This window comes from Emys orbicularis, chromosome 6 (assembly GCF_028017835.1).
Source record: "Emys orbicularis isolate rEmyOrb1 chromosome 6, rEmyOrb1.hap1, whole genome shotgun sequence".
Lineage (NCBI taxonomy): Eukaryota > Metazoa > Chordata > Testudines > Emydidae > Emys > Emys orbicularis.
The window spans coordinates 34,290,118-34,434,296 of record NC_088688.1 but is presented as its reverse complement, the minus strand read 5'-3'; the positions used below and the strand labels follow the sequence as shown (position 1 = coordinate 34,434,296).

The 144,179-nt window shown below is 43.6% G+C and overlaps 3 protein-coding genes across 6 annotated transcripts; 1 reads left to right on the top strand and 2 right to left on the bottom strand.

The window, feature by feature from the left end:
• Nucleotides 1–62,496: 62,496 nt before the first annotated feature.
• On the top strand, nt 62,497–120,749 carry CDC20B (cell division cycle 20B). The gene is made up of 12 exons (XM_065406567.1): nt 62,497–62,556; nt 62,923–62,994; nt 90,397–90,622; nt 92,334–92,464; nt 97,520–97,619; nt 107,560–107,679; nt 109,481–109,581; nt 110,589–110,683; nt 113,116–113,344; nt 116,513–116,638; nt 117,429–117,546; nt 120,649–120,749. Exons 1-12 carry the CDS (start codon nt 62,548–62,550, stop codon nt 120,747–120,749), a joined length of 1,428 nt encoding a protein of 475 aa, XP_065262639.1. The 5' UTR covers nt 62,497–62,547.
• Nucleotides 72,633–78,299, bottom strand: GPX8 (glutathione peroxidase 8 (putative)). Of its 4 annotated transcripts, none has more exons than XM_065406568.1 (3): nt 78,096–78,299; nt 77,184–77,445; nt 72,633–72,796 (listed from the first exon to the last, which is right to left on the bottom strand). In XM_065406568.1, exons 1-3 carry the CDS (start codon nt 78,297–78,299, stop codon nt 72,633–72,635), a joined length of 630 nt encoding a protein of 209 aa, XP_065262640.1. The 4 variants fall into 4 exon arrangements, with proteins under 4 accessions (XP_065262640.1, XP_065262641.1, XP_065262642.1 ...); XM_065406569.1 differs by having other exon boundaries at nt 78,249–78,299; XM_065406570.1 differs by having other exon boundaries at nt 77,184–77,321; nt 78,251–78,299.
• Nucleotides 120,750–126,743: 5,994 nt separating the features above from the next.
• On the bottom strand, nt 126,744–136,362 carry GZMA (granzyme A). The gene is made up of 5 exons (XM_065406912.1): nt 136,278–136,362; nt 135,342–135,480; nt 132,221–132,362; nt 129,333–129,605; nt 126,744–126,905 (listed from the first exon to the last, which is right to left on the bottom strand). Exons 1-5 carry the CDS (start codon nt 136,360–136,362, stop codon nt 126,744–126,746), a joined length of 801 nt encoding a protein of 266 aa, XP_065262984.1.
• Between the last annotated feature and the right edge of the window lie 7,817 nt (nt 136,363–144,179).

Genomic DNA, 144,179 nt, shown 5'->3' with positions numbered 1-144,179 from the left:
GTGGGTCCCATGCCAATGCTTGTCTCTCCATGCAGAGGAGGGAGAACCAGGCTGTGCTGGACAGGTGGAGAAATGTGCATTGAGGAGATGATGCTGTGGCAGTGAAGGGCCTCACATACACCCAGTACATTCTGTGTCCAGGCTAATCATTGTCAGTGATGCAATGGAAGGGCTGGACTGTGATACATAAAGGTGCAGAATATAAGAACATCAGAACAGCCATACTTGGTCAGACCAATAGTCCATCTCACCCAGTATCTAGTCTTTTGACAGTGGCCAATGCCAGCTGCTTCAGAGGGAATGAACAGAACCAACAATCATGGAGTGATCCAGCCCCTGTTGTCCACTCCCAGCTTCTGGCAATTGGAGGCTAAGGACACCCCGAGCATGGGAGTGCATCCATTACCATCTTGGATAATAGCCATTGAGGGATCTATCCTCCATCAAGTTATCTAATTCTTTTATGAACCCCATTATAGTTTTGACCTTCACAACATCCCTTGGCAATGAGTTCCACAGGTTGACTGGGCATTGTGTGAAGTACTTTCTTTTGTTTGCTTTAAACATGCTGTCTATTAATTTCATTAGGTGACCCCTAGTTCTTATGGGAAAGAGTAAATAACACTCCCTTATTCACTTTCTCCACACCAGTCATGATTTTATAGACCTCTATCACATCTCCGCTTAGTCATCTCTTTTCCAAGATGAAAAGTCCAGTCTTTTTAACCTCTCCTCAGATGGAAACTGTTTCATGCCCTTACTCATTTTTGTTACCCTTCTTTCTACCTTTTCCAATTCTAATATATATATTTTTGAGATGGGTGACTAGAATTGCATGCAGTATGCAAGATATAGGTGTACCATGGATTTACATAGTGGCAGTAAGATATTAAGACAGAAAATATCAATCTCTTTCCTAATGGTTCCTAACATTGTTAGCTTTTTTGACTACTGCTGCACATGGAGAAGATGTTTTCAGAGAGCTATCCACAATGACTCCAAGATCTCTTTCTTGAGTGGTAACAGCTAATTTAGACCCCATCATTTTATATGTATAGTTGGGATTATGTTTTCCAATGTGCATTACTTTGCACTCATCAACATTACATTTCATCTGCCATTTGTTGCCCAGTCATCTAGTTTTGTGAGATCCCTTTGTAACTCTCCAAAGCAGACGGTGAACTTAACTATTTTGAGTAATTTTGTATCATCTCTGAATTTTGCTATCTCACTGTTTACCCCTCTTTCCAGATCATTTATGGATATGTTGAACAGCACTGGTTTAAGTAAAGATTCCTGGGGAACATCACTGTTTACTTCTCTCCATTCTGAAAACTGACCACTTATTCCTACTCTTTGTTTTCTGTCTTTTAGCCAGTTACTGATCCATGAGAGAACCTTCCCTCTTATCCCATGACAGCTTACTTTGCACAAGAGCTCCAGCATGGACAGAACGGGAGGTACGGGATCTGCTCGCCATAGGGGGACCTCTGGTGACTGTACCTTTGTAAATATTACACATGGTTTAAAAGCAAGCGTGTTTAATGATTAATGATTAATTTGCCCTGGCAATCGCGGCCAGTACAGCTACTGGAAAAGTCTGTTAACGTGTATGGGGATGGAGCGGAAATCCTCCAGGGACATCTCCAGAAAGCTCTCCTTCATGTACTCCCAAAGCCTTTGCAAAAGGTTTCTGGGGAGGGCTGCCTTATCCCGTCCGCCATGGTAGGACACTTTACCACGCCAGGCCAGTAGCACGTAGTCTGGAATCATTGCATAACAAAGCATGGCAGCGTACGGTCCCGGTGTTTGCTGGCATGCAGACAACATCCATTCCTTATCGCTCTTTGTTATCCTCAGGAGAGTGATATCATTCACAGTCACCTGGTTGAAATGGGGCAATTTTATTAAGGGGACATTCAGAGGTGCCCCTTCCTGCTCTGCTGAACAGAAATATTCCCCGCTGTTAGCCACGCGGTGGGGGGGAGGGGTGAAGTGATCATCCCAGAGAATTGGGTGTGTGGGGGAGGGGAATTAGTTGGGTTTGTGCTGCACGTTAAACCTGAAACCGCAGCCCCTCCTTTTACACTGCAAACCCATTTTAAATGGCCAACCCAACGGGTGCTTGGTATGGTTAATGAGAGCAGAACTGTTTGAAACCATCCCCACATGTTAACAAGGTTAAAAAAGCTAAAAGACTGTGTCTTACCGTGGCTGCCTGCAAGCTGAAATCTGTGGCCTGGCACTGCGTGAGTGATCTCTCACACCAAACCGGCAGGCCCTCAATATAAGAGGAAAAATGCGACCTTGTAACGAAAGCACATGTGCTGTGTGATGTGAACAGCAAAATTTAACATGAAAGAGTGTACCCATTGTTCTCTAAAATGTATCTTTTTTAACCACCTCTCCCTTCTCCTCCACCAGCTGCAAATCTTTCTCCTTCACAGAGGCTAGTGAATATTCGAAAGCGGAAGCGAAGGACGCGTGATGAAATGTTTACAGAACTACAGACTGCCTCCCACGCTGACAGAGCACAGCAGAATGTGTGGAGGCAGTCAATGACTGATTATAGAAAAGCCCAATATAAGCGAGAGGACAGGTGGCATGCTGAATCGTGGGCTGAAGATGAGAGGTGGCGTCAGCTTGCACACAGAAGGCAAGAGTCGATGCTCCGGCTGCTGGAGCATCAAACTGATATGCTCCAGCGTATGGTTGAGCTGCAGGAAAGGCAGCACGAGCACAGACCGCCGCTACAGCCCCTGTGTAACCAACAGCCCTCCTCCCCAAGTCCCATTGCCTCCTCACCCAGACGCCCAAGAACACGGTGGGGGGGCCTCCGGCCACCCAGTCACTCCACCCTAGATGATTTCCCGAGCAATAAGTGTTAAAGTTTTAAAGTTTTAAACTGCAGTGTGTCCTTTTCCTTCCCTCCTCCCCCACCCATCCCGGGCTACCTTTGCAATTATCCCCCTAGTTGTGTGATGAATTAATAAAGAATGCATGAATGTGAAGTAACAATGACTTTATTGCCTCTGCAAGTGGTGCTTGAAGGGGGGAGGGTGGGGTGGTTGGTTTACAGGGAAGTAGAGTGAACTGGGTGGGTAGGGGGGCGGAGATTTCATCAAGGAGAAACAAACAGAAGTTTCACACCATAGCCTGGCCAGTCACAAAACTAGTTTTCAAAGCTTCTCTGATGCGCACTGCGCCCTGCTGTGCTCCTCTAACCGCCCTGGTGTCTGGCTGCGCGTAATCAGCGGCCAGGCAATTTGCCTCTACCTCCCACCCCGCCATAAATGTCTCCCCCTTACTCTCACAGATATTGTGGAGCGCACAGCAAGCAGCAATAACAATGGGGATATTCTTTTCGCTAAGGTCTGAGCGAGTCAGTAAGCTGCGCCAGCGCGCTTTTAAATGCCCAAATGCACATTCCACCACCATTCGGCACTTGCTCAGCCTGTAGTTGAACAGGTCCTGACTCCTGTCCAGGCTGCCTGTGTACGGCTTCATGAGCCATGGCATTAAGGGGTAGGCTGGGTCCCCAAGGATCACGATAGGCATTTCAACATCCCCAATGGTTATTTTCTGGTCCGGGAAGAAAGTCCCTTCCTCCAGCTTTCGAAACAGAACAGAGTGCCTGAAGACGCGAGCATCATGTACCCTTCCCGGCCAGCCCACGTTGATGTCGGTGAAACGTCCCTTGTGATCCACCAGGGCTTGCAGCAGCATTGAAAAGTACCCCTTGCGGTTTATATACTCGGTGGCTTGGTGCTCCGGTGCCAAGATAGGGATATGGGTTCCATCTATCGCCCCACCACAGTTTGGGAATCCCATTGCAGCAAAGCCATCCACTATGGCCTGCACGTTTCCCAGAGTCACTACCCTTGATATCACCAGGTCTCTCATTGCCCTGGCAACTTGGATCACAGCAGCCCCCACAGTAGATTTGCCCACTCCAAATTGATTCCCGACTGACCGGTAGCTGTCTGGTGTTGCAAGCTTCCACAGGGCTATCGCCACTCGCTTCTCAACTGGGAGGGCTGCTCTCATCCTGGTGTTCTGGCGCTTCAGGGCAGGGGAAAGCAAGTCAAAGTTCCATGAAAGTGCCCTTACGCATGCGAAAGTTTCGCAGCCACTGGGAATCGTCCCACACCTGCAGCACGATGCGGTCCCACCAGTCTGTGCTTGTTTCCCAGGCCCAGAATTGGCGTTCCACGGCATCAACCTGCCCCAGGAACACCATGATTTCCACATTGCTGGGGCCTGTGACTTGGTCTAGGTCCATGTCCATTTCCTCATCACTCTCGTCGCCGCGCTGCAATCGCCTCCTCCTCGGCTGGTCCTGGTTTTGCATATACTCCAGGACAACGCGCGTGGTGTTCATAGTGCTCATAATTGCCGCGGTGATCTGAGCGGGCTCCATGATCCCAGTGCTAGCTATGGCGTCTGGTCTGAAAAAAAGGCGCGAAACTAGTATCTGAAGGACCAGGGGAAGGAGGGAGGGAGGGGCGAGTGACGACATGGCGTACAGGTACAGGGAATTAAAATCAAGAAAGGTGGCTGTGCATCAGGGAGAAACACAAACAACTGTCACACAGAATGCCGCGCCCCCCCCCCCCAGAGATTGAACTCCTAAGCCTGGGTTTAGCAGGCTGTTGATTTGACAGAGGGAGGGGGGAAGGAAATTAATACAGAACAAATCTATTTTTTACATCTTAAGACGACGGTGCAGCATGACTGATAGCCCTCTGCATTTTCTGGGTGCTTGGCAGCAAATACTGGGCGCTTGGCAGTTAGCCTTCAGGCCTATTGCACGATCTGATACCCACTGCAGTATGAGGACGACGGATACCAGTCATAATATACTATCTACTGCCAAAAGGCAAGGGGTTGCTGCTGTGTAGCAATGTAGCCCCACGTCTGCCAGCCCCATGTCTGCCAGCACCCAGATCGCCCTCGGCCTCTTCTGGGTGCTTAGCAGAAAATACTGGGCGCTTGGCAGAAAATAGCATACTACGACTGATAGCCATCATTGTCAAGACAGTTCGAAAGGACAGAGCATGTCTGCCCAGGTGCCCATGATTGACAGCCACTGCTGTACGACGAGGACGGTTACCAGTCGTAATAAACCATCTACTGCCAAAAGGCAAAAGGTAAGGGGCTGGTGCAATGCAGCCCTACGGCTGCCAGCCCCACAGCTACCAGCACCCAGATCGCCGATGAAGGCTACCAGTCATGCTGCACCGTCTACCGCCAAAAGGCGGTTAGCTGCTGCTGCTGTGTAGCAATGCAGTCCCACGTCTGCCGGCACCCGGATGACATATGGTGACGGTGAGCTGAGCTGAGCGGGCTCCATGCTTGCCGTGGTATGTTGTCTGCACAGGTAACCCAGGTAAAAAGGCACGAATCTATTGTCTGCCGTTGCTGTGACGGAGGGGGAGGGGCCTGATGACATGTACCCAGAACTCCCCGCGGCACTGTTTTGCATCATTCGGGCATTGGGATCTCAACCCATAATTCCAATGGGCGCCGGAGACTGCGGGAACTGTGGGATAGCTACCCATAGTGCAATGCGCCGGAAGTCGACGCTAGCCTCGGTACTGTGGACGCGGTCCGCCGACGTAATGCACTTAGAGCATTTTATGTGGGGACACACACAATCGGCTGTATACAACAGATTTCTATAAAACCGGCTTCTATTAATTCGATCTAATGTCGTAGTGTAGACATACCCACAGATTAGCACTCCTCCAGCAAAGATGCTACACTCTGGCAACAGAGCACACGAACACTGTAGGACAAAATCTAACACCTTCTCTTTGCTAAGGCAGAGCTTGGGTTTAGGTCAGGTGTAGCAAACAGGAGCTACCTACACCTGGCCTACACTCAAACACTGAGCCTACTCCACACAAACCACCCCAGACTTGCTAACTGTTACCACCCCTTCACCCTTGTCCAGAGGATTCTTTTTAAGATACTGCCTTTACTTACCTCTTACTAAGGCCTGGAGGCCAATGTCATATATGCCACTAGACTGCTGACAATCCTTTGTGCACCTTTACTGATACAACCTACAACATTCAGCACTGAAATGAGGCATGCTTTAACTCTTAGGGTACACATGCACCTCTCTTCATATCACGGCCACATGACAGATCACAATCCATCTATCTTTCAGTTATAGTTACACCTAGCACAGTCAATGCAGATGTAGTGAATGCAGATAAATGCTGAAATTCCAATCTGTGGAACATAACACAAACAACAGCATGTTCTTTTAATACTTCCTCATGTCTACTTAAAATCTATGCATCTATAGTAAGGCCAGAAGGGAGAATTAAATCATCTAGTCTGACCGACTTCCTGTATCGCACAAGCCATAGAATTTCATCCATTAACTCCTGGTTTGAGCCTCATAATTGGCTAAAGAATACCTTCCAGAAAGGCATCCAGTCTTAAGCTGAAGCCGTCAAGAGATATAGAATCCATCACTTCCCTTTGCAGTTTGTTTACCTTTGCACCACCCTTAAGTAACCATTGCCAGGGGTACAGAATTAAGGCTGTGTTGTGGGGGTGGTGTGTACCTTAACTTAGTATTTCCTGGATTTCAGTGGTTTAACTTTAGCCACTCTCCACATTCTGGAAGGGCATGAGGCACCACGGGGCACCTTAACTCAATAAACCAAAATTATGGACTGTTGTGCTAGGCACTGTGCATGCACATTGTAGAGGACAATCCTGAAGCTGTTTGACTGTAAATAGACATGACTAGCAAGGGAGCACTACTATACCCATTATACAGATGTGAAACAGAGGCACAGAGGGGTGAAGTGACGCGCCCAAGGGGTCTGTGACAAAACTAGGAACAGAACCCAGATCTTCTAAGGCCTGGTCTACACGGGGGGGGGGGGGGGGGGGGGGGAGAATCAATCTAAGTTACGCAACTTCAGCTACGTGAATAATGTAGCTGAAGTCAACGTACTTAGATCTACTTACTGCGGTGTCTTCACTGTGGTAAGTTGACAGCTGACGCTCCCCCTCAACTCCACCTACGCTTCTCGCTCCGGTGGAGTACCGGAGTCAACGGGAGAGTGCTCGGTGGTCAATTTATAAATCGATCCCACACGTAATATAGACATGCCCTAAGTCCCGTCCAATCCCTTAACCACAAGGTCAGACTTCCTCTCAACCCCTCCATCAATACACAGCAGTTCTGGACATATTCCCTGTTGCCCCCTGGGCTTTAACTCCCCTTCATTTAGCTGGTGTAAGAGTTTGGGGCATGTGTGCGTGTGTGCATGTGTGCGTGTGAGAAAGAGAATGAGAGCAGGCAGGGAGGGAATCAGATTGTACATAAAATTGTGTACTTTGTAGCGGGTGGCCAAACAAATAGCTTTGGAGAATTCTAGACATGTTTCAACTGGATCTGCATTTGAGATACCTAGTCTAAAATCAATTTAAGAATTATTTCTGCAAATTTTATTCATATTTACCCTTCTATTCACAAATCTTATTTGCCTAGATTCCCTGATTTTTTTCAAATTCCTGTGGTATTTTATTCCAAACTGGTTCTACTTGTTAGTTCATGTTCATAAAGATACTAATAATAATTAAAACAGCATTTAGAAAAACAGAACATATTACCTTTCTTTTAATTGACAGAATATTTTTGAAAAGGGGTATTTTTTTTCTTTACTCTATGCAGTATATTTGTTTGTCTGATGTAACCTATCTACTACTGGGAAACAATTCCTAGGACACTTTAATTTTGTTCTTTAACAGCATTATTAAAATGACTAAGCAGAGGAATTGATAATGGCTGCAGTTGCTTTTGTGCAGCATTACAGAACATGCAACTGCTGGGGAAAAATGTATGAAATAGCTTTGTTTGTGAACAATGTACCCCTGTCTGTCACACTTTCAGGAAAAAGAGATTATATGGGAGGTCACAAGGGCAATGCAGACAGTATCCTCCTCTTGAACTTCACTGGCATTTCAGTTTAGCTTCACCGGAGATTAAAGTGAATATGTAGAGCAGAAAATAGAAGTGAGTGGGAGGAGAAGTCTTCTTATAAACCAGCTGTATCAAAGGAAATTTTCCTCCCAAAAGTGGGGAGGGGGAACAACCATGAATAAATGAGTTAACACAAGTCAATAGGTTGCTTGCTTTTACAGTCTAGACTGGATTCTGTTGCATCAAGATTTTAGTATACATTTTTAAAAGCTGCAGAACACTATATGGTAAAAACATTAATGAACTGTAAATTTGACACTAAAAATGTCATTGCTTTTCATGCTGCATCATGAGGGGAATGGGGAACTGCGGCCAATGGGAGCTGCTGGGGGTGGTGCCTGAAGCAACAGCCTCATACACCCCTGCGCCCCACCTTCCCCAGGTTCCAGCGGCTTCCTGGAGCGGTGTGGGGGCAGGGAGCCTGCCCTGCCCCCGGTGTGTGTCAGGCTGAAGCCGCTCTAGGTAAACGCTGGAGGAGGGCCGGGGGCAGTGAAGAGCTCGCAGGCCGCAGAAAATAACCCCGTGGGCCATGTGTTTGAGACCCCTGCATTATGGTGATGGGTGCATTAGAAATTTCTAGCTATCTCCATTCTCTTGTACTGTATAGGCCCACTTCTGTAGGCCTTACACAGGTAAAACTCCCATTGATCCCAGGAGGAATTTTACCAGAGTACAGACTTCAGAATTGTGCCCATTACATGTACAGATTATATTATCTATATAGTATTCAAAGATAACCTACTTAGTATTTACATTTTTGACCATGTAGTTGAGGAAGGTCAAGGGTCTTGGTTTACGGTTTACTAAAAATTTAGGCCATGTCTACATTAGTGAGCTTACAGCGGCACTACTGTACCGATGAAGCTATGCCACTGTAAGATTGCTCGTGTAGCCGCTCTATGCAATGGGAGAGAGCTCCCCTGTCAAAATAATAAAATCACCTCCACAAGTGGTGGTGGCTCTATAGGCGAGAGAAGCTCTTTTGCTGACATAGCGCTGTGTACATGACCATTTATGCCAGCAAATCTTATGTTGCTCATGCGTGTGGTTTTTTCCACACCCTCGCGTGACATACGTTTTGTCGACGTAAGTGGTAGTGTAGACATGGTCTTAGTCATATAGCTTTGGTTTTGCAAGGCCAAAATCAAAGCATTGGATTCATGGCCTATAACAAGTAGTAAAAGGTCCCAGACCCCATTGGATATCCAAGAAGCACTTATTTTCTTATATTGTGGTAGATTCCACATCTAGGAGTTATACAGACCCAGAGGGAGATGCAGTTACTTCCCTGTCTAAGAGGGGATGTGATAGAGGTCTAAAAGACAAAGAAACACCAGCAGTGAAAGGGATGCAATATTTTGATTTATTAAGGGCATCCCACTGGTCATTGTGTGTTCTATGTCTCCTGTGCCTGATCCAAAGCGGATGAATCTGCTAAAGCTGCCAGTGAAGGGACTTAGGCCCTACTTCAGCAAGGTATTTTAATATGTACCTAACTTTAAGCACAGGAGTTGCCCCAATGACTTCAATAGGCTTTAATACCTGGGGTCTTAGTCCCTGAGCTCGTACTTTTGGCTGGGGTTTAATTGTTGGGGATGACCAAGATGATGGTCATTATATAAGTGTAGGATTGATTCCCAACTGCCTTCCATGCACCCATGATTAGTAAGTATGGGAATGTGATTCAGTGAAGGAAGTGTAGGGTTAAAGAGAATAAATTAATTACAGCCTGAGAAGAGAAGAGTATATAGAAACAGAATGGAAGTTAGCCCTATGAAAGCCAAATGACATACATAAATACTGCAGTCAGCCAGAGTCTCTAGGGCTCTGTTGTCTCCTGAAACTTCTAGGAGGATTAGGCAGCTGCATGGTGTCATCTTTAATATCAAAACTAGAGGCTACTTGTGGGGGAAAAAAAAGCAACATTTTCAGAGTAAAGGATATAGCATAAGTGACTTTACAGCATTGCTAACAATTCATAGTAAATGCTATTTGCTGTAATTTTGTAAGAAATCATTTACATTTATTCCTAGGACTTTGGGTCCTTTTTCTTTAATGATCTCTGTCTAGAATAGCAAACTCTGCTGGTTCTTTACTAAGGTCTCATCTTGTACTGTGTACAATGCAATTTGTTGGGCAAGAGTCAACAAGGCTTTTGTAAAGGGAAATCATGATTCACCAATCTATTAGAATTCTTTGAGGGGGTCAAATATGTGGACAAAGATGATTCAGTGGATACTATATACTTGGACTTTCAGAAAGCCTTTGACAAGGTCCCTCACCAAAGGCTCTTAAGCAAAGCAAGTAGTCATGGATAAGAGAGAAGGTCCTCTCTTAGATCAGTAACTGGTTAAAAGACAGGAAACAAAGCATCCACTCAGTGTGGAGCAGCAGTATAAACAGCTAACAGAATGTTAGGAATCATTAGGAAAGGGATAGATAATAAGACAGAAAATATCCTAATGCCTTTATATAAATCCATTATATGCCCACACCTTGAATACTGCATGTAGTTCTGGTCACCTCATCTCACAAAAGGTGTATGTTAGAACTGGAAAAGGTACAAAGAAAGGCAACAAAAATGATTAATGGTATGGAATAGCTTCCATATGAGGTTAAAAAGACTGGACTTTTCATCTTGGAAAAGAGATAACTAAGAGGGGATGTGATAGAGGTCTATAAAATCGTGACTGGTGTGGAGAAAGTGAATAAGGAAGTGGTATTTACGCCTTCACATAAGAAACAGGGGCCACCCAATGAAATTAATAGGCAGCATGTTTAAAGCAAACAAAAGGAAGTACTTCACACAATGCACAGTTGTAGTCCGTTGGGGGAGTGGCCCCTCCCCCTTTGGGTCTGTGGGCGGCCAATCTGCCTCACTAAGTCTCTGGGTGGTCTCCTGGCATGGAGAATCAGTGGGGCAATGGGAGACATGAGCGCAGGTCTGTGATCAGGGCTGAACAACAAACACACAGTTACAGAGCCCAGCCCCTGGTCAGGGCGGAGAAGCAAAGAGTCTTGGGTTCAGGCCTGCACTTAGGCTGAGCAGCAAAACAGTTGGGCCTCCTAGCTCTAGCGGAGGGCTGACAAGCGCAGACTTTTTGCCTAAGAGAAGGGGAGACTGCAACCCACGGATTGGGGTGGCAGGGGGGATGTAGGCCCACCCACTCCACTGCATCCCGGCCCAGGGCCCTAGCAGTGGCAGAACGGTCTGCCACTGGGTCAGCGGAGATCCTGGTCGCAACATGGTGACTCACTCGCTGGCAGTGTTGTAGCCAGACAGGGGTCGGCTACACCTGGGCCACTTCCTAACTCCCCCTCAGGGTGTACCTGGCTCTGTAGACGGTCGTCCTGGTCGTCAGGGAAGAGGGCCTCTGTCAGGGCTTACAGCTCCTCCGTGTTTGGGTCTGTAAATGGCCCTGGTAGTCCTGGCCAGTCCTTAGCTTCCTCAGGGTCTGCGGCAGCCTCCCAACTTGGGAGCTCACAGGAGGCATCTGGCTCCTCTGGTTGCTGGGCCCCAACTGAGTTCACCGGCCCACCTTTTGTACTTCCTGTCCTGCCCACTGACTTCCAGAGGGAGAGTGGAGTGTGGAGTGGTTCTGCCCATCAGGGCTCAATGAGGGACTCCTCCCACTCTGGGTCCCTGGACGACCAATCCACCTCACTACAACAGTCAATCTGTGGAACTCGTTGCCAGGGGATGTTGTGAAGGCCAAAACTATAATGGGGTTCATAAAATAATTAGATAAGTTCATGGATGATAGATCCATCAATGGCTATTATCTAAGATGGTAAGGGATGCACCCCCATGCTCTGGGCATCCTTAGTTTCTGATTGGATGACAGGGGATGGATCATTCAATGATTGCCTTTCAGTTCATTCCCTCTGAAGCACCTGGCATTGGCCTCTGTTAGAAGACAGGATACTAGGCTAGATGGACTATTGATCTGACCCACTGTGACATTATCTGATTAAAATATGACCATATAGAGCATTGTTGCAACCACTGTTATATATTTGCAGCAAACCTTGTACAAAGGTTGTCAAGTGAGGCATCTATGAAAAGGTTATGATTATGCGATCTGTATGCATGGATCATTTTTGTATTTGAAGTTATGAATATTGGCTCTATACCTGGATTTCAAATGTTTGCTCTTGGGGGTAACACCTATGAAGTATCTTTGAGAGTGTGTGACACAGTCTCTCAGCATAGTCTGTGTGATATGTAGATTGTAATGGATTTTTTAAATAAAAAATCCATTACAATCTACCTATGAAGTAGTTAGCCAGAACATCTTGGAGGGGCTATTCAAATTGAGTGGCCCATCAAAATGACATTTAACTCACAATGGACCATGGGAGACACCCATCTACACTGAGTGGACTCATGTAAACATGCTGTCTGGAATATAGGTAATGGCTTCCTGCGATGACTGAGTGAGTTTGGGCATGAACATGTGACTTGCCCACATGACTCCAAACACTATCTGGTCACCTGTGATTCTCCACTAGCTGTGCTGAGCTTTGTTTGAAACAATGAGTTTCCCCCAACATGGCACAGGCTATAAATGGCCCTGGAAACCCCTCTATTTTGCCTCTATCCTGCTCCATCCTCTGGACTATGGATTTATACTAATGGGTGCATTTTAACCAAGGGACTGAGGTCCTTCCAGTGATTTGGAAGCAACCAGAGACTTAAGCCAGCAGTTTATTCCATCACTGCTACAAGCCTAAACCAAGAACTTTGCAATTACTGTATGTATTTGATTCCTTTAACCAATTTTAACTCACCTTTCTTTCTTTTTATGAATAAACCTTTAGATTTTAGGTACTAAAGGATTGGCATCAGCTTAATTTTTGGGTAAGATCTAAGTTACATATTGACCTGGGTGTGTGGCTGGTCCTCTGGGATCAGAAGGCCCTTTTATTTGATGAGACTGGTTGTAATGAACCACTCACCTTTAAATCTAGTGTTTTTGATGGTGATACAAAGACTGGAATGCCTCAGGAAACTGCTTTTATGACTTCTTGTTAGCCAGTGTGCTGAAACAGAAGTATATTTTGTTGCTGGTTTGGTATATCCTATGGGGGATTAGACATGAGTCTTGGGGTGTATCTGCCCTATTTCTCAGCAGGGAGTCTGAATTTGGCATCCTCACTTGTGACCAACTGAGGCACAGTTACACCCACTATGGCCATCCTTATGTTCCTCTTATTATTTGTATGGTGGTAACACTTAGAGGCCCCAATCAGGAATTGGAGCCCCTATGGGCTAGGCGCTGTACACAATAAAAAAAAATATATATAAACACACACACACACACACATATAAACACACACACACACATATTATATATATATATATATATATATATAGTCCTTGCCACAAAGATCTTACAATCTTAGTGTGGAACGAGACAAGAGGTGATAAAACAAATGAAGATAAGAAACAAGTGAAACAATTTTGAACCATACTGGCTTTCTAACACGACAGAAATAATCAGTACTTTCATTGTGGATTGCGATGCACTGAAATTGGAGGAGAGTATAATTTTAATGTTAGTTTTAATTCTTGAAGTACTCTACTGCCTTCTGAAATGATTAAACAGAACAATATTTCAAGTTCTTCATATAATAAAAATTCCCTTTTAAATTATGAATATATCCCAGAGCAGGTGGAATCTCAAATTCAGGGCCAGCAACTAAGTATTTGTTTTACATTAAATATTTGCTGTAAGTAGAATTCACGCCCAACAATGGACACAACTACTTCAAAAATTCTACATTTTTTTACACCTAATTTTGGGGTTTTGGGCCCAGGCCAAAGTAAATCCTGGTATCAAGAACAGTGGAAGTGCAGTGTGTATTTATAAGTACTGTGCTGTTATTTTTACGTGAACTGTTTAAGTCTTACACAATACAAACTTAGAAAAATTGTTGAGCGTAGCAGTACATCAGAAATAAAGGATGCAGAAATGAAGGTTATCTAAGTGAAAAAGAAGAGCTGGCAGTTTCTAAAAGTGACAATATGAAAGGCACAACAGCAAATTATCCAGATGCAGAGGAAAGACAGGAGGAATAGTAAGAGACCAATATGGTGGCATCAAAAGCTCTTTTAGGACTTGAAAATCAAAAAGGAATCATACAAAAAATGGAAATAAGGACAAATTGCTAAGGATGCATATAAAACAATAGCACAAGCATGTAGGGTCAAAATCAGAAAGGGTAAGGCATAAAATGAGCTATACTTAGCAAGGGTCATAAAAGGCAATTAGAAGAGGTTCTCCAAATACATTAGAAATAAGAGAATGTCAAAAGAAAGTGTAGGTCCATTACTTAATGGGGAAGGAGAGCAAATGACAGAAGCACTTAATACCTTTTTCAATTCAGTCTTCTCTAAAAAGATTAATTGTGACCAGATGCTTAACACAGTTAATATTAACAACTAGGGGGAAGGAGGATCTTGGACCAGAATAGGAAATGAACAAGTTAAAAAAATATTTAGATAAGATAGATATATTCAAGTTGGCAGAACCTGATGAAATTCACCCCAGAGTACTAAAGGAACTAGCCAAAGTAATCTCTGAACCATTAGTGCTTATTTTTGAGAACTCATGGAGGATGGGTGAGGTCCCAGAGGACTGGAGAAGGGCAAACATTGCACCTCTCTTCAAAAAGGGGAAAATTCATAGATTCCAATGCCAGAAGGGACCACAAGCCATAGAACTTCCCCAAAATGACTCAGAGCATTCCTTTTAGAAAAACTCAGACTAAGGTCAGAAGGGACCATTATGATCATCTAGTCTGACCTCCAATCTTGATTTAAAAATTGTCAGTGATGAAGAACCCACCATGACCCTATGTAAATTGCTAATGACCCCAAGCTGGGAAGTGTTGCTAGCACTTTGGAGGACAGGATTAGAATTCAGAATGATCTTGATAAATTGGAGAATTGGTCTGATATCAGCAAGATGAAATTCAATAAAGACAAATGCAAAGTACTGCACTTAGGAAGGAAAATTCAATGGCACAAATACAAAATGGGGAATAACTAGAACCACTCAGAATGATGGTAGTGGGGATTGAAGATAGAGCCTCCTGGATCCCTCCCACTTGAACTAGAGGGATAACACTAATGAAACATGGAGAGTGAAGCAGTACTGCAGAGAAAGTTCTGGGGGTTATAATGGATCATAAATTGAATAGGAGCAATCACTGATGCTGTTAAAAAACCCAAATGTAATTCTGGGATGAATTAACAGTAGTGTTGTATGTAAGATGTGACAGGTAAAATTGCTCACCCTACTTGGCACTGGGGAAGGCTCAGCTGGAGTACTGTGTCCAACTTAGGGCATCACACTTTAAGAAAGATGTGGACTATGATGGGGTATACAAACCCTACGCTGGGCTGGAAGGGGTTAAAGGCCTGTACTAGGCCCTGATAGCCTCACACCTCCCGCCCTGCAGAGCATGCTCCAACTGGAGACAGGGTTGAAAAGGGAGCAATCCAGCTCAGAAGGAAGAAAGCTGGGGAGGAAAACAGACCTGGGATAGCTGCCCATAATGCACCGCTCCCAATGCCGCTGCAAGTGCCGCAAATGTGGCCACATCAGTGCGCTTGAAGCTGTCAGTGTGGACAGACTGCAGCGCTTTCCCTACTGTGCTCTACGAAGGCTGGTTTAACTCACAGCGCTCTACATCTGCAAATGTAGCCATGCAAGTGTAGTGTCATGTCCTCTAGCTCAGGTGGGAGGGATGCAGGAGGCTCTGTCTTCAATCCCCACTACCATCATGTCATTCTGAATGGTCATAGTGTGCAGAAGAGTGATAATTGTAAAGTCCTAGGCAGTCATGGATTTGCTAAGATATTCTATTCATGATCACTTTAAGGTTACGTAAATCATAAACCTTGATTAAAATGATAGGTTAGGCATGTTTAAATTAAACTTAATCAAAAATATTCCTTACAATTTATTGAATATTTTATAGCCATTTATTTAAAGCAATAAAAATCAGGGTACAGCCTTAAACTCTTTCTATATAAAGGAGAAATTCAGACAAGATTAACCTGTTTACTGTGCCAGAGAACCACCTAGAGTAGATTATTACACTGTTTTCAGTCAACAATTACAACATAAGTCCTGAAAGCTTATGAATGCATTTGAATGATGTTTCAACAATAGATGTATGCTTAATCAAAGTGCTGAAGTTTAAATTGCAGGTTCTGGAATGCATGAAGTTATTAAATAAAGTTCATGTCTTTTGTATTTACTTTTCTTCCTGGATGTAATATAAACACCTATAAAAGTTCAAGGAAGACTAAATTCAAATAGCAGAATTGCTCTATATTTTTGTTTGATACCATTGTCACAGTTCAGGGCAACTTCCCCTGTATAATTCCCTGTCTGCAGTCCAGCAAAGGTTCCCTAGGCTCGGGGCTCTTCAACCTTCACTTTTTTTTATGTCGAGACCCATATCTCTCTCCTTCTGACTGGGATTTTTCCAGGCTGCACAGTTCCCTGTCTACTCTGTAAATTCCCAAGCAAGTCAGACTTCCTAAGCAAGCCTGTTTTGCTTTCTCCCCAGAGGCTATAAACAGTGTAATTGCTCACAGTTAAGTTACCACACAGCCCTTCTTAAGCAAGCAGATTTATTTTTAAGGTGAAATTATAATAAGCTTACCAGAGATCACCCACAACTCCAACAAGGGCTCTGGTAGGAGTCAGTCCTTCAAACCTCACCAAGGGGTTTTCTGTGGGTACAAGTTCTGAACAAAAGTGGTTATGAACAAGAAGGCTTGTGACTCTACGAGTCACTCCTTTATACAATTTCAGAGTAGCAGCCGTGTTAGTCTGTACAAGTACTCCTGTTATTTATACAATTTGTGACTTTTATCTTAGGACCAGGTAAACAGCAGACAAAGATTCACTCCTCGGGGCGAAGTGTCAAAAGGCTGAGTTCTTGCATAATTGGAGGGGACACTTTTGCATACACCTCCCCCTACAGCTTTCCTGAGAAACCCACCTAACATTGTTTGTCCCATAAATTCATTCTTGTCTGGAACATTTTCTCAGATAGTCCTTTGAAGCTCAGAACACTTCTCAGTGTTTATATTGGTCATGTCTCCCCCTATGGAAATTCCATACAATTCCACAGTAATACCATAAACTTTGCATTTTTAATACAATTGACTCCAATGCTATTTAAAATTAATTCAATAAGGTTTTATGAGGATATTGCAAGAAATTGCCATATCTGTCACAATAATCAAATAGCTAGCCAAATTTAAACAAGGAAATCTTAAAAGGATCAGCTTCATCACTGACATGGTGCTAGTGGGAAGAGAGAAGAACTCTCATCCTCCATAACCAGCTTCATCCATTGTCAGCATCTGCCAGCAGATTGTTAAACTGGCCTGCAGCTTCGTGGTCCTCCTAGACTCTATACTGCCCTTGAAAACCCAGTAGGCATGGTGGCAAAAAAATCCACTTGAATCTGCAGCTAGTTAGGAGGTTGTGCCTAGTCCCATCAAACTCAGATCTGGCCAAGTCTTTTTAACATCTAGGCTCAACTACTGCAGTTCCCTGAAAGTGCCAGCTTGTGCAGAACACAGCAGTTCACCCGGTCAGTGGCACGGGGCTCCAGGAACAAATCTTATTAATTTAAGAACATAAAAACAAGTGGCCATGAGGGTTCATCTTGCCCAGTATCTTGTCTTCTGACAGTGGTCAGTGCCAGAAGCTTCAGAGGGAATGAACAGAACAGGGGAATTTCTCTCTGCACAGGCTTCCCATTGAATGCAAAGTCCATTGCAAGGTCTGTGTCCTGATTTTCAAAGCCCTGCATTGAACTGTTTTTCCCTATCTAAGACTGTTCCTCTCTCTCTCTCTCTCTCTCTCTCTCTCACTATGACCTCTCATGACCAGCTTCATTCCACTAGAGCAAAGAACTGCCCACAATAAAGGAGGCTCATGACCTTTAGCAACAGAACCTTCATATAAGGCAAACCCAGACTGTGGAATCAGTAGGCAAATGAGAATGATCACTTCCCTCATAGCATTCAGAATAAAATGCTAAACCCACCTCCTCGCCCAAGCTTTCCTGCAACAATACCCTCAGAAGAGTTAAAAACCAACAAAAACCCTACACTCACCTTTTCCATCACAGAAGGAAGGGATATAATTATTGCCATTCTCACTCTTAGGCAGAGTTCAATTACCGTGGCGAGATGTTCCAATAAAATAACTGAGTGATAGATCTTTACTTGCATGAATTGAATCAGGTAATCACAGTAACAGGATCTAAGAGCATAACAGAATATAATAAATTGACTCGTTTTCACGCTGAAGAGAGAGACGTTTTAGTACTTTTTCTTGACAGCCATGCCCTTGGTATAAAACAGGATGTTATGACTGTCATGATACCCAACGTGGCTATATCTCACTATCCAATGCAAAGGTCAAAGTAATTATGAGTCTCTCTCTTCTATAAGAAATAATATGCAATGACATCTGAAAGTAGGAGAGTGGAGGTGATTGTCATGGAAATCATTCCACACCCCACTCCCATTCAGTACAGTGACTGAATTTTAACGGAGAGCTCCTAAGAGTCGTCTCCAACTCATCCTTGGAAAATATACTAATGACCTTTTACTGGCCTACTGTGAAACATCTATAATTCAGACTAAATAATGCTTTCCAAATAAAGTACATTTCACAATGTATTACTTTTAAAAAAGTCTGCTTGCTTCCCAGCCAATTATTATGTTGGTTATATGTCAAAAGTGCCCAGAGACACTAGTCAAATCTGAGTCCCATTGTACTCAGTGCTATACATAGTTTAAGTCTTTGCCCTGAAGAGTTTACAATCTAATTTAAGCCAGTGTGCAACATATGGATGTAACAATCAAATGGCCAGTGAGGAAATTTGGAGAGCGTAACACTTTTCAATGGTTCTCCCAATTTGTGCAAATTAGCAAGTTCTACTCTAGTGCACAAATTCTTTAACAAACTCCTGCTATTCAAGGTCAAGCATGAGAATTATGAAATATTTAATACAACAGTGACTACTGAGGAAATCGAACAAGCAATTAGAACATTAATAACTTGGAAATCCTCTGGTGATGGGTCCCTGTCTAAGTCCTATAATATTCCTCTTACTTTGCTCATATTGGGCTCAGTCTAATGCCCATTTAACTCAATAGAAAGACTCATTGACTATAGTGAGCTTTGGATCAGGTTGTGGGGGGGACAGGGCTCCCCAGGTCCCACTGACCATCACTATACTCTTCTCCCCCAGTTGGCAACCACAAGCAGGGGGCAGATTCCTTTTCTTCCTTTCCCCTTGCAAGAGAGAAGGACAAATTACAACATGGGTTTACGAAAGGAAGATCGTGCCAAACCAACTTGATCTCCTTCTTTGAGGAAAGTAACAGACCTTCTAGATAAAGGAAATGCGGTGGATCTAATTTACCTAGATTTTAGTAAAGCGTTTGATACTGTGCCGCACGAGGAATTACTGGTTAAATTAGAAAAAATGGGGATCGATATGAAAATCCAGAGGTGGATAAAGAACTGGTTAAAGGGGAGACTGCAGCGGGTAGTACTGAAAGGGGAACTGTCGGGTTGGAGGGAGGTCACCAGTGGGGTTCCTCAAGGTTCGGTTTTGGGTCCGATTTTATTTAATCTATTCGTTACTGACCTCGGAACCGAATGTAGGAGTGGGCTGATAAAGTTTGCGGATGACACAAAGTTGGGAGGTATTGCCAATTCGGAGAAGGATCGGGATATTTTGCAGGGAGACTTGGATGACCTTGTAAATTGGAGTAACAATAATAGGATGAGATTTAATAGTGGGAAGTGTAAGGTGATGCATTTAGGGATGACTAACAAGAATTTTAGTTATAAGTTAGGGACGCATAGGTTGGAAGTGACGGAGGAGGAGAAGGACCTCGGAGTCCTGGTTGATCGCAGGATGACTATGAGTCGGCAATGTGACGTGGCTGTGAAAAAAGCTAATGCGATCTTGGGATGCGTTAGGCGAGGTATTTCTAGTAGGGACAGGGAGGTGCTGCTTCCGTTATACAAGGCGCTGGTGAGACCTCATTTGGAGTACTGTGTGCAGTTCTGGTCTCCTATGTTTAAAAAGGATGAACTCAAACTGGAACGGGTACAGAGAAGGGCCACTAGGATGATCCGAGGAATGGAAAACCTTTCCTATGAAAGGAGACTCGAGGAGCTCGGTTTGTTTAGCCTAACCAAAAGAAGGCTGAGGGGGGATATGATTGCTCTCTTTAAATATATCAAAGGGATTAATACCAAGGAGGGAGAGGAATTATTTCAGCTTAGTAGTAATGTGGATACGAGAACGAATGGATATAAACTGGCCGTGGGGAAGTTTAGGCTTGAAATTAGACGAAGGTTTCTAACCGTCAGAGGGGTAAAATTTTGGAACAGCCTTCCGAGGGAAACGGTGGGGGCGAAGGACCTCTCTGGCTTCAAGATTAGGCTTGATAAGTTTATGGAGGGAATGGTTTGATGGGATAATGTGATTTTAGTCAATTAGGCATTAACGTGCCATCGCAGGTAAAATGAGGGTCCGGCTGTAGAATCTTGCCTGTATGCTCGGGGTTCTGCTGATCGCCATATTTGGGGTCGGGAAGGAATTTTCCTCCAGGGTAGATTGGCAGAGGCCCTGGAGGTTTTTCGCCTTCCTCCGCAGCATAGGGCAGGGGTCGCAGGCTGGAAGATTCTGTTGTGGGTGGGTCAGCTTTTGTGGCCTGCATCATGCGGGAGGTCAGACTAGATGACCATATTGGTCCCTTCTGACCTTAAAGTCTATGAGTCTATGAGTCTATGAGTCTATGAGTCTATGAGTCTATGAGTCTATGAGTCTATGAGTCTATGAGTCTATGAGTCTATGAGTCTATGAGTCTCAGTTGCTCAGAGTTTATTGCCCCTTCATGGGGTTTACTTTCTACCTCTCTTCCCATGGTGTATTGCTTTACTGTCAGTCAAGATGGCTTCGGGAGCAGTGTGTCTCAGAGTTGTCTTCTGAGACGGAAGACCTCTGTTACCAGCCATCTCTGGGTGGAGCGGCCTTCTTCCTGTTCATCCCTTTTAAACTCCTCCCCTTCCTACCTGAACAAGCTTTGCAGGTGCATCTCCTTAGCATGGAACAGGCCCAGAGGAGCTAGTTAGCCTCCTCTATACCAGGGTGAGGGCCTGTCCCTTCACACAGGTCCACTGCCAGCTGCTGGGTTAAACTCTCAATGGCTGGTGGCAGAACATCCTCATTGGGGGCCTGGGCTTCTGGTACTCTGACAGGTTTTTGGTGCTATATTGATAAAACAAGTTCCTTACATTGCTGGAGAAAGTGACAGTGAGATTAGAATTAAATATAGCTGATATAAATCAGGAATAACTCCACCTAAATCCATTGAGTTACACGGATATTAATGAGATCAGAGTTAGGCCCATTGAGGCAGATTCTCCACTCTTCCTGAGCTTCTACACTTGTACGAAGTGTAGAAAGGGGGTTTTGGGCAGTTAGTGCGGCTCTGAGCCTCAGCCACCTAGCCTTAGCACAAGCTAGAGCTGCACAGGAGCAGTTCTGATTTATAGTGGAAAATTGGGTGTAACAGAGCTAAGCTCTTCTATGCCTCCTCTGCGCCCTATTCCACCCACCCCACTCCCATACAATGCACCCCTCCTGTCCTTTCACCCATGCGAGGGGGATAGCTATACAGGAAAAAGCAGAGCCACTTCCAGCAGAGAATTCTCCACTGGCCATGTCTGGTTGCTTTAAAGCCACTTACATGGAGCAAAGTGGCCTTAGTGAACTGGAGAATCTGGCCCAGTGTGTTTAATTTATAGTGACATTGCCTACTGGCCATGTTGGTGCAATCATAAGGCATTGCCAGAAAATGATTGTTGTATGAGTGAGCTAAACACCACGACGGGGGCTGTGATAAGAAAAGAAAAGTACCTAAGTATCCAGTGAATGTTTTCAGCAGGGAGATGCAAACACACAGGATGACTGACAGTTACCTTCAGTGCCATGAGAGCCAGCCTAAAAATAAGACGACTGCGTCATTTCAATACTATTGCACTTATAGATGCACCTGTTAAAGGACAGCGACTCTGAACCACCTGAATGTTGGGAAATTTGGATCTGATTCAGCAACACTCTACTCTTGTTTCCTCCTTTCTCCTCCATTCTGTACAAGTGCATGTGCATGCATGCACACACATGCAGAGGACACAAACTCTCTAGCTCTTCAGGATTACTTTAATAACACAAGCAAAAGCAAAAATATGTATATTAGATCTGAGCTGTTGCCAACCAGAAGGATTAGCTAAAGAGATGCTTAGAACTGTTAAGTCTTGTAGACCCTTTATACTCTGATCATTAGCCCAAGTCTCCACTGTTTTGGAGAGTGACAGTCTCCCCTCCCATTTGCTACCACATTAGGAGTCTAATTGTCCTCTTGCTTGCATCGATTTTACAAGTCTGAAACTCCATTGACTGACGGACTCAGGCCCGCTGACAGCAATTCCGAGCCCTAGGGCAGAACAGTCAATGGGCCCAAGCTGCTGCCAGCTGTACTGCTGGTGCCCAGTGAGCTGCTGGCTGCACTGCTGGGCGCGCTCTTCCGGCACAGCCAGGGCTTCCACATGCCCACCCAGCTGCCTTCACCACCGCCGGTACCACCCCACGCTCACTTAGGAGCCCTGTGGCCTGCCTGGGCGATTTAAAAGGGCCCGGGGTTCCCAGCAGCAGCGGCAGCAGATGGGGGTCCATGGGCACTTTTAAAATCACCCAGGCCCCTGAGGAATTTCTCCCTTCCCCCCATCGGTGGGCCTGGACAGACATACTCATTTTCTATGCCAACGTCAGTGAGAGAAGAAGCAGGCCCTACATCTCACAATGTGCTGCTTCTCCCAGTCTTTCAGTATGGTGTGGCAGGAGTGAGTGAACTGACAGTCTTACAATAGCAAATGCTTTTCTAAACTAGTTCATAAACTAATCAAATCACCATGTTTAAATGAAACACGTCCAAGTCTGCTTTATCTAAAAGCAAACATACCTGTGTAAATAAGGGGCATTTTGCTAACATTCAGTATAGTACAAATTAGCAAGTGGGTCATAATTTCAACATAATGGATATTTGTCAATTATGTTTGCATTACAGTAATACACAAGGGCTAGAATTAGGAGTGAATACAACAGCAAGCAAAAGCTCTTAAGTAAAACCCAAGGACGGGAGACAAAGCAGCATGCAAAGAAAAATATTGAGGCATCACCACTGATTTTTAAAAAAATGTATTCAATTCTCTTCAAAGATACAACAGTAAAACAACAAGACAAAGAAACAACAGCCCAGGGAGACAATACCCAGTAACCACAGAAGTATAGCAGGGTTACTTGTCATCATGGCAAACTGAATGAAAGCAGAAAAAGTTAGAGACAAATGGGAGGTCCACCAATATGTCAGGAGAAGAATGCACTTGTATGTAGTATAAGAAAGAGAAAGCAAGCAATAATCTTTACCCAGGCTATAGACTGGTTTAGAAGAATTATTGTGCACCACATGCCATTAAAGGGGCATGCCATGTTGCAAGGAAACTGGTTAGAAGCGTAAATCCCCTGACCACTTGTGCTGGGAACAGATTCCATGGAACTGTTGGCAAGAGTCAAGGGTTGGAAGGGTTTGATTTTGTTTTGCATTTCTGTAGTCCATTATTGTATGAAATTCTAATTGCAAAAGGCATGATAAAAGGAAACATACCAAAACATCCACCCTTGCTGAAGGTCAACAGGTAACTCCGTTGCTTAAAGGTATTTGAATTACTGTCTGGGATTGCTAACTTTAAATGAATCCTAGAATGTATACATACATGGGAGGCTTGGTTTGCCTTTAGATAACATACTGCAACAAAAAAAATCTACTATGGTCTTGATCTGCAAAAATGTGTGGATGTCAATGGCATTATACCTGGGATTAGTGTGGCCCTATTGCTGTTCAATTCAGACTGGTTTTGGAAGGGATTTCTAGTGTCAAAGCAATAAATTGATTGGATTAGAGAGTTTGTCTGCAAACATCTCTCTTAAAGCCAGTCCATATTGTTACACATTCCTGGGGCAAACTGACTATAGTATGTGACAACAGGGAAGCAAATTCAGAATTCACTAACTCACGTAGGTGGCTTTTTTGAAGCTTGCCAGTTTTTCATGACCAGAATGTTCTAACTTGTAACTTTCCATCTGATTGAAAGGTGCTCAACTTTAGATAAATTGGCCTGTTATTTTTGAAATATATGATATGGATCTAAGTTTTCTTTGTTTCTCATTCCTGTCCTCCTCATTCTGTCCTTCCTCTGTTTCTGGTTCCTATAAAATTTGTTCATAACAGTAATTAACACCACAACAAATGGATGTTCTTAATTAATATCTAAAACTAAATCCAGCATGAAAAATACCACTTATTTCGCCATGGTGCCTGTTCTTCCTGTTATGATCTATAACCGTGGTTCTCAAACTGGAGGTACCGACCCAAAAGGGGGTCACGAGATTACTGTGGGGGCGGGGGTCACAAGAATGGTGGCTGCTGGCTGAAGGCAGTGCCGCCACCAGCAGCAATGCAGAAGTAAAGGTGGCATGGTATGGAGGGGGGTCATCATAGCCTGAAATATTTTCAAAGGGGGTCCCAGCAAAAAAAAGTCTGAGAACTCCTGATCTATAAATTGGGAGGACGTGACTTTCCCAAATTCACCCTTCCATTGAGAGGAGGAGGGGACCTTGACTGTAGGATCATTTGTCTCTCTCTCACCAGGATTAAAGAAGGTGATAGCTGCTGTGATCATAAAATATTTTCATGAAATTAACACAGCTACTGTAAGAAACAGACGTGGCATAAGTGGGACCAGTTCCTTTGAAATCAATGTTCCATAGTCCTCAGTGCTCCATTTAAGCAATCAGTGAAGGCAAATATCCATAAAAGTGAAGTGGAAAGGCATTCCTTTCTCACCATATATTCGGTCACATGTAGCAGAATAAAGTACAGCACACATTCCACAGGTAGGCAATCTGTAGGACAAGGGTGGGTGTGCACAAAAGAACAGAATAGAAAACTGACTGCAATTCAAAAATTGTAGTCCTGTGTGCTGTTACTCTAAAACCAGCCCACCAATAGATTCTGATGTTGGAAGAACCTCAGCAACGTTGCCTAGAGAACAGGCTCTTAGTAGCAACACAATTGACCAAGTTCTCCCCTAGTGTTGTAGCTCCACTAATTACACCACGGCAGAATCTAGCCTTTATTTTATATATTCCTGGGCCAAAGTCTGCCCCCATTTCCTCTTTGTTGTTGTTGTTTAACTTTTAATTCAGGAATAAAATGTAATGGAGAGAACAATTGTACAATACATATCATCATACTATACAATTGCACCATCAGTAGATCTGTGCAAATAATTTTTTGGCTTCCTGGCCAAACTGGAGAAAAAAATTCGATTAACCTGAAGTAAACATGTTTTGGTTTCCTCAGTGAAGAAAAGGGGAGAAAAATAGGTTGGACAAAATGTTTCCTTTAGATTTCAGGCATTTTTAACCTTTTTTTTACTAAAAGCAAAAGAAATTTGGAAAAGCCATTTACAAAATGGCCCGAGAAAGAGGTGGTGGTTTATTGAGCCTGAGAAACAAAGCAAGAATGACTCTGTAGCCTGGTGGTTTGGGGACTCACCTAGATACTCACATTCTAATGTCTGCTCCAATGATTAGCTAATTATTTATCCAAAGTGGAATAGCTTCAACAGGAAAGATTGAGAGAGACCCATCCCTGACAACCCAATAACCCATTAGGGCACTTCCCTGCAATCAGGGCCGCCGAGAGCGGGTTCGGGCCCTGGTGAAAATTTTTTTTCAGGCCCCCCAGCAAGGGTGGACCGGCTAAACAGGGCCAGAGAGGGGGGGAAGCCAGGCCCTGGGTCCCCTTCCGGACCGCCGGGCCCTGGTAATTTGTACCAGCTTTCCCCCTCCTCTCATCTGCCCTGCCTGCAATATGGGAGACCCAGGGCTTGTCTACATGGTGACTTCAGGTATGTCTACACTGCAATTAGACACTCTTGGCTGGCCGATTTGATTTGGGCTCGTGGGGCTCAGGCCCAAGGCTGTTTAATTGTGGTGCAGATGTTTTGGCTTGGGCTGCAGCCCAAGTTGTGGGACCCTCCCACCTTGCAGGGTCCTAGAGCCCAGGCTCCAGCCAGAACTCCGACATCTACACTGCAGTTAAACAGCCCCTTAGCCCAAGACCTGTGAGCTTGAGTCAGCTGTCATGGGCCAGCTGTGGGTTTTTAATTGTAGTGTAGACATGCCCATAGTGGGCAGCAAGCCAGGGTGTGAAAGGCCAGTGCACTAGCCTGCTGTGCAGTAGATTGCTCTGTGGACCCTTCTACAGCATACTAAAAAGTCCATAGTGAGTTTTGATGAACTGGCATTTCAAATAGCAGTACGTCAAAGTGCACTATGAAACTTTTAGCATGCAGTAGTGTAGCAGGTGTGGCAAAGTACCTTCTTCTCCTCAGCAGGCTCAGTCTTTTAGCCTTGGAGACACAGGCTTGGGCAAAGCAAATCCTTGTAGGTAGCACAGGGTCTGGCTATTCCTTCCCTCAGTCAGTCCCTTGTGCTTGTTTATCTTCCCTTCTGGGGACAGAGTGCAGCCTTCCTTGCTGGAAGGGTTCAGAGCCTTGCTGCTCCTAGCTTACTGGCAGCTTCTCTCGCTCTCCCCCTCCCTTCCACGCTGGGGAGGGTTTAAAAAGGTTCCAAGCAGTTGGAGCCAGCTGAACCTAATTAGTTCCCTGGTAACCCCTTGCCCAGCTGAACCTTATTTCCCCATGGTTCTCTCTCCTCAGTGGCTTGGGAGAGGCCTTTTTAACCCCCTGGGACTGATTACTACCCCCCCCCCCCCGCCTTTGTAGCTGTTTGTCCTGGGTTTGCCACACAGGGTCCACACAGTGTGCGGCAGGCTAGTGCACTGTCCATTCACATCCTGTCTTGCTGGATATTAAGTCACCATTGACACAAGTCCAAGGTCAAATCCATGCTCAAAATCAGAGTGGGGACTTGAACGAGATCTCCCACATCCCAGGTGAGTGCTCTGACCACAGGGTGTAACGGAGGCGGGAGAGGATAGTGAAGACACTTCCTCCTCCAGTGGTTTTGTGAATGGTTCCTAAGTCCCTTTGTGACTTGAGCCTGAAAAAATATTTTTTGGCTGGAACTACTGGGTGAATTCTTAAATAGTTTCAATCAACCTGAAATGGCATTTTTCAGCAAATAAACTATTTGTCCAAATTTTTTCCCCCCAGGAGTTGATCCTGCAAAAGCCTGAGCACCCTCATCCCACTGGAATTTGAGGGTGCTTAGTACTGTGCCAGATCAGACTCTAAAGGCCAGATTCCGGGCCCTATTACAATTGCTGCAGTGGTGCTCTTCTGGCAGAGGGCTGTATTGGGGGTGGATGTGAAAAGGGCAGTGAGCATGGATCTCCAGATGCTGGAATGACCCGAGAGGCCAGAGTCAGCCATATGTGATCTAGACCAGCTCTGGGGCTGCTGTATATCATGCTGGGGACCAGTCTGGGGACCAATAGTTACACAGGGCAATTCACCCTCTCCCAACCTCGCCAGAAATGCATTTACTCTGGGCCATACTCCTAGCCTAACTCCTTACTCAGGCAAAATACTCATTGATGGCACTGGCGTAGCAGAGAATGCAATTTCCCCTAGGAGATTTAATATAAGATAATGTGTATAAATGAAATTTAACTTGGGATCAATTATATGACAAAATGACCTGTCACACAAAGAGCTGCTAATTGTGTGGCACGTTCCTGTGAAATAGTTGCTTACACTGATGGTGTGCAAACAGTGAAAGGTTTAAAGCACACATGCTATTGCTGCACTCTCTCGGTCTCTCTTTAAAGTGATAAGTACCCTATCAATTGGGCATGAAGTGCTGTTAACAAACTGAACACATTTTATTTATAGATAGAAATATGATAACCAGATTACTGTGTCTGTTCGACACAATCCATAGACCTGACCACTCCAAGGGTATGTCTACACTACAGGATTAATCCGAATTTATATAATTCGAATTTAGGAAACCGATTTTATAAATTCAAATGTATTCGGCCACACTAGGCACCATTAATTCGGTGGTGTGCGTCCAAGCTACCATAGTAGCATCGATTTCCAGAGCGTTGCATTGTGGGTAGCCAATAACATTGAATTGCCAATAACTTTGAATTGCGGCCACACTAACCTTAATTCGGATTAACAATACCAATTTTGACGCTACTCCTCTTGTCGAGGAGGAGTACAGAAATCGAATTAAAGGGCTCTTTAATTCGAATTAAATGGCTTCGTTGTGTGGACGGGTCAAGCGTTAATTCGAATTAAAGCAGCTAAATCCGAATTAAAGTCGTAGTGTAGACCAGGCCCAAGTCTTTTCTTTTATGGTACAGTGAAAGAAGGAAGATATTTATTTGTGATGGAATGTGTCTATAAGAGTTCTTAAGGTACTGAATTAATTGCATGGTGACAGGTTTCAGAGTGGTAGCTGTGTTAGTCTGAATTAATTGCGACCTTCAAGAGAAAGCTCAAGGTTTCTTGAAACAGCTAGAATCTTTGAATCTTTAAAATAGAAATCAATGGGAGTTTTGCTTGCATAGGTGCAGTGCTTACACGGGATGATCTCTTAGTTCTGCATGTCAAAGCACAAATCTTTTAAAACAGATTCTAGATTTTATGGCCAGAAGGGACCATTATGATAACCTAGTCTGATCACCTGCATAAAACAGGCCATAGAAACTTAATCCAATAATTTTTGCAACAAGTCATAACTTCTTGTTGAGCAACAGCATAGCTTCTAGAAAGACATCCAGTCCTGATTTAAAGACTTCAAGACTTTGTATCCCCTCTGGCAATTGTGACCTCACAAACCTCAGCATTAGGTCTTTTCCATGAAGTCAGGATCAAATTACAAGGAAACAAATTGAAAGTGACATGGAATGAAGTGAGGAGCCATTAGAGGCCTCTCTCACCAGCTGCTCATGTGATGGATGGGACTGAACTGCAGTAAACCAGACACTACCATACATTCCCTCATGATGCAAGAAAGGGATTTCTAGTTAGGGGAATTCCTATTTTTCAGTAAAATATAGAAAACATTTTCTCTGCCCATCCTAATACTTCTCCTAGTTCAAGGGATTTCAGTGAAGTTTCCCCCCCCCACTAATTTTCCTATCTTTCAAATATTGGTAGATATAAATGAACTGTTTCTATCAATGGAAGGTTTTTTGGGGGGGCACTTATTGCTGCAGAGGCCCTGATCCTGCAACTGCATATGTGTGAGTGGACTCCATTCGAAGTCAGTGGGAGTTTTGCTTGCATAGATGCAGTGTCTATATGAGAGAATCCTTGGTTAATTAATGAGAGGGAAACATGCAGTTGCAGGAGGAGGGCCTTAGAACTAATAACCTTTGGTTATTTGAAAAATATTTTTCTTTGTTAGAAGGATTTAGTTTTCACTGCTGAATATGGTGCTTTGAATATGCAAAGAACTATATGGGTCTGTCAACTGCTCTTGGGGCAGTCTCCCTGAGGTCTCAGATTTTTTTCATAACTGGCCTCCTTCTATTCACCTCCAATTAGCCCGGTCAATCAACTTGATCTAAAATGAATCAATCAGCCCTTAAACTCCAAGACTTAGTCATTCTTTATCTCCTTGCCAGTTTCTTAGAGTATGTCTACACCACAACAAAACACCTGTGGCTGGCCCAGGTCAGCTGACTTGGGCTAGCAGGGCTCAGGCTGCAGGGCTATAAAATTGCAGCGTAGACATTCGAGCTCAACTCCGGAGCCCAATGAGGGGGGAGAGAAGAACATAGAATGTTGCACATTCCATATGAGTGTTTCTGGATCAGTTACATATTATTTTACAGAGAGAACATAACTACCAACAGAACTGCCTTTTTGGGAAACAATTTCATACTCAGATTTTTTTTCTGATTGTGTACTATACTAAAGTTTGTGAATTAATGGCAAATAGTTACAAATACAAATAGAAATTGGTGATAAGAGGTTTCCTTATACAAATTTCAACCTGCCTTCCCACAGCTCTTTGTACCCTTAGGGCATTTGATATCATTTTGAATGGTGGGAGGTTAACAGAGCTATGATGAAAATCTCTAAACCGTGACACATCAGAGCTTGTGCTTTTAAATACCCTGATGCAGTTCTTTCTACTTTGGGATACTCCTTCCTATCATTCAGATTGCAATTAGTTGGCTTTCCAGGCATGACTGCATATCTAAGGGAGAATTATACTTGGTATATGTGCAATAGATTCTTCTAGAACATTTTAAGTAAAATGTTCAAATATGCACTCAGTTTAGATTATTATGGTCATGAGTTGTGTACTCAAGTAATGCTCACAATGCACTGTACAAACACACAGCAAGTCCCTGCTACAAAGCGTTTACAACCTAAGGACTCAAGCAAAATGTGAAGGGGGAGGGAGACAATCAAAATATATAACTATTTTACATATGTTTTAATTGTATTAATCTCTCTGGCCCTTTGTTGCTTGTCTTCTTAGGTCCCCACCCCACAATCAGCTTCATGTAGAGCCCCATTTACTTCAGTATGCCTCTGTTTGTGCAGAGATTCACTCAGAGTCTTTGCTGATTTGGGGTCTCAGACTGTAAACTCTTCAGGGCAGGGACCAGGGGTGAAAGTAACATTAAGCACTTACCAGTATGGGGGCCTGGCTCCAGGCCCCCAGAACGGGTGGGGCCTCTGGCAGAAGGGGTGGGGCTGAGGGTCAGCCTGGGGCACCCAGGGCTCTGGTGGCAATTTAAAGGGCCTGGGGCTCCGGCTGCTGCCATGGTAGCAGTGGCTGTGGCCGGGCGTCCCGGGTCCTTTCAAATCGCCCACCCCTGGGCAGCTGCCCCTTTTGCCTTCCCCCATTAGTGGCCCGCGGCAGTGCTTTAAGGAGGGTCCCTTGCTGCGGTAGCGCTTTAACATCGCTGCCCCTTTTGCCCCCCTTCCCCTGTCAGCAGCCTTCCTGGCAGGGCTGCCGACGGGGAGCGGGGGTAAAAGGGGCAGCGACGTTAATGTGTTGCCACCGCAGTGCTTTAAGGAGGGTCCTTAAAGCACTGCCACGGTAGTGCTTTAACGTCAGCTGCGTATGGGCCGGTACCAGCGGCCACTTCTTACCAGTACACTGTACCAGCCCATACTGGCCCACTTTCACCCTTGGCAGGGACCAAAAGCACTTATATTTGTGTGTGTGTGTGTGTGTGTGTGTGTGTGTGTGTGTGTGTGTGTGTGTGTGTGTGTGTGTGTGTGTGTAAAATAAAATTTATAAGTACTTAGCACATTGTGAGTGGATACAAATAAGTTAATAGTGCTGTGTATGGAATATTATTATTATTTTATTATTATTTATGGAAGGATTATTAGAAGCACTAAAATCTGTAAAATAGAAGTATATCTATTCCATAGTTAAATTTGAGTTACGTGCTATAACTATGCTACTAACTAAATGTGACACCTGATACTTAAATGCTAATCTGATGTATTGTTTCCATTTATAAGATTTGCCTATCTTTGATATTTTCTAAGTGTATTTAGAATAAAACACCACCACGTAACTAATGTTACTTAATGTCACCTAATACTAACCACATAACTCCTTTACCAAAACATTAAAAAAAAATCCCCACTCAAGCCATGCTCCCCCACGAGAAAAATCTTGGGTTGTTAGACAGGCCTTGCAGTTCTGAAAGTCAATAAACTTCAGATTTGTTGGAACTGTGGCCAGCTGAATGCCAGGAATACAAGATTTATGGAAAATTAAATAAATACCATTTGATTATTGAAGTTCTCAGACAAGGTTGAAGAATGATGCATTTGAGATGAAAGCATTGTGCAGTTGTTTAACTTAAGTCTAGCTATTTTACAGGTACTGTTTTTAAATTTGTCCAAAACTTTCATAATTAAACCATAGTTTTGGGCCTGATCTTGTAAGCCTCCTGTTTGCAAGACGATGTGCAAGTTAATGAAAGTTCTTAAACTAAAACCCAGATTCACTAAAATCTAGTCCTGCGATTTCAGCTTGAGTGTGCAGGCCTGGTTAGAAAAATTTTACCTGTAAACAGAGCAAATCAGGTATAGAGTCCCTGAAACAGTAAACTCTACCATGCAATATTTCATTACATTGCTATGGCAGTTAGACCCCTGAATTGGCCAGGGGAGAATTCCCTCTGGTGCAGATTTTGCATGTAACTTCTGCCAGACATTGTCAGCAGCAATAAGGCCTGGGTTCAAATGTTTAAGGGGTTACTCTGAAAATTAACAATCACCACTGGCTTGAACCCCCACCTAGAAATCTAGGAAAAACTAAATGCCTTCCCTCGGTGTTCTTAACACAGTATTGCCCACTCATGATTTTAACTGGGCCTGGAGCCAGCCTTGGATGGCATGCCAAGCTCCAGCCCTCTAGGGAATTTGAACCATGCCTGGTGGAAGATCGCTCTGATTGGCTGCCTGCCTCATTTGCCTGCCTGCTGGGGAAGAGAAACCAGTGAGAGCTGCTACAGGAAGAGCTCTCTCCATCCCCTTCCCCATAGCCATTCTCACAGGATGGGAAGGAGAGGAGGGCAAGGAGCAGGAAGAGCCCAGCATCTCAGAACAGCTCTGTCTCTCCTCCTCTCCTGCCCTTCTATAAGCTCATAGACTCAGACTCAGACTTTAAGGTCAGAAGGGACCAATATGGTCATCTAGTCTGACCTCCCGCATGATGCAGGCCACAAAAGCTGACCCACCCACAACAGAATCTTCCAGCCTGCGACTCCTGCCCTATGCTGCGGAGGAAGGCGAAAAACCTCCAGGGCCTTTGCCAATCTACCCTGGAGGAAAATTCCTTCCCGACCCCAAATATGGCGATCAGCAGAACCCCGAGCATACAGGCAAGATTCTACAGCCGGACCCTCATTTTACCCGCGATGGCACGTTAATGCCTAATTGACTAAAATCACGTTATCCCATCAAACCATTCCCTCCATAAACTTATCAAGCCTAATCTTGAAGCCAGAGAGGTCTTTCGCCCCCACCGTTTCCCTCGGAAGGCTGTTCCAAAATTTCACCCCTCTGACGGTTAGAAACCTTAGTCTAATTTCAAGCCTAAACTTCCCCACGGCCAGTTTATATCCATTCGTTCTCGTGTCCACATTACTACTGAGCTGAAATAATTCCTCTCCCTCCTTGGTATTAATCCCTTTGATATATTTAAAGAGAGCAATCATATCCCCCCTCAGCCTTCTTTTGGTTAGGCTAAAGAAACCGAGCTCCTCGAGTCTCCTTTCATAGGAAAGGTTTTCCATTCCTCGGATCATCCTAGTGGCCCTTCTCTGTACCCGTTCCAGTTTGAGTTCATCCTTTTTAAACATAGGAGACCAGAACTGCACACAGTACTCCAAATGAGGTCTCACCAGCGCCTTGTATAACGGAAGCAGCACCTCCCTGTCCCTACTAGAAATACCTCGCCTAACGCATCCCAAGATCGCATTAGCTTTTTTCACAGCCACGTCACATTGCCGACTCATAGTCATCCTGCGATCAACCAGGACTCCGAGGTCCTTCTCCTCCTCCGTCACTTCCAACCTGTGCGTCCCTAACTTATAACTAAAATTGTTGTTAGTCATCCCTAAATGCATCACCTTACACTTCTCACTATTAAATCTCATCCTATTATTGTTACTCCAATTTACAAGGTCATCCAAGTCTCCCTGCAGAATATCCCTATCCTTCTCCGAATTGGCAATACCTCCCAACTTTGTGTCATCCGCAAACTTTATCAGCCCACTCCTACATTCGGTTCCGAGGTCAGTAACGAATAGATTAAATAAAATCGGACCCAAAACCGAACCTTGAGGAACCCCACTGGTGACCTCCGTCCAACCCGACAGTTCACCTTTCAGTACTACCCGCTGCAGTCTCCCCTTTAACCAGTTCTTTATCCACCTCTGGATTTTCATATCGATCCCCATCTTTTCTAATTTAACCAATAATTCCACGTGCGGCACAGTATCAAACGCTTTACTAAAATCTAGGTAAATTAGATCCACCGCATTTCCTTTATCTAGAAGGTCTGTTACTTTCCTCAAAGAAGGAGATCAAGTTGGTTTGGCACGATCTTCCTTTCGTAAACCCATGTTGTAATTTGTCCCAATTGCCATTCACCTCAAGGTCCTTAACTACTTTTTCCTTCAAAATTTTTTCCAAGACCTTGCATACTACAGAAGTTAAACTAACAGGCCTGTAGTTACCCGGGTCACTTTTTTTCCCCTTCTTGAAAATAGGAACCACATTAGCTATTTTCCAGTCCATCGGTACCACCCCCGAGTTTACAGATTTATTAAAAATTATTGCCAAGGGGCTTGCAATTTCTAGCGCCAGCTCCTTCAATATTCTAGGATGAAGATCATCCGGTCCACCCGATTTAGTCCCATTTAGCTGGTCAAGTTTGGCTTCCACCTCTGATACTGTAATGTCAATCGCCCCTCCTTTATTCCCCTCTGTCCCGCTCCCTCTATTCCTAAGCCCTTCATTAGCCTTATTAAAGACTGACGCAAAATATTCATTTAGATATTGTGCCATGCCTAGATTATCCTTAATCTCCACTCCATCTGCATGCTTCAGCGGCCCCACTTCCTCTTTCTTTGTTTTCTTCCTATTTATATGGCTATAAAACCTCTTACTATTGGATTTAATTCCCCTCGCGAGGTCCAACTCTACACGGCTATTGGCCTCTCACTGCATCCCTACATGCTCTGACCTCAATAAGGTAGGTTTCCTTGCCGATCTCTCCCCTCTTCCATTCTTTGTACGCTTTCTGTTTTTTCTTAATCGCCCCTTTGAGACGCCCGCTCATCCAGCTAGGTCTAATTCTCCTGCCCACTAACCGTTTCCCCTTTCTCGGGATACAGGCCTCGGACAGCTCGTGCAACTTCAGCTTGAAATAATCCCAGGCCTCATCTGCCTTTAGCTCTCTAAGTATGTTAGCCCAATCCACTTCCCTAAGTAGTTGCCTTAATTTATTAAAGTTGGCCTTTTTGAAATCGTAAACCTTAGTCAGTTTTATTTCTGTTAATCCTTCCATTTAGTTTAAACCGAATTAGCTCATGGTCACTCGAGCCAAGGTTGTCCCCTACAACCATTTCCTCAACGAGGTCCTCACTACTCACCAGCACCAAATCTAAAATGGCATCCCCCCTCGTTGGTTCAGCTACTACTTGATGAAGGAATTCATCTGCTAGCACATCTAGGAACATCTGAGCCCTATTATTGTTACTAGCATTTGTTCCCCAATCTATGTCTGGGAAGTTAAAGTCCCCCATGATAACACAGCTCTTATTAGTTTTTACTTCCTTAAAAACATTAAATAGTTCTCTGTCCGCATCCAGCAATGGAGTTGGCTCCTCCTCACCTTCCCCTTCTTTCCTTCCCTGCAGCATCTGGCCTATGAAGGGGCAGAGAAGGGTGAAGAACCCCTAGAACTGCCCCCCCAGCTTGTTCAATATCTTCATTAATGTTCTGGAGGATGGCATGGACTGCACTCTCAGCAAGTTTGCAGATGACACTAAACTGGGAGTCGTCGTAGATATGCTGGAGGGCAGGGATAGGATACAGAGGGACCTAGACAAATTAGAGGATTGGGCCAAAAGAAACCTGATGAGGTTCAACAAGGACAAGTGCAGAGTCCTGCACTTAGGATGGAAGAATCCCATGCACTGCTACAGACTAGGGACCGAATGGCTAGGCAGCAGTTCTGCAGAAAAGGACCTAGGGGTTACAGTGGACAAGAAGCTGGATATGAGTCGACAGTGTGCCCTTGTTGCCAAGAAGGCTAACGGCATTTTGGGCTGTATAAGTAGGGGCATTGCCAGCAGATCAAGGGACATGATCATTCCCCTCTATTTGACATTGGTGAGGCCTCATCTGGAATACTATGTCCAGTTTTGGGCCCCACACTACAAGGAGGATGTGGAAAAATTGGAAAGAGTCCAACGGAGGGCAACAAAAATGATTAGGGGGCTGGAGCACATGACTTATGAGGAGAGACTTAGGAAACTGGGATTGTTTAGTCTGCAGAAGAGAAGAATGAGGGGGGATTTGATAGCTGCTTTCAACTACCTGAAAGGGGGTTCCCAAGAGGATGGATCTAGACTGTTCTCAGTGGTACCAGATGACAGAACAAACAGTAATGGTCTCAAGTTGCAGTGGGGGAGGTTTAGGTTGGATATTAGGGAAAAATTTTATTAGGAGGGTTGTGAAGCACTGGAATGGATTACCTAGGGAGGTGGCAGAATCTCCTTCCTTAGAGGTTTTTAAGGGTCAGGCTTGACAAAGCCCTGGCTGGGATGATTTAGTTGGGAATTGGTCCTGCTTTGAGCAGGGGGTTGGACTAGATGACCTCCTGAGGTCCCTTCCAACCCTGATATTCTATGAGGCAACACTGTTGCACCCTCTCCAGCCTGGAAAGGGGGCTGAAGAACTCCTGGAAGAGCAGAGGCGAGACTGATGGGGGACTGAGACAAGATTGATTTGGAGGTTGGGGCAGAATTAATTGCTGGGCAAGGGATGGGCAGATGTGGGGGGTGGGATGAGAGCTCCAGCGGCAGAGGCCAAAATCACCTTACTTTATAAATTTGGTACAGTGGGCAATGCTAACTAATATACACACTGGGGATGGACAGGGAGAGCTCAAAAATCAAACGACCTCCCACCCCAGTATAATCCTTTTAAAAAGTCTCCTGATTTTTGATGTCTTGAGGTTGGCAGTACTGTTAGCAGGCAATCCCTTCTAGCTCACAAGCATTGATTATTAAAACAAGGAAAGATGGGTGAGAATGTGTGATAAACAAATGTCTCCAACACATCCCTCTTCACCCTCTGTTACACCCCACTCATGGTTTGATGTCAGTGGGTAGAGTCCAGGAGTGCACTTTTGAAGGCCTGTGTGATGGTGTGTCCACTCACACAAGGCCTGAAGGGATTAAGGTGGCTAGGTGGGCCAATTAACTGCCCAGGCTGCACCTGGAGGAGGAGCCAGGGAGCAGGGATTAATTAGATGAGGCTCAAGTGGACAGGGACAGGTGGGGCCCGTATAAAGCCCAGGAGATGAGAACAGAAACAGGCTGTAGGGAAGTAGTTTGCAGTCACTCCCTGGGAGGAGGGAGTTGTGGTGGGCTGGCAAACCCAGGGGGCAGGGACAGTCAAAAAGGTAGGAAAGGCTCAGGGAAAACACAGGATAGGATAGTGCAGACCTTGGCTGCTGAAGAGAGGGCCCCTGAGCTGGCACCAGGAATAGAGAGCGGGTCTGGGTTCCCCTACCAGCCACTGGGGAAGTGGCACAGAACAGGCAGTGGAGAGAAGACTGCCTGGACCATTTGCCCTGAAAGACTTTGATACCCTGGAAGGAAAGGACCATAGTGAACTGACTAGAGGACCAAGTCATGAAGAGGAATCATGCTGCTCCTGAAGCAACAGGAGCCACTGGGTGAGAGGATGATGGATGGAGAGACCGCCAGAGGAGTGCGCAGCACCTGGAAAGAGTTAATCCCCAGAGCGGCCAGGAGGAGGTTACCCTAGCGGTGAGTGCACCCCATGACAGCCTGTCTCCAGCCCCTTGGGGAAATGCTGCCTGCTGTGGTCCCCAGAGTCCACCATCTAACCTGGCTATAGTGATTCCAGCTTTATTGGTGCCTCTGTAGCAGGACCCTCACCAGAATTCACTCAGCTCTAATGCTGCCCTCTGCAGCTTAAGCAAAGAGCCGTCTCTTCACTAAAGAGGAATCAATGGCATTAAGGACCCTTAAGCAGTGTCCTTGCCACAAAGGTAGGAGCGCCTTTCTTTCTTCTCAGGCTTTGTCTTCACTACCCGCCGATCCGGCGGGTAGCAATCGGTTTATCGGGGATCGGCTTACCGCGTCTAGTGAAGACGCGGTAAAATCGATCCCTGATCGCTCTGCCGTCGACTCCGGAAATCCACCTCGGCAGGAGGCGGCAGCGGAGTCGGCGGCAGCGCGGCAGCGGTCGACTTTCCCGCGTCCTCACCGCTAGGTAAGCCGACCTAAAATACGCAACTTCAGCTACGGTATTCACGTAGCTGAAGTTGCGTATCTTAGGTCGGACCCCCGCTGTAGTGTAGACCTAGCCTCACAGTTCAGTTCCCCTACCCCACTAATTCGAAGTGGGTTTTTTTGTTTTTTGCATAGTTCTGGTGAGAATCCAAAGTGTCACTTGGATTTTGAGCAGACAACACCTGTGCCTGGGGGAGGAGGGCAGAGTGAGGGCAGCTGGCTTCAGCATGCTACCTCTATAGCTCACTTCTTCTGTAGCTGTAGTTCCCAAACTTTTTAGTAGTGCAGCTCCCTTACCTACATTTTTAAACTTACTGGCTCCCCACAGTCATACTGTAGTGGGTGTGGTTTTTTGTTTTGTTTTTACTGACTCAAGACACTAGAGTCAAGAGACTAGAGTTCAGATGGTTTTGCATCATTACTTGTGCTGCAACCCCATTGTTCTTTCCAGTCATGGCTACTGCCCCATCAGTATACTGCCTCACGCACCTAGCCCAGTTCAGACCATTGTCCACTGTGAGTTTGAGGATCTTGAATATTTCCTACCACTTGTTCAGATTGGGATTTCTTTGCAAAATAAAAGTTCTTCAACTATTGTACCTGCTTTGATAAATCTCACATAACAGAAGCTGAGCCATGTTTTCTACATCTGTGGATTAATCAAGCTGCAGTGAAGAATACTGAATCTTATCTTGTTCTATCAGCTGATCCTGGATGTTTTCTGTAAGGTCACCAATCATAATTCTACACGTCTATTGCTATTGGAAGTAGAAGGGTTTCACCACCAGCATATGACTGTTTGCAATTCACATGGCTGAAACACAAGATGCTTCTGAGGCTTTTTGAGGAACAGTTGCTTCTTTAGACATGACTTTGTTTTTGCTTTTGCTTCTTTCTAAAGGAAAAAAAGCACAGCTCTTGTTTACAAATTGTGGGTGTTTGGTTTCTAAATGTTTCCCTGGCCTCATACTTTCATTTACTAGCACTTGAAAACAAATAAATTGTGGCTGTGGATTTTCTCCAGTGATGTGGATATACACAAATCCAAACCTAATGTAACTATCATCATATTGTCTGCTTTTCTTACTTTGCTGGGTATCTTTATTAAAATCTTCAGTCAAAAATTTGCTACTTGCTTAGCACTTGGTAAAAATAGTTCCATTGTAAAGATAAGCCTTCTCCTCTCTCTCTCGCAGTCCTCTTTCCTTATCTGCTAGAGCTGGTGTGCTAGAGTCTCTCCTCTGAAAGCCCCCCAAAACACTTATGGCTCCCCCATGAACCCTTCATGGCTCCCTAAGGAACACAGAGCTAATGATTTGGGAATCATTGCTCTGTAGCATCAGGCCATAGGGCTTACATGCACAAGGCAGGTTATACTACCCTACAAGGCCCCTCTCCAAGCCCTGGCATAAGGGGGCATGTTGGGGGTGAGGCCTGGCATGGGAAGGCCATGTTGGGAGGGAGCTGTAGGGACACAGTACATGGGGCCAGGGTGCCCCTTGGAGTCTCAAACAGGGGGCATGAACTCTAAAATATTTACTGAACCTTTCCCAAAATTTTATCCAATAGAATCAGCAGTGGAGGTAGGAGATTGGGGTAGAAACCCCCCAGGGGGCAGAAGGGTTTAGGGGCTGGAGTTTAGTGGGTCAAGGAGGGCAGGGGACATGTCTTACCATGCCTGAGCCAGGAAGTTGAATTGCTGGGTGGGGCTGGTGCTCTTCTGTGCCTCCCCCTGATACTGCACTAGACTGGCTGGGCCCTTCACTCCAGCCAGATGCCTGGGACTGAGCCGAGCCAGCCCAGCCCCGCCCTGCACTGGGCCCACCTCAGGTGTTACTAGGAGACCGTGGTGGAGTTTGGGCTCGTGGGTGGGGCCTGAGCAGGTTGCACAGTAGAAAAGGCCTGGCAGTGGCAACACTGCAGGTCACCACTTTGATCTCCCCAGAACCAGCTCTGAGTTCGCTTTTGCAAACAGGGGCTGCTAACAGGGAGTTTCGCAAGGGAGTTCTCCAGGTGAAGGAGGAGCTAATACAGCATCTGTGGGGTAAGTGACTGTCTGTAGTGTGTGTTTGTTTGTGTTTGGGGGTTACTTGCTGTGTGCTGAGCTTGTGTTTGTTTGTTTGGTTGTTTGAGGGACCGTGTGCTCTGGCTGGCAGTTGGAGGCAGGTTTGAAAGCTCGAAGCCTCTGGTAATTGGCTGAGCCTTACTCAGTGGGCGGGGCATTCACTCAGGCCAGGGCTTTATAAAGCCGCGCACAAGCGACCAGGGGCTGCTAACAGGGAGTTTCGCAAGGGAGTTTAGAAGGGGAGTGGGAAGGGAGTGGGAGTCCCTCGCCAGCCGTAACCCCATCCCCGTGGCCCCCCCCTAAAACCTATAAACCAAACCACATTCCAAAACTTCCTTCTGTAAACCACCCTTTCACTAACTAGGATACAATGCAGGCAGAAGCCCAGCAGCAGAGTGGGGGCTATCCAGTTTATTGCACCGACTGTTGCATGTATGATTACCTGCCCTGTGGGCGGGTGGCGTATGTGTGCAGTTGGTGCAAGGAGCTCCTGGCCCTCAGAGACCATGTATGGACTTTGGAGGCCAGGGTGGCGGAACTGGAGGAGCTGAGAGAGGCAGAGAGGTATGTTGATGAGGCTTTCCGGGACAGTGTAGAATTGTCCCACCTCCGCTTAGACAGCACCTGTGCTGTTAAGGAGGAAGAAGGGCCCAGGGAAGTAGAGCAGTCAATGGGAGCAGAGGGAAACTTTCCCGTAGTTGGGACCCTCCTTCCAGATGGTTCTGGGGTTGCCTCTCGCACTGAGGTTGCCTCTCCGGGGGAGGGAACTCCAGTTTCTAGGAAAAGGCAGGTGTTAGTAATGGGAGATTCGATTATTAGAAATGTAGATAGCTGGGTCTGTGATGACCGGGAGAACCGTATGGTGACTTGCCTGCCTGGTGCGAAGGTTGCGGATCTCTCGAGGCATCTAGATAGACTTATGTGTAGTGCTGGGGAGGAGCCGGTGGTCGTGGTACATGTAGGTACCAATGACATAGGGAAGGGTAGGAGAGATGTCCTGGAAGCCAAATTTAGGCTGCTAGGGAAGAGACTGAAATCCAGGACCTCTATGGTGGCATTTTCAGAAATGCTCCCAGTTCCACGCGCAGGGCCAGGTAGGCAGGCAGAGCTTCAGAGTCTCAATGCGTGGATGAGACGATGGTGTAGAGAGGAGGGGTTCACGTTCATTAGGAACTGGGGAAACTTCTGGGATGGGAGGAGCCTATACAGGAGAGATGGGCTCCACCTAAACCAAAGTGGAACCAGACTGCTGGCACTAAACATTAAAAAGGTTGTAGAGCAGTTTTTAAACTAGGAGATGGGGGAAAGCCGACTGCTGCAGAGGAGCGTGTGGATCGGACACAGACTTCCCTTAGGGGAGAGTCTGATGATAGAGAATCTCCAGGTTATAGTCAGGAGCAGAGGACTGAAAAGTATAATGTAAGGGCCGGATCAGATGATAAACAGCCACATAAAAAAGAATCTGGCACATCAGAAAAAGACAGGCTAATAAACAGGGACAAGTTTTTAAAGTGCTTGTACACAAATGCCAGAAGTCTAAATAATAAGATGGGTGAACTAGAGTGCCTTGTGATAAAGGAGGATATAGATATAATAGGCATCACAGAAACCTGGTGGACTGAGAGCAATCAATGGGACACAATCATTCCGGGGTACAAAATATATCGGAAGGACAGAACAGGCCGTGCAGGGGGAGGAGTGGCACTATATGTTAAAGAAAGTGTAGATTCAAATGAAGTAAAAATCTTAAGCGAATCCACAGGTTCCATAGAGTCTCTATGGATAGAAATTTCATGCTCTAGTAAAAATATAACATTAGGGATCTATTATCGACCACCTGACCAGGACAGTAATAGTGATGATGAAATGCTAAGGGAAATTAGAGAGGCTATCAAAATTAAGAACCCAATAATAGTGGGGGATTTCAATTATCCCCATATTGACTGGGAACATTTCACTTCAGGACGAAATGCAGAGATAAAATTTCTCGATACTTTAAATGACTGCTTCATGGAGCAGCTGGTACGGGAACTCACAAGGGGAGAGGCGACTCTAGATTTAATCCTGAGTGGAGCGCAGGAGCTGGTCCAAGAGGTAACTATAGCGGGACCGCTTGGAAATAGTGACCATAATACAATAGCATTCAACATCCCTGTGGTGGGAAGAACACCTCAACTGCCCAACACTGTGGCCTTTAATTTCAAAAGGGGGGAACTATACAAAAATGAGGGGGTTAGTTAGACAAAAGTTAAAATTTTCAGTGACTAAAGTGAAATCCCTGCAAGTTGCGTGGGCCCTTTTTAAAGACACCATAATAGAGGCTCAACTTCAATGTATACCCCAAATTAAGAAAAACAGTAAAAACTAAAAAAGAGCCACCGTGGCTTAACAACCATGTAAAAGAAGCAGTGAGAGATAAAAAGACTTCCTTTAAAAAGTGGAAGTCAAATCCTAGTGAGGCAAATAGAAAGGAGCACAAACACTGCCAACTTAAGTGCAAGAGTGTAATAAGAAAAGCCAAAGAGGAGTTTGAAGAACGGCTAGCCAAAAACTCCAAAGGTAATAACAAAATGTTTTTTAAGTACATCAGAAGCAGGAAGCCTGCTAAACAACCAATGGGGCCCCTTGACGATGAAAATACAAAAGGAGCGCTTAAAGATGATAAAGTCATTGCGGAGAAACTAAATGGATTCTTTGCTTCAGTCTTCACGGCTGAGGATGTTAGGGAGATTCCCAAACCTGAGCTGGCTTTTGTAGGTGACAAATCTGAGGAACTGACACAGATTGAAGTATCACTAGAGGAGGTTTTGGAATTAATTGATAAACTCAACATTAACAAGTCACCGGGACCAGATGGCATTCACCCAAGAGTTCTGAAAGAACTCAAATGTGAAGTTGCGGAACTATTAACTAAGGTTTGTAACCTGTCCTTTAAATCGGCTTCGGTACCCAATGACTGGAAGTTAGCTAATGTAACGCCAATATTTAAAAAGGGCTCTAGGGGTGATCCCGGCAATTACAGACCGGTAAGTCTAACGTCGGTACCGGGCAAATTAGTTGAAACAATAGTAAAGAACAAAATTGTCAGACACATAGAAAAACAAACTCTTGAGCAATAGTCAACATGGTTTCTGTAAAGGGAAATCGTGTCTTACTAATCTATTAGAGTTCTTTGAAGGGGTCAACAAACATGTGGACAAGGGGGATCCGGTGGACATAGTGTACTTAGATTTCCAGAAAGCCTTTGACAAGGTCCCTCACCAAAGGCTCTTACGTAAATTAAGCTGTCATGGGATAAAAGGGAAGGTCCTTTCATGGATTGAGAACTGGTTAAAGGACAGGGAACAAAGGGTAGGAATTAATGGTAAATTCTCAGAATGGAGAGGGGTAACTAGTGGTGTTCCCCAAGGGTCAGTCCTAGGACCTATCCTATTCAATTTATTCATAAATGATCTGGAGAAAGGGGTAAACAGTGAGGTGGCAAAGTTTGCAGATGATACTAAACTACTCAAGATAGTTAAGACCAAAGCAGATTGTGAAGAACTTCAAAAAGATCTCACAAAACTAAGTGATTGGGCAACAAAATGGCAAATGAAATTTAATGTGGATAAATGTAAAGTAATGCACATTGGAAAAAATAACCCCAACTATACATACAACATGATGGGGGCTAATTTAGCTACAACGAGTCAGGAAAAAGATCTTGGCGTCATCGTGGATAGTTCTCTAAAGATGTCCACGCAGTGTGCAGAGGCGGTCAGAAAAGCAAACAGGATGTTAGGAATCATTAAAAAGGGGATAGAGAATAAGACTGAGAATATATTATTGCCCTTATATAAATCCATGGTTCGCCCACATCTCGAATACTGTGTACAGATGTGGTCTCCTCACCTCAAAAAAGATATTCTAGCACTAGAAAAGGTTCAGAAAAGAGCAACTAAAATGATTAAGGGTTTAGAGAGGGCCCCATATGAGGAAAGATTAAAGAGGCTAGGACTCTTCAGTTTGGAAAAGAGAAGACTAAGGGGGGACATGATAGAGGTATATAAAATCATGAGTGATGTTGAGAAAGTGGATAAGGAAAAGTTATTTACTTATTCCCATAATACAAGAACTAGGGGTCACCAAAAGAAATTAATAGGCAGCAGGTTTAAAACAAATAAAAGGAAGTTCTTCTTCACGCAGCGCACAGTCAACTTGTGGAACTCCTTACCTGTGGAGGTTGTGAAGGCTAGGACTATAACAATGTTTAAAAGGGGACTGGATAAATTCATGGTGGCTAAGTCCATAAATGGCTATTAGCCAGGATGGGTAAGAATGGTGTCCCTAGCCTCTGTTCGTCAGAGGATGGAGATGGATGGCAGGAGAGAGATCACTTGATCATTGCCTGTAAGGTTCACTCCCTCTGGGGCACCTGGCATTGGCCACTGTCGGTAGACAGATACTGGGCTAGATGGACCTTTGGTCTGACCCAGTACGGCCTTTCTTATGTTATGTTCTTATGAGTCCTTGGCACCCCTCCACCCACATGGGCAGCATGCGGGGAGCTCTGGAGAGGCAGCACTGCCCCAGCCAGCAGCAGTCACAGCCAAACTCCGCTGCTGCTGCGGTCCATGGGTGGGAGCAGGGCCGCTCCAGCATTTCTGCCGCCCCAAGCAAAAAAAAAAAAGCCACGATTGCGATCGGCGGCGGCAATTGGGGGGGGGGGGGGGAAGCTGTGATCGGTGGCGGCAGTTCAGCGGCAGGTCCTTTGCTCCTAGAGGGAGTGAGGGACCTGCCGCCCCCGAATTGCCGCAGGTGCCGCCCCTCTCCCTTGGCCACCCCAAGCACCTGCTTGTTAAGCTGGTGCCTGGAGCCAGCCCTGGGTAGGGGGAGGAGACCTGCTGGCTTGGCACCATGCTGGCTCTGAGACTGCAGCAGCAGTACTACCGGGGATGGGAGTGACACAATTTTACTGAATGTGTCAGCAACAGGTGTGGAGGCTTTGGCTCCTCTCTGCCCCTTCCCTCCCTTTTTGGCACCCCTTGTGTAGTGCTATGCTGCCACTCATTGCAGCCTGTCCCCAGCTACCCATAATTTAGTCAGCAGTCCAGAACTGGGAAGGCACAGAGATCGCTTAAAGCCATGTTAGTCCTGCCCACCCTCTGGGTTGTATGTTTTGTGGCCTCTAAGGAGCGCAATACAAAGTTGCATCCTAGATATATGCTTTAAGGTGCCCGTGTTTGAAAATTAAGCTCACTCCCTTCAGGGGTGTGTAAATGTATGTTCTGAAGAATAATAATGGCTGAGTTAAATTTTCTGGACAATTTATTTTATGATAGACTCATAGACTTTAAGGTCAGAAGGGACCATTATAATCATCTAGTCTGACCTCCCGCATGATGCAGGCCACAAAATCTGACCCACCCACTCCTGGAATAATTCTCTCCCTTGACTCAGCTGTTGAAGTCCCCAAATCATGATTTAAAGACTTCAAGTCGCAGAGAATCCTCCAGCAAGCGACCCCTGCCCCATGCTGCGGAGGAAGGCGAAAAACCTCCAGGGCCTCTGCCAATCTACCCTGGAGGAAAATTCCTTCCCGACCCCAAATATGGCGATCAGCAGAACCCCGAGCATGCGGGCAAGATTCTCCAGCCAGACCCACATTGACCATTGATAGTAATTACCAGCGATGGCATGTTATTGACCTATTGACTAAAATCACGTTATCCCATCAAACCATCCCCTCCATAAACTTATCAAGCTTAATCTTAAAGCCAGAGAGGTCTTTCGCCCCCACTGTTTCCCTTGTGATGTGTGACAATGATAATAATGTTCTGTCCCCATGTGCTCCCCACCTTAGAAAACACGTCCAGTGAACAATTGAAACTGCATTTCCTCGTTGCACCTTTTCAGTGGCCATCATTTTTAACTGTCATAAAATACCAATGAGTCATACCTTATTTGAAATCACATGAGTGCACATGAACAATTTAGTGATACAAGTACATGCAGAAAAAAATACTCCCCTTCAAAAGTGAAGGATAAACGTTAATGTTGTTAATCTGTAATAAGCCATTTTGACCTCTGACTTTCCACACTCCAACTTGACCTTCTAGGCTCAGTCATGAGTGCAAAAGTGGCCATTAAGCACCCACTGTAGATATACAGATGTTTACTTGGAGTTGATTTTGGTAGTGATTAAGTGATTTAATCCTATATGATAGGAGAGCTGACTATTAACTATAAATTGGATAGTTTTTTTTAGATTACCTTGCTTTTTTAATTTGTACAGGGCCCAATACCATGGGGGCTCTGAACTCAATTAGGGGCCCTGGATGCTACTATAATCCAAATAATAGTTACTTGTAATACAGACTACAGAGGGAAAATCCCTTGTACAATTCCCTTCCACTGACAAAAGTAGTCTGGTAGAAGAAATCTGATTCACAAATTGATAATTTTATTCAGCTATGTACCCACTCATCTCTCTCCCAATCAGCCCCAGCATGTTTGGCAAGAGCTCAGCATAATAATATTGAGTTACAGCGAACCACATTCTATAATGGCTATGTATGCCCACCCTCTGATGCCGATTATGTACCATCAAAAGTAGTGTGTACTATCAATAATTATTTGTTTAAAGAGAGAGATTACAGATGCTCTATGGATTCCTGCACATGGAGTACATGCAGGCAGTGCTTTCCTAATGTACAGTTTGATGCTCAGGAACAAATACCATAAGCAAGTAGTACTAGAATGTGTGGAATATCAGTCATTAATGGCTAAGTTTTCAAAAATTGGTGTCTGCTGTGTCTGCAAATATGCTATAACAGAAGCCACTGGAATCAGTGGATACTGATCAAAGCTGTGGACTGGGGTCAAACCTTGGTGGGTGTAATGGGATTGGGACTCACCACCTGGTGCCTCCTACTGGTTGTCTCTGGGAATTAGCTCTGTCCAGTGGAGCACCCCCTCCTGGTGGTGTCCCATCCATCATCTCTCCCTCAGTAGCAGGGTAGTATGGCCCAACAGCCAGAGTCCATATAACCCCCCTCAGTAGCAGGGTAGTGTGGCCCAACAGCCAGAGGCATAGGGGGACCCAGGCCCTCCCTCTCCACCAGGTCCCAACCCAGGGCTCTCCTAATGGCAGGGTTCCCCTTGCCATTGGCTCGGCGGGGATCCAGCCGCAGCACGCCAAGCATCAGTGTTGCTCTAATGTGGCTCATCCCTAAATTTCCCCTGGGTCACTTCCTACCCTCAATGTCACGGTCTCCACCAGAGACATGGGTTCCAGTCCATTCCCCTCTGGCAGGTCCTCCATCTGAGATGCAGGGTTCGGGCCAGCTAAGCTGGCTCCTGGAGCCTGGACTGTTCTTCCTCAGGAGCTGGCTGTGTGCATCCTTCTCCTCCAGTGATCAGCCCCAACTGAGCAGGTTTGCAGGCTTTTATACCTAGCCTCCAGTTGGAGCATGCCCAGCAGGGCTTCCGGGGTGGGGCTTCCTCTGCCAGGAAGGAAGGATTAACCCCTGCTGCGCCAGTGCGGGGTCGCTCTGCCCCATCACAGTGGGTTTGAGGCCATGAGCTGGGAGGAATGTGATGCGTGGGCTGTGGGGAGCCCCCTGTTTATGTGAGGCCCCATGGGCTGGCCCCCCTGAGTTACGGGTTGTGGAGGGGAAGGAATTAAACTGTGGAAGGTCCATATGGTCTTTCTGTGGAAGCATTTGGGCTGTGACCTCCTGAGATGCAGACTGTAAATGGGTTGTGTGTGTGCTCTGAGTCAAGGGGAGTCCTTTTTGGTGGGACCCTGAGTCATGGCTTCCTGAACTGGTAGGATATGAAAGCATGCCTTGAGACAGTAGGATATGGTAGTCCTCTGAGTGTATGCCATTGGGAGACCTCCTGAACCATGGAGTATATAGTCTGGTGTGCCAGGTCCCCCTGAACTGAAGCTCATGGGAGATGGGGGGGCCATGTGCCATGTTGAATGAGCCAATGGGCTATATTCTATTGGGTTGAACAGTGTGGACAGCACCCTCAACAAAGGGCCATGTGATCTCCAGCACTATGGGCAATAAATGAGTGGGGCATTGGTCAGGTATCTAGAGCTGTGGGCTGAAGGGGGTAAAGCCCCAGGGACTGAGTCTTCCTTGGGCATAAATTGCTCATGTGCCTAGAGGCCCAGTTTGCCTTAATCCAGCATTTTCACTGAAGACTTCTCATGTACTGCCAATTAGGAGTCTTTGGGGGAAGGACAAGGCCTATGGACTTTTAAACATGTTGTTGTGACTGGAAATCCAAACCCTCAGCAAGAACAACGCTCTGTAGAGTAGCTAATTCTTTGCTCCTCCCTCAAAATATCATACAGCTCCAATCCTTCAGAGCTACAAGGGTGGGGCTTTTGTGGGGATCTGGAGGCAGGAAATGATTTAGTTGAGAAAGTTCCTCCTTGCTACTCTTTGATCTTTCTGCCATATTCACTAGATCTGGGCCCCCCTCCACTCACAAAGTGCAGGGAGCAATCTGATCCTAAAGAGACTTGCCCATGTTAGGGTATGTCTTCACTACCAATGTTAAAGCGCTGCCGCGGCAGCACTTTAACGTGGCTATGTAGTGGCGGCACCAGCCCTGGGAGAGAGCTCCTCCCCTTCTGGTAGCTACTCTTCTACCAGTGCTGGGAGCATGGCTCCCAGTGCTGGTGCACTGTGTACACTGCCACTTTACAGCGCTGAAACTTGCATTGCTCAGTTTGCATCGTTCAGGGGCAGGGCTGCCCAGAGGATTCAAGGGGCCTGGGGCAAAGCAATTTCGGGGGCCCCTTCCATAAAAAAAAGTTGCAATACTATAGAATAGTATATTCTCGTGGGGGCCCCTGGGGCAAATTGCCCCATTTGCCCCCCCCCCCGGGCGGCCCTGTTCAGGGGTGTGTTTTTTCACACCCCTGAGTGCAGAGCTGGCTCCAGGCACCAGCAAACCAAGCACGTGCTTGGGGCAGCACATTTTAAGGGGCGGCATTCCAGACAGCCTTTTTTGTGTGTGTGTGTGTGTGTGTGTGTGTGTGCGCGCTTGGGGCGGCAAAATCCTAGAGCTGGCCCTGGCAGCAGCAGCGCGTCCTGCCTGGGGGGCGCCCTGGGGCCGCTGTGGTTCGCGTTGGGGAGCAGTGCCCGCACCTTATGGCCGGGCGGGCTCCAAGCGCAGGACACTCGGGCTGGGGGTCGCCCCGCGGGGCACACGGAGCCACCTGCAGGTGCCGCAGGGCGGCCGCCCTCCAGCGCTGCAGCCGGGGCTGGGCGAAGCGGCCCGAGCCGCCCAGGGACTGCGGCAGGGCGGCCAGGAGCAGCAGCAGCAGCGGGGCCATAGTGGGGACTAGTGCCTGGGGTGCTGCCGTGTGGGACCCGTGTTCCACTCTCCGGGGCTCCGCTCACTCTGGGGCTGCCCTGCCCTGGCTCCTCAGCCCTCTGCCAGGCGGTCCCCCGGCTCTGCCCTCCCGGGTCCCGCTGGTCCTGGAGGCGGGAGCCCTGGCTGGAGGGACCCTGAGCTGAGGCGCGGCCCAGGAGCCCCGCTGCTTATCCTGACCCTGCCGGCGCCGGACCGGCTGGAGGTGAGGGGGAGCGGGCAGAGTCAGCACTGGTGGGGGGAAGCCCAGGGCTGGGGCAGCAGGGAGTGCGGGTGGGGTGAGGGGGAGAGCCCAGGGTTGGGGGGGGCGGGTGGGGAGGGGGGGGAGAGCCCAGGACTGGGGTGGGGGGCAGGCAAAAATTTTTTTGCTTGGGGCGGCAAAAAACCTAGAGCCGGCCCTGCCTGAGTGAGAAAGTTTCAGCTCTGTAAAGTGGCAGTATAGACAAGGCCTTAGAGTTTATTCATTTTGTCATTTGTGTAGCCTGATGAACATCTTGTTTCTGTGTAGTTCTCAGCATGACAGCTGTCATACCAGCCTTTCTGTATGTTACAACAGCACACTCGATCTGAAATGCCAGACCACATTTTAAAAAGTGACTAATTCAGTTTTTTCATAGGCAAGGCTTTTTAAGAAAAGTGATTAAAAGGGATGCAGCCTCAAATACCAGCTTCCGTGAATCAGTTTTGGCTCTAGATTGTTTATTGTTTATACACTGATATGAGTGAAAGGAATATTTTCAGTCTTCATCAATATCTATTGTGACGTTGTGCAGTCTATATGGTTTTATAAAAACATGATAATAAGTGAATATAATGTAACTGGGATAGTTTTCTAAAAATTTGATAATAAGTGACTATAATGCAAATGGGATATGCTTCGTGCAAAAGGTCTGTTGTAAGGTATCATTACAAAGCTCATAATCTACTGAGTGTGATCATCCTATTTGTAGAAATGTACCACTCTTGTATCTAAAACTAGAAATATAAAACATAACGCTGAGGGCCTATTGTAATTATGTAAAGTGTGGGCCATTAATGATGGTCTGGAATCTTGATGACTCCCATTAACAGGACCATTATCCGCAGATGACTGTGTTTACCTGTGAGTCTTCCTGTATATGTGTGTGCTGGCAAGTGAGTAATGAAGTCTTGCAGTGACATGTGATCATGTCACCTGAACTGGAATCCATCTTTAACCTGGTGCTTTTCCAGTGAGGGGGGGTGAAAACCCAGAGGGACAAAGGGTTCCCGCCTTATGCAAAAGATATATAAAAGGGTGGAAGAGAACAGAGGAGGAGAGGAGCCATCATGAAGAATCCCCTAGCTATCACCTGAGCTGCAACAAGAGCTGTACCAGGGGAAAGAATTGTGCCCAGGCCTGGAAGGTGTCCAGTCTGAGAAAAAACTTACTGAAGCATCTCTGAGGGTGAGATTATCTGTATTTAGTTTGATTAGACATAGATTTGCGCATTTTATTTTATTTTGCTTGGTGACTTACTTTGTTCTGTCTGTTACTACTTGGAACCACTTAAATCCTACTGTCTGTATTTAATAAAATCACTTTTTATTTAGTAATTTACGCAGAGTATGTATTAATACCTGGGGGAGCAAACAACTGTGCATATCTCTCTATCAGTGTTATAGAGGGCGAACAATTTATGAGTTTACTCTGCATAAGCTTTATGCAGGGTAAAACGGATTTATTTGGGTTTAGACCCCATTGGGAGTTGGGCATCTGAGTGCTAAAGACAAGCACACTACTGTGAGCTGTTTTCAGGTAAACTTGCAACTTTGGGACAAGTGATTCAGACCCTGGGCCTGTGTTGGAGCCAGACAGGAGTGGCTGGCTCAGCAAGACAAGGTGCTGGAGTCCTGAGCTGGCAGGGAGAACAGGAGCAGAGGTAGTCTTTGCACATTAGGTGGCAGCTCCCAAGGGGGTTTCTGTGATCCAACCCGTCACATCTATATATCCCCCCACCCAACACACCTTTCAAGATCCAGGGGTCCCACACATGCCTATCACATCATGTGGTGTGCCTAATCCAGTGCACTAAATGCCCCAATAACAACTATGTTGGTGAAACCAGACCATCGCTACACTTCTGAATGAACTTGCACCATATCACCTGTGGATGAACATATTTCACAAAAAGAACAGGAGTACTTGTGGCACCTTAGAGACTAACAAATTTATTAGGGCATAAGCTTTGTAGCCCACGAAAGCTTATGCTCTAATAAATTTGTTAGTCTCTAAGGTGCCACAAGTACTCCTGTTCTTTTTGCGGATACAGACTAACACGGCTGCTACTCTGAAACCTGAAATATTTCACAAAGTGATCACTCCATATCTGACCTCTTACTCCTCATCCTCAAAGGAAACCTGCAAAATACCTTCAAAAAGATGAGCCTGAGAACTTAAATTCATAACTTTGCTGGACACTAAGGGCTTGTCTACACCACACAGCTTTTAGTGACAAGGCTGTGTCGACACAGCCTTGTCACTAAAAGTCAGCGTGTGTAATCGCTCTTTGTCGGTACTTTGTCGGCACTTTTGCCAATAAAACTTCTAGCTTTGCGAGCGGCATTAGCTTTGTTGGAAGGAGAGTGCTCCTGCCGACAGAGCCGCATTCACACTGCCACTTGCGTCTGTAAAACTTTTGTCTTTCAGGGGGGAGGGAGGGGCTAAGTACCTGTGAAAGACAAAAGTTTTGTCGACAACTTCGCAGTGAAGACATACCCTGAAAATCATGGACTTAATAAAGAAGACACTGGATTTGTAGCTTATTGCAACAATCTGTAACCCACTAACTCCACTTTTTCTTCCTGTGACTGCAGAGGTGTTAACTGGCTACTTCATCTTGAATGGTCTCTTGGAATATGTGTTAACTACTTTTGCTAAACAATCTATTCCACCTTGTATTTAGTTGTGACCCTCTAAGTACCTTTCCCAGACCTGAAGAGCTTTGTGTGTAAGCTCAAAAGCTTGTCTCTTTCAGGTACAGAAGTTGATTCAATAAAAGATATTACCTCATTCACCTTGTCTCTAATATTCTGGGACCAACATGACTACATGGATGAATTTAGTTGGGGTTGGTCCTGCTTTGAGCAGGGGGTTGGACTAGATGACCTCCTGAGGTCTCTTCCAACCCTAATATTCTATGATTCTATGGCTACAACACTGCAGTGAACACATTCACATTTAAACGACTTTTGTTGTTGTTGACCATAGCTTTACTTAGCGGTAAAGCTTGAGCTTGAATGGCTCATCTATCTGTTTTATTTGGTATTGTATTAAAAACTGGAATTGGGAAGGGTTTAATAGGGTTTATTATCCAAACTCTGGCCACAATTCTCCTTTCAGATTCATATGGTAAATCTCAAATTTGATTTTCTGCTTGATGTGTGTAAAAAGAGCAGAATACCATAGCTCAGATTCGGCATGCTGAGCACAGCAAAACTAGCAACAGGGACCTAAATCCATCAAATTTGCAGATTTTAATTGTTTCTGGCTTTATGGGAGGGTTACTCCCGAGTACCCTGATTTTGTGTGGCATGGGCTATTTAATTTGATTTGTTTTAGTAATTAATGGCAGGGATACCTGGAGCCCTAGATGCCCATTCTTAATCTTTGTATAAATCTAAATTATTAATATTAATTAATACATATCCTGCCTATTGCTGAAGAGGCAATGGAGAGACAGTGTCATACTTTCATGTGTAGTGGTGGCTATTCAATAATTCAGGAGGTCTGGATTTCAGTATGAAATATTATTGGACAAGGTAACTGGGATATCTCTAGCCATGAACCCAAAGGTTTTGTTGTTGTGGTGGAGGTTAACCTCATTAATTCCTTTAAACAGAGTGGAGGTCTTACATTGTATATAGTCCACAAAATTGACAAATGATTGTTTTGATTTTGAAACCTAGGCAAGATTAAGAAGGATTTTTTGATAAAACAACTAACGCTACTGGTTTGGAATAGCTGACTATCAATGTGCACAGGAAAAAAAAAGAGCAGACGATGAACAATGGGATTAATTGGAAAACGTAGGGAAGGATCATCCACTACTAGAATTTTTGTCATACAGACTGAAAGATCTATAGGGATTCCCCCTTCCCCCCCCCCCCCCCGCCCCCAAACAGAGGGAAATCAGGCATTGGATCAGGAAACAGATCTTTCTCTTCTAGAAGAGTTTCTAACTCATTGCTTTCATTGTAATTTGCCGTGTAAACAACTGCATTGTAAATTGCAACTTTTACCTTTCAATAAAGTGGTAAGTTAAAAACCCACTACAATTGTGAGCTAGCAGTGCAGTATATGTAACCCTGAAATCCTCAGACTGTTTGTTTACATACTAAATGATAATTCTCTGGGGTAAGGGTTTTAAATAGAGTACGAATTTGTTTTGTTTTTTCATTGTTTTACTTTTTTACTGTTGTTTTAAACAAATAAGACACTATTTATGAGCTACAGACTGACAACTGACGCAAATCCTGTCCCATGCCAAAGTATTTCTTAGTCTACTTACACACACACACCTGCCAACTATATTAGTCATTATTGCTAAATTTAACATGGAAAATAAAAGGAGATTAAGCAATGTTAAGGTGTGGTACAAATTGACAAAAGCCTGAAAAAAGTTGAGGACGAAACTCCATCTTTCATGTGCCAGTTTGTGCCTACATAATGCAGCACATATACTTGAGGTTAGCTATTTCCTGCAATGTCTGTAATACCTCTGCACAATGGAGCACATGCAGAACAGAGCTCCTGCTTCAGCTTTGTATTTCCTGGTTGTATCCATTTCTGTAACGAACGTAATGTTGTTTAACCTCTCAACTGCTGCATGGACACAATGGACAGTCACCTTCAATTTTTGTTGTTACAAGAAGGATGCCTGGAATGAAAGGTTGTCCAGTGGATAGACCACTGGACTGGCAATTGAAAGACCTGGGTTTTGTAGCTTTACCAGTAATCTGCTGTATGACGTTGGGCAAGTCATTTGACCTCTGTGGACTCTGTTTCCTGTGTCCCTTCTGATACCTTTTCTGTCTTGCCCATTTAGACTACCCTTTGGGGTAGGTACAGTCTTTTACAATGTGTTTGTACGGTGCCTATCACTATGGGGCTGGGATAATGGTTGGGGCTTCTAGGTTAGTTCCCAGGGAGAAATGGTAGAAATAAAGGGAGGGTATCCTCTTCTTCCATGGTCCTAAACCAGATACATCAGATTGCATTACATTCCACTCACTCGGAAAACAGAGCTCTGTGTATTGTATTTGTGCCCTTTGTATTTATTTATATTACAGGAATCCCCAGACTCCAGTCATGATCAGAACTACTTTATTCTCAGCAGTGTAGAAGCACAGTAAGAAACAGTATCTGCCCCAAAGAACCCACATTTTAAAGACAGAATGTTAGCAGTAGGTGTAATACACAACAAAGGGTGTTGTAGTAAGTGGAGGACCAAAACAGTAGTAGTAAAGTATGGTTATGTAGAGTAGTTACATGCATAATTTGCAAGGTCACAATAGGGTGTGGAGGGAGAGTCCCTATCCAATATTTTTATTTGTATGGAATTTAGCAACTTGACTGAATTTATTGTCAACCTGACTGTCATCAGCTAATCAAACAAGATTCCTTGAAACCCTGCCACAATTTCTACTCTCTTGAGTAGATACAGGATATTCAGATACTGTCATATTTTCCAAAGCCCAAGTGTTTGGGAAGTGGTGTCATATGAACTCCTTAAATTTAGCATATACATTTCTATGGAAGAGGATTCTGGTATTCCTATGCAATTCATCTGAAACCATTACAATACAGTTCTTTGAACCATGAATGTTCTTCTGTTGTTTTTATTCTCTGTGAAGAATTTCACACAACTGCTTTACAAGCATTCAAGAAAGCATAGAATGGAGAATGCGCTAATTCATTCATTGTATGCAGTGTTGATCCCAGGATATTAAATAGACAAAGTGGGTGAAGTAATATCTTTTATTGGGCCAACTTCTGTTGGTGAGAGAAACAAACTTACCTAGAGCTTACTCAGAGCTCTTCTTCAGGTCTGGGAAGAAGAGCTCCGTGTAAGCTTGAAAGCTTGTCTTTCTCACCAACAGAACTTGGTCCAATAAAATATATTACCTCATCCACCTCTAATCCACTCAGACATATCTGAACAGACAAGGGAGGGGGGAAGAAATGAGCTCTTCACTGAACTAAGAAGTAATAGAGACAATAGTGGATGTAAAATTAACATCCTTAAGTGTATGAGTCCACAAGAAAAGGTAGGTCAGAGTGGGCACTACATAAGTCATCCTCCAAGTAACCAGGCAGCTGGGAGCCCTTCAGATGGATCTGTTTGTCACAAGAAAAAGCCTCCAGCTAAGAAAAGTGAAAGAGATCTAGTAGTTATGTTGACAGATATCCTGTCACACAAGTGATCCAAGACTCTGTTGTACATATTACCTCCCCTATGATTGATAGAAAAATGATTCAGAAGGTAAAGAAAGAACAAGGTGAAGTAATCCTGGTTACCCCAAGATAGTCAAGAAATGTGAATACGACTTTCAGTGACAAGAACAAGGACCAGTCCTTCATCTACACTCCAAACCTCTACAGTTTATAGCCTGGACACTAAAAATGAATAAATGGATGAAAACTCCTGTGTTGTTTTTTTTAGTTACTTAGACCTCATTTTCTTCAGGACATCTACTCAGCAACTTATCCTAATGCCTGGACTGTATTTTCTTTTTGGTGCAAGGATAGAAACTTGAACTCCTAAAACTCAGACATTCCAGCAAAACTTAATTGCTGAAAAACAGGAAGACAATTGTGGAAAAATATAGTCAACATATTTTCTTTCAATTTTTTGTAGCAATTCAGAATCTGAGTGAAAATTTCACTAAACTTTAAAAAATGCCCACTGTCTTCAGTTATAGTTAAAAGTTGCCTGGTTATTTATGGAGTTTTAAAAGTTATTACATTTTGGAAGCACTAGTTTGGGCAGCAAGTGGATGGGCTAGGGTTACGTGAACATTCTTACTGGGCAATAAGTCTTCAGCTGCCTCTAGTTCTGCAGAGGGGATACAACCTAGAAGTCAGGACTAGCAGTAATGTTATTAAGAGAAAACTTTCAATGTCTCTGTAATTGGATAACAAATTTTCTATTCCACGCACAATTCATGTCAAACTCCAGTTAAATTCAATAGGTCTGATTCTCATTTAGGCTCAGGTCACTATTGCCAAAGCAATGTAATCTGGTCTTTGTGTAAATAGAAATCAGACCCAATGGGATTTTTGCCTGAGTGAGGCCTGCAGGATTGGGTCCTATGACTATAAAACTAATTGAGATGGTAAATAATTGCATTTGGTTATATGACAAACTCTGATGTTTTCATGCTATTGTATCTTAATTATTTCTGTTAAATACAGAAATTAATTTTGCAGAAAAGGTAAGGATTTATGCCTATCTTGAATAAAAAAGTCTTAAGATAATGGGTTAAAGTTGATTTTTCTCAGCATTTATGGCACCTGCATCCTGAATGGATAGATCTTTCTTCTCTAGGATAATTTGACATCCCTGTATTAGAGAGACAAGATGGGTGAGATAATATATCAGCACCACCTAGAGCTAGTAGAGGCAAATTGCACTGTTTTCATTTATAAGCCCTGTGTTTTAGGGATTTAGTCTGTGCTGCGGAAACTTACAGCAGACTGAAAATTGGAAGACCATGTTTTTAGCATGTAAGTAAAATAATTTTTATTTTCCAAATCACTAGTTTTTTGTTGTTAAATAGAGTCTATGTGATATTTAAGAGGCCTCCTAATTAAAATGGCTTTTGGTTTTTCTGTTTAACTCTGAAGAAACTTCAGTTTAAAAATACCATGGATTGATTCCTTAGATGCTCCAAATAAGCACTGAGAACAACAGAAGCTGTCGGCTTCTCCCTGATCTTTAGGCCAGTTTTCTGCTAGTCCGATCCCCAGAGAAATTTAAAGCAGCCTCAGGGCTGCTTAAAACTACACCAGCTTACAGCAGGGGCTGATCACTAGGTCACAACATGAACCCAGAGTGATGCAAAGAGACCAACATGGGATCAAAGATTTGATTTTATCTGTGCAAAGTGAAGCCCACAATCCAATTGATTCTAAACTGCTTTATACGGTTGTTATAAGAGTTGTTCTTTTCTTTAATTTTAATAAATCTGCTTTAGTGAGACCCAAAACAAAATGTGTGTAATGTATGGCACAAAAGAAAATCTCACACCTACCTATTGATTTAGTAGGATTAATATCTAGGGGGGCATGGAACCAGGGAATGAATTAAAGGGGAACTTGTCACTGAGACTGTTTACTCCTTGGCTCCATCTGTCACTCTGATATGGCTCCCATAAATACATGCAAAACCCCAACTGCACAGAGTTGTCACAGAGAAGCTGCTACAGGCTCTGGGGAATGTCTCTGCTACCCTCCTCTCTGCAAATTTAGGGTCCTCTCCACTCCTTTCTTACTGTTTCATTCCCCTTTGCAATCTCACAGCTCCTACTGACACACACAAAGCAGTGAGCAACTGGATGGGGCAGAGAGACAAGAATCCTATGTGTATGCTGTTCTGCCTGGACAGTGGTTCCCATTCACTCCTAATGCTCTTTCTGGGCTTCTTCTCCTATGCTCACAAGTACTTTACAGAATAATATGCAGCAATTTTCTAACACTTTCCATCTGAAGGTTTCAAACCACTTTACAAAGGTGCATGAGCAGCCACATCCCTATTTTATAGATAGGGAACATGGGGCAGAGAATTTAAGGCCAAATTCTTAAATGTAGGTGCCTAAAGTTAGGAAGTTAAATCCAGATTTATGCACCTAAATAAATTGCCTGCTTTTCAGAGGTACTGAGCACTCAAGCTTTCATTGACTTCCAAAGAGAAGGGATGGGAAGGAGGGGGGAGGAAGGAGCAATGGGAATGAGAAAGGTATCTTTTTTTCTTGGTAAAGAGGCCTGACTGTTTAAGTGTGGTAATGCTGGTGATGGCTGTCAGCCTATCAGAACTTTCTCTCTATCTCTTGGGCAATCGTAAGAGGCCTGGAAGAGCTCACCTGACCCACCTGTAATTGTAGGGAGGGTGTGTATGTGGGGCAAGCTTCTCTCAGCTCCTAAGGCAAAAAGAAATGCCCAATGGAAAAGATGCTGAATAATGCAAAGAAAGGCAGCTTAGTGGTTTTATGCCCTATGTCAGCAGGTGCTCAGCCCTTAACTGCTATTCTAAAAACAAAACACTTTTTGTTTCAAAATTCAGTTAAGGTTCCTAAGCAACAACACTGTACTTACCTATCACATTGTTTACAAACCCCCACACACTTAAAACAAGGAAATGAGTATTAAGGAACATGATAAGTCTTACTGTATTCATCAGTAAACACTTTTTTCTGACCAAGTACAACTAAATCCATATTTCACAACAACCCTAACTCTAATTTTTTTTCAGAGTGGTTTCTGTGTGGTGGGTGTTTTTTTGTCTATTTTGATTTCGGTATCTAAACATGTTTAAGATAAAATATTACCCATTTACCAGTATATCATGCTTTCTCCTTTGCTACCCAACATGCATAGGAGATTTACAAAAAGTTCCACCCAAATCCACTACATTATCTTCCTTCAAATTTCTCCTTAAAAATCACTCCTGATGTCTACACCTAACAATGACTAGAAAACTGGTGTGCTCTGATCACTGCTTAGTATTCAAATCATAATAGTTTCACAGATACAGTGCTTCCCCCTCTGCTTTTTGTATCCACCTCTTTTCTTGTCATATATTTAACTGAAAGCTCCTTGGGGCATATTTTCATTATATGGGTGTATACTGACTAGCATTACGGGCCCTTGATTGGAGCCTATAGCCACTAGTGTAATACAAATTAATAAGTTAAATTTATCAACCGACAATGGATTTTTGGCAATGTATTTATAACAGGGTTCTTGAGAATGAAGTCTTATATGTAGTTTAATAGGAAGGTGCAGAACTATATATCCTTGAGAAATTTTGCTACGACTGTGGACTTGCATTTGAGGCAGATGAATATATATCATTAATGTGCATGTGTATGGTTTTTGTTTCTTCTTCTAAAGGGTTTTTATTGCACTTATATTTTGACATGACTGTTGAATGAATATTATTTATTTTGGATTGGTCTTAAGGTGGCTGTGTTGTGATGAAATATACATTTTTAAAATCTTCAGAAAGCAAAGAAAATTGGGATCAACAGAAGCACAGTTAGGCCAAAGCTGAGCACTTTTGAAAACCCCACACATTACATTTTTATAGATCATAATTCAAATTGACAAACAAAGGCCAATAATGTTATTTTAGGATTTTACTCCATTTCAAATTCACTGAAGAGCTCACAAAAGACCAGACTGTGAACCCCTTGCTCACATTGTTGAACACTTAAACATGACTAGTCCCATTCCATTTATTTCAATGAGGCTACTCAGGTAAAGAACTGCTCACCAGTGTGAACAAGAGGTTCACAATCTAGTCCAAAATGACAATTACAATTCCCTATACATAAGCAATAACCAAGCAAGAATTATTAACTATTATTTATCCACCATGTTGGTGGTTGCACATGCTGTAATGCATGCCAGCATTTACTACTGTCCAATTATTATGCACTGTAACATTATATGACAATGTTTACTGAAGAGCATTATTGTAAGAGGAATTAATATTCAGTTAAACGACCATCTGAAGTGTTGCAAATACAACCGTGTGTGGGTGAAATGCTTACAAAACCTAGTGTATTATTTGTTTTTAAAGAAATCATTTAAAACAAGGTTAAGTGACTCAGACACTTTCTATTTCACAAATAAATTGTGGGATTATGAAATGACACACTTGAAATAAATTAAGCAGAAAGTATATTGTATTTGTATTGTGTGGTATTCATTTAAGTATTCAAAGCTAAAGTGCTAGCAAACGTTCTCCTTCATGACCTTGCTTCCCCAGTTCCTCCTCACTCTAGGAGTTGTGTGTACAGCCACGCAGCTATAAAACTAAAACTGGTTGTGAAACTGGGATTTTTTTCCTGCAAAATAATTTAAAGGAAAAATCTCCTTTTAAAACTTTCTCATCAGAATAGTCCAGTCTTTCCACAGGAAGTTTAGAAAACGTGGGAAAGTGTTTTTACCCACTTTACCACCCTAGAGGAAGGTGGTAGTGGCTCATCTGCCTTCTTCAAGGCATACTTTGGTCTTGTCCTTGAAACTGGTCACATAGGTGCGTAGCTTCACACGTGAATATTCCCAGAAGTTCAAATCAAATCTATGAGATATTTTTATGTGGTATGTTTAATGCTCCTGGCCAGCAGTGTTTCTAACACTGCTCTCCACATACCGTACACAAAACATAAATGACATACCCTTTAAAAAAAAAATCAAGGAGTTTTTTTGTTACAGCATTAGAGATATCACATATAGTGTAGTACTTGCAAAATCACATCACACTAACGACAACACAGATTATGCTCATGACAGCACACAGATTTCCAAATAAATCAATATATCAAGGATTAAGTGGATGAATAGGACCATTTCTTAGGACGAGAGGGGAGGACTTGTCGATGCCCATTATTTCTGGAGAAAAGCAGACACATCCCCTGCCCCCTCCCCACCGCATCCATTTTAGAGACTAAACAGGCCTGTGATGACGGTTTTGCATCCAAACCGGGCCAAGATTCACACTTCCAAAGGGAAAACAGATGTTTGCTAAAGGGTGGCATAAAATATTTCGCTGGTTTGTCATTTCATTTCATGCACTTTTCCTCGGTCTCCCCCTCTCTGTCCCGCACCCCCCAGACGTTTGGCATAAAGTGAAATGGGAGGAGGGAAGGGAGGAAGAAAGAGCCCAACGTAACATTTGATTAAAGACAGCGCGTGGCTTTCAGCTCCTCAGCTCTGTAGCTGCAGGCTCGGGAGATTCAGCTTCCTAGCGCCTGCAGCCGGGATCGCTGCTGCTGCCGAGCGATCCTCAGCCCCGCAACTCTGCGATTCAGCTCCAGCTAACGCGCCCCCGGCTGCGGTGGGGCGGCAAGCAGGCTGGGATGGGGGCAGGGCAGCTCCGCCAAGCCCGTTGGAGGGCCTGGCGAGCCAAGCCCCGCTTCTTTGCCCGCCATCAGTGGCAGCAGAGGGACCCCCGCGAGCCTTGGCGCTGCTGCCAGCAGCTCCGCCCCGCTGCAGACAATGCGGAGGCTCGAGCCGCCCAGCCACCGCGGGCCCGGGAGCAGGAGCCTCCAGGGAGGGAGCGGGCAGGCCCCGCCGCTTGCCCGCGTTCCGCGCCCCAGCGTTCCAAAGAAGGGAATCCCCTCCAGTCACAGAGCCGGGCGGCCAATCAGCTGCCAGAGCAGGGGATTCCCGCTTTGCCTGCCGCGCGTGCGGTCTGTTTAAATGGCACGCCGGTCCCTCTGGGAGATCTCATCAGGGACAGGCAGGGTGAGAGCGGGGAGGAGGGGAGCGTAGCGGGGAGGAGCTGGGGAGACAAGGGGTGGACAGGGGATAAGGGGGCTCCTAGAGGGCAGAGTGTAGGGCAGGCAGAAGGCGCAGGAGAGCTAAGAGGTTCATAGGGAGTATAAATAAGAAGGGTGGCTGTTAGGGGCATCTAGCCCATCACTGTCTCCTTGAAGAGAGGCAAAAAGACAGATTGGCTCAGGACACTGGTGTCTCAAAAGTGAGTGGTGTTCATTTGCATGGGTGCACATAAGTTAATATAGCTACATTATAAATAAGTACTTTTTAAGGTAGATAATCGTGGCAGGAGCTTATCTTCAGAGATGGAGTGGAAATTAGAAAGATCTGCTTCTAGGAAGGTCAAGACAGATGAAGACATGTTGTGGGTAAATGTCATTCATTTTTCTTTTTATTCTAACTCACCAGTGCTTTGCTGGAGTAGAGTAAAGTGATTTATCTTCTCACAGTTACACAGTACAATAATTGTGGAACAAGTCATAAAGATCATACATTTTCCTAACTCAGGCAGAACTCATGAAGTCAGCTGAGAGTTTTAGCTTAGCAAGAGTGTGGAAAAGGGCCCTCAGACTTCAATAATTTTGCTACAAGAGGGGGAAGGACTGCAGGATTTGATCTTCCACAAACATCTGGTTTCATGTGACCAGTGATTTAGACTGGGGATAAAAGTTGTTGTTGCTCAGATGATACCTGAACATTTAATTGCATTGTTTGTACTTCTGTATTTTTTTAAGGAGAAAGTAATGAAAACACTTGGGAAAGACCTTAAGCAGATGAGAAAACAAAGTTTACAGAAGTTCACTAAGGTAAGTACATATACAAAAATCTGCTTTGTATATTTTTTTAGGGGCAGGGAGGAAGGGACAGAAAAAGTAGAAAATCTATATAATTTTGAACACAAAAATTAAGTTTTAAGAGATTTTCCACCCTGTGTTATTAGAGTCACTACAAATGAAGCTCATTTAAATGCATAATGGGAAACCATAGAAAAATGTACATAAACTACGCTAGTGGCAAAGTGGCAGTGATATAATGAAAACTTCAGAAGTAGATACTGGGATTCTTTCTTCATAGGGTTATGGGGACTGATTACTGAATACAAGCTACTTGATCTGTTTGAAGTGGGTGCAGGCATGTGGGGAGATGCCTGTCCATGCAGCATCACAAGCCAGCTGGCACATACTTGTGTGGTTGCATGGTAAGGAATAGAAGAAACAATGAAGAGTGAAAACATAGTGGATAGATGTAAACTTATAGTTTTCTTTATGTGTTAATCACCAACAGTGTGCTTGGCAATGTACAGGATGCAAAATACAGACAGCCCTTACCTCCAAAGCTTACAATGTAAATCTGGTGAGTCACTTTAGTAGAATCCTAAGTGAGATTCAGTTAGGGATGGAGGTAATGTAAAGGGAGACTCCTAGACTGGAAATTTTAGAGCAGAAGATAAGCAGGGTGCATTAAAGACAGAATATAGTACAGAAGTGTAGTCACTGACATGCAAGTATATTACTTTACTGTTAACATTCATACAAGCAATACTGTTGGGAAGGTACAATGCTAGACTAAACATGTTGAACAATAGCTAAGCTATAGAAAGCTGTCTTTGGGACACAGCAAATGGCCAAGAAGTACTGATGGAGCACAAGGATGTGACAGTTTGGCAGTGCATTGCTAGCTGGCTGTTGAGAACTTGATATATGAACAGTTGCTAGCTGCACTCCACATTGTTGCATTCAAAAGCATCCTGGAAGTCATGGAAATGGCAACCTCTTGTGGACTGTGATGGGAATCAGATCCATATTAACCAACTCATTCATTTGGCTGCTGCCTAGCCGTGGCAATTGGACAAGTAATTGTTTATATATGTGGTTTTGTTTTTTTGATAATTCAGGAGCATTGCAAGATAGAATTCCTTTTGAGTGGTATAAGAGCCCAGTTTTGAAAAGCAAAGAGAGAGGACCACAATCTGTCCTTATTTATATCCAAGCAACGTCTTTGGTTCTGCCTTTAGTAACATCCATACAGCTCACTACCCATACGAGTCCTAAGATCCAAACTTATAATTATTAAACACTGTGAAGGTGATTTTTTTACCAGCAACATCAATTTTGCTCATTATGGGCCTGATACAAATGCCCATTGAAGTCAATGGGACTACTCACATGCTTTAAGTTAGCTACATGCTTAACTGCCTTGCTGAATCAGGGCATGAGCTAGAATGGCTACCAAAAAATGGCAGAATTTGGCTTGATTCTGATTTAAGTTACACCAGTGTTAATCCAGGGTAATTCCAGTTAAATCCAGTAAAACTGGTGTGAATGAAAAGCGAATCTAACACTTTCTGAAGTTTTGGTTGACAATTTAGGGCCTGATTCAGATCTCACTTTACACTGCTTTACACTATTGTAACTCCACTTACTTCCTTGGAATTAGTCTGTATTTCCAGTAGTGTAACTAAGATCAGAATCATGCCCTTGATATTTATTGCATCTAAGTATTTACATTTTGTGTTGAAATACATATTGAGTTAATTTTGAAAGAGGTTAGCAACATTGACATTAGATGGAAAATGGAATGATTGCTCAAATGGATCTTTATCTTTTCCATCACTCCACTTTGCAAAGTTCCTGTTACGAATAAAATTCAGTCACACCGTCTTTAGAAAGGAAATATGTTGCCTTACTTAGGCTCCTTGTGTCTGGTAGGCAGTGTACTGTTTAGCTGGCTGCTTTGTGTGAATCTAGCAGTCTCTACTACACTGTCACCTGCTGCAGGGCCAGCTCCCTGTTATTTTAATGAGATGAACTAGGAAGGCATCAGGACACCAACTTGTGAGAACATTGGTGGTAACTGTATGTGTGTGCTAGGAAGGCAGTGTATTGTTAGCTGGTTGAAAATCTGACACCAGCTAACCTACATCTGCTATCTTATTGCACATACTATGATCATCCAACTGCAGCAAAACTTATTTTACATGGTGCATCTTGTAGGCCCTTTTTATTTTCTGCTGTAAAGGGTATAATCAAACAATAGTGAAACCTAATATTTACTGTTATCGCTGTTTCACACACTCCTGTTATCCAAAGTACAGAGAGAAAACTTTTGTTTAGCTCTTATAATGTTTTTTAATTTTGATCAGCACTTAGAGACCAATATGATAGGAGGCCTTATAAATACTTAAGTCAGATAGACAGATAATAGAATTCAAACCATATCAAACAATCACAAATTAACTGACAGCTTTTTTTTTTTAGCAGGACAAGCAATGACTTTCCTAAATTCTTTTCTTTGAAATTTTCTTGCTGTTTTATATAGAATGTGTCAATCCATTAATAAAACAACATTAGGCAAAATTTACATTTTTTTCAATGAGCAATTAAAAGCTGATAGAGTTTAAAAACTGACAACCCCAAAGGTGTTCAATCAAATGTCCTACCAAATACCCAAAATTATATTTTAGTGTCATCATGACATTTCCACTATTGTACTGGTGGGGGGAAAGGGGGCGGGCAGGGGACGATGACAGTGTCTTGAAAATGATTGCCGTCTTCTCCAAGTGCCTTCAGATTTGTCAACAGCTTTGTGGTTCTGAAGTACTAAAAATGTATGTGGTGTTTCTAGGTGTTCTCACCAGTTCCACAGAGAGAAGAACTCTAATCTGAATGTTATGATCCTGCATAATGAAGACCAAAGAGATTGACTTTTTTCATGTTGTTAACAAATATATATAACATGCTGGCTACAATCACCGCATTAGTGCTTTGCAAGAAGTATCAGCCTCATACTGAATATTGTTTAATTGTTTTCCCTATCCATATGTTAACACCCTTGATGGGTACAATTCCATTAGGTTCTGAAAACCACTCAATTCCCACTGACTATAATGGTAGAAGGTGCTTAGAACTTTGTGGGACTGGTCCCTTTATCCTTGTGTATCATTTCTCTGTTCTCAGTGATTTTTGCAACATCTCCTAATGTAGCATTACTTATCAATATTATTAATGTGCTGTTAACTCCTCTTCAGGATCATTAATTCAGATGTTCAGGAAAACTGGGGTTATTGTCTTCTGCAGCACACTTATTGGATGCTCCCTCAGATCAATGCACAATCATTTATCATTCACATTGCTAGGCAAGCTGTCAGTTTTCAGTTCAAGGGAAATGGTTCATAGCCAGCTAATTTAAATTAATTTTAAAAGAAATAAAGTTTGTTTCTTGATAGGAGTATTTCAATATTAGCTTAAGGCATCTATCACCCTGGTGTCCAAGTGCTGGTATTCATTTGATGAAATCCATGCCTTGTATTTGTATCTAAGCAGTTCTTATTTGCAAAAAACAGACTCTTTCATTATATGAACTCCCAGATAAGTCAAGTAACACATATAGCCCATCTTTCTTGCAGACTCTCCAAGTGAAGACCTCCCAGTGAAACAGCATGTGTGTATATGTGGAGAGCTTGCAGCATTAAGGCCCATAATAGAACTAGTTTTGTGTATGTGCTGATTAGGCAGTGTATTGTTAGTTAGCTGTTGTTCACATACCAGCAACTAAATACACTTCCACATTAGCACACGACCTTGCATCAATGTTTAGACAAGCGGATTACAACTGGTTATTATAAGCCTCTCTCTGTAAAGATAGTGGGCCAGATCTTCAGCAGATGTAAATGTGTGTTGGCATAGCTCCATTGACTTCAGTGGCAGCTAAGCCAAATTATACCAGCAGAGTATCTGGCCTGTAGATATTGTGGTTTGTTTGACATTAGGAGTTAATATGTTTGGGTCTGATCCTACAAAATTTTACTTATATGAACAATCACAATCCCTTTGATTTCAAAGGGACTACTTGCACATGTGAGTATTGCTTTTAGGTTTGGGTCCCATATGAAAATGTGCATTTCTTACAATATTACGTAATGTAACTTTATAAGCTTGAAACATTCAGAGAGGATATCAAAAGATTCCTAAGGGAACCAGAGACACAGTTCTGGAATTGTTTGGTTTTGCTTGACACTACTTCTGTTGGTCCTTTTGGGGTCAGAATATCCAACAGAGAGGAGGTGAGATACTCCAGCTCAAGTCAGGTTGGTTGAAATGTGTTTGGAAAATTTGTATTCCTGGTAGCTCTTTACGAAGGAAAGGAGTCCCAGGTTAAACCATTATGGGGAGAAGTGAAGCTCTGTGGAAATGGGTAATCATTTGATTTCCAAGATATACCCAGACATCAGCGCTTAATTTCTGCCAGGGCTTGCCAGGGCTGAGCCCCGGCACTTCTAGGCTTGGCAGTTCATAGCCCTAGTACCTCTGGGCTTGCTGCATCAGTTATGAAAATAAAAAAATTGCTTGAGCCCCGACACCTAATTGCTTGAGCCTCGGCACCTCTTTCATTACCAAAAACACTTAAAGGACTCAAGACACAAGTTTTGCTTCAGGTTTCCCGTTGGAGAGCTCCTTGCTCTCCCCTGGGTCTCTTCCTCAACCAACTCAGCAAAAAGACCTCTGGCCCTCAGGAAGAAACCATCAGTCCACACTCTTCCCCAGTCACCCTCAGACACTGCTGAGTTTTCTCCCTTTTAAGTCCCACAGCCTGCCCAGGTGTGGTAGGGTGGTACTAATTGAATAGGGCTGCCAGGCCCCATGCCTCCTGAGCCAGAAAGGAGCAGGCTGCCCTGTCACAATGTCCCTTACTGTCACTACCAGCCTGGATGGAACGACTAGTCAGACTAATGACTCTGAGGTGAATGCCCCATTTGCCTATCCTTCCCAACTCCCAGCACCTTTGTGTAGATTACAAAGGATATGCGGCACAGTTTGCCTCTTACATAATCTCTATGAGATTAGTATCCATCCGCATAGCTGTGTGAATAAGTGATTTTTCATTTTGGTGACTAACCCAAAAAATCAGATTTTTTTAAAATTCCGGGTTGACCCCCCACCCCAATTTTTTTTTACTTTATTTCATTTTTGGGTTTTTTAACCTTTAAAAAAATAAATTTGAAGTAAAATTTGAAACAAAAAGTCATTTCAAATAAAAGAATTGAAACGCTTTGATTTTTTTCATTTTTTTGTGTGTGGAGGGGAGTTCTTGACTGAAACAATTTGACACAAATGTTTTGGTCAACCCGATTATGCATTTTCTGGTGAAAAACAGTTTTGTCTGGAAAATTTCGCCCAGCTCTATCCATCAGTATATGTAGTGCACACTTGAACATTTGTAAACCTACATCAAAGTGTACACAAATCCAGAATGGCATACATAAATGGAGACTGGGAAGTGAAAATCAGTCCCACAACATAGGAACATAGAAACTGTCATATTGAATCAGACATGAGGTCCATCTAGTTTAGTCTCCTGTCTCTGACAGTGGTTAGTACCACTGATACATTAGAGGAAGGTACAAGAACTCCACAGTAGACAAGTATGGCCCCCACAGAGGTCTCCCCCCTTATGTCTAAGTGTTAGAGGTTGGTTTATACTCTAAAGCATGAGGTTTAATATCCTTTCCAAAATTATTGTTGTCATAGATTATGACAACTCTGGATATTCTTGATATCCATATAACTATCCTATACCTTTTAAAATCTTAAATTCTTGGCCTCGGTGTCTTCCTATGGTAAGAAGCCGCACAGTTTAATCATACGTTATGTGAAAAAGTATTTCCTTTTATTCATTTTGAATTTCTGGCCTTTTAATTTAAATGAACATCCCTTTGTTCTTGTGTTATGAGAAGAGAGACAGAATTCCCGATCTACCTTCTCTGTATTATTCATTATTTTATATAATTTTATTAGTCATCTCATTTCTATGGGAAGCAATCTCAATTTTTTCAATCTTTCTTCATATGAGAGCTCTTCCAGGCACTTGCTCATTCTTGTCACTCTTCTCTGCATCCCCCCATTACTAGACTGGACATTCAGAGCTAAGGTTCCATTTAAGAAATACTCCCAAACAGGTGAAGGTTTGGAAAAGCATAATTAATGTCTCCTTCCCTTCCCTGCTCATCCACATACTGTCAGGTCATGCTGCAGGCATTTCTGTCTGCTCCCCTCCCTAGCAGAGAGAATCTGCTGGCTGACACTAATTGTGTGACTATGTGGCCTACTTTGTTTGCATGAAATAAACAGACACAAAAATATAATGGTTCTACAATATAATATATTTTTGATAGTTCCCTGAGAATGGCAATGAGATTAAAAAAACAGTTTGATTCAACTACAAAATTATATTAAAATAATCCTACGGCTTTCACTTAGACCCAGGAAAATTATGGAAATTCACAGTTAAGGGTTAAAGTCCCAATCCTGATTCCACTGAAGTCAATAATATAACTCCCATTGACTTCAGTGGGAACAGAATCACACCTTCTTTTCCAATCTCAACTGCACCCAATTGGACTGCACTCTGGTGCCTACATTCATAGAATCATAGGACTGAAAGGGATCTCGAGAGATCATCTACTCCAGTCCCCTGCACTCATAGCAGGACTAAGTATTATCTAGACCATCCCTGATGGCTGTTTGTCTAGCCTGCTCTTAAAATCTCAAATGATGGAAATTCCACAACCTCCCTAGGCAATTTATTCCAGTGCTTAACCACTCTGACATTTAGGAAGTTTTTCCTACTGTCCAACCTAAACTGCACTTGCTGCAATTTAAGCCCACTGCTTCATGTCCTATCCTCAGAGGTTAAGATGAACAATTTTTCTCCCTCCTCCTTGTAACAACCTTTTATGTACTTGAAAAGTGTTATTGTGTCCCCTCTCAGTCTTCTCTTCTCCAGACTAAACAAACCCAATTTTTTTAATCTTCCCTCAGTCAGAGGTCGTGTTTTCTAGATCTTTAATCATTTTTGTTGCTCTTCTCTGGACTTTCTCCAATTTGTCCACATCTTTCCTGAAATGTAGCATCCAGAACTAGATACAATACTCCAGTTGAGGCCTAATCAGCATAGAGTAGAATGGAAGAATTACTTCTCTTGTCTTGTTTACAACACCCCTGCTAATACATCCCACAATGTTGTTTGCTTTTTTTGCAATAGTGTTACACTGGTCATTCATATTTAGTTTGTGATCCACTATGCCCCCCAGATCCCTTTTCTCAGTACTCCTTCCGAGGCAGTCATTTCACATTTTGTATGTGTCCAACTGATTGTTCCTTCCTAGGTGGAGTACTTCGTATTTGTCCTTATTGAATTTCATCCTATTTACTGCAGACCATTTCTCCAGTTTGTCCAGATCATTTTGAAGTTTAATCCTACCCTCCAAAGCACTTGGCAACCCCTGAAAACTTTATAAGTGTACTCTCTGTGCCATTATCTAAATCATTGATGAAGATATTGAACAGAATTGGACCCAGAACTGAAACCTGTGAGACCCCACTCAATATGCTTTTCCAGCTTGACTGTGAACCACTGATAACTACTTTCTGGGAATGGTTTTCCAACCAGTTATGCACCCACCTTATAGTAGCTCTATCTAGGTTGTATTTCCCTAGTTTGTTTATGAGACGGTCATGCGAGACAGTATCAAAAGCCTTACTAAAGTCAAGAGATACCACATCTACCGCTTCTCCCCATCCACAAGGCTGTTACCTTGTCAGCCCTATTAGGTTGGTTTGACATGATTTGTTCTTGACAAATCCATGCTGACTTTCACCTAAGCTGCCTTCCAAATTCTCAATCAGTTCTTCCCTATTTGTCCAAATCAAATCTAGAATAGCCTCTCCCCCAGTAGCTTTCTTCATCTTCTGAAATAAAAAAATTGTCTCCAGTATATTCTAAGAACTTGTTGGATAATCTATGCCCGCTGTATTATTTTCCCAGGTGAGAAGATTGTGAGTTCCAACCTTACAGCAGAAATTGAGCTCACGCCCCAGGCAGACACTAGTATAGGGGTGTCTTGTATTCCTGCAGCTGCTGTTGTCCCGATGAAACCTTAGGCAGCCATCTTTACTGCTCGTCTCTAGTGGATGATGTAGACCCCCAAGTATTTTTGAAAGGCTTTTGGATATCTCCAGTACCGTGGACAACATCCTTCTTCTCAATGAAACAAAATGGTTTTAATATCTGAAGCTGTGTGTAGCTGCACATGAATGACTGCTGTTTACTTGTACCTACATTACATTATTTGTACTAACAGTACAAGGGCCAAATTCCTCCCTCTTGGACCAGCCTGGCCCCATGTGCATCGGGGGATTCATTCCTAGTGTTTCCAGTGCTGCTCTCCCTCCAGGTTTCTGGCATCGAGAACAGCTTCACCTTCCACTTTGGCAGTTTTGGCTATGCCCCTTCCCTCCCTAGCAATGCCTTCCTTTGGCCTGGGGGCTCCCCAATGAAGCCAGAGCCTCCAACCAGATTCAGCTTCAAGATCCTCACAGTTTCTCCCCTTCCCCATCGCAAATGGTGAGAAAGTGTGAATACTTTACTAACTTTGGTTTGAGAATGCCACACATAACCAGCCATCTTTATTCATCATTACACTTTAGCTCTTCCAGACGTGATATTTACTATAGCGTATCTGCTCTTAGAATTATTCTAGTAATTTATCCTTTGTCTCAGACTGTAAAATACAGCCACAATGCCTGATGAATCCCAACTTGTCTGCTGCTTGATTCACAAAGTTTAGCAATCTAAGTTTGCCTAGCTCCAAATAAAATAGGGGCTGATCTTATAATTGCTTTAGTGTTAGATTCTCCAGAATGCTCTCAGTGTGTATGACTGCACAGTGTCACAGAACATTTTGTGAAATATATCAAAATACACACAATGTAGGCTAGGAACCATTTTGTGATTTTCCTCTTTTTTAATAAACAATCTTCATAGAACTATCTATTTACAATTTTTTTTAAACTTAGTTTGTAATTTTCACAATTCATCAACCTTCCTCTGTTAATGTAGCAAAGCTGGTATTTTTCAGTGGCATTCAGTTTTAACTACTCTGGTGTGATGCTTCTGGATTGATACAATGGCCCTAAAGTAATTCAGTCACAGGAGTTTCATGTTTGGCAATCAAATATAAAAAAAACCCTAACACTTGTTACAAGTAGCTGGGAAACAAAGCTCTTGGCTTGATAAATTAGTCAACTTCATATTCATACAAATCCTCTGTCTTCTTTTTTAAGCATTTTCATGTTGGTGACATTATTAACCATTGGCAGCAGTGTGAATTTACAGGGAACATTAGCAACTTTATGCCAAACTAAGGGTCTGATCCTGCAAAGTGCTGAGTGCCTTGCAACTCTCATTGACTTTATTGGCGCTCAGCATGTCGCAGGATTGGGCCCTATATTAGCGCTTAAATCATTTGTAATTATTCTCAGTACTGCCATTAAAACCAAAGAGAAATTAAAACACTTGATGGCCTAGCTTCTAGCATCATTTAACAGGAATGTATTAAGATTGTCTATACATGCGGTAAAATGGATTCACAGACTGAATGGCCTTTTCAGAGATCTTCTTTCTTTTTCATGATGATCTGCCTGATCAGAGATGCTACTTCTGGCCTGATGTTTTCTATGGGCTCTTCAGGTCTCCAAAATTTCACAACTTTACCTTCTGGGTTGACAAGATACTTCCAGAAATTCCACCTAGGCTCTTTCTTTGAAGAATCTGCAGAAAAGGCATCAGATACTTTTAATGGCCTAAAATACTGCTATCCTTGCAATTGCTTAGCCACAGAACAGCTATTCTTTAACAGTCTTTTGAAAAAAGGAAACTCCCATTCTGTGTTAAGTCTCTTGATCTGGACGTTTGGATGGTTCTATTGATCTAGGAGGGTGAAATGAAAGAATTTTCCCCTTCTCTTTGAAGCAGTGTAAGAGCCAAATACTCTCTTCTGCTTCCTGGGGAGCATGACATGGGAGAGTGCTGCCACCTATGTGGTTAAACCTCTTCTCCCTGCCCTACAGATGTCCCTCAGTAAGGGCTCCATAGTATTTCTAGCTCTATGGGCTGGCAGGGGGCAGGTGGATACAGGAGATGGGGATGTTGGGGGTGATGGCTGGGTCAATTTCTGCTTGATTCTACCCCTCAGTCTCATGGGGCAAAGCCTCAGATGTTACTCTGTCCTATGGAATTTCTGGGAGTGGGGGTTTCTGGGGATGACAGGCTGCTAAGAAACACCTGGCAGCATGGCTCCCAAAGGCAGCAGCAGTAGAGTCCCTTGCCTTTGCCATGTCCCTGGAGACCCTCACAGATCCTGCAGGTTTAGTTGGTGGAGCCCCTGGCCCTTTCTTGGGGGAACTCATAGTCTTATGGAAGAATTTAAAGAAAATTGTGAGTTCAGAATTGTCACTTCTATAGGGGAATAAGCCATGTAGTGGAGAATAGGGTCCTAAATTAATGCATTAAAAGTAGCTTGGCAGAATTTGATGGTATTTTTTATCATTTTGATGGATAATATCAATGTTTATTTTTAAGTAATTTTAATTTTTTTTTCAATTTAAATTTTCACAGTTGCACAAAACTATGGGTTTTAGGTATTTTTTTCTGATTTTTAGCAATTTACATTTTCACAGTTGCGGGAAATTAGGGATGTATGAGACAATGGGGGTGTCAGACAATATTTATTTAATGACAGCAGATGGTTAGATAAAAAAGTTAAAGCTTTATAACCGTTAAAACACAAACTGTCACATCGCATGTCAAAATATACAGATATACAAAGTAAATATCCGTAAGTCAACTCTAATAAGTTCTTAAGCTGCACTTTTCTTACTTTACTTATCTGTAAATTTCAATGATCATCAGTTGAAATATTTTTCGTCATTTGTGTGTATACTGTGAAGTCGATGTTTACTGACATTTACAGATACAAATCTAGTCCTTTCAAACCTAATTAAAAGCCATTGTCCCAAGCCAGCCACTGAACCATATTCATAACTTCCACAGCCTCAATAGGAATTTTCCATGCCAAGGGATGGTGGGATATGTTCCATGTCATGTTGACCCTTTTCTGTTTAATAATTGTATCTTGATTTAATTGCTATATCTAGGATCAAGCTGAATTGCACACAGTGCAAGTCAGAAGAGGAAGTCTTGGGGTGGTATAACCTCACCGTTGCTCTCCCCTTGATTCTGGGTTAGAATGCAGAGCTAGACTCCCAGTGTAAGTTAGAGCAGCTTGATGACTGCTCTAATTTATAGCAGCTGCAATAGCTCCCATGGTCCAAAACTACTGCTGGGGATCAATGCAGAGCTGCCCAGACGATTCAGGGGGCCTGGGGCAAATCAATTTCAGGGGCCCCTTCCATAAAAAAAAGTTGCAATACTATAGAATACTATATTCTCATGGGGGACCCTGCAGGGCCCGGGGCCTGGGGCAAATTGCCCCATTTGCCCCCCCCCTCTGGGCGACCCTGGATCAATGAGATTTAGCAGTGTCCTGAGCATTGGCCAAGCCCCCCTTTTGCTGTTACATTGGGATGAAGGAGTGAAATGGCAGTGCTTAATTTGTGCCAGGGCTTGTCAGGGCAGAGCCCCGGCAACTTTAGGCTTGGCAGTTCATAGCCCTGATACCTCTGGGCTTGCTGAATCAGTTATGAAAGTACAAAAATTGCTTCAGCCCTGGCACCTATGGCAGTTCATAGCCCCGGTACCTCTGGGCTTGCTGAATCAGTTATGAAAGTACAAAAATTGCTTCAGCCCTGGCACCTAATTGCTTGAGCCCCAGCTCCTGTTTTATTACAAATTAAGCACTTCATAAGAGTCTCTGCACCCATAGGCACCAACTTTTCCCGGCGCCGGTGGGTGCTCGTACCCCCCGACCCCGGCCCTGCCCCGTCCCATTCCAACCCCTTCCCCAAAGTCCCCGCCCCAACTCCACCTCCTCCCTGCCCCTATTGGATGCCTTCCCCAAATCCCGCCCCGGCCCCGCCTCTTCCCCGAGCACGGTGCGTTCCCCCTCTTCCCCCCTCCCTCCTAGCGCTTCCCGCCGTGAAACAGCTGTTTCGCGGCAGGAAGCGCTGGGAACCAGGGGGAAAAAGTGGCGGAGGAGGTGGAGGTGAGCTGGGGCGGGGAGCTGCCGGTGGGTGCAGAGCACCCACCAATTTTTCCCCGTGGGTGCTCCAGCCCCGGAGCACCCACGGAGTCGGCGCCTATGTCTGCACCATCTCTATGCCGCTGGAGGATCCTCCTTGCACTAGGACGATTGCTCTGGGGCTGGATATGCTAGTCGTATGGTCAGAATCAGCTGGTGGTATAGTGCAAAACTGTCCCAATGTGGCTGAGAATTTGACCTAGAAAATATTAAATGTATAAGAGAGTGAAAATATCATCCCCTTTGGGCAGAAGCTGCACAGTAAATTCCTTTGAGGCAGGGGGCTGCAGGAAGGGAAAGGATGACTTTCATAAAATACTTTCAAAATATACAAATAGCAAATAAAGTGATTTTTTGTCTGTCAAACAAGCTACACCTGTATCCCGATATAATGTGACCCGATATAACATGAATTCAGATATAACACGGTAAAGCAGTGCTCCGGGGGGGGGGAGGGGGCTGCGCACTCCAGTGGATCACAGCAAGTTCGATATAACGCGGTTTCACCTATAACGCGGTAAGATTTTTTGGCTCCCAAGGACAGCGTTATATCGGGGTAGAGGTGTATCATGCATTTTAGAACCAAAAGAGTGAATGTGGTATCTCTCTCCATCCATGGGTATGGATATGTTTTTATTTAATATAGCGAATGGGGCATAGTTCGCACTAATTACACCGTCTGTAATGTAACTGAAGTCAAACGCTCCCCTTGTCTTCATGATCATAATGCACGAGCATATCTGAGGGGATATTAGGATTGAAGGAGTATAAATTAGTGCAGAATTTGATCCATTGTTTTTAGTTAGGTGAAAAGAAAATATGTTTGAAATTCAGACTGGTGAAAAGATTTACAAAATCTGCAGTATCTTGTTGTTTTGCTAGTGATATGGCAAGTGATTTTTGACCCTTATCTTCTTTAAAAGTACATAGCTGGCCCCCATCACCAAAGCAGCTGAGCACTGCATGCTCATGGCACCCTGTGAGGCTGGGAAGCATCACTATCTCTGTTTCCCAGATGTGGAACTGAGGGTAAGTGACTCACTCAAAGTCACAGAGGAAAGCTGTGGCAGAGCATAGAATTGAACGTTATCTCTCCCAAGTTACGGGCTAGTTCCCTAACAACTGGACCATCATTCCTCTATTATACAGAAATTCAATGGGAACCAAAGACCTGATCCAAAGCACATTGAAGTCAGTGGGAGTCTTTCAATTGGCTTCATTGAGCTTTGATTTAAGCCCTAAGTAAATACAGCCTCATTCTGACTTGTGAGACTACAGGGCCCATCCCTACAAACCCCTACTCATTTGAGTAAGTTCCAGTGGCTTCTCATGTGAATGAGGCATAGTTGTGTGAGTAGGTTTTGCAGATTGGATCCCAAAATTTACAAAATGAGTTAATGTAAACCAGTGATTATTTCCCACTGTTCATGCATAACTTGCATCTAAGTCAATAAGATATACATGTCTGGTAAGAGGGAAATTTGCTGATCTACACGTTTGTATTAACTGTTGAAATATTAAGAATATAAGACAATAATGGTGATACTTTTGTATTAAATTCTCTCAGAATGGTTAATATAGTTATTTGAACAACTTTTCAAATAAAATATTTTTGTAATGATAATAAAAAATAGACAACAGGTAAATCAGGCAATTACATGTTTGCTTTAAAAATAGTATTGTAAAGAGCAGGTAACATTTTGGAGAAGAGGAACCTCATCTAAATTTGAAAAGATTTGGTTTAATGTTTTAGAAACCTTTGATTAATTCCTAGCAGATGGAAACTGAGATGTCTCTGTCCCTGTTCCTTCTCCTCCCTCCCCCGCCATTCCTTTACCTTTCTGTTCTTCTGCCATTTTTTCTGTTCTCCCCTTATGTTTTGGGGAAAAAATCAATACAATATAAATGAAAAAATATTGCAATTATATGCAGCATAATATATAATAGGCAAATATTTACCTATCAGAAATTTGAATGCAGGTTCTGTTTCAGATCCCAGAATCTTAATTTTGTGGAAAATAGGGAAAGTTGCTCCATAGTTTCCCTTGGCAAAAGATTCTATTTCCTGGCTTGAGCTAGGCTCCAATTCTCCAAATTGATTGCACGGAAAGGCCAGCACAGTGAAGTGGGATGGACCAAACTCTCTGTGTAATTCCTGCAGCGCGATGTAATTTTTGTCTGTGTGCTGGCAGTAACTGGCCACGTTTACAACCAAAGACGCCTTCAGAGAAATAGAAGGTGGAACATTTAGAAAGAAACTGCAAGTTCCTAAATTACTTCAAGTCTTAAAGATATAACTTCCAATAGCATAATCTCTCCTGTTTGAATACTATCTGTGACCATCGGAGCATAATCTCATTAGATATAGTAAGAATATCAGAAGCTGAAATCAGGTATTCTTTAAGAGACATTCTTTTAATAAAAATCATTAGACCCTTGAAAAGGATAAAATGTTTTTTAATTACAGTTTTGTTTTAAAAGCACACATGCAAAGTCAGACATTTAAGGTTTGTGCATAATAAATAGTCTCACATATATTTTAGATCAACCTCTAAAATATAATTGCAATATGCTGACATTCTTAGCTACTGTGATTAAAATATATTTGTTGCATTGTTAGAGCATTTCAGTTATAACAAATCATATTAAATGACCATTTTGCATTATTTAGTATCACTAAATTTAATATAGCCAGTTAAAATTAATCTGTACTGCTAGTTTAGCACTAAATACTGAAGGAACAGGGAATTTTAGAAAACATCTCTATCTCCCCATAATGCTACAGTGTTTTTACCATATATAAATTGAGTATATCTGTTGCCCTCTAAAGATTTAGTAACAAAGAAATAGTGCTTTGAAGATGCAACTTACTTTGCCTCTGTACTTCTCCAGAGAAACGGTCCTCCCTCTGGAATCCTTCACTTCAAAAGAATAAAAATCTTTGATTTTAGGTTTTAAGAATTTGAGCTGCAACAGACAGAGCATTGCTGTACACAAAACCATCGACAGGAAAACAACAAATACCCTTGCTTTGGGCACTGAACATTTTAAAGGATAAGTTGTGAGAGGCTCCATTTTGGAGAATTTTGAGGGAAGCCTCAGCAGGCCTGGAATGTGAGGAGGAGCTGAAATATGAAACCTGCATCTGCTCTACACAGACCATTGTAGCTGATCATTTTGTCCCAAACTTAGGAGAAATGTTTCAGGTTTGAAAGCTGCTGCTGGTTCCCCCATACATAAGCCAGTATGAAACACTAGTTTGATAATATGCATAAATGTCTCTCAGTGAGATAGAGATAAATTAAAACTCAGTGCCAATTACATTAAAAAAATAGTTCCACTTAACTGACCCACACAAATAGACTCAGAGAGCATGTTCTCTTGTAATTAACATTAATGTTACACCCATATAACACCACTGACTTCAAGGGAGGTAGGGCCTGATCCAAAGCCCATTGAAATCAATGCAAGACACTTTGGGTCTGTTGTGCAAATGCCTGTGCTCTAAGTTGTCCAAGGTAACAAAAGTTTAACTCAGTTTGTTACATAAAATTGTTCATAAAATTCAGCAAAAGTGAAAGACCAAATTAGTCCAGACAAAAATGGTCTATTTACTCCACCCCAGGACTGCGTTAAGACTGTGACTGGAAAAAAATGGAGAATAGAACTGGAGATTAATAGACCCAAATTGGTGTGTTGAAAATTAGGCCTAATTGGCAAACAAAATAATAAGGGGATTGGCTGTTCTGCCCACCACTTCCTTTTGGGGTTCTTAAAAAGAGACTTTGGGGGGAGGTGGGGAGGATCAAAATGGTAGAAAGAGGTGAACTAGAAGAAGTGAGATTTACCATCATGGCTTCCACTTTCATCTTCTGGGACCCCAGAATCTACCACAACACTGTTGGACCTTCACTATCCTGATCCTGAGAGATGTCCTGGCTAGACTGGGCCAGAAAGAGTGACCCAGATGACATCACTAGCTCTGGCTAAATTCCAGATGACACCTAGAATGTGAGACTTGGTTTCCTGCTGTCTTACCTTATTTATTCTCTTTCCTATCTCTCTTCCTTTCCTTCTGTTTTAAAATAATCTGTTTTCAACAGCCAAGACTGCATCTTTTGCAACACTGCTGTGAGACCATGACCAGCTAGGCAGCTAAAAGCAATGTATTAAACAGCTGGATGCTGGTACAAGTTTGCCAGGTTTTGGAGTGGCTGATAAGACCGTGTGCTGAGCCCATGTTTCTTTAGCAATGAGGTTTCAGGTGAAAGTCAGCACCAGAGACAGAAGCTGAATTTTCTATCTTAGGCCTGGTCTACACTACGAGTTTAGGTCGACTTTAGCCGCGTTAAATCGAATTAAGCCTGGACACGTTCATACGACAAAGCCTTTTCTTTCGACTTAAAGGGCCCTTTAAACCAGTTTCTTTACTCCACCTCCGACGAGGGGATTAGCGATAAAATCGGCCTTAGGGGGTCGGAATTGGGGTAGTGTGGACGGAATTCGACGTTATTGGCCTCCGGGAGCTATCCCACAGTGCTTCATTGTGACCGCTCTGGACAGCACTCTCAACTCAGATGCACTGGCCAGGTAGACAGGAAAAGCCCCGTGAACGTTTGAATTTCATTTCCTGTTTGCTCAGCATGGAGAGCACAGGTGACCACGCAGAGCTCATCAGCACAGGTAACCGTGATGGAGTCCCAGGATCACAAAAGAGCTCCAGCATGGACAGAACGGGAGGTACGGGATCTGCTCGCCATATGGGGAGATGAATCAGTGCTGGCCGAACTCCGAAGCAGTAAACGAAATGGCAAAATATTAGAAAAGGTCTCCAAGGCCATGAAGGAAAGAGGCCATAACAGGGACGCACAGCAGTGCCGCGTGAAAATTAAGGAGCTAAGGCAAGCCTACCACAAAGCCAGAGAAGCAAACGGAAGGTCCGGGGCTGAGCCGCAAACATGCCGCTTCTACGCGGAGCTGCATGCCATTCTAGGGGGTGCAGCCACCACTACCCCAACCGTGTGCTATGACTCCCTCACTGGAGAAACACACAGGGAAGAGGGTTCGGAAGAGGAGGATGGTGGAAATGTAGATAGCTCACAGCCGCAAGGAAGCGGAGAAACCGGTTTCCCCAACAGCCAGGATATGTTTGTCACCCTGGACCTGGAACCAGTAACCCCCAAACTCACCGAAGACCCTGAGGGCACACAGGGGACCTCTGGTGAGTGTACCTTTGTAAATATTACACATGGTTTAAAAGCAAGCGTGTTTAATGATTAATGATTAATTTGCCCTGGCAATCGCGGCCAGTACAGCTACTGGAAAAGTCTGTTAACGTGTATGGGGATGGAGCGGAAATCCTCCAGGGACATCTCCAGAAAGCTCTCCTTCATGTACTCCCAAAGCCTTTGCAAAAGGTTTCTGGGGAGGGCTGCCTTATCCCGTCCGCCATGGTAGGACACTTTACCACGCCAGGCCAGTAGCACGTAGTCTGGAATCATTGCATAACAAAGCATGGCAGCGTATGGTCCCGGTGTTTGCTGGCATGCAGACAACATCCATTCCTGATCGCTCTTTGTTATCCTCAGGAGAGTGATATAATTCACGTTCACCTGGTTGAAATGGGGCAATTTTATTAAGGGGACATTCAGAGGTGCCCGTTCCTGCTCTGCTGAACAGAAATATTCCCCGCTGTTAGCCACGCGGTGGGGGGAGGGGTGAAGTGATCATCCCAGAGAATTGGGTGTGGGGGAGGGGAATTAGTTGGGTTTGTGCTGCATGTTAACCCTGAAACCGCAGCCCCTCCTTTTACATTGCAAACCCATTTTAAATGGCCAACCCAACGGGTGCTTGGTATGGGAAATGAGAGCACTATTGTTTTAAACCATTCCCACATGTTAAGAAGGTTAAAAAAGCCAAAAGACTGTGTCTTACCATGGCTGCCTGCAAGCTGAAATCTGTGGCCTGGCACTGCGTGAGTGATCTCTCACACCAAACCGGCAGGCCCTCAATATAAGAGGAAAAATGCGACCTTGTAACGAAAGCACATGTGCTGTGTAATGTGAACAGCAAAATTTAACGTGAAAGAGTGTACCCATTGTTCTCTAAAATGTGTCTTTTTTAACCACCTCTCCCTTCTCCTCCACCAGCTGCAAATGTTTCTCCTTCACAGAGGCTAGTGAAGATTAGAAAGAGAAAGCGAAGGACACGTGATGACATGTTTACAGAACTACAGATGTCCTCCCACGCTGACAGAGCACAGCAGAATGCGTGGAGGCAGTCAATGACTGATTATAGAAAAGCCCAATATGAACGAGAGGAGAGGTGGCGTGCTGAATCGCGGGATGAACAGAGCAAGTTGCGGGCTGAAGATGATAGGTGGCGTCAGCTTGCAGACAGAAGGCAAGAGTCGATGCTCCGGCTGCTGGAGCATCAAACTGATATGCTCCAGCGTATGGTTGAGCTGCAGGAAAGGCAGCAGGAGCAGAGACCGCCGCTACAGCCCCTGTGTAACCAACAGCCCTCCTCCCCAAGTTCCATAGCCTCCTCACCCAGACGCCCAAGAACACGGTGGGGGGGCCTCCGGCCACCCAGTCACTCCACCCCAGATGATTGCCCTAGCATCAGAAGGCTGGCCTTCAATAAGAGTTAAAGTTTTAAACTGCAGTGTGTCCTTTTCCTTCCCTCCTCCCCCACCCATCCCGGGCTACCTTTGCAATTATCCCCCTAGTTGTGTGATGAATTAATAAAGAATGCATGAATGTGAAGTAACAATGACTTTATTGCCTCTGCAAGTGGTGCTCGAAGGGGGGAGGGTAGGGGAGGGTGGGGTGGTTGGTTTACAGGGAAGTAGAGTTAACCGGGTGGGGGGGGACGGGCGGAGGGTTCATCAAGGAGAAACAAACAGAAGTTTCACACCGTAGCCTGGCCAGTCACAAAACTCGTTTTCAAAGCTTCTCTGATGCGCACCACGCCATGCTGTGCTCCTCTAACCGCCCTGGTGTCTGGCTGCGCGTAATCAGCGGCCAGGCGATTTGCCTCAACCTCCCACCCCACCATAAATGTCTCCCCCTTACTCTCACAGATATTGTGGAGCGCACAGCAAGCAGCAATAACAATGGGGATATTCTTTTCGCTAAGGTCTGAGAGAGTCAGTAAGCTGCGCCAGCGCGCTTTTAAACGCCCAAATGCACATTCCACCACTATTCGGCACTTGCTCAGCCTGTAGTTGAACAGGTCCTGACTCCTGTCCAGGCTGCCTGTGTACGGCTTCATGAGCCATGGCATTAAGGGGTAGGCTGGGTCCCCAAGGATCACGATAGGCATTTCAACATCCCCAACGGTTATTTTCTGGTCCGGGAAGAAAGTCCCTTCCTCCAGCTTTCGAAACAGAGCAGAGTGCCTGAAGACGTGAGCATCATGTACCCTTCCCGGCCAGCCCACGTTGATGTTGGTGAAACGTCCCTTGTGATCCACCAGGGCTTGCAGCAGCATTGAAAAGTACCCCTTGCGGTTTATGTACTCGGTGGCTTGGTGCTCCGGTGCCAAGATAGGGATATGGGTTCCATCTATCGCCCCACCACAGTTTGGGAATCCCATTGCAGCAAAGCCATCCACTATGGCCTGCACGTTTCCCAGAGTCACTACCCTTGATATCACCAGGTCTTTCATTGCCCTGGCAACTTGGATCACAGCAGCCCCCACAGTAGATTTGCCCACTCCAAATTGATTCCCGACTGACTGGTAGCTGTCTGGCGTTGCAAGCTTCCACAGGGCTATCGCCACTCGCTTCTCAACTGTGAGGGCTGCTCTCATCCTGGTATTCTGGCGCTTCAGGGCAGGGGAAAGCAAGTCACAAAGTTCCATGAAAGTGCCCTTACGCATGCGAAAGTTTCGCAGCCACTGGGAATCGTCCCACACCTGCAGCACGATGCGGTCCCACCAGTCTGTGCTTGTTTCCCGGGCCCAGAATCGGCGTTCCACGGCATGAACCTGCCCCAGTAATACCATGATTTCCACATTGCTGGGGCCTGTGCCTTGTGAGAGGTCTATGTCCATGTCAATTTCCTCATCACTCTCATCGCCGCGCTGCAATCGCCTCCTCGGCTGGTCCTGGTTTTGCTTTGGCATGTCCTGGCTCTGCATATACTCCAGGAGAATGCGCGTGGTGTTCATAGTGCTCATAATTGCCGCGGTGATCTGAGCGGGCTCCATGATCCCAGTGCTAGCTATGGCGTCTGGTCTGAAAAAAGGCGCGAAACTAGTATCTGACGGACCAGGGGAGGGAGGGAGGGAGGGGCGAGTGACGACATGGCGTACAGGTACAGGGAATTAAAATCAACAAAGGTGGCTGTGCATCAGGGAGAAACACAAACAACTGTCACACAGAATGCCCCCCCCCAAAGATTGAACTCAAAAGCCTGGGTTTAGCAGGCCGTTGATTTGACGGAGGGAGGGGGGAAGCAAATGAATACAGAACAAATCTATTTTTTACATCTTAAGACGATGGTGCAGCATGACTGATAGCCCTCGGCATCTTCTGGGTGCTTGGCAGCAAATACTGGGCGCTTGGCAGTAGCCTTCAGGCCTATTGCACGATCTGCTGCTCAGGGAAGACTCTGCTAATGTGCGATGATCCAACAGGGCGCTTTGCAGAAAATGGCATACTACGACTGATAGCCATCATCATCATTGTGAAGGCAGCAGAATATGACTGGGGGGATGGGGGACTGGGGGACATACGGAGTTCCAGCCACTGCTGGACTGAACATGTCTGCCCAGGTGCCCATGATCGACAGCCACTGCAGTACGATGACGACGGTTACCAGTCGTAATAAACCATCTACTGCCAAAAGGCAAAAGGCAAGGGCTGGTGCAATGCAGCCCTACGGCTGCCAGCCCCATGGCTGCCAGCACCCAGATCGCCGATGAAGGCTACCAGTCATGCTGCACCGTCTACCGCCAAAAGGCAGTTAGCTGCTGCTGCTGTGTAGCAATGCAGTCCCACGTCTGCCGGCACCCAGATGATATATGGTGATGGTGAGCTGAGCTGAGCGGGCTCCATGCTTGCCATGGTATGTTGTCTGCACAGGTAACCCAGGTAAAAAGGCGCGAATCTATTGTCTGCCGTTGCTCTGACGGAGGGGGAGGGGCCTGACGACATGTACCCAGAACCCCCCGCGACACTGTTTTGCATCATTCGGGCATTGGGATCTCAACCCAGAATTCCAATGGGCAGCGGAGACTGCGGGAACTGTGGGATAGCTACCCATAGTGCAATGCTCCGGAAGTCAACGCTAGCCTCGGTACTGTGGACACGGTCCGCCGACTAGAGCACTTAGAGCATTTTATGTGGGGACACACACAATCGGCTGTATACAACCGATTTCTATAAAACCGGCTTCTATTAATTCGACCTAATTTCGTAGTGTAGACATACCCTTAGCTGTTCTCTTCTCTTCCCTTTGGTACGTGTTTGACTTATTTTGTCTTCAAGGAAATGAGACTGTACTTTTAACAACAGGTCCAGTCATCTCAACTTCTTTTCATTTCACCAGAAAAGGCTAGTTATTACCATCATTAATACCATCCAAAAAACTGTCAAACTGAAGGATTTCCAGATAAAACTCTAAAGGGAAATGGAATGAGGGATATAGTTAAAATCCTTAATTAATATTTTACATTTCAAATGCTTTAACTGTTTTTTTCTTTTCTGTATGTTTTGTGAAAAGTTAAAAAGATTTTGAATGATGTGTTTGTCATGGAACTAAGCAGTGTCTGTACCCAAGCCCCTGAACCATGTTCAACTGTTTAGTGTTGTACAGTGACAGGGTCAGAGTAACACCTTTTACTCTCTGAGCCCGTTTATTCCATTGAATTTGACACAATAGGTCCCAATGAGCTTTGGGTCCCATTGACTTCAATGAGCTTTGGGTTAGGACATTAATCTGGATTTACCTTTGAGAGAAAGTCAAGCTCAAACCATTTTTTTGGGGTGGGCATGGTGTGTGGAAAGCTAGCACAGAAGGTGGGCATAGTTTTGCTACTGTGTATCTGGCTTCTAATTCTGACTGAGGATTGGAGAGGAAGAAGGGAATGCATCAGAAAGAAGTGAAGTTGCTGGAGGGTTGGAATCTCAGATATAGGCAGGTTAATTCCAGGGCAGCTTCTCAAGAAAAATGTGAAGATGCTCTACAAGTATTTTAATGACACAATTCTGAAATCCTCCCACTCTGCCTTTATTGTATTTTTTTTTAAATAAGTCTTCCTCTGTGTCATTCTGGATCACACCTGTCAATTCCAAATACCTGAATTGACATTTTTGAAGGCATCACTATATACCTGTGGCAAAAGTTGCACTTACTGGATTTTTTCTCTCTTCTTTTCCCTTATTTTGTTGATTTTCCTCTTCTTTGGTTTTTTATCCTCCTTCATAACTTCTGACCTCATGTCCCCTGACATTGCCTCTTCTTCTTTCTCTCTGTTCTTTCATCTCCTGATTTTCTTTCTTCTTTCCAGCCTTCTCTAAACTATCATTTGTCTTTCACTTCATTCCAGCTTCCATTTTCCCCTTATTCCCCTCCCCTCACAGTCCTTAAATTCCATTCAAGAATTATTCCTTTCTTGGTAATTTCTTGCCTCTCCATCAGTCTATCTCTCTGACTCACACAAAAAACTTGCTACATCACCTGCTCAATATGCTACATCTGTATTGTGAAGGGGTGATCAGAATGGAGTGCAGTGTTTCAAGAATGAAATCCTGGCCCCATTGAAGGCAATGCTCAGCTACTATATAAGAATCTAAGGGTATGTGTACACATACAGCGCTGCAGCGGCGCAGCTCCTTTCTATTTTTTTTTAATTTTTTTTTTTAAATGGGAGTTATATAAGGATTTCATCCCAGATGAGGGCATACCTTAGATTTAGATAATAGCATAATACTGTTTCCAGTATTTTCTATCATATTCTTTATACAGCTACACATTTTGTTTGCTGTTTTTGACCGCCACTACACAATGAACATGTTTACATCAAGCTGTCGAGATGACCTGAGGTCTTTTCACGAAAGATTACAATCTCCTTTGCATTTGTCAGCACTGATTTTCTGCCATTGTGCTGCTCAGTCACTTAGCTTTATTAGTTTAACAGAAAGACTGAGAGCAAACATTAAGTAAAATCAGATATTTGTGTGTGTGGCTCCTCTTAGTGTGTGGTAAGTGGAGCTTTGGAGTGCTGGCTGGGATCAGGTGTTCCAGCAGCATGTGTGAAGAAGGGGTCATATATGTCATTGAAAACAAACAAAAATACAATCAAAAGGAAACATATAAAACCAATATTGACTTAAGAAAAGTTTGAATTTGTCTTTAGAGTCTGGGAAATCCATGCAGGAGTTTAGCCTTCCTGGTGTTTGGCTTGCATTGATTACTGTTATTACTATTATTGCTAAAATCTTGTTCTAAAGCTCTCTAAAATGCAGAAAATCGCATCTGAAATTTCAAAAAATTTCTGGGGGAGGAGCTTTAGATTCTCCCATTTAAATATTGTTGCTTCCCTATTGTCTCTCCACAGATTCCCCATTCTTGTTTGCATAGAATGGCACACCTGAGTGTAGCCACTGAGTCTCTCAAAGTTTTCTGCTTCTAATATAGTGAGAGACTTTCTGGAGGAAAGATGTTTTAGGGGTTACGGGTGCTAGTCCAGAACTTGGGTGACTCAGGTTTAATTCCCTGACCTATCATAGACCACCTGTGTGAACTTGGGCAAGTCACTTAGTTTGTCTGGGCAAGTCACTTAGCTTCAGTTCCCCATCTGTGAAATGGGGGTAATAGTTTTGGCCTACCTTGGAAGGATGTTGTGACGCTAAATATGTTAGTGATTGCGAGATGCTCAGCTACTCTATAAGAATCTAAGGGTATGTGTACACATACAGCGCTGCAGCGGCGCAGCTCCTATCTATTGATTTTATTTGGGCTAAATTTCCATTTTTTGAAGGGTGTTTGTTTGACTTGGAAAACCTCCGTACCTTGCCATTTCACCATGCTTTTTTTCTTTTTGCTTACTGTTTCCTTTTGTTTTTAGTGCTATACATATCTTCTCTGACTCTGTAGTTTCCATGCAGAGTTTAAGGATTTTAATTTCCTTATTTCAGGTACTTTGCAACTAACATAATCACTTAAAAAAATCTCCCTGCTGAAAGTTAAATTTCTGAGTGCTAGATTTTGGTACTATCCCTCCCCACAAGGGTGTTAAACTTAATTATAATGTGGTTGCTATTACTTAGTTGGTCAATGATAGTTATACCTTGAACCAACACCTGCGTGCTACTTAGTACTACGATGAGAGTAGCTGCTCCTCTTCTGTGCTCCAGAACTAGTTGATCCTGTCAAATTGTCCTGCAATGAAATGAGTAGCAACTTCAGAGCAACCTGTTAAGAAGCAGGGCACAAACCCCAAATTAGTTGTGAGTTCCATACTTTAATTTCACAGGCCAATTATCAAGTGTAAACTCCTTAAGCACTATAAGAGCCTTAACATGTCACAGACAATCTCCTTGGGTACTCTCTAGTTTGCACCCAGGTAAGCTCGGCTTTGTGGTAGATGATCCCTTCCATCAAAAATCACAACAATATTCAAATTACTCCCAGTCCCAAAGGACCAGTCATTTATCCCAGGTCAGTAGCATTTTAGATCTCACACCAAAGACAATACTTGTAGCCAATCCTATAATAATCTACCTAAAGGTTTATTAACTAGGGAAACAAAATAAGAGAGTTATTCACAAAATTAAAGCAGATAAACATACACAGACGCAAATGAGTTACAGTCATAAGTTTCAAAAGATAGTAGCTTCTATAGTAAGCAAGCTTTATATGTCCCTTAGGGCTAACCCAGCTTAACACTGGGGATCTCTTGCTTATTCCTAGAAAACCTTGCCCTCGAGAGTCAAAGCAACATCGACATACAGTTTCTTCTAGCCAGGGATTTTTATTTCTTTTCCCTCTTCTCTGAGCTGCCACTTCAGCTGATGGGAGGAATTCATTTGAACTTATCCTCTTCATGAGCGGGGAGAGCAACCAACAAAGTCTTTTGTCCTCTGATGTTCCATAATAATTTGTCTGATGTTGATGGGCTTTCTCTGTTGGGCAGGACATCACACCTTTCGTTGTAGGTCAGCATTTCCCACTAATTAACATCTCACTCTGGTCTGGTGATTTAGAGTCACAGTCAGAGGCTTACAATGCAAATGCTCAAATATTACCTTACAATATGGGATACAGATGTTATAAGCATGGGTGGCGGGTATAAGAGCTTGGAGAGGCTAAGCTTCCCCAAACGGAGCAAGAAATGACAGATGTGGTGCACCACCCTTTGGAGGCCGTCCGGTGCCTTTGGAGCACCGCTGGCGGAAGCTCCTGAGAAGTGTGTGGGGGACAGTGGCACCTGGACCGTGGCCCTGCCCGCACTCTTCCCTGAGGCCCCACTCCCTCTCAACCTCTTCCCCCATTATCCCCCTGCGCTACACCTCTTCCTCCTGAGGCCTCCCCTTGCCCTGTCTCTTCCCACCCCTGCTCTGCCTCTACCCCCAAACCCCCCTATGCCCGCTGCTTGAGCCTCTCTGCTACCATCCCTGAGGCCTCCCCGCTTGCCGCTTGTGACTCTCCGCTTTCTCCCCAGAGGCCCTCCCCCAGCCTGCTGCTCGCTTCTCTCCACTCCCTCCCCCAAGAGGCGTGCTGCTCGCAGAGGGGGGCAGAGAGGAGAGGGCTGAGGGGCCTCAGGAGAAGAGGACAAGCAGGGACGGAGTGGGGGGGGCACAGTCCAGGCACTAATGGCCCCCCCACTTATAGGGAGCTTCTGGCACCAGCGCCCAGCCACCCCAAATGCTAGAGTCACACACCACCTATGTCGGTTGCATCCGACGAAAGCTTATGCTCCAATACATCTGTTAGTCTTAAAGGTGCCACAGGACTCTCTGTTGCTTTTTACAGATCCAGACTAACACGGCTACCCCTCTGATACTTGACACCACCTATGGGTTATAATCCATACAGCAACTTACAAGCATTCAATAAAGTCTAAACTAAGCACATTTTTACAACATTAATACCTATTTTAACAACAGTAATATACTTAGGTGAGCCTGACTAATTCCAGCTATGTATTTGTCAATATCCAAGTGAAGCATGGGGACCTTGGCATAAGCTGGCACCTGGTTTGCCAGTGTCACAGATCCATGAACCATTCATTTAAGGTGTTAAGAAATTGTGTCCTGAAGTGACCAGTTTATATGCGAGAAATTGAAATGACCCATTATTGCTTTATTAGTTGTACTTACCTCTTTGGTCTCTCTTAGCATTGCACACCCAATGTTTTTCTCCTGATCTGGATGTCAGTAGTATGCTTTATATTCTGATGGCTTTGGAATTGTATACAGTGGTGCTGTATTGTCCTTTGCGGAAAATCTTGCTCCTTTAATGTGGATCTGGAGGACCTTGTTAGCAGTGGCACTGATGTGCAGGGCCGACGAGGGGGGGGGGGGGGGGGAAGCCGGTACAAATTACCGGAGCCCGGCGGTCCGGAAGGGGGCCCGGGGCCCGGCTTCCTCGGGTCCCCCCCCACTTGTCGGCCCTGTTTAGCCGATCTGCCCTTGCTGGGGGGCCCGAAATTTTTTTTTCACCGGGGCCCGAACCCACTCTCGGCAGCCCTGTTGATGTGCACCCACATGCCAGTAACCATGGGAGTTCTGAGAGAGGTTGAGGGAGGAGCAGGGACAGAACTCTTGGATTTGTGGCCACCTGGATCCACTAGCAATTTCTCTTCATAGAGCCGAGGCACAGGCACTGCAGAGGCTGCAGTTGTGTTCACAGAACAGCTGTGCTGCTACTCTGCAGATTTGCAGGTCTTGGGGAGAAAACTTCCTTCCAGGCAGCTCCCAGAGATATCCCCTGCACAACCTGCAGTTACATGGGCTACATGCTGGGAGGCAGGATTGCCCATATGCATTAACAGTGAAAAGCCTTTTCTAAGATATAAAGTGATATAAGTGCCAACACTATATTAAGTTACAAGATCTTGTGTCAGTCATTTGGATTGTTTGACAATCCATGGGTTTAATAACCATTTAACCTTCCTATCATATAATTATTACAGCTAAATTCTCTACTCTTTTAAATAGATGCCCGATTCAGGAAAGCCCACCTATTCAAGATTTAAAAGTTGCATTGTGAAGAAACTGACGTGCAGTGTCCCTGTTGCTAGTAGCCCTATCGTCACAAGATGGCAGCAGACACACGCAAGAAATCATGCCGAGCAAACTTTCACAGAGTGTCAGCCTATTAATCTCTTTCCAGCTGATGGATCTGAGCTAGTAAGGACTCCTGAGAAGATCTCAACAATCCCAGGTCAGTCTGCAGGTAGAAGAACAGCATGGAAACTGGATCATTCTGGAGATTCACGAGGGCCTCTAAAGCCCCCTGTTAATCTGCATCCAGCCCAAGCTGGTAGTGACCAAAAGTGGTAGGTTCAGTGTCCCACCTGAGATGTGTGTGTTGATGTCAGTCCAGTTCCTAGTGGATAAGTATTGTTATTAGAAAGACACGGTGAGCAAGGTAATATCTTCTATTGGACCAACTTGTGTTGTGAGAGAGACAAGCTTTCGAGCCACACAGAGCTTTTTCTGGTCTGGGAAAGGTACTCCCAGCATCACCGCAAAATGCAAAGTATTATCATTTGTATATAGCAGCATAGGTGTGCAGGAGCTTTAGAGGGAGAATAAAAGCACAGTGGAATTACACTACTCTTAAACTGGTGTAAAAGGAGAATCGGGCCCATGACCCCATCCTGTGGAATGTACAACCTAGCATAGATAAGGCATGTCATGCTGGTAATGCAGGGAGAGGTGACATCAGGGAAGGCAAAGGGAAAAAAAGAGCCAGATCCTTGTGTCTAGACAAGCTGTTTTCAGTGTAGGACCACTTTGGGCCCCTGGTCCTGGGGGAAGATGGGGGCTGAGTGCTCTAAGATGCACTGCTTTGTAATAGTACCTTAGGTGGTTTCACACCCGCTGAGATTGTCTGGGATGCTCCTGGTTTCTTGGTGGAGGAGATGATACTCCCTCACTACAAGTTGCAGGTTCAGACATCTGTCAGATCATTTCCTGGCCTCGCTTGGCCCAACTCTGGCAGCCTGAGGTTGTGTGGTGTGTAGAGGGACTTGGGAGGAGACCCAGGCTTGTGTTTGTCCTTGTGTGTGTTGGCAGAGAGGAGTTATGAGGGAGCAGGCAGTGAACTGGCTGGACCTATGGTAGCTTTAACTGAGAACCTGAGGCTGTGTGGGTCAGTGCTCAGTGCTGGCTCACTGAAATAACAACCATGAAAAGGGGGCACAGTTTCCTTGCCTCTTCTGGGGTGCCTGAGATTTGGTTCCCATATGCAGCAATATCGAGGACAGATGGGGAAGTCATTCACTCATTGCATGCACACAGTTGGCTGAGTTATGGGACAAAGTGAGATCCATATTTACCTGATTCAGGATGCAAATCATTAGACACCTAATAAAGGTTGCTCCTAAAAATAGAGAGTGAGTTGTCACCCTGTTCCTACCAGCCAAAGACTGTTAGGGACACTTGCAATGTGTGCCACTTTCCTCTGTTGAATGGAATGTCACAGTTGCTCAAGAGTGTGATCCTAACTCTCTAATCTCTGGCTCACAAAGAAAGTATAAGCCCTTAAACAAAAGGAGTTCTCCCTCCTTTAGCTTTAATGGTAGGAGCTTGTCTTTATGATGCAGAAATCCCTGCATTCCATTTCTGATGGTAGTGGTGAAGTCGTGTGTAGCCATGGAATCCTTGCCAACATTCCTAGGAGACATTTCCTCTGGGGCTGAGTGCAGTGCCCTGCTCCTATCAGCCATGAAGCTTGGGATCAAGCTATCGGCATAACATTTGGATTCTCTGTGTGATAGTGCATTGTTCTACTGACAAAGCATCAGGCCAACCCTCAGGATTAGTGTTACCAAAGAATCTGCTCTATAATGGAAAGGAACAATACAAGCATTGGGCAAACATACTAGTATTTTTTAAAGGAAATGTATCAATTAAAACCTTTTTTGCAGTATCCTTTCAGGTGCCTATCAAAAATTCTACCAACGAACCTTATATCATTACTAATGCCACAGCGAGGTGTCATGAGACAACTTACTTACAAGGAAGAAATAAAAGGAGAGCTGAAATTGCAAAGAAGAGGGTGAGTAATGTAACACTGCATATGTGCTGACAGGATTTATATTAAACCCTTTTCTGATATTTGCATTGTTAGTATATTTTGTTACCTTGTCCTCTTCCCAGAATCTCCTGCTTATTTTCTACCTTTCTAACATGTAAAATACTGACAAGAACAGCGGGCTCCAGAGCAGCCTTCTAGATAAGTGTAATTAAAAATTGCTCTGTCACTTGTGGTTAACTTACATTCATGTGTCTCCGCTTCTCCAGACTGTAGAGAGACAAGGATGGTGAGGTAATATCTTCATTCAAAATTTTATTGAAAACTCACTTCTCCCATGAAGAACATAGTGCTGATCCATGTCAGTAAAAATTATCACATCATTAAACACAAACTACACTTTCTCCCTCTCTTCTATCTTAGTGCTATCTGCTTGGACTCTCAGTACAATCTTATGTTGGTCATTTGCTCAGTCTGTAAGCTGTTTGGGTCAGTGACGGTGTGATGGCTGCCATTTTTGCTGATACACCGGGGTTTGAACCGGGGATCTCCAGAGCTAAAAGCATGAGCTAAAGAGTCAAGGGTGTATAGCTAGGGGCTGAAGCAACTGCTTCTCCCTTTGGCTTGTACAGCACCATTCACATGGTCAATATTGTCACAGGGTAACTGGCCCTGAAGAGGTCAGGAACCCAGCCTACCTGTGACAGGCTCTGCTAAGGAGAATGAGCCAATGCAGATCCACCAGTGAGTAATTAATTGCCTAGGGTGGCAGGTAATTAGTTAAGGAACACCTGGGTCTAATTAGGGTCATGAGGGCTCAGTCAGGAGGTCCTGGAATACAAGAAGCTCCTGAGGAAATGGACTTCTCAGGGGAGCTGGTTAGAGAGTTCACCAGGAAGGGAGACCTAATTAGGGTTAAAAGCAACAGAGAGTCCTGTGGCACCTTTAAGACTAACAGATGTATTGGAGCATAAGCTTTCGTGGGATGCATGCATCCGACGAAGTGGGCATTCACCCACGAAAGCTTATGCTCCAATACATCTGTTAGTCTTAAAGGTGCCACAGGACTCTCTGTTGCTTTTTACAGATCCAGACTAACACGGCTACCCCTCTGATACTAATTAGGGTTGCTGCCTCTGAGGAACAAAAAACGGAGACTATAAAACTGGACAGCTCACTGCATATACTGAGCACCCTTACAGATTTCCCAGGACATCTACCTCAAAAAAAAGGAACAATCCTGGGGAAACCTGGAGGGGTGGTAACCTGAGACCTAGTGAAGGTGCTCCTAGGAGGAAGACATTCAAAAAGGGAAGCACTACAAGCATCAAGCCCTAGGAAGATCTTGTCCTGGAGCAAGGACAGCAGCAGGAGGTCCAGAGTGCAGAGGAACTATACTCTGCACTGGAAAAGAGTTGCAGTAGCTTGATCGCTGGGGTGACCCTGAGCCCAGAGAAGGAACCCTTCTCCCAGGTCATGGCAAGAGGCCTGACTCCAGAGTGGGTCCTGGGTCAAGAGGACCAAACTGGTAAGGAGACTTGCTGGAGGAGATTGATGGACCCAGGTGGGCACAGGTAGATTAAGACTAACTTAGCCCACTGGCTAGAATGTTTGGGGCAAAGACTTGCTTGTGTGTCTGCTTGACCTGTGGTTAAATAAATTAGACACCTGAAGGGGCACTGTTCACTACATAAAAGCTTTGTTGAACTCACTGAAGTCCATTAAGGGAAACTGACGCAGGTACGTACCCACGGTTTGGCACTGGGCTACCAGAAAGTGTTCCAGGGTTGTGTCCACCTTAATAAATAATACATATAAAGAATAATGATGTGCCATTTTCGCAGTCTTTTCTGTGACCATAATCACACTTTAAGGACAGAGCACAGTTGTTAACTCTGAATGTCTTTGCTTCTATTGGTTTGTGTCACATCATTAACATTATTTAAACATAAATGTTTAATTATAACATGTATAGTGTGTCAGTCTTACCATATAAGTGACTAGGTGAGTAATGGATAACTGACCTGACAAGCTGCTGATTGGTATCCTCAACTGTTGCAGGTACCTTTTTATGATATAATAATACTACTTGTATAGCACTTTTGATCCTTAGATCTCAAAACACTTTACAAAGGTGGGTAAGCATCATGCTCTTCATCAGGGGCGGCTCCAGGCACCTGCCGGTCGCCGTGAGGGCGGCAGTCAGGCTACCTTCGGCGGTGTGCCTGCGGGAGGTCCGCCGGTCCCGCGGTTTCGGTGGCAATTCGGCGGCGGGTACGCCGAAGGCGCGGGGCTGGCGGACCTCCCGCAGGCGTGCTTCCGAATCCGCGTTACCAGCGGACCTCCCGCAGGCGTGCCACCGAAAGCCGCCAGACTGCCGTGCTTGGGGTGGCAAAATACATAGAGCCGCCCCGGCTCTTCATTTTACAAATGGAGCTCTAATGCACAGAAAGGCGAAGTTACTTGCTTAGGATCACACTGCAAGTCAGTATCAGAATTTAAACTAGAACCCAGGGTGCTTGACTTCTAGTCCAGTAGCCCATCCTCTGGACCACACAGCCTCCTTCAGAGATGATGCCTAGAAGTTATTTATTATTTTTTGTATTACCGCAGTGCCTACAGGCTCCAGTCATGGACAAGGAGCGCAGGGGCTGTACAAACACAGAGCACAAAGATAGCTCTTGCCTCAGAGAGCTTACACTCTAAGCTCAGGCAAGAGAAAACAGATGGAGACAGACAGGCTGATGGGAGAGCACAAGAAAATGAGACAATATTGGTCAGCATGATAGGCTCTGGTCTCAGCACACGAGCAGCTAAACTGTTGTCAAGTTTTTAGTAGGTGTCATGGCAAAGGAGAGTTAGTGTGGGTGTCTTTTATATTATACTGAAAGAAGAACAGAAAACAGTGGTCAGCGCTGACTAGAAATGTATGGGAAGATACTCTAATAATTTTCTACAGGTATAGTAATGAATAAAACTATGATTAAGTCACAGGTATTTTTAGTAAAAGTCATGGACAGGTCACGAGCAATAAACAAAAAATCACTGCCTATGACCTGTCCATGACATATATTAAAAATACCTGTGATTAAATCTTGGGGGGGGAGCACTGGGGCCGCTGCTTGGGGGATGGCTGGGAGGGTGCTACTGGGGGGGAGGTGCTCAGGGCCAGCGGTACCAGCTGCCCAGGCCAGTGGCCTGCTCCGGCCAGCCAGGGACTGCTGCCTGGGGACTGCCGGAGCAGCGGCTGCTGTGGCTGTCCCCCAGGCTACTCCAGCAGTGGCTGCTGTGGTTGTCCTGGGGGCCATCTGAGCAGCTGGCCCCGGAGCCGGCTGCTTGGGTGGCACTGTGGTCAGCCACACTGGATGCTGCAAAAGTCCCGGAGGTCGCCGAAAGTCACTGAATCTGTGACTTTTGCAACCTCCGTGACAGAAACGAAGCCCTAGTAATGAATGACCATTTAATGTGATAAATAGTGCTCATTCTGCCTGGTAGCATAAGGGGATGGTGCAGATCAAGAATGAAAGTCTCCTAGACATTCCAGTGAATGTGTGGTCCTTTTATGGTCCAAAAGACTATTTCCCCATGTATATAGTATGTTTTCCATATAAATGTCTGCACCAGTTTCAGAGACATTCAAATCCAAGTAATCTGATTAGCTTTTTGCCAAGTTGTCTGTATAAATCATTAATAAAATGCCTCTGAAAGAGGGCATGGTTTAGAACAGCCTCTGGGACATGCAAAGAAGAAATATTATTTTCCCAGTGATGTGTTTGTGAGACATTTCTTGTAATTATTAAAATAGGATTTAGAAGAAGAGTAACATTTGGTCCATTTGGAGAGATTGGATTTCATAAACATTGTTTAACTAACATGCTATTAATCAAGAGTGGTTGGTGAAAGCATCAACTATATTTCCACCTGTCTGAAAAAAAAATATTACAGACCAAACTGACATTTCTTTGACCTCATAAAAAGCCCACAGAGAAGCTGTCATAATACTATTCAATGCAATATGAATAAACGTTTTGGCCTTGTTACCATCACATATTAAGAAGAAATGTGTTGTTGTTAGGGATAGGTGAAGAGGTTAGGATCAAATAAAAACTGACTCGAGCCTTTGACCAAATCTTGACCATAATCCTAAAAAGGTCTTTTCTGAAGACTTAAAAAGTTCCAATAACAGTTCGCTTTCCCCCCTTACTTTCCATTATCATATGTTTAGCATTTTCTGGTTATATCTGAGACCCAACACAGGGCGTATCAGAAATCTCATTAAAGACCCTATTTCCATAAGATTAGCAGCCCTGATTTTCAGCAACAGGAGATTCAGATAGTTTTGACAAGGTTTGGATAAGCATCTGAACTTTTGGGTGGTAAGTAGATGTTCTATGGAGGGAGGATGGTGTTGAGATTAAGGCACATGGTTTGGAGATTAGAGATTGATATTCTATGCATTGCTTTGATATAGACCCACTGCCTGACAGTAGCCAAGTAACGCAACCTCTTTGAACCTCAGTTCCCTCATCTGTAAAATGGGGCTGATAATACAGGGATATTGTAAAGGTTAATTCCTGAGTGTTTGTAAAGTGTGTTGAGTCCCTTAGATCAGTGGTTCTCAACCACGGGTCCGGGGCCCCCCTAGGGGGCCTCAAGCAGGTTTCAGGGAGGCCTCCAAGCAGGGCCAGCATTAGACTTGCTGGGGCCCAGGGCAGAAAGCCAAAGCCCCACCACATGGGGCTGAAGCCCAAGTTCCTGAGCCCTGCCACCTGGGGCTGAAGCTGAAGTCTGAATAATGTAGCTTTGTGGGGGCCCCTGTGGCATTGGGCCCCAGGCAATTGCCCTGCTTTCTACCCCATAACACCGGCCCTGGCTTTTATATGCAGAAAATCAGTTACTGTGGCACAGGTGGACTGTGGAGTTTTTATTGCATGTCGGGGGGGAGGGGGGCGCTCAGAAAGAAAAAGGTTGAGAACCTCTGCCTTAGATGGAAGGGGCTATGGAAGTGCACATAATGATGTCATGCATAATACTTCTAAATTCCTCCTCAATAATGTTTTGATTTGAATATATTTGTAGAAATGTCTTACTCAGCGGTTAATGTTCCAAGAGGGTGGATTCGACATCCCAGAAAATGACAGTATAAAGATCTGTGGAAACACTGAGTGTATTTGGAAAGGTATGATACTGGGACAGTGAATGCTAGTAATATATCTTGGCAATAAGGACAATATAGGATGTTACTTGGGCACCAAGAGGATTCTTTGATTATCATATGAGTCTTGTTATATCTTGGCAATAAGGACAATATAGGATGTTACTTGGGCACCAAGAGGATTCTTTGATTATCATATGAGTCTTGTTTTATCTACTGTTTATGAAATATGTTAATTTGTTTTGATGGTCTAGTTATTTCTGTGCACCTCAAATTCTCAGCAGTTAGGTCCTGATCCAAACCCTTGTAATCAACGGGAGTCTTTCCATTGACTTCAATGGGCTTTAGATCCGGCCCTTAGTACCGAACTGCACAGATACTAATACCCATGCCGATCAGCTGAATGCTCCATTGCTACTGACTTTAATTATGAGTCAAAGCAACAGAAATATCTCTCAAGAGTTCTTTTAGACTAGCTGGATAGAAAGATTTCCTCCTCTCTGTGGTTTCTGCTTCACTAATTTTAACTAGCGAAAGCCTCAAATATCTGATTTTTGTTTCAGGGGCCCTCAATATGGAAGCTGGAATATGTGGGATGGAGGGTACCATTTAGGTAGACAGCAGTGGGCAATTGCTTGCCCCCAGATTTTGGTAATCCTCCTTGTTATTCTGACTGTCTGAGAGAAATTTTTAAAACTGATCACATATGTTGTGACTGAAGGAAAAGAACAAGAAACCCTGCCCCACTAGAGTTTTACATGTCATTACGGAACTTTGGTAGTTGCCCACATAAATGACTACTTATGTCTGCAATAACTTCATGTGCCTGCAAAAATATAGGTGTGTGAGCTCCCAACGTACGTACGTATAGTTTTGAATCCACAATTTAGGCAGCCGCATGTGAATACTTAGCTTGCGGGATCAAATTGTAGAGGGAGGTAGGAGAGTCAGAGGCTCATCCTTCTCAGGGTGCTACCCTGAGCTTTCTTCTGTTGTGTGTCTATAGCCAAAATCTTTAGGCATTAGGCCCAATGGTGACTGGGGAGAGATTTTTAAAGGCATAAATGGCAGCTAAGTGCCCAGTTCCCATGGAAAGTCAATGTGAGGTAGGTGCCTAGCAGCTATGTGTGCCTCTGAGAATCTGCCCCTGAGAACCTGATTCTGGTCTCAGTTACTCTGGTGTAAATAAGGAGTAACTCCAATGAAGTCAATGGTATGAGAACAATTCAGGCCCTGGGTGGTTAATAATGGTGTTATCTAGTGGTGGAACAGGGGACTAAGTGTCAGGAATACCGGGTTTTATTCCTGTCACACGCTTGCTATGTCATCTTGAGTAAGTCACTTAGGGTAAAATTTTCAAAGGTGTCTACATCCCATTTCTAGAAGTGGCATAGGCACTTGGGCCCAGTTTTTAAAGGTATTTAGGAGTTGCTCCGCTCATCTTTGCAAAGCCTAAAACACAGATGCTAATCCCCCTAGATTAGCACCTAACTCCTACTGGGCAGAAGTGATTGAGATGGCTTAAATCCCATTTTAAAAATGATTTAGAAGCCTAAGTCTCACTGCAAGTCAATGTTAGTCTGTTAATTCATCTGTAAAATAACACAAAGGGGTGCAATGAGGCTTCAGGCAGCTCCATGATGTAAAAAACTCACACATGGAATATATTAGAATGCTGTGGTTTTATCAGCATGCACTTTGGGTGGGTACATTAATCATGAGAGGAGAAACCACAAGTGCATTATGCTGATCATCCCAGCCTTTATAATAGACTGTGCCATACCATACTCTTTATATGCTACAGAAGAACTAGTTTAGGAATGCTTTAAAGAGCTTTTCAATTTTTATTGTGACTATTTTATTATATTCCTCCCTCTGTAAAACCAGGTGTCTTAATTGTTACTAGTTCAACTGTACTGGGCTGAGAGAGAGTCATACAGGTCCCTAAAAATAACCTAAAATAACTTTTCTGTACCCATGTATGTCACACCTTTATAGTCAGTTATTTTGGGCCTGTCCAGGGTTAGAAGTGAGTGCTGTCCCCCCCAACCCCAGGCACAAGGGAATTTCCCTTATCCAGTGATTTTTGCAGGACTGCAGGATATCAGACTTCAAAGTCCCAACAAGTTTATGCATTGAACAAGTTGTCACTGACCCAGGGCTGACTCTTGCTCATCTTCAGTCTAAGACAAATGTCACCTTCTGGGAGCAAATTCCATATTTGAGAGAGGAGAAAATGTTTGTCTGGCAGTTTGATTTTTTTATTTTAATGGCATCTGTTTGAACTTGCTCAGTGATGTTGGAATGCTAGTGTAACCCTACTGCCCATCTGAGTTGGCAGCAACAAGGTCCGGGTTCTGTATCTAGGGGTTCCGTTTCAATAACGCAATGCAAAACCGGCTCAAGCCCCCACCCAGTGACCTGGGACAATTACATACCACCCCCTGGGCGCCTCTAAGAGGCAATACTTCCCCTCTCGCAAGCACGGAGTCTGAGTATAGCAGAAAATGTTTAATAACATGAGGTAAATGACATCAGCATTAAATTGGAAAAACACCACAAACAGGATTCATAACACAAACCATGAGCAAAAGACCCACCCCAGCAAATTGGGCCGTGTCCTTTCCCTTTGGTTCTTGAATCCAGCAACCCAAAAATCACCCAGAGTCCCCAAAGTCCAACACCCCAAAAGTTTCTTGAGTCCAGCAACCCAAGAATCCCAAAAGTCCAGCAACCCAAAGTCCCAAAAATCCAACAACCCAAAAGTCTCTGCCCCTGGTCAGTGCAGCCCCAGAGTTCAAAAGTTTATCTGCAGGGTTTTATCCCCCCAGCCTGGGTGGAAAAGGGGGGGGAGAAAAGGGGACACGCAGGGTGTTAAGGGGCACCTTACGTGGCCCGAGGCTGACTGCCCGCCTCTCCGTGGGGTTCCGCTGCAGCCTTCACCATGAGCCGCTCCACTCCACCAGCTGTTTTGTGAGCCGCTCCTGCCGCCCCACGAACTGCTCCGCTCTACCAGCCACTCCGCTCCACTCCACTCCGCTCCTCCAGCCGCCCCGCAAACTGCTCAGCTCTGCTCCGCTCCGCTCCGCTTGCCGTTCCGTGGGCTGCTCCAACCGTCCCACAAACTGCACCACTCCACCATCCGTCCCGCAAACTGCTCCACTCGCCGTTCCATGGGCCGCAAACTGGTCCACTCGCCGTTCCGTGGGCCGCAAACTGCTCCGCCAGCCGCTTAGCAATATAGCTTCAGGCTCCCCCACTGGTTAACACAGCACTCAGTGATCTTAGCTTTTAGTAACTTTAGCGATTTCAGCTTGTAGTAAGGGAGTCCCAGTGCTGGTGCACCATTGGCCCAAAGTGAATTCCGCATAGCAGCCTGTAAATAGGCTCTCAATAGAATCAAAATTAGCTCTGCTATTCAACAGTGGAGAGAGGAGATGGTGCAATTGGTGTTTTAGTCCCTCAAAGGGGCCCCATACCATCAGGTACAAATACCTGTCCCCATCGTCTCTCAATTCACTGGGTTTTGGAACCCATGTCCCTTGTCTAGCGAGTGCTACTTAGGTGATGGTGAGACCCTCTGTCATAAAACAGTTTCATTGTCCTTGATTCACATAATCAGGGTAACAACACTTTATTCCTCCTGCCCCAATAACAGAGAAACTGGGGATCCCACCCCATCCAAAGTAACCACTTTCAGTTGCTGTAGTCTCATGCCAGGAGGGTGGGTGTGCCTATGCAAACAAGATCAGCCCCTGGAGTTCTTTTCCACACTCGCAATAATTCACTACCAGATGTCAGGGTAGAGCTCATCCTGACTCTGCTTACACTAGGATAAATCTTGGGGAGAAGAATATGAGGTAAAGCAGGGCATCATGAACAGAGTTGTTTATGAAAAAGCAGATTCGTCCTAAGCAGCATCAAGCTCTCATTGATTAGGAAATTATCTGTTAAAAGTCTAGGGCTATTAATTCTTGAAACCCACATACGCTGCATCTAAACTGGGGAAATTTACAACCTAATCCTGCAATGAGCTCTGCCCAGATGGGCCCCACTGGTGTTCTGCACAGAGCTCCTTGCAGGAGCACTGGCTTAGTCTTAACTTCATATGTAAGAAAGAAGAAACAAAGAAAACTCTTTAAGATGAATCCTCAAGTATGGCTCCAAACCCTGCATTTCCCACAATCACACCTCACTTACAGATTCCAGTGGAAATGTTGAAGGGTATTCAGAAACACAAATACAGTGAAAATGGCTTAGAGTCAAGTGATTTGAGCCCGACAATCAGCTTTGTGGAATTTTCATCAAATGTATTTGTAACCCCTGTTTGTGGTTTTTTCTGGGGAGCCTTGGAATTTCAGGGTCTTGGGTTGCTCCTTCCCCAAGCCCTGTTGGTGTTTCCCTGAAGCTTCCTAGTGGTCTGCTGCAATCTCTGAGATACCCTTGCATGATCTGTCTTGTTTTGGCAGTCCAAGGCATAGTGACCATCTCTTCCACAGTTATAACAGAAACCTTCTCGCTGGCTATCACCCCTCCTGCTACTCTCCCCTCTTGAGGATGGCACAGTATGTCCCTGAGCCTTCATCATGGCCACTTCTTGGGTCAAATCTCTCAGTGCTGCTGCCACTGACGGGGCATCTTCCATCTCTCCAAGCACTGTGGTGGTGCGACTCCCTGCCATCTTCGGCTGCACCACTGCATCCACTTGCAACAATCGCTCCTCCTCTTCACGTATCTCTCGAATGAGCTTGTGGAATGGGGGTGGGTTTTGGGCCCGCTCCCTCAGCTGCAGTCGCCACAACATCAACCCATCTTGTTGGGTGCCCCAAAGGATTTGGTCCAACCTAGCGGAATCAATGCGCTTGGTGGGGATGCCCTCCTTCCGCACTACCTGCTGTAGCAAATCCTCTAGTCTCCTGATGAAATCCGACAATCGTTCGTGGGGCTCCTGATAGGTATGGCGGAAATGATAATACAGGTCTTCACTGCTATCAGTAGTACCGTAGACACTCTCAAGAGCGGTTAAACAGTCTTGCACTGTGGCAGCTGGTTGTGAGTCTTTCAGGGCTCGGATAATTCGCATGGCAGGTCCCCTCTGACTCTCAAGCACACGTTTCCGCTTCTCAGCATCAGAGCATTCCCACTCTTGGACAAGTGGCACCGTAAAATCCCTCCAGGTCTCGTAATCCTCCTCCCCTGGGGGTACAGGTGACACCCCCGAGAATGAACGTAACCGTTTGTATGGAGCATTTTCATATACTGGCCTCAATGCATCTTTGAGAGCGTTTCCCAGCTCTTTGGCCCATCCCACCAGGCTGGGTGCTGCAGGTGTTGGAGCACCTCCTAATGCCAAAATTAATTCTTCTCTTGTCCGCTTCTCATCCACCATCAGAGCTTGCAATTTCTGCGCTAAAGAATCCACCTCAAGTGACACAGGCACACTAGGAGGGGACTGCTCTGCCCCCAGAATTGTCCAGGGAATACCTTCTACTTGCACCTCTTTGGGCACTTTATCAAGATCTGTTTCCTTGGAGTGAGTACATAGTGCTACCATGCCCTTCACTTTGCGGTTGTAAATACAGGTGTGGACCTTTGCTCTCCCCAGTATTTCAGCTGCATCTAAGCTCTCCTCAATTTCATTTGGTTCTCTTCTGGGAACCCCGCCACCAGCACAGCTTTGGTTACTGGGATTCGTGCCCCTCGGCACAGGTCTTCTAATAATCCTCTCTCCATTTTTTTTTTAACTGAGATGAAAGTCACTCAGGAGTTTCTTTGCTCTGTGAAGAAGAGCCCAGGGTGCACAACATAGGGGTGTGTGTGTGTGTGTACTGCAAAGTCCCCGTACGGGCCACCAAGTGTAACTTTAGCGCCCTCGTGGCCAAGATGGAGTCTGCTCTGCAGGCAGCTCTGGCCAAGAGAAGGCATGCGCAGGAATGCAGCAGGAGAAATCCCTTCCACCCCAGGGGCACCTGTTCCAACCCCCCCGAGTGAACACCCACACCCACAGGAAAAGTACAGTGGATATAACAAGGGAAATATTTATTTACAGAGGGATGAGAAGAGAAAAACAAGGGGAAATATAGGGGGAGCAGTAAAACAGGGCTGCATTCAAGCCAAGGCCCCCACAGGCCCAGTGGTAGCACAGTCTGGAAGGGCAGACACTGAGCAATGTGTCTGCACACAGAGTTCAGGAGTCCTGAGCAAAGTTCCAGTCCAGTGGTGAGTCTTGGGTGCTCCTGGTCGTCTTCAGCGCCAGTGAACATAACCCCAACAAACCCTTCCGGTGCCCTCTTCTACCGCTCTCTGCAAAGCCACACAGAGCGACCACCTCCCCACTTAACTATCTAGCAACCTCCCTCCTTGTTCCCAATGCAGAGTCAGAAGCCCCAGTACTCACAGCCCCATGCAGCTCTGGGCAGCAGTGATACTGGGTCCAGCTCCGGCCTGTCCTTCTCGGCAATTCCTCCCTGGCACAGTGCTCCTCCTGGCTCCTGTCCTGGGGTGTCTCCAATTGGCCCTGTCCATCTCAGGCCTGGGGCAGGTTCTCTGCTGCTTCACTTTTCCAGGGCCTGCAGGCTGCCTCTCCCTCTCCCTGGAGCTCCAGCCCTGCCCCCTGGAGTTTCCCTCCTTTTTTCTTACTCTCCCCCTCCCCCTTAAGAAAAAGATTTAAAGGGCCATGCTCTCTAAACCCCAAAGGGGTTTCATATTAAAAGTTTTCATGAAATCTCTCTATAAACGTGGAAGGAAAACTGGCAGTTTGGATTTAAATCTTGCCCTGAAGTGACTGAAAAAACAAGGAAATGTTTGGGTTGCAAAACCACAAAAATATGCTAAATTCTGCACAGAACAAGTAGAGACATGGCCCCTGCTCTGAAGAATTTACACAAAACACCGAATTAATGCATGAGAGCTAGAAAGTGAAACCAGCTAGAAAGAAAAAATGAACCATTTACCCTGTTTTCCATGTCCAAGTTGAGAGAAGTACAAAAAGGTAAAGGGTGAAAAGAATTTTGGCAGTGAAGGTATTTAGCCATTGGAACAATTTACCTAGAGATGTGGTGGATTCTCCATTACTTTAAAACAAGGCTGGATGACTTTCTAGAAAATCTGCTCTAGCTCAGCCAAAAGTTATGGGCTTGATGCAGCAATCACTGGGTGAGTTCTGTGGCCTGCACTATGCAGGAGGTCAGATTAGATTATCCTAATGGCCCCCTTTGACCTTCACATCTATGAATCTAGGTAATCCAAGGTGAGTGTTAAATTCATTTATCATATGTCTCTGCAACTTATGACAGATATGACTTTCACAGGTGATGTGTGTGTGTGTGTGTATGTGTATATGCACTGAGGTTATAGATTTGTGATAGATTGCAGAGCCATGTGCTAATATAGATTTGTTCTTGATAAAGTCAACATTTACCGATTTGAAAGCTGAAAATTAATTATCCTTGTAAATCAGTTTCCTCAGAATGCCTGGCGCATTCCCTATTCATTCTGAATATCTTTATCTAAAGAATTTGACAAAAATATTGCTTGTAAAGGGGGGTTTCAAAATGACACAAGGAAGGTGCACAGATGCGGATGCCCGTCATGCTGCTGCAAGACAATTTCTGAAGCGTAACAAGGAAATAAAATCTTGTTGCTAATTACTTAGCTCTTTTCTGCAGGACGTGGGGTCTTTGCATCAGAAAGCAGACAGTGACCACAAGGCTGACTGTTTTGCTTGCTCATACTTGTGTTTTACTGCTGTTTCTTTTCTGTTTCTCACTTCTTCCTCATCACATACCTAAAATGGAGTGATCAAAGACATCAAAGGCGGGCCTGATGTGAAAAGTCTTTTCCTGTGGTTTTGCATTCGGGGGGACTCTTTTGATGGGAACTTAAAACCAAATAGCAGCATTTATTTAGAGAATGAATTAACTGCTTCATTTGGGGATTTTGTGGTGACCGAGCATCTAAGAAGCCTTCGAAAGTTAAAGGCCTTTTAACAGAGAATGAAAGCAGGAGAAAAAGGCAAAGCTAAATTTTAGGGTTGTTGATTAATCACAGTTAACTCATGCGATTAACTAAAAATTATTCACGATTAAAAAAATTAATCGCAATTTTAATTGCACTGTTAAACAATTGAAATTTATTTAATATTTTGGATGTTTTTCTACATTTTCATATATATTGTATTCTGTGTTGTAACTTAAATCAAAGTATATATTGTATAAAGTATAAATATTTGCACTGTAAAAATGATAAACAAAAGAAATAGTAGTTTCCAATTCACCTCATACTAGTACTGGAGTGCAATCTCTTTGTCATGAAAGTGCAATTTACAAATGTAGATTTTTTTTGTTACATATCTGCATTCAAAAACAAAACAATGTAAAACTTCAGAGCCTACAAGTCCACTCAGTCCTACTTCTCATTCAGCCAATCGCTAAGACAAACAAGTTTGTTTACATTTACAGGAGATAATGCTGCCCTCTTCTTAGTAATAATGTCACCAGAAAGTGAGAACAGGCATTTGAATGGCACTTTTGTAGCTGCCAGTGCAATGTATTTATGTGCCAGATATGGTAAACATTTGTATGCCTCTTTATGCTTCAGCCACCATTCCAGAGTATATGCTTCCATGCGGATGACACTTGTTAAAAAAATAATATGTTAATTAACTTTGTGACTGAACTCCTTGGGGAAGAATTGTATGTCCCCTGCTCTGTTTTACCCACATTCTGCCATATATTTCATGTTATAGCAGTCTCGGATGATGACCCAGCACATGTTGTTCATTTTAAGAACACTTTCACTGCAGATTTGACAAAACGCAAAGAAGGTGAGATTTCTAAAGATAGCTACAGCACTCGATTCAAGGTTTAAGAATCTGAAGTGCCGTCCAAAATCTGAGCGGGACGGGGTGTGGAACATGCTTTCAGAAGTCTTAAAAGAGCAATAATCAGATGTGGAAACTATAGAACCTGAACCACCAAGAAAGAAAATCAACCTTCTGCTGGTGGCATCTGACTCAGAGGATGAAAATGAACATGTGTTGGTCCACACTGCTTTGGATTGTTATCGAGCAGAACCCGTCATCAGCATGGACGCATGTCCCCTGGAATGGTGGTTGAAGCATGAAGGGACATATGAATCTTTAGCGCATCTGGCACATAAATATCTTGCGATGCTTGCTAAAACAGTGCCATGTGAACGCCTGTTCTCACTTTCAGGTGACATTGTAAACAAGAAGCGGGCAGCATTATCTCCTGCAAATGTAAACAAACTTGTTTGTCTGAGTGATTGGCTGAACAAGAAGTAGGACTGAGTGGACTTGTAGGCTCTAAAGTTTTACATTGTTTTATTTTTAAATGCAGTTGTTTTTTTGTTCCCAATTCTACATTTGTAAGTTCAACTTTCATGATAAAGAGATTGCACTACAGTACTTGTATGAGGTGAATTGAAAAATACTATTTCTTTTTTTTTTTACAGTGCAAATACTTGTAATCAAAAATGAATATAAAGTGAGCACTGTACACTTTGTATTCTGTTTTGTAATTGAAATCAATATATTTGAAAATGTAGAAAACATTCAAAAATATTTAAATAAATGGTATTCTATTATTGTTTAACAGTGCGATTAATCAAGATTAATTTTTTTAATCGCTTGACAGCCCTACTAAATTTATTCCACACTGGCCTTTGATATAATTGAAATGGAATATAATGGGACTGATGCTTTATTCTGGCTCAGGTACACTTCATGAGGGGATGAACAGGGTAGAGGCTTTAATCTACACTTCATATTTATATCTAATATTTTGGGTCTGGCTGGGTGTGTGGCCAGCCCCCTCAGGGTGCTGTAATTTATGCCTGGGTTGCTTCTGGCCTCATAGGAACCACGAATAAAACAGTTATTGTCTGAGGAAAACTAGTGGCATTTTTTATGAGTGAATCACATACTTTGAATCTTTACACGCAGGCTGCCAGAATGGAATGCATAATGAATTTACTGCTCACAGAGTTTCCACTAATACCGAATCTTTCATACCATTGGAGCCAGAGGTCAGGCTTCATATTAGTGGCTTACGCAATGATTACTGTAAGTTTTTATTCTCTTTCATTATTTGGGAGCTTGAATTTGTAGCAGAGAGTGGGAACTTTTGTATCTTATGTCTTAAGATGGGTAGCTGAAGTGTGGCCCTTACACCAAATGTGGCCCATGGAGTTCTACAATGAGGCCTATGGCTAATCTCATTTTTCTTACAGGAGTGCAGCCTGTGAAAACTATAGGTCCTAATATGTAATTCCAGGCTGCTTGGATGAAAATGGAGCAGACTGCATGCTGGGAATTATAGTCTCCGTGGGTAATACCTCTGTAGTCGTAGTAATTATAATAATACCTAGTTCTTATATACTGCTTTTCATCTGTAAATCTCAAAGCATTTACAAAGGGGATAAGTATCATTATCCCCACTTAATAAAGTCAAGTGCAGAAAAGGTGTTATTCCTTGGCTCATAGCAATTTACCTATGGGCCAATCCTTCTATTGGGCAAAACTTGAAATCTGGTTGTATTCTGAGATTTAACAGAGGTAGTTTGTTGTTCATATGATATGTACATTTTGGGGCAAAATTTCTCCCAGGCCTTTAGCCGATCTTCAGTAGTGCACATGCAAAATTACACAGGAATGTACATATGCTTGCACTCTGCAACTGCAAATACCTGGGCAATCACTTTAAAAAGTCTAGCAATCATGAACATGCAAGTGTTAGAACTTGCACTTGCAAAACTATCTTGTCACTGTGGTTTTTTGTGGATGAACATGAAAACATTTGCATGTGTGTATTAGACTAGTTTACTTATACCTGTGAATGTGCACAATTTTGCTGATGCATAAGTTGAGTTTGGGATTCTACCCTGGTTATTTACACCTATTTCACTCAAGCTGCATGCTCTCTGAGGGTGACAGCATAAGCACAGCTCTGTTCCTGCAAATGATTCCTTATTAGTGTTGGTTTATATTTATTTTCGACGGCAGCAATTTGGTTTATAGGCAAAGTAAAGGAATGACAGATTTAATAATTCTAAAGGGTAACAGCTTTGTTATGGAAATATTAAGCAAGATCCTGCCCTACAGTATGGTCACTCCATGCTGCTGGAGCGATGCAAAATTACCTTAGAGCTGTGCTAAACAGGCAGCTGAGAATTCCCCAGTAAGTGGAGGGAATCCTTGGCTGGTGTAGCCAGCTACAGAATATAACATCAGACCTAGAGTGTATCCAATGCTACATTAACCCTTCCTGGTATAGAGGTCTGGCCAAGATATGTAGTGATCTGACTTGCCAGTGTACAAGTCAGCGCAAATTAGAGCAGCTCCTGACCATCACAGCATCAGAGGACGTGGAAATATTGCCTGGAGCCATCTTTGCCTGCCCACTCCTGACCCGAGCTCTGCAGCCGAGGATGCAGCTCTTTGTCTGATTCTTTTTTGGTTGTTTTTATAGTACAGGGTAAACTTCAGGATTAGCCCTGATGCCTATAAAATAGGGGAAGGATTATAATCCTTTCAGGTAGGGATTTTTTCTTTCTGTGATTGTACAGTGCCCAGCACATTGGAGCCTTTGGATACTACTGTAATATATATATATATTTAATAATAGCCTGCAAACAAAGGCTTAAGTGGAATCATGTTTGGTGTACTAACTATGAATCTGGGAAAATAACATCTTATACTCATTCACAAAGGTGGACATGGGAAGGATCCTGGCACTATTAGAGTAACTTGATTCATTTGGTTCTTTCTCTTTAGTGTCCCAATTGACTAATAATCTGACAAAGCTGCATAATTAAAAACTATCCCCTTACATGCTTATTAGTAATTTTAACTAATTTTCTTCTAGATCTAAACATACTGGACTGGAACCAGGAAAATCTCATTGCCGTTGCTCTAGGATCTGCTGCACACATTTGGAATGGGGAAACCCACCGAAGCACTGAAACAGTTAATTTAAATTCCAATTTAAAATATATTTCTTCTGTAGCCTGGATAAAAGAGGGAACTTACCTTGCAGTTGGCACCAGTGATGGAGAAGTGCAAGTACTGGATACTTTATTTTCAGATCCTTTTTTCTTTTTAGATAAAGTGGCCACAAGACAATTCACATCACATAGATTCTTTTTATTAATAAAAACAGTTATGAGTAGTAAACTATATAAAATTCAGAAAATCTCTGTTGGAGAGAGATTTATAGCATCTCCTTAAGCAGTGCTGCACCTCACTAAATGCCTTGGTATTACCCACCATTACCTAAAGGTAATGGAGCTCCGAGAGCCACGTAAGAACTAGTAGCTGGGTAAATGATTCAGTCACCCAGGGGCCTCATGAGATTTTGCAACCATGAGTTGGAACCTCTGCACACAATTATTTTCTCCAGGAGGCATAATTTTTTTACCATGACTTTCTAATAGATTGCCACATGATGTCTGCTGTGATCACTTTTGCGATTAGAATCCAGGGCAAAATTCTCCTATCGGGTTCACCGAGCAGATCTTGCCCTCAGTATTCTGCTGTCCCTATATGTATAGAACTCTTAGTACAGTACACTCCAATTATCCAGAGATCTTGGGGGACACCTGGCTGAGACTGTCAGATAAAGGGGATAAGCCAGGGGAGCCAGCCCTCCAGGCATGGAAATCAGTAATCGAAAGAGCACCTAAGACAACATTTTCAAATGTGGATTTCTAGATAGAGGCACCTAAATTAATGGCTGTATTTTCAGAGGTGGTGAGTAGCTGCACTACTTTGGGTGTATTGATTTAGGAACCCAAGTGTGGAAGTGTTGGCCAGAGAGCCCAAAACTGAAGTCTTTGCGTGAATAATGGTTTTCAGGATTGAGCTCTTGACCATCAGCATCATGTCAAATTAAAACTGAATGGTGGAAGAGGTGTGGCAGTAAAAATCTTTTTTTACTTGATTTTAGAATTGTATTTTGTGTTTTGTTTTGTCAGTTATGGGACATTGAAACCAAAAAGAGGTTGAGAAACATGTTTGGTCACCTGTCTGTGGTGGGAGCCATGAGCTGGAATCATTATATACTTAGCAGGTGAGCAGTTCAATATATTCGTAGGATGCTTTGTCCCACAGCTTTTACCTATGCTGTCTACCTAACTGCCTACCTATCATCTCAGATACCAGGGTGGGAGGTGCTATTATAACACCCTGGATATCTACCTATCTATGGTCTCATGAGGTGAAATTCACCCTTATGCAGAAGGCCAGCACAATGCCTATCCACCATCTAGGTCCCATTTTGAGGACTCAAGTGACACATAAATGGTTGTTAGGCTATTTGCTGGCCTTCCGCACAGGGGTAAATTTCATCCCAATTGCCTAACACTTTGAATCTAAACACTCTTTCAGTACTGGGGTTGAGGTAAGTCAAACATATTCTCCTCAGCCATTTTGGATTTACAATCTGCTTCACCTTATTTTCCCAATTCATTTTCTCAAAGTCTTGTAGGGCTGAGGAGAGACCTGCCAAAAATTGTAATTATATTTGGTGTTATATTCTGTGCTATGTAAATCTTCCATTTCAAAGCCATGTGAAATTCTGATAATTTGGTTTTAAAACAGAAATAAAAGCTGTGTTTCATTCATACTTGGTTTACAGCCTTGAACTTTACAGTAAAACTCAAAATGAAACTTTTTACTATCTCTGGACAGGGACACATTTCTGGAGAATTTTGTGGTTTCATTCTGATTTCACAACAAAACGTTGTGACAGTTGATTGTAGTACATCTGCTGGATAGCCTACCTACACAATATTCACTAGTTTCAGTTTGCGTTTGAACTTTGCCATATGAGACAGATGAAACAGAAACCTATAGGTTACAAATCTGTCTGAACAGAAAATGACAGTAAGATTCAACAATGCGCATATGAACAAACACTAACAATTTGATCAGTTTCTGTGGGTTAAAATTCATCTAGTAGTGCTCCGCTTATCATTTCTTAGGAAATTCTCCATGCCACTGCAGTTCCTCACATATAAGGAGATCTTTGTGCATGATGACATACACCCTGCATACTGTGTGATGCGGTTTGACATATGCTACCCAAATTTGCCCTGTGGAGCGAGTATCATTCAATAGAATATTAATGAATTAGGGGGTCTTCTAATTCCCCTTAAAGTATCCAGAAGAAGGTATCACCCCAAACTCACAATACACAGAAATCTGCCATTTTGTAACCATGTACTTACGCTAAAGTGGTGGTCTATCTTGTTGGAATCTATTCAGGCATTTGGGGGCTTCATTAATTTCAGTAACTTAGCACGTCAATATAACACAGGCTAATGAAACACTCTCTCTATCTTACAAGTCAGTCATTTCTTTTTGCATTTATGTTAACAAGAGGCTACAAGTCAAAGTGATACTTGACTTGCATATGAAAAACCTAAGAATAAAAGCCTGTCTTGAAAGAAAAGCTCAACACAAAGTGGCTTTGACAATATACTCTATGGGATAGTTTGCTGTAATTATTATATTAACCAGATCTTCTTGTAGTAATGTCAAGTGCCTGGGTTTACCAAGTAAGGAAAGTTATTATTAATCTAGATAGTAGTTTTCCCAGTTTGGTCAGAATGAATTTATGAATTTCCCGTGGAAGGATCTCTCATTTTGCCACTGATTTGCTGTAGATGGAATCCTTTGCTGGGTAGAGAATGGTATATTTGCAGCAAGGTATTTTTAAATATTATTAATTTGCCTGGTATTTTTGTGCTGTATAATAACCACGCCACCAAGAACCAGACTGTGACCCTGGCTATGCTCCCAGGGTAGTAAGGGAGCCCCCTTAATTCCCTGGGGGCCATTACTTGCCTTCCTATAAGAGGGTTCAGTAGAGGGTACAGCCTTGGATCCATTCCCCAAAATGCCAGTCAGCACAGCTGAGCCAGCATGGCAGGGAAAGTAAATGGAGCCAGGTTTGGGGTTGGTACCGATTACTTCTCACCCTGCAGGAGCTGGGGAACCAGCGACCTGATGGTGACTCTGTGAGTCAACGTCTGGTTCCTGATTTGTTCCTGGGGCTATGCAACTATGTACTGCCCCTTAGCTGGGAGTCGTGGCAAAGCCACAATTGACCTTGCAACATTTCACAATACAGAAAAAATGGCTGAGTGCTTTTCTTAAGGATAATGGAAGTGATTGAATTTAATTGTTTATAGGGGGAAATTGGTAACATACACTAGACTATCTCTTCAGGTAAGTGCAATGTGTAATGGAGAACATTTAATCTCCCTGACCTGGGCTGGGCATCCACTTATCCCTGATCCATTGTATGGCAGCACTAAAACTTGAGTACACTTTTGACACTGGCTTGTTTTGCCTTTGGTTCGTCATCTTGTTATTTGACATACATGATCCCCCTCCCCCATTGTTGTGTTTTTCTTCTGAAACCACAGAAGACTTGTGAATTTGCAAAGAAATCTGAGCTCTATTGTGCTAAACGATGCTGTCTCCTCCCATCTACAGTGGTTCAAGACTCGGATTAATTCATCATCATGATGTTCGGATTTCTCAGCACCATGTAGGGACCCTTTGCCATAACAAGCAGAGCATTTGCAGCCTGAAATGGTCCACAAACAACAAGTTGCTGGCAAGTGGGTCCAGTGATGGTCTATTGAATATCTGGCCTAATGACCCCGGTGCGACAGTGCATTGCAAGCCATTGAAAGCCATACCCCATGCCTCAGCAGTAAAGGTACAAAGGAAAAATGCTCTATTATTTTATTTCATATATAGCACATTTAACAGAGAGAATAGATATTTTTCTAAACATATTTACATGCAGTATTATTGCTGATGCAGTAGAACTATGACCTGAATAAAAGGCTGGATAAAATAGTGTAGCCTTTTATTTTATTTAAAGTGAATTTTGTAATGTGGTATTATCAGGGCCGCCCAGAGGATTCAGGGGGCTTGGGACAAAGCAATTTCGGGGGCCCCTTCCATTAAAAAAAAAGTGCAATACTATGGAATACTATATTCTCGTGGGGGCCCCAAATTGCCGCACTTGTCCTCCCCCCCCCCCCCCCCCGGATGGCCCTGGGTATTATACAGTGGCTACAGTTTCAAGCTTAACAGAGTGAAAGTCACCTCTGCTACTTGCTTTAGATTTAGAGCAGTGGTTCCCAAACTTGTTCCGCTGCTTGTGCAGGGAAAGCCCCTGGTGGGCTGGGCCGGTTTGTGTACCTGCCACGTCCGCAGGTTCGGCCGATCGCGGCTCCCAGTGGCCGCGGTTTGCTGCTCCAGGCCAATGGCCCGCGATCAACTGGGAGCTGCGATCGGCCGAACCTGCGGATGCAGCAGGTACACAAACTGGCCCGGCCTGCCAGGGGCTTTCCCTGCACAAGCGGCGGAACAAGTTTGGGAACCACTGATTTAGAGTGTCTAGGAACATACAAAGACCAAAGGTAGTGACCACACAGACATTCACAAGTAAAATAGATTAGCCGTTGTACAAGTTTTATTAAAGTTACAATTAAAGTTATGATCGCCCAAGCATATAGAAATTTTATACAGACCTATGCGCAAGTCACAAATATAGTTATACTCGCATCCTTCAGGGCCGGCTCTGGCTTTTTTGCCGCCCCAGGCAAAAAAGCCTCCCACCGCCCGCCCCCCCCCCCCCACGGAGAGTGCGGCAGGGGAGGGCGCCGAGCCCGGCCGCGGCCCCGCTCTCCCCGACTGGCCGGAGCGCCAGGAGGAGGGCGGCAAGCCCGGCCGCGGGCCCGCTCTCCCCGGCCAGCCAGAGCGCCGGGGGAGGGCGGCTTCACTCTTCCCGGCCAGCCGGAGCGCCGGAGGGAGGGTGGCGAGCCCGGCCATGGCCCCGCTCTCCCTGGCCGGCCGGAGCGCCGGGGGAGGGTGGCGAGCCCGGCCGGGGCCCCGCTCTCCCCGACCGGCCGGAGCGCCGGGAGGAGGGCGGCGAGCCCGGCCGCGGGCCCGCTCTCCCCGGCCGGCCAGAGCGCCGGGGGAGGGCGGCCCCGCTCTCCCCGACCGGCCGGAGCGCCGGGAGGAGGGCGGAGAGCCCGGCCAGGGCCCTGCTGTCCCGGCCAGCCGGCGCGCTGGGGGAGGGCGGCGAGCCCGGCCGCGGCCCCGCTCTCACCGGGTGAGCGCCGCCCCCCTCCAGGTGCCGCCCCAAGCACATGCTTGGAGGGCTGGTGCCTGGAGCCGGCCCTGGCATCCTTAACAATAGTGTTAGGGTCCGGGGGTTTCTCAGGAATTGCTCATCAGTAGAGGGATGGTTCCTGCTGGAGTTTCCCATAGGGAGCTCAATTTTCCTGCTCTTGGCACCCTCTTTTTATAATGTAATTCTGACTATACCTCATTAGCATTTATGGACGTAGTGCACTCTGCGGTTAGGGCATGTGCTAGAAAAATGTGATTACTGGGTATCTTGTAAGCAAAAATTACTCTTACTGTTAATTTCACCCATTGGTACATCTTTTCCTGTAATCTTAGGGCATAGGGTTAACATTTCTTATCTCTATGGCCTAGTATGGCTAAGCTAAAACCGTACAGGCCTCAGCCTGTAGGCCTTGTGCTTCAGCCCTAATTACTTACCTAATGCATGATTGTTCCTTCTAACTACTGATCAATTTTATACTTCTATAATCCTACAATTTACTCTATTTAACATACAATGATTATATATGACATAACATGTTAGTTAATCATAGCAACACAATAAATGAACAATAAACTAAAATAATTGGCTACAATAGTATTTCTTCCATTGCTGTACATGGTCTTTTAAACTTTTAGGGTTGTCTGAATGGTCCTGCTTAACTTCTGCTACCCAGAATGCACTAAAGTTAATTTCAGACACCAGTTCCCCTAATGAATTATTCTAGACCACAAGTAAGTTATTAGCAGTTTTTGCTGGTGCTTTGGTTTCTTGGTGGGTTTTTTTTTCCATTTAGGAGCTATTTTAACTATGATACCAAATAAAAATAAAATGTACAGCAACAAAATCAGTAGCTCAGCATCAGAGGATTAATACAAAAACTTTCTGCCACTTCTAGAAGAGAAGCATTAGAATAAAATTGTAGCTATTTCTCCTGGAATTTTTAAAAAACAAGGTGTTTTCTTCCCCCTCATAACCTTGCGTTCCTTCATGGGTGTGACATCTGTTGACAATGCTTATGATGGGATGAATAATGAAGGGAAGCACCAGATTATTGAATGTGGGGGACCTAGATTTTATGGGCTCCTTCATCTTTAAAATACCTGAATCTGTGGAAGAGGAAAGATGGAAGAAAGCAGCAACGGGAGTCGAGGGAACCCAGGTTTTATGGGCTGTGTATCCCTGAAAATAGTCTGAAACTGCAATGGAACAGCAGCAGTAAAAGGTACTGGCAAGCAGCTGAAATTGGTGGAATCCTGGGTTTTATTGGCACTCCACCAGGTACAGTCTACAACTCAGGATTAGCCCAGAAGCAGTCTGAAGAAGTCCTAGAAGCTTGGAAGCATATAGGTCATATAGAGTGAGGTGCTGCAGTCCTGTCTGGCCTTAAAATGTATGGATCTATGAAACATGAGGTATAAGCAACCGCTGGAGTCAAGAGAACCTGAATTTTATGGGCTTACATGGAAGCAGTGAGGCCACAGTGAAGCATTGGCAATGGGGGCCTGAAGCAGTGGTTGGAGCGGAGGGAGCCTACATTTGTGGTTTCCCTGGAAGCAATCTGGGCTGAGTTAGGTATATGTGCATTGGGATGCACCTCGAGTTCTGACCCAGGTGTGTTCTGAGTGACTGTGCTTCATTTCTCCAATCCATTTTATAGGCAAAATCAATTACATTCCCCATTTCCCCTCTTCCAAGTAACCACCTTCTAATCCAGCATCTTATCTATTTATTTTCCTTTAGGCTATGAACTGGTGTCCATGGCAGTCAGAAATCCTTGCCACAGGAGGTGGAATGAAGGATGGATTTTTACGTATCTGGGACGTAAGCACTGGGAAAATCATTGAAACCACAGACACAAAATCTCAGGTGAATGCATAAAATATCTTCACACTTAAGCTCTGTGAGCTGCACTCACCTCGCGTACAGCTATATTCTTCTGGCAAAACTCCCATTGACTTCAATGGGAGTTCTGTGTATAGAGTGGCTGCAGGGTTCTGTCTGTCTGTATATATATTTTGACTACACTCAGTGCTGTGTTATCTCGTTGGGCTCAGGATCATTCATTCATGTGCCAGTCATCACCACCCCTGTTTCCTCACAACTTTTAATCTGGTCAGAGAGGAGATAACAGGGAAGTGGTCTCATAGCAAGGCCATGTGCTATCCATCAACCCTGGTATTGACCAAATGCCTAATGAGGAGAGGAAGATGTGAGAGAAGCAGGTTTCCCAGGAACCATGAGAGCACTAGAGTGGGGAGAGGCATGAGGAGTCAGAGAACAACAATCAGTCTCCGTAGGTTGAATATGAGGAGATAGTGGGACAGATTCTCAAGTGGTGTAAACTGTCATGGCCCCATTGATTTCTCTGGAGCTATACCGATTTCCATGAGCTGAGTCTGTGGCTGAGGATTTTGTTTTTAGATCTGGCAGGATGCCATCCTTTTTAGAAAGGATGATAATGCAGCTGCACTCAGCAACAGTCGCTATAGAGGGAAATCAAATAATCCTTCCTACATGAATATGGAACTATTTTTCTGTTGTTGCTCAGGAACTTGTACATTTTGAGCATTTACTAAGAACATTGTCAGTCTAAAACAGTTGAATGGTACATGTAGATCCTTTAAAAAGATTAAAATGATTTTTTAAATTACACTAGATTTGCTCCCTGTTCTGGTTACCCAAAACCAATGAATTAATGACTGGACAAGGTCTCCCTAAAAATCAGATGAAAATATGGAAGTATCCCACACTTACAAATTCAACTGATCTCTATGGTAAGTATTTCAGTAAACCAGTTTTTATCTCCCCTAGTTGCACTTTCTCTCGCTCTATATATGTAATCTATGTATTTACACACACACACAAATAAAACAAGCTAAAAAAGCAGCCTTTTCAGTCACACACACATACTGGTGTGATTGAATATATTTTGAATATTTTATATTGAATATACACATACTCTGTGTACTCATGAATTAATATCTATATACAGTGTATATATATATATATATACATACTATATATGTGCATCTAATTATCTATCCATGTGCACGCATGCACACACAATGGATGTCTATGTATGTGATTGGAAAGGCTGTTTTTTAGCTTATTTAACTTAACAACAAACTATCTCTATAAAAATACTTTTTTGGTAATGGGATCCCTTTACATCAGCATATATTGTGCTGGAGGCCATCTAAGACCCAGTCTGAGGGTGCCCACCATGTCTTCCTCTTCTGTAGGTCCCACAGTACAATTTCACTGAGCATGGAGGACTGGATAGAATTCTTGCTTCAACATTGTCTCTCAAAAATTAGCTGATATGGACAATACAAAGCTTTCCCAGACTTATCCCTTCTTCCTTCCGTGGGATTGAGTGTACTAATGCAAGACTGCTCCCATCCTGTTCTGGCCTGGAAGATATAGTCCACAAGCTGAATGTGGATATTGAATCTAGTAGCTCAGAGTGCTACCTGTAGAACACTGGGCCAGCAGCTGCTTCCAAAATAACTTTTGAAATAATTCTTTCCACATGTCCATTTGCTAATTAGCTTTTTCTTTGTTTAAATGAATGACTTTGACCTCATAGTGCAAAGGAATGTGTGTCATGTACCACAGTGACAGCTAGAATGAGTGTGTTTTCCTTTCTGCTATGCGCATGGTGTTTCATGGGGCTGTGGTGCAGGAATACGTCATATTAGAGTCTTTTCTTGCAATTTGTGCTTGTTTTAGCTGTCACTCCCATATGTTAAGTTACAGACCATCACTTGTTTCAGCATAATCTGAAACAGTTCAGCACAGGCATCCAAAATTAAATTAAAACACATGTCCAGTTTATGTACAAAAATGCACACATTTGTATATCTAAATTGTGTAAGTATTTACTGCAGTTCCATTTGTGTGTCATGTATTTGCCTGCTCAATGGCAAGTTATCACTAACATGGCTTTCTATTTTTTGTATCATAAGAGTGTCTGTTCATTTAAAAATACTTTTTCTGGCACCTTTTTGGTGCATTTTTGTGCAGTGTTTAATCACTGTTACACACTGGCTGGCTTTCATACCACTCTATGTCTTTCTACCATGGTACTGATAGTAAATCTTAATCCATTTTCATCCATTAGGGTTGCATTGGGTGAAATTCAATTCTGAGGTGAAATTCACCCACCATGAAGCATCCGCATAAAGCCTGTGGAACAGCTAGATCCCTCTTTAGACCTATTTTGAGGGGTTAAGAGGAACTCTTATGGTGTATACTCCACAGAGTCTCTGGGGAGGGTCCAGCCAACCAAGTGGCTGTACAAATATATTCCTATGCTTCTCTTGTGTGCCAGCAACTTGGTCTATACTGCAATTAAACACCTGCGGCTAGCCTGTGTCAGCTAATTGGGTCTCATGAGCCCCAGCTAAGGGGTTGTTTGATTGTAGTGTGGACGCTGGGGCTTGGGCTGGAGGACTGAGCTCTGGGACCCTCCCCTCTTGTGGGGTCCCAGAACCTGGGCTCCAGCCTGAGTAATTAAACAGCCCCTTAGCCCGAGCCCCATGAGCCTGAGTCAGCTGACACGGGCCAGCCATGGGTTTTCAGCTGCAGTGTAGACATACCCTTAGAGCCTCTGCCAAGTGACACATTAATCAGCATCAGGACTGCTCTAATTTGCTCTAAATCACAATGGCCGCAAGGGGCCATTCCAGCAGCCTGGCAGTACTAGGCCACTCTAAGCAGGGCCGGCTCCAGGCACCAGCTTAACAAGCAGGTGCTTGGGGCGGCCAAGGGAGAGGGGCGGCACCTGCGGCAATTCGGGGGCGGCAGGTCCCTCACTCCCTCTAGGAGCGAAGGACCTGCCGCCGCGGATCGCAGCTCTTTTTTTCCAATTGCCGCCGCCGATCGCAATTGCGATCACGGCTTTTTTTTTTTTTTTTTTTTGCTTGGGGCGGCAGAAATGCTGGAGCCGGCCCTGACTCTAAGAGACTCATATGGCCCTCATTGCCATCTGAGCATCTCCCCTTTTTAATGTATTTATCTGTTCAACATCCCTGCGAGGTAGGGAAGTGCTGTTATTCCCATATTACAGATGGAGACTGAGGCATAGAGAGAATGTCACACAGGAAGTCTATGGCAGACCAGGAAACTGAACCAGCTCTCCTGAATCCCAGTATAATACTTGTCCATCTTTCTGCTATGGCTCTGTCTGAATTTTCTCAGCTAGGCCTGCATGCTGGGGGAATCATTGCATAACCAGGGAAGCTAGTTTTGCAGCTTTGTGCTGGTGGACTGGTGCAAAGTGGCCACAGCCGGCAGCCAGAATCTTGCCCCTAATTTTTTCTATAACCATAGGTGCACTCAACGTACAACTCCAATAAGTTATTGTGTAGGAGCTTTTTCAAGAGGGCTTTATAGTGCAAATAACTCAGAAGTTGGAGACACTATCTCATAACTGCTGGATCCGTGGCAAAGTGTCTGAGAAGCATGTGCAGCCACAAGAGAAAGATCAGTAGTGAGACCCATTACCAGTCATAGATGAGACACATATTTTGACTGCAGTGGAGAACCAAGAGTTCAGGTTTAAGACAAAGTGGCATAATATTCTCCTTTGAGAGAAAAGCCTTGCGGAGCTTTTGTAAAGTCCCGATAGTTCAAATGTGGCCCCTAATAAGAGGAAAATTTTGCTTTCCGCTTTTTCTTAATGTAAAACTGCTGTAAATCTTAGGCTTGCCCAAACCAAACAGCACATCCTATGCAACATGTTGTGCAGCTGTAGTTATAGTAAACCAGGCCTTACCATGGGTGGGCAATTTTCAAAATGGCAAAGATTTCTCATTTTAAAATCCTGACATCTCCCTGATCTCTGTTATAAATATTGTGGTTTTGCTTTGTAGGTCATAAAGGAAGAGTCTTGCACATAGCACTGAGCCCAGATCATAGCAGGATCTTTTCTCTTGCAGCTGATGGAATGGCTTGTGTGTGGAAATACTGCTAATCTGGTGAAAGCAAGCACAGAAGCAAGGACTTTCAGGAGGATTATTCTAGTTAGTTGTGGCAACTTTTTTCCATTGACTTTTGAAAGTGAGCCGTTAACGGTTTTTGGCAATGACAGTAATACGACAGTAATGACAGTAATCCAACAAATCTTTCCAAATAATAAATTCTTTCCAAATGAAACATGGAATAAAGATAACACCTTAGTTCATTATCACATGGAACACGCTTGAACCTGCACTGTCTGTGCTTTAGATGAAGAACATTCTAACTCTGATTAATACTATCACATTTGTTATCCTTAAACCAATAACCATGGGTGGCATTCACACATGCACCGAGCACGAGGATTATGCACCAATTAAGTCTCACTTAATGCCTGTTTTGAGCCATAGGCCTAATGAAAAGTTCTACATTGTCCGATTCTCAGGAGTACAGTCCCTTAGGGCATGTATACACAGCCTACAGAAGCAAGCCTCCCAGCCTGGGTTGACAGACTTGGGTTAGCAGGGTTTGTGCTAGCACAATAAAAATAGCTGTGTAAACAGTACTTTGAAGTTGGAGCTCAGATTCTGAAACCTAGGGAGGCTTTTATTAAACCCCACCCCTCTGTATTTCAAAAAGTTTTTAACATCTAAAATAATACATACATAATAATCATAATTATATGGTCTTTTTGTAACTTGCTAGTCAGTTACTTGTCTATGTCCAGGAAACAGAGGCTATGAGTCTGTTGCAGCCAGGATGTGTGGCTTTTGGCTTAAGCTGTGGTGACTTATGTCTTTCGCTTTAGAGGTCACCAGTTTGATCCCCTGCATTAGCAAAGATTATAGCTGTCATAGTTGCATGGGCTTTATTTCATACTTGCTGGGGCAAATTCTCTTTGATTTTTAGTAAGACTTTGCCTGAATAAGGACTGAATACTGACAGAAGCTAAATAAGGACTGCAGGATTTGGCCCAGTGATCAGCAAGCTCTCATTCAAAGCATTTTAAAGCCTTTGCAACTCCACGAATGTCTCTGGCATTCTCCTTCCATCATCTGAAAGCAGGAGAAGCGATGGACTTGGAATGGGCTAATGAGAGACAAGAGAGAAGGAAAGGCTTGCCTCTGTTCCCAAAAAGACCCTTGAAACCCTTTCTGTGTAAAAACAGCCCCATAAGAGTAGAAACTCATGGCCCTTTCTATCTGAAAAATATTAGAATGGTTCCTGTAACTCAGCTGGGGAGGTGGGAGTTGCGATGAGTGATATAAAGTCAGCCCATGGTTTTCAGAAAGGAAAATTCAGCTGCGGCTGAATGGGTGACGAAGGGCAGACAACGTTAAGGGGGCTGCAGAGGCATCTGGAAATGAATCTACGACGGTCACATCTTTTGTTCTCATCCATTATTTAAAACCACATTTATAAATCACGTAAGAACTGACTTTAGGGCCGGAGAGCAGACACCACTAGTTGCATTTTCTCAAATATCACAAGCACATCAAAAGTTGTTCATTTACAATAAGTGTGATACAGCCCAAAGCCTCTGGTTTAGTGGCCACCTATTGTGGTCTTACTTCAAAGCAGGTTGGAAAATAACTCTTTGGTGGTGCACATAGAAATAACTACAAAAAAGCTGAGGTCTAAGAACAGGAAATTATTAATTCAGTTTGTCTTCCAGTATGAACATGGCTATTGCAGCTGAATTTAACAAGCATTTAAAATCTGTGACCAGAATAGTGATTTTTTCCCTCTCATTTGCAGGGAAAGTAGAGGGAACAGTAAATTGTGAATTTGTTTATTTTCTCCTTATTTCTGGGATTTCCCCCCCTTTTGCTGTTGGGGAAGTTTGAACATCATAACCTCACCAACTAGATTAGGGGAGATATTTGTTTTGAATCTGATCATACTTTGCTTGATAAATTGGAAGGGAGTTCTCAGAAAATACAGTACTGTGAGGCTGATCCTTTCTCCTTCTTACATTGCAAAGGTCCTTAAAATGTGAAATCTTGATTCATTCTAATTTTTCCATTGGCATTACATTTAATGGTGATGTGGGAACTTGCTCCTTTCCTTGGGCTGTCAGAGTTAATATTTGTTAAGCTTTGGAGCACACAGCAAAGCCCATCTTTTCCCCCTCTTTGCTAAGGCTTTTGAAGATGAAGTAGATTGAGATGGATATATTTATGGGCAGTCATTTTTCTATCTGTATGTTGTATTTTTCATATCTAGGATCGGTGCCCAGAACACTGGCTGGGTACCTAGAGATGTATTTAAATAAATAATTAGATTAAATTAAATTAATGCACTAATGAATGCATCCATTTTAAGTATTCATGTATTGAAAACACAATAAAAAAGACTGTGGAATTTTGTTTTTTTTTTACTGCCTTTTGTGACATGGACATGATGTAATTTAGCACGTCTGCCATAGATGGAACACTGTAGAATGAGTATCAGAATAAAGAACTGCACAAAAATTATGTCTACAAATAGCAGTCTCTTGAATTTTTGAATAATCAGTTCAAGGATTGCATCGTCCTGGTTTCTCTAGAATATAACAAAGTTGTTCTCAGAGTGCTGCATGACTGAAGAGATTAGAAAATTTAGATCCATGGAGCTCTTCTGTTAGCTTACAGTATGACCTACTGAAATGTCCACTAAAGAACAGACCAGTGACTTGCTTGCTTGACTTCATCACCTTATCTTACATGCATCAGGCCTTCACTGCTACGGATGGTCTGCTGTGATGATTCAATGATTAAATAATTATGCCTGTTCATTTCTCACTGGCTACCTCATTAGCCTATAGTAAGTGGAAATCATTGCATTCTAGATGGCAACATGTCATTAGATAATCATGGTCACTCTTCCCTATCTATCCAATAAACTTTTATTGGCCGTTCCCTAGAGGGGGAGATCTGATGGGAATGTGTGCTGTTTTCTTGATCTGAAGATATTTCCGGTTTAGGTGAGAGGGCATTTCAGTATCCAGGCTCGCTAGTGTCTTTGCTGTAAATGCCAACAAGTTTAAACAGCGACAGAGGTATTTAGGTTATTTTTACTATGTGAGTCCTGAGCCACTAGGAATGATGCTGAGTCCAACTGATCTTACCGAAGCCGTCAAACAACATTCAGGTAAAATAATTGCTATCCACCAGAATCAAACTGGGCAAGATTCAAGACATTGCCCTAGAGAAGGAAGGCTTCATATTTTGTGCATGCTTATCAGCTCTCCTCTAGCCCAGCATATCTCTTAGAACTTTACTTTGCCAGACCCACTCTTTCCTAGTCACTTGGGTTCTGTTATGCTAGGACAGTGGGTCTCAAACTTTTATACTGGCGACCCCTTTCACGTTGCAAGCCTCTGAGTGTGACCCCCCCTAATAAATTAAACACACTGTTTAATATATTTAACACCATTATAAATGCTGGAGGCAAGCAGGGTTTGGGGTGGAGGTTGACAGCTCACGACCCCCCCAGGTAATGACCTCGCGACCTATGGTTTTTTTTTAAACTCCAGCAATATGTCAGGTGATGCTATATGCATAGTCTGTGTTTTGCTATATATTTTTTTATCATCTGCAATGTTTAATAGCTCACAAAGAATGCAGCAAAATGACTTTTTAATTAAAATCATATGCAATATGTCTCCACCCATTAAATATTCTTTTTCCTCTCATAAATCTGTTAGCTATTTCCTACTGCTGGAGAAAAAACTCTGAAGATATTTATGGAACTGGAAGTGGCTGAGTTTATCAGTATGCACATGACAATACATCATTTTGGATCACAATCCTGTTGCTGGAAATGTTGGAAAAGTGGTCTGATCATTTCATGGCTAAGATATCACTGAAATCTAGCCAACTACTGACACTGTAGTTATGAAATAGGACTTTTATATTTTACCAGCTATTATTTATTATACTAATATTTTATCTAACCAGAGAAATCGTCTATCATTTCATTTGAGGGTTTTATGTAGGTGTGACACTCTGTACCTCCAAGTAGCATCCTGGAACCTCCATATTACCACTGTCATATAATTATGATATGTTTTGTACAAAGTACACCTTGTGAGGTATCATGTTAAAAGTCATGATCGGTTGAACATTAATATCCTATTGGATCGTATGTACTGTCATTGTATGTGAAGTTATGAGGTATTGCTATATATGTTACTGAAATATGTTGTGAGGTTCGGTATACCCACAACCAACCTTTCAGTTGCAACAAAGGAGAGCCCAGACAGTATTAATGGCCCATCAAGAAAACAATCCACTATCCCTGAGGCTCCTTAGAGAAGGCATGTACGCAATGGAGACTGCTTGACAATGGGGACTGACTGACCCGCATGTCACAGCAAGGATCTTTCTAGGAGCTGGAAGAAGGTATGAAAAGAGAGACAGTGACATCATCAATTGGCCTCTCTCCCCCACCATCTCAACAGCAGGAAGAACAGCTGGAAGAAAAAGACTTTGAACTGGGGAAGAGTGGTTCCAGCTGGAACTGTAAGCTGCTTGTACCATCTGACATTGTTTAATTCAAATCTTGCTTAGTCTGTTAAAGTTAGAATTTAGACTGAATTTCTATTTTATTTTTTAGGTAAGCAGCTTTGATCTCTTTGCCTGCTACTTATAATCATTTAAATTCTATCGTTCTATAGCTAATAAATCTGTTTATATTTTATCTAAAACAGTGTGTTTTGGTTGAAGTGCTTGGGGGAATCTAAACTCAGCTTCACAAAGGTGATGCATGTCCACTTTCCTATGAAGAAATGGCGAACTAAGTAATGAACTTACACCGGGCAGGCTTCTGACCAGTGCAAGATGGTAAAGTTCTGGGGTGCAAGACTGGGGAGCTGGGGGGCATTGGTTGAAGCCTCCCTATTGATGGTTTATGAGTGGCTGGGAGACCATTAATGTAACTCAGTTGGGTGTGTCCCTGCCTCTGGATGTCTGTGTAAGTGCAGAGGCTTGTAACTTGACATCAGCATCACATGTGAGAGGCAGCCCAGGTTGGTGGGTTTGGAGGGCTCAGCACTCCCACAGTCTAGGTTGCACCCTGCAAACTCCATCACAATAGAGTTTTCAGCTGAATGTTTAACATAATATATGTTATAAACAAGTATATACCCTGATTTGATTTGCAAATAGTTTACATGTTCAAAACTGCACATAGTATTTTTACTGCAAGAGACAGGGTGTTCCAGATAATTGCATATTTCAAGCCACAAACTTTATTGCCTTTTCTTTATTGAATGCAAAATATTATAATGTAATGAAATGGTTGAAGTTTTGAAATACATAGAAGTTAGGAAATTCAAAATCATTAGATTTCACAGTCAAATAAACTTCCCTACAAAGTATGCAGTCTTTGAAACTCCATGTTCTCAGGCTGCCAGAGGGCCTTCAGAAGGTGGGGGGCAAAAATAAATCATGGGATTTTCAGAGGAAGGAGAGGCATCAACAGTATTTCCAGGATTCTGGGATTATTCCTAGAATCTCAGTGACTCTAGGATTTTTATGGAAATCCAGATATAGATATGTGTAGTTATTCTCAATATGCAATTAGGACCAAATTCTATTAAGTTCAGTGAGAGTCGGATTGGACCTTGAGCTGAAATGCTCATTATCTATGCAGAGATCTAGTAAATGTGCTTTGTAAGGGTGAAGTAATACTCCTCTCCTTAGCCATTAAGCACCTGTGTAGCCCCTCTGTGGCTGAGACTACAGGGCATATACTGTTATAGGAGAATGCTATGCTCACATGCTGGGGTTAAGGTAATTTCTTTGCTGAAATCACATATATAAAATATGTGCCCCAAAGTGAATTCTAATGGGAAAGTTACAAGCCATTGAAGGGACTTATAGTGAAATTACTACTTCAACCATAGTATGTACATGCCGCTACTGCATAATACTCTGATCATACTGACTGCATCATTCAAAAATAAATTTTGTTACAAATAAATGTATATCAAAGCAACAGAAAATCAGTCAGTGACTGACTCAATCTATAAGTCACCCCCTATGGTTTTCTTTATCCAGAGAAGATGTATCTTTGTAAGACGGGCGTAGACACCAGGGCCTTGAACAACACCGCACTTGTTTGGCATGCCAAAGGAGGTGATGCCTTTCAATTCACCATTACATATCAAAGGACCACCAGAATCCCCCTAAAGAAGAGGAAGACAAACTTGACATCAGAATTTACAAAGGTTTGAAAACACACTGCTAATTAAACTGGTGCGTGTGTGTGTGTGTGTGTGTGTGTGTGTGTGTAGACAAGGTCTGAGGAAAGTTTTCAGAAATGAATTCTTACTTCTATTGATCTTTCCTAAGAATATGTGTTCTGTTTTTAAAAAAAGAAAAGGTTTGAATCTGATCCATTCAGTTGTGAATTAAATAGAGAATAAATCTAATTTAGTAGTAATGAACATGTCCTTTTTTTATAATCTGAAATAAACTGGAAACTTTGTCCTTTGAATGCAGAAAGTTTCTGGAAATAATTAGTAAATCTAATCGAAAAGTAAAACTTCTATGTTGGTTGGAAAATTAATCATTTAGTAATGTACTCGTTGGGATGTGTATAAAACAGGTAGTACAGTGTGTTAACCCTTTTATTGCTGGACAGAGAGGCTTCTATGACAATGGAGAATTGGACAAAAACCTTTGAAATCATCAATAAGTCAAGCCATAATATACTAGACAAATTTGCCAAGAGGTGTGATTTCCCCCCATACCCCCTGTGTATATAAATGGATGGAATATTCTGCAACAGACAAGAGTTAACCCTTTGTCTTTTTCTCCTCTTTCTCCTCATTTAGATTATAAGTAAAGTGGATTTGAATATCTATGTTAGGAATTTTGATAATGCCCATCAAAGTAGTATCTCCTCTCCTGACCCTTCAAGCCCTCATTGGCACTACTCATGTGATTAAAGTTATAAATTTCTAAAGTATATTCAGGATCAGAGACTAAGTGGTCATAAACGAAATCAGACTTTGTTAAATCCTGAAAATGCATTACATAAACTAGGATCAATTTAGTGTATAAATATGATATACAATACATTCTTTAGACTGTCTCAGATATTTTTAGAACAGCAGCCTTGGATCATTCCTGATGGCAGACTGTATGAGAGAAAGATGCAGGACATGAAACGAAGGAATGGGTGTGACTTGTTAGTGCATTGTAAGGTATAAGCCATTATTTCTGGATAGGCTGGGCAACCTCCTTTTTGAATCCACCAAATGCACTTGGGTGTTCCTTTACTGTATCAGAAATGAAATGATACAAGGCCATGAAATGACTCATGAGAAATATAAACAGGACTTGGGCCTTGACTCTGCTTCCATTGAAGTCAATGAGAGTTATACAAATGACTTTAATAACAGCAGAATCAGACGATTGTGGACTCATATTGTAAGGTCTTGAGCAACTTTTGTAGAGTGTTTTTTGAGTGCCCTCAACTCTTCAGAGGAGGGTACTCACTGCTCCACAGGACTGGCCTAGGAACTTCAATGTAAACTTGTACTTATTTTCTCTTGGAGTGCAAGTATATTAAGTTCTTAATTATTAAATGAGTGTCTCTGCATTAAATTTTATGGTACACCATTGCTTTTACTACTATAAGCTATAAGGCTAGTCGTGAGCTACTGGGGTGGGGTCTGCAGTGGGTACTCATTTATTACCTGCCAGAGAATGTGAGTACTAATGTTTTTGTAAAAGTCCACTCCTTGATGGATGATTCCACTTATAGCAAAAAACATGATATAATATTTAACCTGACCAATTAAATATTTAAACATTTTAAAAATATGGCTGTTTATGTATAGCTATCACCACTTGATATGGCTGAAATTAGTTTTATCACTTGACTTATGTACATATGAAATACATTAGATCATGTAAAGCCTGTTTCAAAGCTCAATGGAGTCAATGGGAGTCTTTCCATTGATTTCAGTGGCTTTTAGAATAGGCCCATGTAGCTTAATCTGAATTACCATTGTAAAGACTGGACATTTCCACTGCTCTTTTTCCTCTAAAGACCATTTAACTGCAGAAAAGGAAAAATATTTTCCCCGCTCAGAAAAGCATAAAAGTCCAGTGGCCCTCAAGATAGTTTACAAATCAGAAGCTTTGATTTTAAGTCTTAGGAAATCAGATCAGCACAATCCTTTATAAATCTCAGACATACAAAGGGCTTGTCTACATTACCCGCTGGATCGACAGGCAGTGATTGATCCAGCGGGGGTCGCGTCTAGTCTAGACGCGATAAATCAACCATTGAGCGCTCTCCCATCGACTCCAGTACTCCACCAGGGCGAGAGGCACAAGCGGAGTCGACAGGAGAGCATCAGCCATCGACTTACCGCAGTGAAGAGACCGCAGTAAGTAGATCTAAGTATGTCGACTTCAGCTACGTTATTCACGTTATTCACGTAGCTGAAGTTGCGTAACTTAGATCGATCCCCCCTAGTGTAGACACTTGTTTTGCAGCTGAACTAAAGACCTGAGCACTCTAATGGGCCATCAGACCCATTGTTCTACATTTTATTTTTAAGAGCCTTTAAATGGATACAACCAGCATATCTACTTACAACACATGAGTCTTTTCCTCCGTTCTTATCGCCAGCACACACCATGTTCATTGTTATCATGGGTTGATAATTATAATGATTCTGATCATTGCAGGTTTTTCTGTCGATGATGGTGATGTTGACTTCCCTCAGGATATCAGAAGGTTTACGGTCTTGATTCTTAATTATTCCCCATCCTGCTACTTGGCACTTTGTTCCTGGTTTGGGATCAGTGTCTGTGTTAGGTAGCTTAATGGTTTTCACAGCTTTATTAATTTTTGCTCTCTGTTGAAGCTATTGGATAATAAGAAGACATGGTTATTGCAGGGGGAGCTGGTAGTAACCCCTATCTTTAAGTTCCTCAATACTCTCCATTATGATTATGAAGTATTTTTGTGACCTTTTCTTCAAGAAGCTCTCATACCTTTGGTATTCAGCAGCAGAATACTCTTGAGCTAGGGAAGTGCCTTTCATTTGCCCCATGAAATTTCATTCAGCTTTCCATAAAATACTATGGAAAATCATAATTTTCCTTCTCTGGCTTATGGTCTTCAGAAAATTTTTGGCAACTTGCCAAAATTACTGAACACAGGAACATTCCAAAGTTCTGGGCTTATGCCTCTCTGGCTGGCCTAAATTTCCCATGATGCATCATGGCCAAGGACTCCTATGATGCACCTTCTTCTGATACCAAAATGGGAGAAAGTGATACATTATGGGAGATGGAAGTAGAAATTACCACATCCGATGTGGAAGTCAAACTCAAACGGCTTAATAGGATTAAACTGGCGGTCCTGGATCATCTCCATCCAAGAATATTAAAGGAACTGGCACATGAAATTGCAAGCCTAACAGCAAAGATTTTTAATGAATCTGTAAACTTGGGGGTTGTACCCTATGACTGGAGAATTACTAATATAGTACCTATTTTTAAGAAAGAGAAAAAAAGTGATCTGGGAAACTACAGGCCTGTTAGTTTGAGCTCAACTGTATGCAAGGTCTTGGAATAAATTTTGAAAGAGAAAGTCATTAAGGACATAGAAGTAAATGGTAATTGGGATAAAATACAACACGGTTTTACAAAAGGTAGATCTTGCCAGACCAACCTGATCTCCATCTTTGAGAAGATAACTGATTTTTTAGACAAAGGAAATGCAATAGATCTAATCTACCTGAATTTCAGTAAGACATTTGATACAGTTCTACATGGGAAATTATTAGTTAAATTGGAGACTATGGGGCTTAATATGGAAATTGAAAGGTGCATAAGGAACTGGTTAAAGGGGAGACAACAATGGGTCATACTGAAAGGTGAACTGTCAGGCTGGAGGGAGGTTACTAGTGGAGTTCCTCTGGTATTGGTCTTGTAACCAATCTTATTTTATATTTTTATTAATGACCTTGGCACAAAAAGTGGGAGTGCGTTAATAAAATTTACAGATGACAGAAAGTTGGAAGGTATTGCCAATATGGAGGAGTACCAGAATATCATACAAGAAGATCTGGATGACCTTGAAAACTGGAGTAATAGAAATGGGATGAAATTTCAATAGTGCAAAGTGCAAGGCCATGCGCTTAGGGACTAACAACAAGAATTTTTGCTATGAAAAAGGCTAATTCAGTCTTAGGATGCATCAGGCAAGGTATTTCCAGTAGACACAGGGAGTGTTAGTACCATTATAAAAGGCACTGGTGAGATCTCATCTGGAATACTGTGTGCAATTGTGGTTTAAGAAAGATTAATTTATACTGGAACAGGCGCAGAGAAGGGCTACTACAGATGATCAGAGGAATGGAAAACCTATCTTATGAGAGGAGACTCAAAGAGCTTGGCTTGTTTAGCCTAACCAAAAGAAGGCTTAGGGGAGATATGATTGCTCTCTATAAATACATCAGAGAGATAAATACCAGGGAGGGGGGAGGAGTTATGTAAGTGACACGCTAATGTTGACACAAGAACAAATGGATATAAACTGGCCATCGACAAGTTTGGACTTGAAGTTAGATGAAGGTTTCTAACCATCAGAGGAATGAAGTTCTGGAACAACCTTCCAAGGGGAGTACTGGAGGCAAAAAAGCTAACAAGCTACCAGTTATCTTGATAAGCTTATGGAGGGGATGGTATGATGAGACTGCCTGCAATGGCATGTAGCCAATCTGTGACTGCTAGTAGCCAATATCTCCAATGTCTGGACACTAGATGGGGAAGGAGCTGAGTTACTACAGAGAATTTTTTTTTCTTCAGGTATCTGGCTGGTAGGTCTTGCCCACATACTCAGGGGCTAATTGATCACCATATTTGGCGTGGGGAAGGAATTTTTCCCTGGGTCAGATTGACAGAGACCGTGGGGCTTTTTTTTACCTTCCTCTGCAGCATGGGACATGGATCACTTGTGGGTTTAAACTGGTGTAAATGGTGGATTCTCTGAAGTCTTTAAATCATGACTTGAGACTTCAGTAACTCAGCCAGAGATTAGGGGTCTATTACTGGAGTGGGTGGGCAAGGTTCTGTGGCCTGCAATGTGCGGGAGGCAAGACTAGATGATCATGATGGTTCCTTCTGGTCTTAAAGTCTATGAGTATATCAGAGAGCTATCGGAGACCTAGTCCCATAGAGGAGAATGGGAGCATAAAGCCCCTGAACTGGAACTCCCATGAGGGGCCACAATGCCATTCTGAATAGCAATATTTTCTACGGGCAATGCTCCTTATAAGAAGTCAGAAGTCTGTACAGGAAGTTTGGGAAAGTATAAAATGACAAATGAGTGTATGAATAACAAAGTCAGAAATATTATATAACTAAAGATTTTTGTCTGGAGTCTTTCTAAGGCAGGGGGCATGGCATCAAATATCCATACAGGATAGAAAGTTGCATATTCTTAAAATTATGTTTAATAAAAATTCCATACCTGCAGAAGCATAATGTCATTTTCTTTTGTCTGATTATTAAAGCATGGGAAGCTAATTGGTCTTGCAATCTTAAAAATCTGTTTTTCTTTCTCTTTCTTTGAAAGTGAATGAGCTCCAAGAACAACTGTGCTTCTTCTATCACTGAAAAGAACAACATAGTTAACTATATTAATCATACAAAACTATACATGTGTTCAGTAGTGTTCATTTTTAGTAAGTACTATACTCTCTTGCTGATAAATACACTGCTGTAAGTTAAATAATAAGAAACAGCACATTGTTATTAATAATTCATAATTATAAATAATTAAATGAGCTAAAATCATACAGCCATATCTGTACTTATACGAATTTCACAGGGTCTTGGAGAGGTTTCAGATCTCGGGATGCAAACCTGCCCCTACAGTTTTGGTTCTGGGATTGATACAAAAGTGGAAGAGATCTATTTTCTGGGTTCAGTTTGGATGCATCAGAAATTTGATGAGGACACCTATTCTGGGAACAGAAATCTTATAAAAACTGACCTTTATGTGATTTCTGCCATTTTGGGCTGAAATCTCATGAGAATAACTAATGAAATCTGTAAAAAGCGACAAAGAGTCCTGTGGCACCTTATAGACTAACAGATGTATTGGAGCATAAGCTTTCGTGGGTGAATACCCACTTCGTCAGATGCATGTGATGAAATCTGGATGCTGTTTGAGCTGAAATCAAATCTGAATGGTATCATTGCTTTGACCTTGAACCTGAATCCCAAACCTTTGAAATATTTCCGATCAGGATCTCAACACTGTCTCCTCATCCCACATCTAATTCAGCTCAATTGCCTCCCCTTAAGTGTCCTGCCTCCTCACAGACTCACCAGACAATAGAAGTGTCGCTTACTGATCTGTGCTTGCTAGGGGTTCCTTGAATGGATGCCTAGGATTCTATTCTCTTCTTGGCCAATCAAGGACCAGTTTTATATCAGACCATGCCACTAATTGCTCCAGTGACTCTAAGGTACACTGTGATTGCATGGGAGGAAGTTGCACATGCATTTAAGTTTAGCTGGGATATAGGATTGGAGGACATTCAACCTCTCTTCCAATCTCAGCAAGATTTGCCCTTCCACCCATTCATGCACTGGGGGCAAGGTTATGGGGAAATGGTCCTTTTTTCTTAGGGCATTATATTGGTGTTTAATTGCTGACTGAACTTTATGCTGGCTAGCTATTGCATTTTCTCTTTGTTCAGGTCAAGCCAGAATTGCTTTCTGTTTTCTATATGTTCTTGTACACTAATACTGTAACTGCAGGACCCGATGTAATCTTTATAAGGAGCTAAATATATTCACCTGTTTGGGCTGTGACAGTAGGAATTAATCTCTCTCTCTCTCTCTGAATTGTGGGATCCAAACTTCATTGGGATTGAAAGACTTGCCAGGAGAGACTGTGTGGGGTCTGGCTCAGGGAGAGCTCTAACCCATTGATGGGGGTAAAAGGTGGGACTTGTGTTTTAAATCTCATATCCATGCCTGGGTTGGCCAGATAGATTATTTGGCTAGGTAGCCTGTCAGTCAGGAGAAAGGTTGGCTCACAAGCTAAATTATTAAGGCCACCCGAGCCAGAGGCGGCAGGTTTGTATAATTTTTGGTGGTGCCCAGAATGGGTCCAAGTCCCACCTGCCCCGACACCTGCCTAATGTTCTGGGAGGGAGTTTGGTTGCGGGAGGGCTGTGGGCTCTGGGAGGGAGTTTGGGTGCTGGCTCTGGGCTGGGACAGGGGGTTGGGATGCAGGGAGGGGTGTGGGCTCTGGGAGGGAGTTTGGGTGCGGGCTCTGGACTGGGCCAGGGGGTTGGAGTGTGGGAAAAGGTGAAGGGTGTGGTGCTTACCTCGGGCAGCTCCCGAAAGCGACCCGCACACCCCTCTGGCAGTGGCTCCTAGACTGGGGGGCCGGGGGGTCTCCACACACCGCTGCCCTCAGGCACTGTCCCCATAGCTCCCATTGGCCGCAGTTCCCGGCCAATGGGAGCTGCGGAGTAGGCGCTTGGGGTGGGGGCAGTGCACGGAAACCACCCCCCCCACCCCTGAGGCCATAGGACCGTTCTGGCCACTTCCAGGAGTGGTGCAGAGTGAGGCCAGGCAGAAAGCTGCTTTAGTCCTGCTGTGCTGCTGGTGGTGGCGGTGGTGGCCGGAGGCCCCCGGACCCTTTTAAATACCCCGGAGGTGGCAGGCGGGGCCGAGAGACACTCTGGGGGAGGCACGTGGGGGTGGCAGGTGGAGCCGGGGGAGAGACCTGGCCCCGAACATTGGCGAAGCCGGGCCCCCAGGCCCTGAATAATCCTGGAGCATGGGCACCACGGGCCCATATAATTCACCACCCCGACCCTAGCTGCAAAGAGTTTGTTCATCCTCACCTTCATTTGTTTATGTTGTTGCTATTTCACAAGTTAATTCATAAAGAAAATAATTTAATTAATAAATATATAAATTAATACATAAATTAAAGAGCTATTTTAGCATATCCTCAGGTAGTGAACTGCATTCATCTTATACAATGAAATGACACAAATTTCATTCCACTTTTGTGGGCAGCTATTTTGGATTGTTTAGAACTTTGTTCAGCAAAATTGTGATTGACTAAGAAAAGAGTCAATAAGTCTTTCCTTGAGTTAACTGCTGCTATTCTATGCCTGCGTCCAAATAGTAGTTAACAAAATATCTCTGCATATAGATTGAAGGTTAGCGCACTTTATTATGGCCTTTGTTATTCACGAAAGTGTTGAAATGGAGACCACAATTGCTTGGTTGCCAATGTAAATGTTAAAATGTAATAAGATTATAATCCCAATTACACTGGCTATACAAAATATAAGAGAGATAAATTTTCACGCTTCAGGAGATAAGCTACTAATTGCCTGGAGTTGGAAGAAACCCTCATAGGCATATTATTGCATAATTATTTATTATGACAGAATACCAGACTAAATGGAACATTAGTTTTATTTGTTATGGCAATTTCTAAAGCATGTTAGATCTACAGAATCAAGCATTAGCTTTGGTTCATATTGTGTGTTATTTACTTTGCTGTTAAACTAGTAAGAACATTCTATGAGATAGAAATCTTTAGAAGAACTTACATTCTACAATGGGCTGCTGTTAACACCCAATTCTCTTTGATCAAAGCTCCTCCACAATAGTCTTTCCCTTTGATTAGGGCCATATATGGTCTTGAATGTGGAGTCACTGCATACCCTCCAATGATATCCACACATGAATCTAAAAATAAAAATAAACCAGGCTGCACACAGTTGGGATAGTATATAATATAAAATAATTCCATTCATAGAGAAAGGGTTAGAGTAATTATACAATATAATGAATATAAATATACACACAGACTTACAGTGCTGGATGTAGCTGTATTAGGGGCAGGATTTTTAAAATGGGTCTGTGTTGGTCTAAATCTGCTTCCATTGAGTTCAATGGGAAGAGCGTTAGGCCAACCCTGATTTTGAAAATCCCACCCTAAAATACTAATGGTCTTGTGGAGCGTTACTTGCTTGACCTGCAGTTGTTTCCATTGCTAGGTTCATCAGCTTTCATTATGCCAAAGAACCCTGGATCTGACACTGTCTAAACATTATGCAGTATATTTATAAGTATACTCTGAAAAAGTGGATACACAATTCACTACATAATCAGATAAAGCGTTAAATGAACAATATTTTTTCAAAAAAGGTTGGAAATGAAGTGATTTATGCCAATTACAGCATCATTTCTGATGGAATTTTCTGACTCCTGGATAGCTATACATCTTTTGAGAAGGGGAACCAGGCAAGGTTAATATAACTCTTCTAGACTCCAGTTGCCTCCCCTCTCTGCAGGTTGAGTTAAGATTTTCCCTTCATATATTATTTTTAGATTTGTCATAAGACCTAACTTTTACAATCAATGGAAAATAAATAAAAATGTTTTCTTTCTCTTATTTACTGATAACTTCATTATTTCAATATATCTAGCTACATCTTGCTTTACACACATCATGAATTACAATGGATAAAAGCAGCACTTACCTCCGGGAATTACCAGGAGAATAATGGTAGCAGAAGCAGACAAAGTGAAGAGAAGCCCCATTATTGCTGCAGTGTGTTCTTGCATAATAAATGCCTAATATATATTGAAAATGAAAAGGATGTGGGTTTTTTTTTTCCTCTGAAGGACATCTGACATTCTGTAATTGTGAAACAAGATAAAAACCACAATATAACTTCTACGATGTCTTGAGGAAGGTGTCATTTCTAGGCACAGCACCTGCATCATGTAATTGATGAGGCATGAAGCTAGGAGCCCCTGAATAGGGCTGGCCGGAAAAAAAAATGTAGAATTCAACAAATTGGCATTTGCTGACAAAAAATGTTTGGTTAAAAAATTTCTGACCACCTCTACCTCTGAGGTCAAATTCCAGGCCTAATATTAGCTCACTGTGTGTCCTTGGGCGAGTCACTTAGCCTTGCAAACCACTGAATATCAGTTTCCTCATGTTTAAAATACCTCACTAAAGTGCAGTGTGCTAGTGGGCTTAGACTTGCTCATTTCTTGAAAATGTAACGTGCTAACTACTATTATTCTGAGACAAGTGTCAGATCTCGTGCAGTATGATCACTCCTGCTGAGGCACAGTACTGCTGGTCTTGAATCAGTGTGGACATGAAGACAGAAAAAGAGACTAAAATGTGTTAGGAAAGTGAGACGATACAAAGATTAAATATCCAAGGAAACTGCTAAAAAAGTATTTTATTTCATCTGTATCTTATTTAAAGAGGAATGTGCTTAACTGAGAACCGAGGATGTTTAAAAAACTATTGAGTAGGGGAGTGACCATTATTCATGTGCTGCATCTTCATACTAACTAGAATGAAGAGTGAGCAAGATTTTCTTATACTGATTTTTCTGAACTGTTCTGAATGTACATTGTGCCAAGATTTTGATAGGAACAAGAAAAGGCCATCCAGCTTTCATTATGCAGCATTTTTTGGTTGATCTTAATCCTACATTTGGGCTTCTCCACACGCTGGCCCTGCCCCTTTACCAAAAGAAATTGAGATGTCTTTTGAACCCTCTTTGTTTCACTTAATTTTTCTGATACCAGTATCTTATTCCATATGTTGCTTATCCTTTCTGCCCAAGTTCTCTATTTGCTCCCCTATTCCTTATTTTTGATGTCTCTTAATTTTTTAAGCTGTTTCCTGTGTGATTTGTTAAGTTTGGTGTGGTTAGGGGAATTGATTCATGTACAAATATGATACATCTAATACAATTAAAAAACCCAAAGACACTGTAATGAATCTGCATTCAGAGACCACCTTTGCCAAAGCCACATACATCTGACATAGAGAATAAAATGGTAGACACTGTGTTCTAGAAACGTAGGCCCCTTCTACTTGTGCAGAAAGTGAATTTGCCATTAGTTTTTTCATTAGCATTAAGACATATACTCTTTGCAGGCCAGCCACTTGACTAGATCCATCAGATCAGAAGCCATGGAACACATGAACAATAGTTGTGTCTTTAGAGTCCTATTCGGCAAAGCACTTATGCACATGTGTAATTTTAAGCAGGTGAATAATCCCATTGAAGAAGATAATTTTGATGAGGGAAAGATATTTCGGGGGAAATAGTTTGATGTGGTGTCTGCCCTTGCATAGATGCTGATCGGATGTAAAAGAAGTGTGCTTTCGTTTAAAGAGTGCTTTGGGTATTTGCTCTGAAAATAAAGCTACCCATACAATTTGACGTTCCACCTAAAGATAGGATATAGTGTCAAAGATTTGCTGATATTGAATATACAGATGTGTATATTTTCAAACTGGACCATAGCTAGTAATAAGTCTATATTCTTGCTGTCATAGAAAAACATTTCAGTACTGAAACCTCATTCAGCAGAGTTGTGGTTCTCTAAGCCATTATTAAAAATAAGAGCTACATGGTGTTAGAGCAGTTATATTTCAGTTTCCTTACACTGGTATTTTAAGATCACTGTAGGTTTTCTACATTCTTCGCACTAGGGTCAGACCGTTTGTTTGTAGTGGTTTAGCAGATGACGTGCCCAAGATCAGTGGAAAAACAGGTGGTCTGAAATACAGATTCATACCTCTAACTGCTGGGCTTGCTTTAACGGTGCAGTGGTTTTAATGGCTACTGACACTGACCTTTATTAGCTATTTTGTTCTCATATGATGCTTTTATATTGTAGGAATCCTGAATCTGAATCTGGATCTTTCCTACACTATCAGACACTTAGGTCGTGAATAAGGCTCTGCCATCCCTGTCTATCCTGGGCTGCTCTTTGCACGGCTTCTGTGTTGTTAAGTCCCATAAGTTTCCCCTCTCTGACTAGTGTTTGACTGAGGGATTCTTTAGTCACTTTTGTGTGTTCTCCAGCTGCCCAATGCCACACCTGCCATAGAATCATAGAATTGTAGGATGGGAAGGGACCTTGAGAGATCATCTAGTCCAGTCCCCTGCTCTCATGGCAGGACTAAGTATTATCTAGACCATCCCTGACAAGTGTTTGCCTAACCTGCTCTTAAAAATCTCCAATGATGGAGATTCCAGATACTGCATATGGTGGCAATATCTGTCACATCACCCATAAAGAAGTGGGTGTAGCTAGAGAGCTTGACTGGCAGCCTAGGGGAATCCACAGTTTTATTCCCAGTTGGTGTCACAGCCAAAACCTTTTATAATTTCAAATTACAAAAGTTCACATAATAAACATTCTTCCCCATCGCCCAATTCCTTTCTCTATCCCACTTCCTTGGAGGTCAGGGCCATGGGTTCCCTGTGGCATAACCTCAGCTTCTCAGGGGGAAGGGGGGAGTTATTGAACCCTCCTAACACATACACAAACACACTGGCTTAGCCTTTTGTTCCCTACACACTGAATCAAGGTGAGCAACATTTCCCCTCCCACCCAGTTTATTGTCCTTTACATTTTCACAGACCATTGCACCATCAGATTGGAGGGAGATGTTTCCCTGTCTTCCTTGCTGTCTAAGGTATCAGTTTCTTTGTGACCTGCAGGGGGATCCAACCCCACTTCTCACTATCAGATACTCCATTTGCATTCTGGCTGACACCTCCCTCTGCCTCTCTGGAGTCCACTGAGGGAGTTTGACTCACCTTTTCTGCCTTTCCCAGAGGAAAAGCTGGGTTTGTTTTGAAAGCCCCAGTTTCATTCACAAAGTAACACATCACACAACACAGCCTCCTGTATTCCCACAATCAGAGTCCCAGAACCTGCTTTGGTGTCAACAGTGACTCAGGCCACAAGCAAAGCACTGGGGTTCAGCACACCCATATCTGTTTGCCTGTCAGCCCCTGAATAGGTATACCCTCAGGCAAGAGCGGCGTCAGGGTTTTTGGCGCCCTAGGCGGGGGTCCTTCCGCGCTCCCGGTCTTCGGCGGTGGGTCCCGGAGCGAGTGAAGGAGCAGCCGCAGAATTGCCGCTGAAGACCCGGAACGCGGAAGGATCCCCTGCCACCAAATTGCCGCCAAGGGCGGCAAATGCCGCCCCCGCAAATCCTGGTGCCCTAGGCCCTTCCCCCTGGGTCCCATGGATATGACTTGACCCTCTTCTTCTGTTCGAGCCAATGGCGTTTGTCCTGGTCAGCAAGCTTCTGTTGCTCCAACTCTGCCTCCAGCTCCTCCCATCCTTCCTGCATGAGCAGCCTTTTCCACTCCAGTCGCCATATCTCTGGATTGCTAGCCATCACTGCTACTTCTGCTGGACACTCTGGTATCATCTCCTCAATCTCCTCAGGAGGAGAAGGGAGCTCTCCTGACCCCTGTATGAAGGAGGTGTGATGCTGTATGGAATATGTGGGACACTTTATGATAAATTGCAAGGAATCTTACCAGATATGCCATGTGAGGTATCTGTGAAAATGTTATAAATTGCCAAGTATGATAATCTTGTTTATATGTTTGTATCACCTTTGTTTTGTGGGTTATTGATATGTATGGTATATCTGTATTGTATTTCCAAACTCGTGCTGTGTTTCTGGGTGACACCCCCAGACAGATTGGCATCAGCACTGCCTAGCCTGTTCGATGGCTCATCAGGGGTCATCAACTGTACAATGAACCCATTGAAAGGCTAGGGACTACATCTTATGAGTCAGCCAGGCATGTAGGGGCAGGCCAGTGGATAGAGAACTCTAATGCTTTTGTTTAGAACACAGGAAGTACAAGCCACATGGCAAAAGGAATACAAGGGGCAGCGGCATCTTCTCCATTTTGTCTTCAGTCCTGCTTCTTACCTCTGCAGTACCTGTTCTACAAACTGAAGCTCTGAACAAAGGACTGAATGACCCATCCAAGCTGTGGATGTGTTCCAGAGGAACTTTTAAGCCAGCAAACTCACCAATACTGCTGATATATGGACTTTGAAGTCTTTGTATGTATGTGATTGCGTTACCATTTAACAACTCTCTTCTTGTTCTTTCTTTCTTTTATAATAAACCTTTAGTTTAGATGCTAAAGGATTGGCTGGCAGTGTGGTATTTTGGGTAAGATCCAAACTAATATTGACCTGGTAACATGGCTGACCCTTTGGGGTCAGAAGAACATTTTGTATAGTGAGCAGAGATTTTTTAAATAACTCCTCACTGTACAAGACCTATGTGCTGATTAGGAGCTGGAGAGCTGGAATACAATCAAGGGGGATATATGATTTCTTTATTTAACTTCTTGATAACCAGTGTGGGGAATCACAAGCACAGTTTGTGACTGGTTGGTGAGTTACTTCAGTGTTAACCACCAGTCTTTGGGAGAATCTGCTCTCTCTTTTGAAGACTGCCCTGATCTTGACATTTTCAGTGAGGGCTGCCTGAGGCACAGCAGGTCAAGGAGGTACCCCATCTTGCCTCAGATCAGCTGAGAGCAGCATGGCTTACCTCCAATCTCTTCAGATCAGCAACAGACAAATCTTCCAGCTCATACAAGGTCAACAACTGCTGTTTCTACAGTGGTTCCTAATTCCTGATCCTTTCTCTCTTTTTGCTATTCTTTTCCCCAAAAGACTATGAGAACCCTTTTTCTCTGTGCTTTTTCCTTCTGTGGTGTTTCTTTCACTGCTGTTGGCACTTGCGGCAAATCACATTGTCACAGATTCCAGCACTGACACAATATTGTAACAGTTTCAGGGTAACTTCACCTGTATCCCGCCCCCAGTGTTTTTAGTTCCTGGAGGAGCTGCAGTAACATACAGAAACTATCCATAAATGTAATACAATGGCTCCCAAAGATACTGCAATATCTGTCACAGTCCCAAATATTTTCATCTTCTTTTCTGGATAACTCTGGAGACAAGGTGTTATTGACCTCTAGCATTTGTTATAAATTCATTCCATTGATTACCTAGTGTTTTTCTGACACATTTGCTATTGGAGGTAGTTATATGTCTGTGCCAGTTCCTTTGCATTTTCAGGTTTCAGATCCATGTGTTAAGCTGGGGAAAACCTTTGAGTTGAAGATTCATAGTCTGTTCTTTAAATTGTAGATTTATGATAACCAAATCTTGTTTAAGCTGGTGAATGCACCTGCCATCGCCTTGCCATTTGGTGACACTACTTCCTTCTGGACTTCCCCATTTACTTGCATCTTAGTGCCAAGGTCTGGGAATTGACTCACCTCTTGTATTCTTTTGCCTTCTAAAGCAATGCTTGAATTGGGAGTTGCAGGGGTTTCATTAGATCAGTGGTTTTCAACCTGTGGTCTGTGGACCCCTGGGAACTTCAGACTATATCTTAAGGGGTCTGCAAAAGGTTGTCGTTACCATAAAACATCAACCTGTGGTCTGCCGACTATGTCTAAGATTTCCAAAGGGGTCCGCAAATGAAAAAAGGTTGAAAACCATTGCATTAAACTACTCAATTCCTTAAAAGATGCAGGGGGGATTCATGAAGTGGGCTGATTTTAAATAATAGAATAGAACCGCTGTAAGAGTAATGCAGTGTCATTGGCCCCAACTTTAACTCCTCTAAATGAGAAACTACAAGGGTGGCTGGTGCTCGGAAACACTCAGCGTCTTAAAGTCATGCAGCCAAACCACATCTTCCTGCCATAGGTATTTAAATATCAAAGGTTCTATATCACAACTTACAGCCACTGTTCTCACGTGGAGATGGTGCCAATCATGGGGAGATAGCTGTCAGTTTTACTGTTCTCTGAAACAGTTGCTAATTTCCTCTGAGGTGTGAGCAGCCTTCCCAGGATAAACACATACCTTCCTTCTTAACATGGATTATGCATATATGACATGGTTGTGCTTTTTCTCTTTTATTTCAGAGGGCTGCACTGAGATCATTGGAGACACACAGTATTTCTACATTCTTGGCTGTTCATGGCTGCTATACAGAAAGGCAACTTAACTATGTGTAGAGGAGTTCTAATTAAAAAACCCTGGGTTTTGACAGTAGCACACTGCAGAAAGTATAATTTGAGATGCCTTTTACACTGTGGCAGTTAAGAATTAATAATACATGATATACCATCATGCTAATAAAGAAGGCTTGAGTGCAGCATTTTTTTTAGTAATAAAAAACAGCATTTTTTGTCAATAAGCAGCTGACCTAGGACATTTAAATTCTGCTGTAAGGTATTTTTTTAATTCCAAGATTTCATTACATACAATAGTCACTATGGGCCAGATTCTGCCACACTTACTCATGTTGAGGAGTATCCTTTGCCACAAGTAGATTCTCTGAAATCGACAAGAGTCTCTGAGGAGTAAGGCACTCCTTAGTGTGAGTAAGAATGGCAGAATCTACCCCAATGCAAAATTAAATTCCCTAGGTAGTGCAATGGGTTGATGGCTACCATACAAGTCTTTCACCTCTGGAAGCCTAGTTTAGGTCTGAAGGGAAAACATTTGTAGTAGCCATAGCATCGCCTCCAGGCAACTTTGTCCACATTGCAGAATAAGAATGGCCCAATCCTGATATGCTCACTTGCTCCTCTGCCAATACCCCCACTGGAGTCAACTGGAGTTTTATCTCAGTAAAGAATATTGATGTCACGATCTGGCGTACTGATTATACTCTGCAGTTATTGCACCTTCCATCTGCAGGTCCCCCACATCTGAAGGTCTGAAAATGCTTTGTAAACACCAATGAATTAATCCTCAAAACACCCTGGTGAGATAGGGGAGTTTATTATCCCCATTTTACAGACAGGGAAACTGAGGTGACATGGAAGTTAAAGAATGAATAGCAGAGCTGGGACTAAGATACAGATCTCTGGACTCTCAGTCCTGTACTTTAGCATCCTTCACCAAAACTACTTCATAGATCTGCAGAGTGGGGAATAGAATAGGTGCCTAATTAGTTAGAACAACTCACTCAAAGTAGTTGAGGCATCTATCGTCTGTGGCAGGGATTGAAATTTCCACCTTTTACTCTTGGTTCGGTTACTCTTTTGGGGTGGGGAGGAAGCGCCTTTATTTATTTTCCTACTTGTATAGTAAATTTAATAATAAAAATAATTTTAAGTAATTTTAGTGTTGATCCTGACTACCCTGTAGGCTGGAGTCCTCCTCAGATAAAGCGTGAGCAGCTGCTATGCAAGCTTCCCCATGCTGTGCCTTCCCTTCTCACTTAAGGAATAAAGTGAAGGGGAACACAGCTCCTTCACTCCTGCTAAAGCAGAAGAAGACCTCTCCATTTCTCTTGCTGAATGCATCTGGATTGGAGTTTTGTAACTACTGTATGGAATAGTCACATACAGCATGTTTATTTTCAGACAGTTTTAAAAAATATGCTGTGATGGGGATTAGATGGTTTAGGGATTTGCTAAAGGATCTGGAGCCTTTCACCTCTAGATTACCGCATCAGAGCTGTCCTCAGTCAGTAGTCATTGAAAGCAGTTCAGATTTGACAGCTGTCCAATGACCTATGTGAAAAGATGGAGGGGAGG

What these genes read in the sequence shown, in the direction of transcription:
- GPX8 (XM_065406568.1), bottom strand. Translation starts at nt 78,299, where the DNA reads ATGGAGCCTCTCACAACTTATCCTTTAAAATGTTCAGTGCCCAAAGCA. An exon ending in TGGAGAAGTACAGAGGCAAA is followed by an intron (nt 77,446 to 78,095) that starts GTAAGTTGCATC and finishes ATTTCTCTGAAG; the next exon opens with GCGTCTTTGGTTGTAAACGT. An exon ending in TGCATTCAAATTTCTGATAG is followed by an intron (nt 72,797 to 77,183) that starts GTAAATATTTGC and finishes CCTTTTCTGCAG; the next exon opens with ATTCTTCAAAGAAAGAGCCT.
- CDC20B (XM_065406567.1), top strand. An exon ending in GTTTACAGAAGTTCACTAAG is followed by an intron (nt 62,995 to 90,396) that starts GTAAGTACATAT and finishes TCTTTTAAATAG; the next exon opens with ATGCCCGATTCAGGAAAGCC. An exon ending in CTGAAATTGCAAAGAAGAGG is followed by an intron (nt 92,465 to 97,519) that starts GTGAGTAATGTA and finishes ATATATTTGTAG; the next exon opens with AAATGTCTTACTCAGCGGTT.
- GZMA (XM_065406912.1), bottom strand. Translation starts at nt 136,362, where the DNA reads ATGCAAGAACACACTGCAGCAATAATGGGGCTTCTCTTCACTTTGTCT. An exon ending in ACAGCAGCCCATTGTAGAAT is followed by an intron (nt 132,363 to 135,341) that starts GTAAGTTCTTCT and finishes TGTTCTTTTCAG; the next exon opens with TGATAGAAGAAGCACAGTTG. An exon ending in GAGGAAAAGACTCATGTGTT is followed by an intron (nt 126,906 to 129,332) that starts GTAAGTAGATAT and finishes CCTCTTCTTTAG; the next exon opens with GGGGATTCTGGTGGTCCTTT.